The sequence below is a fragment of the Cataglyphis hispanica genome, chromosome 19, assembly GCF_021464435.1.
Source record: "Cataglyphis hispanica isolate Lineage 1 chromosome 19, ULB_Chis1_1.0, whole genome shotgun sequence".
NCBI classification, from domain to species: Eukaryota; Metazoa; Arthropoda; class Insecta; order Hymenoptera; family Formicidae; genus Cataglyphis; species Cataglyphis hispanica.
Window position 1 is genome coordinate 4,773,759 of NC_065972.1, and position 121,896 is coordinate 4,895,654.

Sequence of the window (121,896 nt, forward strand, 5' to 3'; positions counted from 1 at the left end):
TGTAAGAATTGTATTACAAAGAAACAATTTATATTATTAGTACCGCATGGGTTGTTATTTTACCGACAAGATTAAAAATCTCTTTATCGATGCTTATATCACCTAGCTAAAGTCCCTATAGATAAAGTCCCTATAAAGTCTGGCCACGGTGCGTATTCCTTTTTATTAGTCAAAATGAAGTTTGGAAAAACATGGCAGAACCAATAGAAAGTGTTCTGACAAATATAATCGCTCTCTCTGTTAAATCCGCTTACGACGACCGCTATTCCTATTGTACAACCGCCTAACATGACTGCTTTTCTTCTCGGACTATCGCTTTTTCTTGCAATTGGAATTATTTGTTAAAGACTGTATTTGACTATTTATTATAATTAAATCTTAGCTTTTGTTATATTTTGTTATCTTTTGTTATTATAATAAAATTTTATCTTTTGTTATAATACGTGCGTGATTCTTTTCGTGCTCAGTCTTCCTTGTGTGTGGTCCGTGTATCGTTTCATTCAAAGTCTCGAATCATTCCGAACAAATAATATAATGTACCTTAATAATAATATAACAATATTATCATAAAAAAATAAACTTTTAAATTAAAATTAAATATTAAAATTTAAATATTAAATATTAAAATAATAAAATAATATTTTATTATATTTAATAATATTTAATATTTAATTTAATATTTAATTTAATTTAAATATTAAAATTAATTATTTTAATAAACTTTTTTTTTATTTTTCAATTTGTAGTAAAAGAAAATTTGTAGTAAAAAAGATTTTATTTCAGAAACACAATTGTACACTACATTCAATTACGCTACACTTTGTATACACATCACCGCCATGTTTTTCTAAAATTTATTGAGTGGCCGGACTCTATAATGTATAGGCTCTAAAATAATTATTTTATAAATAACTAAATACACAATATACACATCTGAGGCTTTTGGATATAATTATTGAAGGAAAATTTCTCATAAACTCTAAATTGCATAAGACAAACTTACACCTCAAGCAAAAACTATAAAAACTTGGCATGCCCGGATTGCATTAAAATGTAAGTAAGTCTGTCTTATGCAATTAATTTAAAGTTTATGAGAAATTTTCCTTCAATAATTATACTCGAAAGCTTTAGATGTATGTATATTGTGCATTTAGTTATTTATAAAATAACTATTTTAGCTATACTGCTACTTTAATTATAATGCGATGTATTAAATATAATTTTTCTTAATATTAAAAATAATAAAATAAAAATATTTTACAACATAAATTCTTATTATAAATATTTTACAACATAAATTCTTATTCAGTTGGCACAATTTTTAATATCATTATTTTTGTAAGAAATTTAAATTCAAATAACTATTTTATATAAAAATATTTGATTAAATTGTTTTTATTTAAATAATAATAAAAAAAAATATTTTATAGTATAAATTTTTATTCTTTTAACGCAATTTTTTGATATCATTATTTTTGTAAGAAATTTAAATAATTATTTTATACAAAAATATTTATTAAAAATGTTATTATTTAAATATAATATTTTTTTCACATAGCGCGTACTTGCGCCTTTTTTTACCTTCTTTTTAAAGAGATAATTTTTTAAGGATTATATCATTCCTTTTTTATATCAATGATAGTTCTCTCATTATAGGTATCCAGATTCTTTAAACTTCTTAGTTATTCTTATTCTAAAAATAACAGATAATTACAAATTAATGTGTCAGAAATATACATTATTCACAATCTATATATTTAAATTCATTAATAAATAATCGTTATTGCTTATCTAGCTTTATTATTAAATGTATAAATAAAACAGGAAAAGTGAATTCTAGAATTCTACTTTGAATAGTAAAGGTATATTTTTTAAACATAGCGGAACCAATAAAAATTGTTAGGAAAAACGTAATAATTTAAAAAAATAAGTGAAATAAGAAAATTACAAACAATTTATATTTATTTAAATAAGAAAATTACAAACAACTTGTACTTTTTTATAAATTTTTAAATTAAAGAATAAAAAAATTAACTTAATAATAATATAACTATATTCAATATAATATTCTAAGAATAACATTTTTAATAATAATATATTATTAAATTTAATAATAATATATAACAATATTATAACTAATATTAAAACTTTTTAACTTTTTAATTTAATTTAATTTAATTTAAAATGCATGGCCATTGTTTTGCTATTATATATTAATTTAATTAGTCGGCTTTTGATATAATTTTTATTCTATATGAAATAAATCATCTAATAATTTTCAAACTTGATTGATAACAATTGTTAATAAGATTTGTATAAGAAACATTGGACACAGTTCCGAAAACGATAAACCTCCGATTGCGCTAAAATTTTAACCAAAGCTTGTTTTTGACTTGAGTATAAAGCACCTTGAGAGTTTTTTGCCGACGAGGCCCCGTTTGCCCCCTCAGAATTCCAAACATTATTACTGTATATCTTCAAAAATATTGATTTTAGAAAAAAAAGTTTTAAACAAAAAATGAAGCTATTAAAAAACTGAATAAAAAAATGTTTTACATAAACCCATTATTTTAGGAGTTACGCGATAAAATAATAATTTTAACGCTATCGTGTTAATACACACTTTTTACTTATACATTTTTTAATGAGAAGTGAGATTCTACATAGTTTTCACGCGAAGCGAGGTTCAATCCAAACCAATGTGTAATTTTAATGGTAGTGGAGTCCTTCCGTAAGAGGGGAGGGACAGAACACGCTGTTTCCACGCATACACGTTTTAATATGAGGTTCCATGGAGTTCCACATAGAGTTTACAAGAAGAAATTGATTTGGGAATCTACAACTGAAGAAAATCTCTTAATATTACTTCTTTATAAATCAAGTTTGATACATTGTATTAACATGATAGCGTTAAAATTATTATTTTATGTAGTTTGATTAGTCGGTTTTTGATACAAGCAATTTTTATTCTATATGAAATAAGTCGTCTCATAATTTTCAAACCTGATTGTGGTGACAATTGTTAATAAAACTTGCAAAAGAAATATTTTTTTATACAATACAATTATAACTGCTTTGCACTACACTCGTTCATGTATACACTGCTGCCTTTTTTCAAAACTAATCAAGTGATCAGACATGATCAACTAATTAGACTCTATCGTTAAGGACTTAGTATACATGAAAGAGTGTAGTGCAATCCAGTTATAATTGTGTTGTATAAAAATGTTTCAAATAAAGTATCAAACATGATAAGCCTCTGATTGCGCTGAAATTTTAACCAAAGCTTGTCCTTGACTCGACTATAAAGCACCTTGAGGGTTTTTTGCCGACAAGGACCTATTTGCCCCCTATGCCCCCTCAAAGTTTCAAATATTTTTACTGTATATATCCAAAAATATTAATTTTAGAGAAAAAAGATATATTATAGACAAAAAATGAAGCTTAAAAAACTCTACAAAAAAAGATATATACATTTTTCACATAAATCCATTATTTTAGAAGTTACGTGATAAAATAATGAATTTATGTGAAAAGTGTATATAATTGTTTTTGTAGAGTTTTTTATGCTTTATTTTTACGGACTTAAAGGACAGAGCATAATACTCGAAGAGCGAAGGCGAGTAGAGGGAGATCAGCCATCTTGCTTGGCGACATTAGTGCTGCTATCTAGTCAATAATAATAGTATTATTTTTTTCAAATTGCCAGGAGCCAGAAGAACTCATTAATCATTAATCCTCATTAGTACTTAAAAATATCTTATTTTTTAAATATAAAAAGATACATTTAAAAGATTGTGGCTCTTTAATATATTCATCTGAAAGAGTCATTAAAATATGTAAAGAAACCGAAAAAGTTGTTAGGTTTTATATAAAGCGATAAAATGAAATTGTATCAAATAAATATAATATATATCATGTTGCGCATGTTATTTTATTTCATTTAAATATGGATAATATATTTATAGAATTATAAATCATTCGAATAACCAAACATTTTTAACTTGTCATAGAATATATTTAGTAAAAAGTATTATTTTAAAATTTATTAAAACGCGTTATTTTTATGTTGCGAAAAAAACTGATACAAATATTAGTTATAGACATTTTTATAATAAATTAATATTATTTAAGGGGCAATAAATAATTTATAAAGCATTATTTGTATAATTTTAATATAATTTTAATATAACTTTAAAACGCGTTATTTTTATATTGCGAAAAAACATACAAATATTTATAGTTATAGACATTTTTATAATAAATTAATATTATTTAAGGGAGAGGTTCCGTGTCTGGGTGGCGGAGAGAAGTGGGCTTGAATGTGCTCGTGGGAAAATGTATGAAGTGCAGGACCAAGGAGAAAGACAAAGATTTAGGAGGGTGATGAAGGAAGAGCGGAGAGAAGAGTCCAGATGAGAATGAAGCGGGGAGCACACACTTTTGCATAAGCGCATAACAATAAGCATAAGGAAATTGATTGGTTCATTTTCTTATGCATACATTTGTGGACCAATCAATTTCTTTATGTTTATGGTTATGCGCTTATGCAAAAGTGTGTGCTCCCCACTTGAAGGGAGATAAAATGGTCAGAAAAGGAAGATTTTAGGAGTAATGATTTTATGAACATCTGGAAGTTAAGACGGAATGAATTAATGAGAGAGAGTGAGAAAGAGGTATATGGATAGATAGAGGCGAAATGAAAAGAGAGAAAATATATGTTGACAAGTGAAGGGATATACAAAACAAAACAGTGAGCAACTTTTGTAAAGGACAAATAATGTTGAGGAGAGGATACCGAGAGATGGCGAAAGAGGTACGAATTACAAGGATTGAGCACGTGAAAATCAAGGGAGAATAAGCGCAGATACGGAAGCGAGGATTTAGTACGCAGTAGCACGTTGTAGGTAGTGATTAAGAGTAAGGTTAGAAACCGTAAACGTGATAAAGCAAGTGGAGGACAGCGGAGGAGATAGAGAGAAGGAAAGAAAGAGTGGAGTGAAGAGAGTAGAGAGACGAATTAAAGCGTGAGAGGGGAAGAGTGAGATGGAGCGATAAAGGAGTGAGAGGGAAGGCGTATAAGAAGAGGAGCAGTGCGGGAAGAGGGAAGAAGTAGGAGAAAGTCAGAAGACGGATAGAGATGGATAGAAGAGGATGGAGGGAGGGAGACTTGAAGGGCATAAGAAAGGAAATGAGAGGGCTGAAGAAGGAGTGAAAGGGATATCTGGAGAGTAGAGGGAAAGAAAGAGAGTGGAAGAAAGGAGATTGATGGAATGGAGTGGGAGATGGAGGAATAAGAGGGAGAGAGGGGAAAGAGAGAAGTGCGAAAAAGAGGAGCGGAGATCAGATGAAAAAAGAGGAGAGGGAAAGGTCTCTAAGAGAGAGGTGAGGAGGGAAGGAGAAAGAAGAAAGTAAAGGAAGGATTGAAAGTGAAGGCTCGGAAGAGGAATGGAGACTGGTAAGAGAGAGAGGGAAAAGAGAAGATCAGGACAGAAGGGATAGAAGAAGGAGGAATATGATATGGAGAGGAGGAGTGGATGCGGAAGAAAGAGTGAGGATGGCCACGGGAGTGATGGAGGAGATCGGGAGAGGAAGATGACAGGGATAGGAAAGGAGAAGGAGGAAGGAAATGGAAGGATAGGGATAGAAGAGAAAGGGGACAGAGGGAAATGGAAATGGAAATAAGGAGGAAATGGATAATGGATGGAGGAAAGGAAGCTGAGATGGAGAATGGTGGAGAAGGCAAGGGAAGAAAGAAGGAAAGGCGGGAGCACATTGGTGGACAATAGAAGGTTATGGATAGAAAGGAGTGGAAATGGGATGAGAAGAGGAAAGTATGGAAGAAGAATGTAAGACGGTGAAGCAAGGAGTGATTAGGAGAACGGGAAGCAGAGGGAGACAGCAACGGGCACTGGGAGGGACGATAAAGAGAAGAGGAGATACGAGAGGAGGACGGGAAAACGAGGAGGGGGAGGGAATTATTAGATATGTAAGCCTTATAGGTGAGGACGGGGCAGAAGAGGGGTTGAGAGCTGTATAAAACAGATAAATGTAAAGTATGTTGTATTGTAATTGTATTTGTATGGAGTAACTGTATAATATTGAATCCCCTTTGAGGGAAATAAAGACGCTATTTTATTCTATCTTATTTAAGGGACAAAAAATAATTTATAAAACATTTTTAATTTTAGTTTCAAAAGTTTTTATTACCAAAGAAGTTAAACAATTATGCTCCGTCCTTCAAGTCCATGGGGACTTACGCCATATATGTAGTATTACTATATTGCTAGTCACGTATATTCGTATGATGTTAGCCGACGGCTAACTTTTTTTAAACAATTCTGTATGAAATTGATTGTATTTCGTTTGTAGATGAATGTAATGCATTTATTTTTGTTAATTCATAATTAATTTTTAATAATTATTTAATTGTAGACCATGCAACTAGCCGACATGTACTATAAAATTACAAAAATAAATGTGAAATCGATTGTATTTTGTTTGTAGATGATTGTAGTGCATTTATTTTTGTTTGTTAGTTTATAATTAATTTTTAATTAATTATTTAAAGTTTGATATATATCAAAGTGCATGCATGGATAGGAAGCACGCACACGCGCGCGCGCGCGCACACACACACACACACACGGAAGGGTGCAAGGGGAGCCTTCAGCCCCCTTCTCGCACTTACCCCGCTAGTAAGCACCTTGTTTTACAACTTACAAAATATATGCTGCATTGTAAAGCAAGGTCCACCCTGCTTACTGTCACGTATCTTCCCAATAAGCGGCGTTAACGAAAATATTATTGTGCAAAGGTTCAATCATGTACTTTTTCCCTAGGACAGAAACGTGAAAAGTTTTACGCGAATTCTGTGATTCCGTTCGATCATGTACTCTCCCAACTGCGGAAATGTGAACTTTTTCGCCCTGAAACTTGGGATGCGTTCCATTTGAACGCTTACACGCTTAAAGCGCTTATAAGCATTGTTTATGCTGTTCCCTTTGGAGTTATAAGCGCTTATAAAAACATTTATGATGTCACTGTGACATCATAACTCGTACTCACAAACGCTTATTTCATCGAGGTAGGGCAATAAAAGCATGAGCGCTTACAATTACGTGAGCGTTAAAACGGAACGCATCGAACGCATGTAAATGAAAAATGGACGTACCAAAAATCTCAATTGATATTCAAGGCTGCAACTAATAAAATATATTAGTGAAAATATTAATAAAATATAGTATTTTATTAACGGCATAATATTGATTAAAAAATATAATATTTTCTAATTCTATATTATATAAGGAATCTTCGTCATCAAAAAATATTTCAAATAACATTGAAATTAGAAAACATAAAATAATAATTTCTTTCTCTACCATCTTGGCACGCTCGCATTGCTTATTTTATTTATTTATTACACTCACGCACCCAAAAGGAACGACTTTTTGTTTGCAATTCTAAGCATTTAAGTAGCGAATGAAACGGTTGAAAATAGCGTTTATAAGCATGAGCGCTTATAGCGCGTGAGCGTCCAAAGCGAACGCACCCTTGGGTGCGTTCCGATTCCTCACCCGGGTGCACCCAGACCCCCAGAAAGCGTTCAGATTCCTTCCAAATGCTTCCACCGGACTCTCAAGTGAGACGTTCAAATTGTCACTCTATCCACCCGAGAAAGTGTAAAAGCCACCCGGCTCTACGAGCCAAGTGGTTTGGATGGTGGTGACGCAATATGCGGGCAATATTGAAAAGGCTAGTAAGACCATTAAGTCAGTATCGGGCAGCAGACTATGGAGTGCGTTCAGATTCTATTATCCTCTCAGAAATTTTTCGTTAGACTTCGCCCATCACCCGCTCACCCAACTATCACTCATCGGGTGGAAAATCGGAACACAGTCCTTGATGGCGGAAAAGCGGAAATCTAGGGAATTACTAAATATATTTTGGAATTACAATAAGTGTAGTACATTCTCGTTAGTACTGCGTTGACAGATGAAATGTTTTATATATATATATATATATATATATATATATATATATATATATATATATAAATAATATTTTTGTGATACAATTATTATAATTATTATAATAATAATATTATTTTTTGCTCTTTTTTATACTTTGACTTCTTTTTCTCTTTACTTAAGTGCCGATGATCTTATATGTAATTTCTGTTATATGATTTTTTGATTGTTATTTTGTATTTTAAAACCAGTTTTTACTATATTATTTTACCAATTTTTCTTAGGAAAGTTTAAATAGCTTTTTCACTAGAGTTTTTACACCAATGTTCTTTTATAACAATTAACATTATACGTTACGGAATTCCCAATTTTTTCAGCTCATGATATAATAGGATGCGTTTCGTTTCACGCATTGAGCATATAAATCGCCTGAAAATCTATAGTTCACGTAACATAAGTTATAGATTTCCAAGCAATCTATGCGCTCTATGCGTGAAACGGAACGCAACCATAGTCTATCCATATTTTTATCTGTTTCAAAGTTTGAAATTATAATGCTTAGCGATTCATGCATACAATGCACTGTACTTAACCTCCCATAGTTATAAAATCTAGAAGCCATGTGTAATGATTTCACTTTCACGCACTACATACATAATCGCTATGCGTGAAAAGTTTCGCGTGAAATCTGAATGAGTGAAAAGTGAAAAATGAAAAATGAAAAGCGAAAAGTTTCACGTGAAATTACATAATCGATTCCCAGCCCTATTCTCCAACTTCCTAACGACTAATATCTCTAGTATGATTTGTTATGCAGAATTGACGACACTATAACGAAAAATGGTATTCTATAATTCAGTGTAACGATACATGTTGATAAAAATATCGATAAAATATTGAATTTCATCGTTAAGATATCGAGGGGTAAAGGATCCCTGAATAGCCCGATAACGACATAAAATGACATTAGTAAAATAGTGGATTTTGCGATTTAATGCTGTGTGTTACTATTATTCATTGTCATAATAATTTAATTTTTGCAACAATAAAGAAAGAAACGCGAGTGCAAAGTTTCAAAGATTACAAAGTAAAAACCGGAAACAGCCTAATCTATTATATTCTTGACGCGTTTTGCTATTTTTTCTAAAACAGATGTATTAAATTTAATAAATATTTTTATTGTATGGTTTTATAATTTAACTAATTAAATTTTTTTACATTATACACATACATTAATAATAAAAATATATATATATATATATATATATATATATATATATTTTATTATTAATATATGTTTATAATGTAAAAAAATTTAATTAATGTAAATTAAGTTTAATTTATAATTTTATATTATATATAACATATATAAATACTTATTCTGTCATGATATTTTTCTCTTATACATAAATAATATATAATAACCAATAATAACAATACAAAAATATAATACATAATCAATAATAAAAACATTTCATTTTGTCGCGTTCGTAAATCTATTTAATAAGTTCTGTAAACGTGAGAACATGATTAGTTGAAACAAGAATAATAGAGTTATGTCAATGAGGATATATTCATTTTGATAACGATATCGGAATCACATTTTGTAACGATATCGTGTTGCTAGGCTGAGTTATAGAATAGGTTTGTCGTTATACTGTCGTTAGCAAGACTGTCGCAAGCGACGATCGTCGCTACATAACGATAACCACACTATCGTTACAAAGTTAGAGAATAGGCTTGACGTATATCAACCTCTTGCTTCCACAATTTGTGTACTTGATGCAATGTGCATGCGCGAATTTTGTTGAGCCAATAGTATTATATATATATATATATATATATATATATATATATATATATATATATATGGCCTTACATATGCCAGCGCATGCGCATTGCGTACACGAATTGTGGAAGCGAGAGGTTGATATACGTGAGAGATTGATATACAGGAAGCATGCGCACGCGCGCGCGCATATAGTAAGCAGACATAATTTAAAAAAAATAAATTTTATTTTAATCAACATGAAATCATTTGGAAAACACATCTGTAATGTTTCTAACATTTAGGAAATAATAGTTTATTTTATAATAATTAATTTTCTATCAGCTAATAATTTGGAACCGGATACATAAGGTCAAATATACAAAGCTAAATGGATGCTGCACTAGTATTCTGATTGCTCAATGATTGTACTAGATTGGTCCATTTTCTTATAATGCATACTTATATGCATTATATTAATTTTCTTGCATATTTATCTGCGCTTATTTTGTCTGAATATACCTTTATGGTTACCACTAAAAATTTTTCATGTGACAGGCGTGGTCTACAATAGAGTCATAATTCGTAAAAAAATTAGTAATTACAGTCTATATTCTTCTATCAATCAATTTAGTAAAATTGATCAATTTTAAGAGAGGAACACATACTTTTGCATAAGCGCATAACAATAAGCATAAGGAAATTGATTGGTTCATTTTCTTATGCATACATTTGTGGACCAATCAATTTCTTTATGTTTATAGTTATGCGCTTATGCAAAAGTGTGTGCTCCCCGTTTAAGGGCCCGAGCATACACTTTTGCATTAAGCGCATAACCATAAACATAAAGAAATTGATTGGTCCACAAATGTATGCATAAGAAAATGAACCAATCAATTTCCTTATGCTTATTATTATGCACTTATGCAAAAGTGTGTGCTCTCCGTATGAGAGTTCTAGTGCAAGTCCAATAAGCAATAGTAGACTATATATAGTTTATACTATAGTGACTACGTTTATACGTAACCCTAAAGCGGGGAGCACACACTTTTGCATAAGCGCATAACAATAAGCATAAGGAAATTGATTGGTTCATTTTCTTATGCATACATTTGTGGACCAATCAATTTCTTTATGTTTATGGTTATGCGCTTATGCAAAAGTGTGTGCTCCCTGCTTAACCCTTAGGTGCCTTTTCACGCCAACGCTCGACGCTCATTTTTAAAGTAGTCACGTTAAAGTAGGTCACGTCATTAAAGTTGACGCTATATTGTAAAAACGCATGAAAAGAGTTGAAAGCGAATTTATAGTGTCAATACTGATCAATAGTACGGCTTGATGCTTGACGCTGAAGTTGAGAGAATCTAATTTCTTTTTTCTTGACGCTAGCGCGGCTAGCGTCGAGTCGAAGTCACGTGACCACATGCAACGCTGAAACAGTGATGAAAACTCAGCTCCATAAAGTTAGCCGATCAACATTCACTTTTATAATGTTTTTTTTACGAATCGTTTGTTGGTGATTGTTGAATATGAATCAACAAACGTTTTAATTAGTTTTCTGTGACCAACAAACGATTGTGCATCGATTGAAGATCGACTAAGATTAAAACAAAAATAATATTTTTCCGGCTAACTTCACACAAAATTTTATTTTCGTATTTTCAAAAAAAAATATTAACCAACAAATGTTGTAATTAGGCTAACAATCACCAACAAACGATTTATAAAAAAAAAAATTTTTAAATGTTGACCAACTAACTTTATGGAGCATGAAAACTCATGGGAATTATCCCATTGGCAGAATCTTTTGCGCATGCGTGAATGAAGTCACTGCCCCATGTGACCAATCTTAGCCAACTCGTACTAAAATGTGATATAAGGCACTTTTTAAAGCCTAAATAAATTTTTTTTTATTTTTGTTAATATTTATTCTAATAATATATTAAAATCCTGTTATCTTTTTAAAGATAAACAAAATAAATTTTAAAAACCAAATTATATATTATTTCATTCAACATTATCTATTTTTTTCCTGTAAAGGGTATAACGGTACTTATTTTAATATACTCTATACGCTATTGAGGTCTTCTGATGTTTGCACTACTGCGCATGTCCGAGATATTTCCCGAGTTTTCATTACTGCACTGAAACGAGCGTCTCATGAATTCGCACCTTGAAGAACCGATCCCATGAAAAGACAACTTAATGTAATTTAATGACGCGCGGTATGAAAGAAGTCTGAGAGAGGTTAAGTAACTTGTTATGGAACATAATTTTGCGGACAAGAGTAAATCAATCGTATAAGGATAATGTATCGCATAATTTGAAGTGATACAATCGATCAACATGCTCTCACAGATCATGAGGAACATCCTTACACGGAGTAAGAATCCTGCATTGTTAAAACGATCGCCGTGTAAGATTACAGATCTTGTGTCAGGTCGTGTTAATTATACTCGCAATATTCACATCAGCGGATTTCGAGGTAAAGACGACAAAAAGAATGACAAGCCATCAGCTCTTGTGCTTCAGGCTTTTGCGAACGCTGAGAGCAAGGAGAAAGAAGCTTATTTGGAAATACTCCGGCAATACAAGAACAACAATGATCTCAGACGTGGTCATGTGGAATTTATTCAGGTCGCCCTCAAATACATGGACGAGTTTGGCGTAAATCGGGATCTGGATGTGTACAAGACTCTGTTGGACGTGCTTCCCAAGGGTAAATTTATTCCCACCAACTTTTTCCAAACAATGGTAATGCATTATCCAAAACAGCAGTACGTAGCTATCGACTTGCTGTGCAAAATGGAGAAGAATTGCGTGATGCCAGATGTGGAGATGCAGGACATGCTGCTAAATATCTTCGGGAAACACGGTGCTCCGCTGAAAAAGTTTTGGAGAATGATGTACTGGATGCCCAAGTTTGTCAACTTGAATCCTTGGCCTTGTCCCAGACCAGCACCCAAGGATCCACGAGTACTTGCGAGATTAGCAATGAGCAAGATATCTAGTATAGATGTGCAGACTAAGATCGTAGAGTTTGAGACCAAGGATGTACAAGATGCCGTTGAGGATACGTGGATTGTATCCGCCATGAGCAGCTTACAAGAAAAATTATTGAAAACGCAATCTCCTAACAGTCCAATTTTTGTCGAAGGACCATATACAGTTTGGGTTGCAGATCAATGTATAGACTATTTTGTGCTGAGAGGAGAGATGAGAAAGAAAAAGGAGTATGAAGATATTGATGGTAAATAACTACTTGTTAATTGAATTGTCTATTAATTTAATGATGGATCAAATTTATATACATTATTTTTTTATTGATTTTATATAGATCATATTACATAATTACATTAATTATATTGTATACAAATGTTCAAATATCTAAGCATAACTTTTTAGGAAAATATTGCACATTTTTTTATAGATGTTTCAAATATTAGAATTCCTTTCTGGGATAAAAAGGAAATAATCCCTGCTCCTACAGTCCACGAGCAAGATGATGGCACATACTTTGCGATGTGCGCAACAGGTACATCTACGAAAGATTCTCTATTGTCCTGGATACGATGTCTGCAAAAACAGAATCCTATCTTAAATGTAATCCCGATAATGTTTAAAGTGGCATCACTTTCGAAAGAACAGCTGTACATCGAAACTGAAAAGAGCAATGAAATAGTGCATACAAAAAATTAATGTCAAAAGTAGAAATAATTAAACTATTAAAAACTGAATATAGTAAAGTGATGCATATACAGGGTGAGTTTTTTAACTTGAGATTGCAAAATAAACTGTTAAAATAAACATTGTACGAAAAAAGTGTTCCAAATAAGCCCTCAATATTTTCGAGGGAGCAATTCCATCCCGCAAAAGTCAGTCGCCTACCGCCCGCCCTGAGAGTAGTGCTGGGAGTAACTTTGAAATCTTAAATGGGAACCTCTACTTTTTATTGCAGATTCGGATTCTACGTCACCCTGTATATATATATATATATATATATATATATATATATATATATATATATATATATATATTTATGTGTGTGTGTGTGTGTGTAGGTAGCTATAATTTGTATATAAAAAATAATATATTTGTTAAGAATTCACAATCTATCTATAAAAACTCATCAAGTAATTTAAACTCTTTCAGAACATTCATATATATATATATATATATATATATGGCTTTTTAGAAAAGATTTTTTTATCTCTCTCATTATATAAAAATATTAAAGTTGATTGTTGATTGACATTATATGAGAATAAATGGGATAGATATATAAAAATAAAAGACATGATACATAGAAAGATATAATTTATTCTGTACAACCATGTGTTAATCTGTCCACCTTTCCAATGATAGGAATTAAAGTTTTATAATATACATATCGCTGTCATCATAGGTCATCACATTAATTCGCTGTACTGTCGTTTAATTTCTAGAAATACATATATTGCAATTCAAATACGTGTGTGTATGTGTGTATGCGCGTGCGCGCGCGTATGGTGTGTGTGTGTACAGGGTGTCCCTGAACGTTCCAGCCAGACTTTAAGATCTTATAGGAAATTTAATTATGAACAAAAAATTTTCTATAAACATGAGTCGAAAAATGCTTCCTTAAGAAGTTATCGCTCAAAAACCTCTGATAAAGGAAGAGCAAAAAGTGAAAAGAAATAAAATAAAAAGAAAATAAAACTTAATAAATTTCTTGAAAAAAACGATAAAGATAAAAAATAAAAATCTTTTTCTTTTATGAAACTAAAATAAATTTTTTTACACTAAAATAGCACGTAATAGTAGAAAATGAATAAAGACTAACGGTTCTCAAAATGTCCCCCCTAACTCCAATACACTTTCGGCATCGAGTAATTTAATTTTTTACAATTTTTCTTTCGGTACTTTTTGATTAAAGACACATTTTCCATGATATTTGGAAAAATGTGTAAAATAATCATTATTTCAGAGGTTTTTGAGCGATAACTTCTTAAGAAAGCATTTTTCGACCCATATTTATAAAAAATTTTTTGTTCAGAATTAAATTTCATATAAGACCTCGAGGTTTGGCTGGAACGTTCGGGGCCATCTTGTATACATACATATATACATACATAATCATATACATATCTACGCAATTTCTGGTATCATGACTATAGATTTCTATCTTGAATGTTATCTCGGTAGTGTTCAAAGTGCCCGTTCACGAAGAATTGCTTCAATGATACTACCTTATTAATACTTTAACTTTAAGCTGCCCTCCCCCCCCTCCCCCAAAAAAAGGAAACGATACAATCGCACCAATGACGCAAGATAAAATATACGATAGAGAGCAATTCTCTCACAAATGTCTATATAAAGCTATATAAATCTATGATATGTCATTTTATTTAAAGGAATAAATTACACTCGTGCATAAGCATGCGATGTAATTTTTACATTAAGGCAAGGAGTCTAATTTTTCTTAAAAAAGAATTCTCAAAATGTAATTTTCCATAAAATAGAATGTATATTGCGTCCTTTTTTAGCTGCGTGATGTTGAAGTTTCTGCGGCGATCGAAAGCGGTCGCGAATATTGTATATCATAAGTTAACATTGATAATTAATTATGATTATATTATACGTAGAGATGTAAAAAACTTTTTAATAGAAAAAAAGTGTTTTTTATTATTTTTTTAATATATTTTTTTTGTCAACATAAAAAAAAAATTTTTAATTTTTTTCGAAATTTTTTTATTTAATTAAAAATAGTTATTACATAATTATATAGCCAATTGGAATACGAGCTACATTTAAAATAATAATTAATTTAAATTATCATCTTAAAAGTGAAAAATAATGAAAAATCAATTTGCAGTAATTAAAATATAAAGAAAAAAAAATGAATATTTGAAACAAAAATTTGGAAATAAGGCTTGTATTTCTTCTATTTACATCTCTAAGACTGTATTCCTCTATATTCATTGTTAATACTGAAAATTTATAGTGTACGTGACATAAATGAGATTTTCAGTACTGGCAGTGAATATCGGAACACAGCCTAACTATTATATATGAATAGAACGTGACTGCTTATAGTGCCGTTTGTGCTGCTTCACTATTATCGCATTAATTATACTCCACGCTTGCAGTGAAAAATTCGTCTATATCTATAATTATCCATGATGTAAAAACAGTATCTACTTAAAACATTAAAAATAGGAGACATGCCGTTTATAACATCACACTTAATTGTGAATATTTTCTGCGAATATTATCATAAATTGCGAAAAAGTGTTTAGTAAAATATAAATATTTCAATACTAAAGAGCAAATGAGGAAAAAAATTGAATCGAAAATTAAAAAATACTTTCTATTCTATTTTTTTTCTACTTATTTCGATTTTATCTTTGTTCTTCAATTTATTTCCACGGTCAAAGTAAATACATTGCACATAAATATCGATACACGAGATGTAAATAATCCATGTCTCATATACTGTATTGCACGTCTTTTCATTGATGTGTACAAATATCCTAATCTAAATACTTTCGTGAATAAAGACGGCTATTGCTGGAATAATCAATCTTTTAATTGTTATAATAACTTGCAGATTTTTGCAGAAATTAAGTTAATAAAGCTCAAGATCTCTCCGTACGATTTAAGCACCATTTTTTATATCCTGGTTATCTATGCACATGAAAAAATATTTAAAATATGAAAAAAGCTTAACGATTTTGAGAACTGTAACATTCGACTGTATTATGAGTCATGTTTAAATTGCACTACACGCGGTAAAGTTTTAATTATTAAATTATAATTAAATTTATTACGGATAATACGGTATTGCATTTACTATTAATTACAAATTTTGTCGCTAGAGAAATCGCTAGAAAAAATTTATAATCAATAATGAGATATGTATATAATAAATTTAAGTAACGCTCCCTACATCACGCTTTGAAGTTACTATAGATCATTGATAATATAAAATACTGTAAGTACAAAATGTGAAAGTACAATCGGCCTGATTATGTCATCGACACTTTTTTTTGCGTTGCAAGATCATGATAAATGCAATCTCTACTCTGGATTCTTAATAAACGACCCGAATAAATTGGTAACAAGGTTTATACAAATGCAATTTTTTGATTTTCAGAAAAATCATTTACACAATTGTTTTCTTACAAAATTTTTGTTGCTTCCTAATTACAATATACAGGATGTTTAAAAAAATGAAGTTCAATCACTTAGAAGATGGTTGAGGACCCAAAAATAAGAAAAAAAGTTAGTATGGATATAGATCCAAAAATGCATTGTTTTCGAATTATCGCCAGTTTTATAATAAAATTTCAAGTTGCTATACTTCCGAATTTTTTTGTCAAAATTGAAAGAAGATGGTTGGAAAGAGATGGTTTTGTATTTATTTATATTATTTTCTTTATTTTTTTTTGTATTTATTTATATTATTTTTTTTATTTTTTGGTATTTATTTATTATTTTATTTGTATTTTTTATTATGGTTTGTTTTTTTTCCTTTTCTTTTATTAAAATCCTGGGTAGTGCTAAAATAGCCCGCTTTTATTTGATTTTAATTATGTTATAACTGTGTTTTATAAAATAATTAAAATAAAAACCATTTCAAACCAACTTTTTTCTTATTTTTGAATCCCCATTGAGTTCATCTCTTGAACGGTTGATCTCCACTTTTGAAACAGCCTGTATATAGGAACAGAATATATTAAATGCAGGATTATACATAGATTGCGAAAATGTAATATTTTTTTAGGCATGCCAAAAAAATAGCATCGGAAAATGATTATAATTGTATATGAAAATGTTTAAAAATGTAAATACAATATCATCTCGATTTGTCTCTTATCAAATAAATGTGCACGCGATTAGCCTGGAATGTGTAATCGATAAGTGCGCGAACGGCGCTTATTTTCAATTGAAATCTGCTTCAACTTTTAAACATCGCACAGTCCGAAGCAGACATTTTGCGATAATATACGTCGCTTCTTCCAATTAATATTCCGTATCTTAGGCAGCATCTTTTAAACTTGTTCAACATACGTGTAAAATTAATTCATCAGAGTTACACAGCGTTCTGGCAGGTGGAATGTTCAGTGCTCTTGAAAAGCGTGTGAAAAATAGCAAAGAAGTCATATTAAAAATAAAATAAAAGTTAAATATATAATTTCTATACACGAAATAACATGTATACGCAACCGGTGTGAACCGAAGTGTATCGCTGAGTCAATAATAGATTAAAAATAACGCTGCTATTAAGATCTAAGATTAATTTTTAAAAATATTGTGGAAAGACGTACACGCAACACAAATTGTTTTGCATTGTATTATGTATATGCTTGAAAATATTAGTATGATCAAAAAGTCTGTTTTTCTCTTTTTTTCTCTGTCTCATTTTTTTAATATAAGAAAACGTATAGGAAACGAACATGAACAGACTTTTCGATCAACCTAATATATATATTACAAGATAATCTCGCGAGGATGGATGATAGGCAAGATAAAGGAACTTTAACGCTTTCGGGAGCGTCGCACAACGGGATTGCGACCTTAAAGTCTGACCGTTCGACGACCTCGTTCAGCTCATTCACATAGAACAACTGAAACAGGTCGGTTCCCGAGTTGATTCTTGAGCTCGTCTCGTGTAAACCTTCAATAGTTGGCAGTGTACTCTGTATATAATATAGACACATGTAGCAATTTAGTATAAAATTTAATTTGATTCTTAAATAGATAAGCGCTTAAAATGAAATAAGGGTGTCTACTCAAATTTTATACAAAAATTCCTGAAAATTTCCTGATGTCTCAAAATTTTTGTTTAAAATTCCAGATAAAGAGAACATTTTAAAGAATTTTTGGTGCGATTTTCTAAAATAAGTTTTTTTATTGCGCGTTCTTTCATTTTCTAATGTTTTTCATTCATATGAGAAAACACAAAGCCATTTATTAAGTTTAAAATATTAGATTTATAATGTAATGAAAATAAAACTGAATAGCTTTTGTTAAGATAAAAATTTTTAACTCGCATAATATTTTCATTTTTTATCACTAAAAATTAAAATAAAGAATATTAACTGCATATTCTGTTAAGAATTGCAATATTTTGTTAAGATATTTAATATATAAATAAAGATAGATATATATTTATATTATATATTTTAAACACATAATTCACAACTTGGCTTATTGGCGGATTACCTATAGCTTAGTAGGATTGCAAGAGTAAAATTATCAAAGAAAGAATTTTTGTAAAAAATTTCCTGAGTCAATAAAATTCCATGAAAACTCCCTAATTTCTTCAGATACAAAAAAATTCACTGAGAATTCCAGGTTTTTCATGTTTTTCCAGCAAATAGGCACCCTGAAATACATTATGCAGAGGATTTTCAAGATCCTATTGTTTTATTAATGATTTCAGAACTCTAACAAAACAACATACTCTTTTATATTATTAGCTCTCTCTATTAGCTCTCTCGCTTCAGGAGATTCTATCCCAGAGTGCCTAATAAATAATGATTCTATTCTTACCGGTAATATAAAAAATTATAGTTTCTTCAAGAAAATAGCACACATTCGTACACATATTTCTTCACTTTTGATTTAATCCTCCAATGCATTTTGGGAAATAGAGTGAACATAGATGTTTTTTTATTTTTGTTATGTTTTTATGTGTTTTTATTTTTTAATTACTTTTTATGAACTTTAGAAATTAAAGTTAGTTATTAAAAAAAAGATAATTTATTTCATTATATATTTATAAGATTATATTGTGTATTATATGTAAGAAGGTTCAGCTGTTATATATTTCAAATAATACAAATCTTTTGAATAATTGTAGATAAATTAAAAATTTGATACACATTTGCATACACATTGAAGGATTAAGATATCGAGCAATGCGTGCGCACTGATAATCTAAACGTTATCGCGTGTTTTGTTTACTCGCCTGATTTTCACATTGGTGTTGTCGATCACCTCTCCGTCGCAGTTCCATACGCTAAGCCGAGAGTCTGTACGAACTTGGTTCACCTCATTTTCGAATTGCAACGTCGGCAAAGAACGGAATGTGAATTCTCTCGCTCGGTAAACCTCAACAAATGGTAGCTCGTACTGTAATAAAGAAGCAATATTTTTGTAGGTTTTACACATATTTAGAAATGTTTGTTTTATACAATTAGAGTATATTATAATATAATATAAATAATTTAAACATTTTAAATAGTATAATCCTTATACTATTTAAAATGTTTAAATTATTTATATACATATTTTTATATGTGTATAAGAATTATATTATTATATTGTTTTATAATTATACAATTATATACACAGAATGTGTTAAAATGTAATATATTACAATAGCAAATTAAAAATTTTATATTTCATGTATATTATAGTATAGTTTTTAATATATACATATTTTTTATAATAACAAAATATTTGCTATATTTTGTAAGAAAAATATTTATTTTACATAAAAAAATATGATTCAATTTTTGTAACAATTCTCTGTCTATTTAAATATTGGACAAGTTTGTTGATCATTTATAAGTAATTATCGATTTAGCAACCGCAGTCCATTAGAGGAACAAGTAAAGAAAATTAATGATTAATTGGTCAAATAAGTAATTCATATACCAGAGTCTTTCGTTTGCTGGACAGCCTAAGTAGCAATCTGACATTGTTTATCAGAGATGTGTGTCGAATTAGAATCACGTCTACGCAGCCATCACCTATATGACAGTGAGGACTAAAGCCCATGGGACTTCTCGAGCACGCGCAAGATACGTTCGCGCCGTTCACCATAAAAAACTTTCCACTAACCGTCACCCATCCTGTTCGTGAATGAAAAAAAATATAATATTAATTTATATATATATATATATATATATATATATATATATATGTATGTATGTATATAAGCTATCCAATTTTTAAATTATTATTTATACTCAAATTTTACTTTTATTAATTTTTTAACACGTACTAGCGATTTCCTCATCAGGAATGCTGTTGTGCATATGTTGCAGACAGCGTGAACAGTTGTTCATGCATCTAGTGCTACTTGCAGGATGACACGGATCCGATAGCAACTCGATTTCGCCCTCATAACCCTTATTTGCTATTATCTTTTTAAACCCTGAAAAATGATGTAATTAATTTAATATTAAATGTTTTATAGAAACATATACATATATAGTAAACATATATATTATTATATATAATTTATTAATATATAAATTATATTATATATACTACATTATTATATAATTCACAACTTTAAGATTGTATTGTATAACAAAAAAAATTTTCTTTAAATACTATAAATTAAACAATGGAAATTTCTGGATTTTACCGGACCAATCATATCTGTGGGGCCCCATCCAGCGAAATTTTTCACTATCGCGGATTACGTCGCCTAGATAGCCATAACTGAGCACGCTGGCATATAATCTGAGCAAGGTGCGATTGCTATGAACCGATGAGATATCCAAACCGATCGAATCGCCGAAAATGATGTGTATAGCAGCGGTTTGAACGTCAGTGGTACCGTGCAAGCTATAGGCCACCGTGTCCGTGCTACCGCTGGGTATAACACCGACGGGCAAAACAGGACTGGGTAGTATGACGTCGGGATCGTTGGAATCGATCTGCTGATCCTTGACTGTCCTCAGAATAAGCCCGTTGAATATCTCAGCGAACGTGCCATCGCCGCCGATGCACACCACTGCCTAAAATACATCGCAAAAGTTGTGATTTGAGAGAATAGCTTGAATCAATTCTTTTCAATATAAAGCTTTCGCAGCTTTAGATTTATACAGCATAAAGATGAATTTATATTTATTACATATGTAAAATAAAAAAAAAAATCAATAAATATGTAAGTTTCTATTTTAAATACACTTATCAATTATTATTATTATCAATTATCAGTATCCAAAATTTCAGATTTCTTTGAATTTGTATATAGTGTTTTATATTTATCGCATAAATGATGAAAAATTAAGGTTTCTGAATTTACGCGATGACTCTCCAGATTTCCTAATTATAATAATATAAATAATAAATAAATAACAAAATAATAGTTACACACACACACACACATATATATATATATATATATATATATATATATATATATGCGTGTGTGTGTGTGTGCGTGTGCGCATGTGCGTGTGCGTGTGCGTGTGTGTATATACAGGGTATTCGAAAAGAATGGGACCCCCTCCTGATCCCTAGAAGTACGCACTTTCATGGAAAATGACTCGAACAAAAGTTATAAGGATGGACTCTTTTGGTGATCTTGAACTTGACCTTGAACTTGACCTTGAGGGTCAATTGAAGGTCAACTTCGATTTTTTAAATGGAAATCCCCTTTTTTGATACCGGATTTAAAAAGACCGGGAAATTTTACGTTCAGATATGTTGTCATATTAGTGGTCAAAGTAATCCCTAGGTACCATTTGTAAGTCAAATTATTGACAAATTATCACACAATATACAACGGAGAGTGGTATCGAGTGAAATGACCCGAACAAATCGTACCCAATCGACCTCAAGATTAAGTTCAAAGTCACCAAAAGATAGTCCTTCATGATACCTATAACTTTTGTTCGAGTCATTTTCCGTGAAAGTGCGTACTTGTGGAGACAAGGGGGGTTCCATTCTTTTCGAATACCCTGTATATATATATATATATATATATATATATATATATATATATATAAACTTAATTGATAATTATTTTAAGTTTGCTTATATATATATATATATATATATATATATATATATATATATAACTTGTATATGTATATACTAGATCTTATTATATATACTAGATTTTATACACATAATGCACACATGTATAAATTTGTGTATGTAAATTGCGCGAAAAAAACAGAATATTGGCCTTATAAGAACAAAACTCACATGTAAGTCACTCAAATCGGCCGTCAGCAGTATGTCACAAATATGGCCAGCACGCTCGGTGACTATCATTTTTGTCTCGATACCGGCTATGGTCATGAGCGGCTGCACGTCCTTTTCCCAGATCTTGACACCTTTTTTCTTACCGCCAACAGGATTGATGAACAGCATCACCTTTCGTGGTCGATACGTAAGACCTGAAACAATCGGCTACAAATTAAATTCGATTTTTAAGTCTTCAAACTCAAAGTTTTCTTAAATATTCGAATTATCAGAATTTAACATTAATTTAATCGATGCAATAAATCAAATTTGACAATTCTAGGAATTTTATTAAATAAGATATTTTGTATGTGCATGCATGCGTGTATGTGTTTGTGAGACAAGACATGAAATTTCAAAGAGATATTAGGAGTGATACTTGCAGAATTATTGTTTAATTAATTGATCAACAAATTTGTATGTTGTAAAATGCGCTTAATAACATTTTATAACAACTATTTCTATCAATTCAATTTCTGATACGATCTCCATATATATAATTCAAATATTGATTTGATTTTTGGAAAATCTGGATCGGACAGATAATGTCCGATCGAACAGATATTTTTCGACAAAGAGAAATTATTTGAATAAGTGAAGTTAAGTTGTTCTATATACCATGGCTCTAACAGGCTCCATGAAGACATTTGTTTAGAAGTTGCAATTTGTGAAACAGGAAATCTAGCTATATCTAACTTGTTTTGAACTTTATATAAATTGTTTGAAACAACATGAAATAAAACAAAAATATTATTTTAAAAAAACAATAAAATTGTTTGAAATAATAATACAATTAAGGTTATAAAAATAATAATACAGTTTAAGTTATAAAAAATGAAATTCTTTCAAAAAATATTTTATTTGAAGTAAACATATATATTTTTGTAAAATCATATTTGTTAATTCAAACATTAATTTGGTTGGACTATTCCAATGATTAATTTTTTTTACTTCAACAAAATTTATTAAATCCAAAGAAATATTTTGTTGTGTGTATACACACACACACACACGCGCGCGCGAGTGTAAACGTACATATATGACTCTTAGATTAATAAATTGAGAAAAGCGAACACAATATGTTTTTCAATTAACTTCAGTTTTTTATTGCATTTTAATCAACTTTATTTTTTTAAGAATGAAAATGGGTCGCTTAGACTCGAAAAGCAAGCTTTTAATCATGCAAAATGTGTCAATCGATTTTTTCTATACAATGTCGATAATCGACGGATTTTTTCACGAAAATGGCATTATATACGAGCACGGCAAATCCGCAGATCAATACTGTAACTGCGTTGGTTCGTGACAAAGGTCGACAAAGGTAGTTTAGACCTACCCTGTTTTCTCAGCACTAATAAAAACAAGCCGTCTTCCTCTCTTTCAAAAATAACCGTGCAATATCATTGTTTATCAAGCGAGACAAGATAGTGCATAACGCTTAATTTATTTCACAATACCCTTAAACAAAACAATTACTCAACTTAGAAACTGTCAAAGTTCAAGAAATAACAAAATTAAAGAAATTGATAAATGGCGAAATTAAATAATAAAGCAGCCTAATTCGAAAACTATTAAAATCCACAAAAATAGGGAAATTAAAGAATATAGCAGCAAATTTATTTATTCTTTAATGATTAATTTGCCAACTATGCTATATGCTAGTTCAAAGTTTTTTAGGATCACCTACATTCACTTACATCACCTACATCGTTATAATACAAATCTTTCATTGTAATTTATTGATGTTTTATTAATTAAAACACATAATTGTTTCGAAGAAAAAATACGAATTTGCAACTAGCAGCTACATATTTTTTTAACAGCTATGTATTTTCTTTGCATCAATTGATTCCTCTCATTATTTTGTGCATAAAAGTACTGTAGTAAGATAATTGAAAAGTAAATAGTTTACGAGATATTTCATAATTTATGTAAAATATTATATCATATTAAAGTATAAAATATCTTGTAAATTATTAAATTTTTGGCCATATTATCCTTATAAATTTTTACCACCAAATATTGCGAGGGATCGATTTATGTAAACAAGTTTTTAGAAAATTTTCATTAAAAAAAATAAAGATGGTCTTAAATAACCTCATGATTTTCATCCAAGATCAAATGGCACCATCTTATATGTGCCCATCAAAGTCACAAAATTTTTATACAAAAAAATTTTTATAAAAAGCGTAGAAAAAAAAAGATATTTAGGTGGAATTATTAAAATAGGACATCCTGTATATTTTATCATTGAAAAAAAAATTGTGAAGTCTCCAGTTTTGTTTTTCATAATATTATGTGCACAATGCATAATCTCAATTCTTAAAATAATAAAAATGTGTAAATAATATTTAATTCAAAGTAATATACATATTTTATTTTTCTTGTATCAATTTTAATTTTTGTAAATCTCAAATCTTTTTCTCTATACTTTTTTAAGGTTTACTTTTATATTTTCTTATAATATTTTCCTTAGTCCCAACTGCTTGCGTTATTGAAATGTAAATATTTTATCTATAAAAGATAATGTGTCTAGATGATATTAGCGAAACATGAACCAACAAGTTTTTATGCAATAATTTATGCGCACGATCATTATACGTTGATTTTTTAATTTTTTATTTGGCCACCTTCTTCATGCAATCGCGCCTTTTTGCGTCGAACAAGTAAATTAATGGAAGAATTTCCAGTTATTTCTTACAACCACGTAATAAACCAAGTTTTTATCGCTCACGCGTGTCGTATGAGTCAACTTTGGATATCGTTAAAATAATACATTACGGCCTTCGCATTTTCTTTGCCACTGTATATTTCTAAACTTCTCATATTGCATATCTTTTGATAACCAGTGCTTAAAGTCGATCTTTCCTTTTTGTAACAAAAATATCGTTGAGACAATGCTAATTTTCGAGACTAGCAATTAAATTATTTGAAGAATAAACATGAATAACAAAATTATCCTCTTTTCGCCTCTCTTCGTTATATTTCCTACAAACATATATGTATACAGACATATGTATGTCGTAAATTTAAAGTTAACGAGATGTTACCTGTTACAAAGAAATTTTCATAAAGTTTCAATAAATACTATTAAATTCAAAGAAAATTAAAGAAATCATTGTGCGCAATTAACTGACCTAGAAGATAATTTCGAATAGTTTTCACCCAAGAGGCGATCTGTCTGGGATCCGTGTGGCTCATGGTCACACTGTTGTGTCGCCATTTGTTCTTGGATCCGCGAACTGCATAATGCAGAATAAAATTCGTCGGGCAAACCGTGGTTTGCGAGGTCGATTGTTTCTCTTTAATGCTCAAACCCGGAATCCAGTCATCGCCATAGCGCACCGCCAAAACGTCCGTCAAAGGTAGCGTCCATCTGGCTAGAGAAAACAAGCGAAAAAGAGGAAAATTCGATTATTATAATAATGATTTTTTTTTATAAACGAAAAAAGGGATAGGGAATACGCGCGTCTCTCTTAGAAAAACTGTAGCACTTTATCCATTGTGTCTGCTAGCATTTAAAAGTGTATATTACGTGTAAAGTTCGTATCAGATTACGCATTGAAGAGATTGAAGATTAAAGATTGGAATTTGATTAATCAAAAACAAATTGAGCTCAAGTTTCTTTGTCCTGAGTCAAATTTCAAAGTCAATGACCAATCTAATACGGACTTAACGAATATTATGTGATTCAGCATATATATAGTCAACTATTAAGTAATATATAATCTCATTTGATAACATAATTCACTTGACAGCTTTCTAAGAAAACATATTGCATTTGATAACGATTATTCGACTTATCATTTTATAATTTGTTTAATTTTACATTAATTATGATTCATTTGATTCAATTTTACATTATTATCATTATTATTATTACATCAGATATTATTGTATTTTATTATACGTATATATAATACAATATTTATATCATATTGTAGAACTGCAATATGCGGTTACGTTATTCAGTGAATGTGAAATGGAGAGAACGGTACTCAATGTGTACATGTATGTACGTGTGTATGTAATACGTTGCGCAATAAATCCAGTCACTAAAAATGCACGCGCTTGCATCTCAGAAAATGCAAGAAAGAATCAAATTACTTTTCTGAAAGAGGAATCTGCCGAGTCAGTATTGGTTTTTCATAAAACTCCGAGAAAATAAAGCACTCTGCTGTTCGACATTTCTCGTCATAAACTTCTCATTTTTCTGCTGTCTATAAAATTCTTATCTTTTATGTGCTATATCATATATTTTGTTTTTTAATATTATGTAAAGCTTAATCGACATTAGCCCAAATTTTCCAACGCATAAACAGAAATTTCATTATCATTATTAATTGATTAAAGAAAGAGTAAGATTGTTCGAGCTTCATCGTCATGAGAAAATCCATTTCCGATACTTTATGCGTTTTTCTTGTGATATTTCTTAATATGTGAAAACAATGTCATAGGATATGTTTCCTTATCTTGTTTTTTGCCTTCCCTTATTGTCGATAAATAGCGAGATAATGTTAAAAATCAGCTTTTATCTGCGCTTTTATCAGTACTTATCATTTGCTAAAGCAGTATTTGTCTCGACAAAGAAGTAATGTTGTTACCTCTGTGCAATGATTAATCAACAATTACAATTTAAGACATTTTCCTCAACGCAAATAAAAAAAAACTGATTAATAGCGTTGCATTAACTATGCATTGTTGCAGAATTACAACTCGGAATTATCGGAAATTACTTCTTTAAGAAGCAACGAGCCGAAAAGATATAATGTACATTTAGAAAAGTTAAACATTTTAAACATTTTTTTAAAATTTTGTATAATTTTTTCTATGTAATAAGAAAGAAGGAAAGAGAAAAGCGTAGAAGGAAAGTTCGGTAAACGGGCGCATGGAAGCTAATTTTTATATATATTATCTCCTACTTTATTTTTATATCTTTATAAACTACTTTATACTTATTTTTGCATATTATCAAACTATAAATAATATATTCCTCAAGGAGTCTATTCAAAGCTTGTAAAAAAACTCCTTGATAATTACCTGATTTTTCAGGTAATTTGTTCAAAATTTCAGATAAAATCTTTTCCAAAGAATTTTTAGATGGAACTTTTTATAATAAGTATTTTTGTGTGTTTTCTAATTCTTTTCACTTATGCAACAGAAAAATAAATTACAAATTTTAAATATTAAATTTAATAATGTACTGAAAAGAATTGAATTACTTTTGTAAGATAAGCATTTTTCATTTGCATATTTTCATTTTCTATCATTAATTGTAAGAATTACAATAAAAACTGTGTACTCAGTATTGTATATTCAGTATTTTTTGTTATGACAACGAACGTATAATCAAAGAGAAAAAAATTATATATTTATAATATATTTGAAACGTATAATTCACAATCATGGGCCAATCAAATTGCCAATATTCGCAATATAAGAACAAAATGATCAAACAGACAATTTTTTAAAGAATAAGTTCGAATAAAATTCCCATAAGAATTCCCTGATTTTTCAAGGTAAAAACAAAAATCAATTTCAAGTTTTCTAGGTTTTTCAGGGAATAAATATCCTGAATAATATATTCCTAAACTAAATATTGACTTCTTAATTTTATTAATAATATTGACATATTATTTTATTTATATTTTATATATTATATACATATATTATATTAATATTATTAAATTAATATTATATCTAATTATAAATATATATATATTAATTATATATATATATATATATATATATATATATATATATATATATATACATACAGAATGAGTCACTAGAAATTGCCTTTTGTCTTTATAAAAACGTTTAAGAAAAAAGTTAAATAATTTTGGTAATTATGCAAAAATAAGGAGCCACTCACGATTTCGATAATTTTGAAATATGTTATCAAGATCATCACTTTGAGTAATGTTGCTTTGAAGTTCGATGCTCGTTGTTTATTAAAAAGTTAATAATAAAATAAGTGTAATAAATAAAATATAATTTACATAATTTTCTGCACATTTAAGAAAGATTCTGTATGTATGTATTCATTTGTTCATTCCCCTTTTGGGCGTTTTGAAGGCGTTTTTTAGGAACGTATCCAAACCTTTACAAACTTTACAAGTCATCAAATTTCTTGGCCCAGTACGACCTTACATATTCTCTTCCTTCGTTCCTGCATTAATCCTTCCTGTCTTCCTCTGATCCTGCGATGTCACACGTTCCTCTTCCACGTTCATCTTTCTTCGCTCCATGAATCGATTCCTCCGATCGACATTCGATCGATCTTTTCCGACTCGACGATCTTTCGATCCGACTTCTGCTCATGTCCGATTTATTCTGATCTGCCTTCGATCCTGACTCCGATTCTTCCGACTCTCTGTAATCCGCTTTCTTCACTCTTCTATCTAGGATCTTCTCTATCACTATGGCCAACCTCCTTCTTTCTTCTTCTCTTATTTCTCCATATCATGCTCCTTCTCCTTCTGTCTCCTCTATCACATTCCTCTTTTTCTTCTCTCTCCTTTACTCTAGCTTCTCCGAACCTTTGCTGTCACCCTCTGTCCTATTTTTTTCTTTTTCCTCCTTTTGTTCTGTCTTTCTCCTTACCCTCTTTTTCTCTTAAGAAAAAATATATTTAGTGGAATAATTTAGTATTATGTGTATGTATGTTACTCTCCACATATCCATTGGGGAGTAAGGGGTGGAAATAATAATCTATCCGACCCAATTGTCAACCTCACCTGTACGCGCTGGTGACTCATAAGAATAACCGGCGACGATAGCCCTTGGGTTACCTGATACTCCCTGCTAAATAACAAACGAGACTCTGACAACCGAGTAATGGCAGTATAACCATAAACACAGGTATCGACATCAGGTATCGACTTGAAAGAAGTTTCAGCAACCCTGGGGTCTAAATAATGCCCCAAAAATATCTGGTGCAAAAGACAACGAGAAACTACTGCTCTATTTTCCCACGAAAGTTATGAATGATGCATAATAGGAAGAATATGAGGCCGCCTAGCGATCCGGCTAGCGACCGGCGCCCTAGTCTGTCCGGGAGTCAGAGTGTGAAATGGGCTACCGGCCAAGGGAATGCAGGCACCCCATGGAAACTATGATATTGGAAAAAGAAATATACAACTATGCAAGAGGATCCGTGTAGGCACGTGGAACGTGCGAAGACTCCTCGAGGATGATAAACTCAACATCCTGGATCGAGAGCTTGAGCGATGTAACACTATAATCACGGTATAAGTGAGACCCACTGGAAGGGGAGGGGCCATTTTGACACGGAAAGGCACACTTTGTACTTCTCGGGAAATGAAACCAACAGCTTTGCTGAAATGGCTGAAGCTATACCAAAACAATGAAACAAATCTCTCCTATTAATGAAAAATTAATATCTATCAACTTAGTGCATCACCGACTCCGCTTATATAAGTTTACTCACCTACAAGCACCGCAGAAGATGAAGCTGTGGAATGAATCAACTTGAAACTTGCATAACCAGGATATCGAGAAAAGAATTTCTAATCGTACTTGGTGATTTTAATGCGAAAATAGGAGACACCATGGATACGAGTTTGCGCAACATAGTTGGAAATTATGGTTTAAGCATTACAAACGATAAAGGTGACCGCCTCTTACAGTTTGTTATCGATAACGGTATGACCATTATGAATACAGTATTCAAACAACACCCCAGAAGACTGTACACTTGGACATCCCCAGATGGAGAACATCAAAATCAAATCGATTACATTATGATAAAGAAGAGATGGAGGAGCTCAATATCCTATGCGCACACATTACCGGCCAATTGTCTTTCCGATCATGAGCTCTTAGTATATAATCTCAAGCTAAATTTGCATAAACCTATAAACAAAAAGACAAATAAGCAAATGAAAATAATAGACAAAGATTCATTCACCGAGATAGTACAGAAGGAAACACCGAGATGATTAAATGAGATCCCAGATGGAAATCCAGACTACATATGACACTCGGCCAAAAAGTTTATAAAAAACTCCATATCGAAATTCCAGCCCAGAACAACTACAGCAAAGCATCAACACTGGATGTCTGATGACACCTGGGAATTAGTGGAAAAGCGTCGCAAATTGAAAATGAGGGGTACTAGTGTGCAGGAACTCGGTTCTCTTAACTCCAAAGTACAGGCTGCTTGTCGTAAAGATAAGAACTTAGTCTTACAAAATATCTGCGAGGAGTTACAGTATAACACTCAAAAGTTTAAAACCAAGGACCTACATATAAAAATTAAAACCATTACTCGACAATTCAAACTAAAGAATTGGGCCATAGAGAACTCTGCAGGTGACTCCAACAGAGATTAGAAAAATTGTGGAGGTCTGACGGGAGTACTGCGTGTCTCTGTTTGCTGATACTTGCGATGCATCTGGCCACTCCTTAATCACTACATATTCTGAACAAGAGCCCAGTATCTTGAGAGACGAAGTACAAGCTGCGATTAAACATTTAAAACAAGACAAGGCAGTGAATGAAGTACTCATCGAAACAATCAAGAATATAGCAGAAATTGGAGTGGATATTCTGCACATCATCTGCTCTCAAATATGGGATACCAGTGAATGTCCTAAAAATTAGTTTTACTCCTTGTTTCAGAAAGGCCCAACTAGAAGAAATGTAACAACTACAGATTGATTGCCCTCATATCCCATGTCAGCAAAGTACTACTGCACATCCTGAATACCAGGCTACAAGCTTAATTGAGAGATCGTACTCGAACAAGCTGGATTCATAAAGGGAAGAGGAACGCGGAAACAGATATATACTGAGGCAAATGATAGAGAAAACCAGAGAATTTAACAATCCGCTAAACATATGCTTTGTTGACTTTCGGAAAGCCTTTGACACTGTAATGGAACAAATTGTGAGAAGTTCTCACAGAAATGAGTGTACCATATCACTTGATATACCTTATAAAGAAATTGTACGAAGAAGATATGGGCGGTTCGTGTGGATGAAATTGATTCCGGGACTTTTCAGAACTCGGGCTGGGGTTCAACAAGGATGTATCCTCTCATTCTTACTATTTAATTTATATGAAATACATAATGCGGATTGTTCTAGATGAATGGGATAGGGGTATATCTGTGGGTGAATAGATATCTAACTTACGATATGCTGATGATTCCACTCTCCTCGCATCAACCAAAGAAGACATACAAAACCTCCTTCAACTTCTGGAAAGAATAAGCCTCAACTTTAGTCTCGCTAACAACAGAGACAAAACTAAAATGATGATCGTAGATTGATAACTGTGACTGATAACAAACCTGATGTCAGAAGTAAAGCCAATTGTGAGGTTGTACAAAGTTATATCTACCTTGGCTCCACAATTTCTAACAAGGAGGGATGCGAGAAAGAGATTAAAAGACGTTTTGTTATGATCAGATTAGCGATTAACAGACTCATGAAAATCTGGAAAGACCGAAAGATAACCAAAAACACAAAGGTCCGTCTAATGAAGTGTCTCCTTTTTCCCATCTTCCTATACGGAGCTGAAACACTGGACGATAACAAAACCGCAAAAATAGACGCTTTAGAAATGTGCTAGCAACGCCTCTTAAGTATAAGATGGACCAAACGACGTACCTCCATATTAAAAGAGCTTAATATATTACATAGGCTCTCCTCGAGCGTTCAGCTATGGGTCTTGAAGTTTCTTTGGACACATATTACACGTAATGAAGACTCCAGAGAGCGTCTAATACAAGACCGAGTAGAAGGCAAGCACTCGCGTGGTCGATCTCCGATTAGATGGACTGATCTCATAAAATCTGCAATAAAATGCTCAATCACAGAATGTTCCCGCTGTGCGCAAATAGAGATAGATGGAAACAAATTGCAAGAGCCGGGACTGAACCGATGTGCAGTTCAATCACGACCACTCTGTCAAGAGTGTAGAACTAGAAAGAAGTATGTTATAAAGTAAAAGCATGAGCAAAGGAAAACTCCGCCTACACCTCTACCGAAAAAATTCTAACCGAACCCAAACCCATTTCCAATAAAATTAAAAATTAGGTCTGGGTTAAGTTAGAATTTTTCGGAATGAGGGTACATGAGAAAAGGCGAAATCCCTACCCCGCCTACTCTTCCACATAAATTATTGTTCCACTAGCTTATTTCAGTAAGAAAAGTAAATAAAAATAATTCACTTACAGCGAACAATGTAATATGAAAATATAATCTATATACGGTATCAATTACATACTATTCATTATACCTTCTATGTTTTTATTCAATTTTTTAATAAACAATAGGTGCCGGTTGAAGCTTCCACAATATTACTAAAAATGATAATCTTGATAACATACTTCAAAATTATCGAAATCGGGAATGGCTCCTATCTCTGCATAATTACTATAATTTTAAGAGAATCTTCACATTTGAGTTTTCTTAGTTTTTTTTTCAGATGAAACCTAAGCCCTATTTTTAATTAGCTATAATTGTAGAGGATAAAAAGAATCCAATGACCTATAAAAAAAACCTTGATTGTGAGATGATGTTAAAATGAAAAAATTCAGAAAAATAAAATAAGAAAAATAAAATAAAACAGAATAAATAAAATAGGTAGGTAATAAAAGTAATAAGTTTTCAAACAAAAAAAAATATTTTATTTAATAAGATGCTATCTTTTGGAATTATTCAGCATTGATAATACGTTGCTTCATGTCTTCGAGAATTATTGGTCCATCTCAATATATTATTTATTTTTTTTCACTTTTATTTCACTATCATCCCAATGAAATCCATTAACATTTTCTGTTCCCTTGTGTTTATCATCATTATATTTATCAATACCGAAGACATGAAGCTATAAAGCATAAAACAACGAATTACCAATGTTTATCGAATGATTCCAAAAGATACGTTGCAAAGAGTTCGCGCATTTTTTACAGAATGTATTCAAAAATATCATGAAATGAATGCATGAAACAACACTTTGAGCATCTTATTAAATAAAATTAATGCATTCTTTTTGTTTGAAAAATTATTACTTTTATTACTTACCTCCTCCTGTTTTTCTAGATTTTTTTTTATCTTAAAGTCTCCCCACGATCAAAGTGTTATAGGTCAATGGATTTGTCTTTTCATCCTCTACAATAGCTGATTAAAAATAGGACTATGCATTTGAAAAATTTGAAATAACTATAAAAACTTTTTACGCCATCTAAAAAAATCAAAACTACAAAAAATGTAATTCTTTCAAATTTAATTTTTGTTTGAAACATTTTTGTCTTAAACTTAAGGGTTCTGAAATATTTCAGTGGATTGATTAAAATGATTTACTCTACACACATATATATTATTTTTATTCTAATTAATTTAATTTTTTTTAAATAATTTAAAAAAAAATTTAAACTCTAAATGAATGATGACATATAAACAATAAGTTTTTATATAAAATATGTAATAATTTAAATAATCGTCTTTTTGAAACATCGATTTCATCAACGATCAATTTCATAAATGATCGTATCAATTTCAAATGAGCGAAATTTCAATGAAATTTGGAGCAATGCATACGAAGATACGTTCGTACATGCACTGTGCGGTGCACGTGCAAAATATATTTTTAGTCGATGATTTGATTTCTCGCAGTTTTCTTGCGGAGTATTACGATTCGAGCCGTATCTCTCCAAACAACGCGATCAAACACGCGATTCACATATCTAACGAGCATTTATTATCGAAGATCGATTCGTGAATGATGCATTGTATATCATGATTGACCTTATATGGAACAGCATTTATTGTCCTTGTATACTTCCTCGTGCTAAGAATCAATGCTAAATAAACATCATTTATAATAATAATAAATTATTTTGTAATAATTGGCGACGATATACATACAATTAACGTTTTAATAAGGATTAATTGGCAATTTACAATAATTAATTTTATTGACGACTAACGTTGATATTTATGGAAGATGAAAACGATCAATCCAAACTAATTAATTCTCACAATTCAAAAGCAAATACATTTGTTTTATTAATAAACAAACGATAAGATAAGCGAGGAGAAAAGAAAATTAATCATGAAATCGAAAAGTTTTTACGTCTCTGCACACAAAAAATATAGATAGAACTTGCATAACAGAAAGTGCATGAGTTTCGCGATTGAATCGAGTTTTATGTACGTATACAATTATATGTGTTTACATCAATGATTATACTTTGCAATGTTAGGAAACATTTCGCGTATCACGCAGACGTACAAAGAAAACAGACAAGCAACTCCTTAACAATAGATGACATGGAAATAAATATGCGAATTTTATGATGTCAGGTACAAATTAGTGACTGTTATGTGACTGTCCGAGTAATTACCTTTGCATAATTAAAACAATCTATCGATCAACATATTCTATTAGTCTCTGTTTATGTAAAATATACATATAATTATTTAAATAGTTAAACATATAATCATTATTAATACATATCTCAACATACACAGAGTAACCCACCAAAATGAATTAATTTGACTAGAGAGATTATTTGAAATTTTTTTACAAGTCACCATTGATCTAATATTAACTAATATTATCGAAAATGATGCGTATTATTTCAAAGATCAGTTGGTAATCCAACAGGAGCTCCTCCGCATTACGCATTGCCTGTTCAATAGTATTTAGATCAAAGGTTTCCGGGTCAATTTTTATTATTGTATGGAAGCTGGTGATGATCATTTCCAACATTTACTACATTGATGTAAGTTGCTAGTTTAATAAATACTATTTCTTTAGAGCGTATTTATTCAACAATACTTAAAAGAGAATAAAATGTATGCTATCGCAAGTGCTGATCTATTGCCATGCTTTCTCGCTCGCAAACAAATTTCTCCTAACGGGAATAACACGTTCCTTCGCAAGAAACATCAACGATACGCTAAACGACGTAAAGTGAAAGACTGCAACTTATGCTGCAAATACATGCCTCGTGCAGTTTGCGCGCGCGCAATGACGTTCCAGGACCAGCGTTATTGAAATGTTAAGTCGCATCACCGTCGATGACGCGAAATTAACGATACTATATTCATCGGCAATTTATTTTGCGCAAATAGTTCCGATTCTCATAATACGCGGAAGCGGAATTGCATTATAAAGCTTTATAATCAAAACAAAAACCGTTTTAAAATATATTTAATATAAACAGTCTGCGCAGTTTGGAATAATAAGATGCGAATAAATTTAATTTATGCGAATAAATAAATTTAAATTATTTCATGCGTATGTTTTTGAAATATATACATATATACATTTTATATATACAAAAAAAATAACTCATAATTATTCAATATATTTGTGTTCAATTATTTTACTGATGTCATAAGTTAAGAAATAAATAATTGTTGAATACTCATCTTTGTGTGATACGTGAAACATTTCTTAGCATTACAAAAGTGTGGGCAGTTGTTATTTATAACACTATGTCAACGAATCACAATTAAGGATTTTATATTTGTTTGACAAGGTCGAAAGAGGAAGAGAGCTGAAGAACACAGTTATAAAAATTTGCGTATAATACCAATCGGAGAGATTATCGCTCTAATTTAATATTCATAGCGCGAGCGAGCACGAGCGCACGTATAAGGAGATAGAACAACATATAAATCATACTCAAGGACGAGAAGGAGTATCGACATATGTTTTCATCTACGTGAATCGATCGCCGAAAATTAGTATTCTTCACGTTGTTCTTATGTCTCTGTCTCGAAGTTAGAAATTATAAAGTGAATCTATAAGCAAAACATTGCACATACATGAGAATTTTGAGATATAAAGAAATATTATCTAATTATATATTTCGTTTTTATATACAATTAGAGGATTAGATTATACAGTAAAGAGGAATTTTGTGTGCGCGCGCGCAATAACACACTGATCAGCGTTTCTAAAAACTTGGAAAGATAAATTTAGATTTATTTTAGAATAAATATAGTTTATCAAATGTATAATTTTCTAGTTTCTAGAATAGAATTAAACCAATATTGGATAATTATGTATATTAGGAGTGTTTTCACAACGCTTTTAACGATTTTGGATAACTTTCAAAAGATTTTACCCATCATTCATTATCTATTATAAAATTATTAACAAAATAAATTTAATGAATAGAACATTACTTTCTGACAAAATATTTAGAAGCACACACACACGCGCGCGCGCGCGTGCGCGCACACGCACACAAGTTTTTCTAATGTTATTTTAACATTTTATTATTTTTAGTTAGCGTTTTTTTTAACAATTCTAATCTTTTTTCGGCTTAACCGTTTTTTAACAATTTAATATTCAATAAAATAAATTTTTAATTCAAAGAAAAGATATATATTATATCTTTATATTTTATATTATAAATTTTTTTATAAAATATTATTTCTTATAAAATATTATTTCTTATAAAATAAAAATAATGTTCACAAAAAAATAAATTATATTTTATTTTGATTAATATTTTAAAAATTATTTTAAATTATATACCTACTTATAGATTTTTTTAAGTTTGTTTCTAACATGTGCAATTGACATATCCTGGTTATATATTTAATTCAAGTTTTGATTATAAAATTATATTTTGTTGCAATCACGTCACGAATCAATTCATCGAAAACGCGTAAAAATTCAATTCTTCCTTCAGTTATTTAATATTAAAGAGCATATTAAGGAGCAATAAATCTGTTTATAATACAATTTTATTTTTTTTTTTGTCTTTAATCGCTTCTGCATATATAATCATACAGTTATTAAAGAAGAGAAAAAACGTAATGAGATATACTGCGCTACTGGCGCAAAAGATGTTGTACCAATGGCAGGTCAAGGCCAAACATAATCGACATATGGCTCTTACCGTGCATCACACACTTAACTAGCGTCACACACTGGTCCATTTTGTGAGATTGAATTGCTTGAGTTAAATTAATAAGCGCTTATTAGTCTTAAGGGCAAATAGTTTTAACAAAGAAAGAAAAAGAAATATATATTGTGTATATATATATACATATATATATATATATATATATATATATATATATACACACATGCACACACACAAAACTCATGTTTTTTTTTTTTCAATAAATTTTCAAATAATTATTATGTAATCACGGAAGGACATGTCTAGTAGATTACGGGCATCGACACGAAGGTTTTCTGGATTAACTTTTTCGACTTTTTATCACAATGACAATTTTATTATTTATTTTTGACTACAATGAGAGTTTTATTATCTATTTATTTTTATTCATATTCTTCGACATAGTCTGCGAATTTTATCGATTTCTGATTTTTAACATCGAATTCCACATTGCCTCTATATATCTTATTCTTTATATGCTGAAGATGATCCAAGGAAAGAATCAAAATGTTCGCGCTTATTATATTATTGATATCTAAATAAATAATATTGCACTCTATATTTGTGCTGGCTCCTTTATAATTGCCATTTTTATTTCCATTTGTTAAATTATTATGTAACTCCGCGAGTTTGGAAAATATACGTGTTCGCAAAACACATATAAATAATATAAAAAAATATTTTATGTAATGACTTTTATTTATTGGCCATAAAAATTATATGTATATCTATTATAAAATGTTAAGATTTAAATTTTTAAAATAATATATTTTTTCTCTCCGGTTGGTCATAATAACTTGTGACAATTTCTTGAAATTTACTGAGAGCAGAGAATAAATAAAAAGTGAATAAAAGATACTATCGTTATCTCTCTTTCTCTGTGTAAATTATTATTTTCATATGAAAAGAAAAATGCATGAGAAATAAATTGCAAGATAGTAGATCAAAGAAACGCAAAGAATAAAATGAGATAGAATAAGGTAAGATAAAGGGTTGAGAACTATGGCAAGAAAGGTATGAACGAAAAGTAAGGTAGCCGCGCGACCTATTATTGACTCAAATTATTATTGATCTTTCTTTATGTCCATCTAATCTATTCCGTTTGTTCTACTCATGACAAGTAGAAAGCGTGAGATTTTATAATTTCAATCTCATCTTATTCGAATTTTGCTTGCAAAAAAAAGAATTAAAAAGATACTTGCCTAGAAATTTTTTTGTGCGCCAATTTTACATATGAATATCTATCACAAATGCATGTGTATGTAGCTTCTATTAAACTATCAAATTTCGCGAGTACCTGCACAGAGAAAAAAGTTTCTTTGGATTTAATAAATTTTGTTGAAATTAAATAAGAAATATAATGCTTGGAATGATCCAATCTGATACTGATGTTTAAAATAACAAATATAATTATTTGATTTTCAAATAATATATTTATAAACTTTAAATAAAATATTTTTTGAATAAATTTCACTTTTTTTAAACAGTTATATTATTTTTTTTTTAAACAGTTATATTATTCTTTCAATCAATATTTTTTTCATATAAAAGATTCATTATGTTGCTTTTAATAATTTAAATAAAGCTTACAATAAGCTAGATAAAGTTAAATTGCATGTTACTGCATCTTTGTAATCAAACTTTTGCAGCATCTTAGAACCATAGCATGGTTTTAAGCATAAAAAAAAACTTAACAAATAAGTGAATATCGGGCATTTATCTGTCCAATTTTCCAAAAATCAGTTCATTATCTGAATTCTCCTCTATGGAGGTTGTACGAGAAATAAAACTGATATTGCAGGCCTTATTTATATATGTTTATGACAGAAACTTGAGTACGAACATAACGCGCTGCATAGCGGTAAGCGAATAAACTATACTATTCCAAATAATAGTTATTTTCCCGTCAAACAATATGTTTAATACAACGAAACTATTAAATTTTTATTTAACAAAATAATGTTTCGCATAAAATTATGTTTTTGTAACAAAACAAATATAAATCAAACAAATAGATATATTAATTCTAAAGAAACCTTTTTCTCTCTGTGTTACGTCAAACTTATTATGATTTTAAAGAGAATCAATTAAAACTCCAGAATTAATAAAAGAGATTCTGTCTTTTCTGCCAAGAAGAAATACATACATTGCGTGAATAAAATAATTATCCAATCTATTATCCATTTATTTTTACAATAAGACTCACTTTAAGAAAAAGTCAACGTAAGAAAGTGAGCGCGCATAACTATTGCTGACTCGGAAAAATTATTTGATCTATCTATCTTTATCTCTTTCTCTTCTATCATTTTTTATCTACCCAACATCTAATGTGAGCATATGTTACATGTCATGTTTATTTCATTAATTTTCATTTTAAAGCAAATTAACTAAATCTTGAATTAATTATTCAGTATTTTTTTCCTATGAAAGAATATCGTATACATTGTCTCGCTGGAACGATAATTTTATACAGGGTGAGGCAAATAAAACGATACAAGCTAATAACTTTAAAAATATTTGTCGAATCAAAAAGTTGTTTATGAGAAAGTTTCATATATTCGAGGGATCTTTGTAACTATGTGAACCTAAAGGGGATAACTTTATTTTAAATAGAACTAAGGGTCCGAGCAAACTTTTGCATAAGAGCATAACCATAAGCATAAGGAAATTGATTGGTCAATTTCCTTATGCATATGCTTATGGACCAATCAATTTCCTTATGCTCATAGTTATGTAAAAGTCTGTGCTCGGGCCCTAAATTTTAAATGGAATCCCCTATAAAATGTTACATATTTGGATTCTAAAATAAGGGAAAAAATAAATTTTATTCGAAACGTTTGTTTAAAAAATGCTTCTATCAAAAGTTATAAGCATTTTAACTTTAAAGTAAAGTGCATTCAAATTAATGATAAAATCATAAATTGAAAGATTACAGGTTTCTTATTTTACTTTATTAAATGTTCAAACTATTGTCATTCTCATTTAAACACTTATTAATTCTTCCTATAAAACTTGCATTAGCGTGACCCCGGAAATGTTTATATATATACAAGGTGTATCTGAAATGATGCACTAAATTTTATAGGAGCATATTCTAGAGATCAAAATAAGACTTTTTTTCTTATGAATATGAGTCTGCAAATGAAACCTCCTCCCAGCTAGAGGCCCCTAAAATTTGGGAAAAAAATTAAAAATTGGCTGTATTTCAGAAAAAAAATGACAGAAAGTTGAAATTTGGTATATGGCCCAATAAATTATGAAGTAAAGTAAGCCACTAAAATGAAAAAATAAAAACGTATATTACGTACTTACATTCGTACTTACACTTGAACTTGTTATTTATGGATTGCCTTATTATTTGACCTTGGTTTTGACATTACCTATTATCCTCTCTTGAGAGATAAATAAATTTGCGTTGTGAGTGTTTTGTCAATTTCACACATTTTCGAATTTTAGCTCGAAGGAAGGCCATTTGCGGACCCATATTCATAAGAAAAAAAGTCTTATTTTGATTTCTAAAATACGTTACTAAAGTTTAGTGCATGATTTCAGATACACCCTGTATAATGCACTTTAATTACAACTAAATAAATTAATTAACTCCAAAATTAAATATTTAATTCAATTTTCTTAAAATATGAAGAATATACTTTTTTAATTAATGGAATAATAAGTCTATTGCTACATTTATTTATTAGACATTTAGACATTAAAAAAATTAATTTTTATTAAATGGATTTTGTGTGTGTGTGTTTCTTTTTGAAAGTTATATTTTAATTAATGTGAAATTGATTTTGATTTTTGTATGATGTGATAAAAAAAATCCATTTATTAAAAATTAATTTTTTTATAAATAGATGTCGTAGTAATAGATTTTTATTATTCCATTAATTAAGAAAGTATATTTCTTCTTTATATTTTAGAATATTGAATTGAATATTGAATTTATATATATATATATATACAGGGTGTCCGGCGTCAATCGCATCATCCATCGTACGCAGATAGAGCAGATAAAACTCAGAGGAGAAAAGTCATATACCATTTTTTTTTATAACGCTTAATAAGAGAGTTATTATTAAGTTAAGTCTGGCGAATCATCGCCAATCTTTAGCCAGACGCATGTCAGTGAGGCATTGTAAATAACTGAACGCTCACGCACACATGCCAGGCACACGACTCATTGACGTGCGCCCAGCTAAAAGTCTGCGCTGAATTGCCAGACTTCACTCAATAATAACTTTTTTATTAAGCGTTATCGAAAAAAATGATTTTTCTTCTCAGTTTTGCCTGCTCTACCTGCACACGACAGGTGATGCGATTGACGCCGGATACCCTGTATATATATATATATATATATATATATATATATATATATATATATATCATACATATATATATATATATATATATATATATATATATATATATATATATATATATATATATATATATATAAAGGAGTTATTATGGAGTAAAGTTTGGCCAATCATCGTCGATCTTTAGCCAAGCGCGTCGATGAGCCGCGCGCCTGGTAGTGTGCAAGAGCGTTCAGCTGTCACAGTGGTGCCCCACTACCAGGCGCGCGGCTCACTGACATGCGTCTGGCTAAAAATCGGCGCTGATTGGTTGTTCAATAATAATTCCTTTATTAAGCGTTGTAGAAAAAAATGGTAAAGGACTTTTCTTTTCGGTTTCACTTGCTCTACCTGCACACGAGAGGTGATACGGTTATTATGGGGCACCCTGTATATATGTATGTGTATATAGGGTGTCCGAAAATTTGCGCAACACCCTTTAAAGAAAGATAGAGGATGTTATTCTGAACAGAAAAGTCCTGTATCATTTTTTTCTATAACGCTTAATAAAAGAATTATTATTGAATGAAGTCTGGCCTATCATCGCTGATCTTTAGTTGGACGCACGGTCGGTGATTCGCGCGCCTAGTAGCGTGCGTGAGCGCTCAGATGTTTATGACGGCTCACCGACGTGCGCCCGGCTGAAGATCGGCGATTATAGGCCAGACTTCACTCAATAATAACTTTTTTATTAAGCGTTATAGAAAAAAATGGTACAGGACTTTTCTGTTCAGAATAACACTTTCTACCTTTCCTTAAAGGGTGTTGCGCGAATTTTCGGACCTATACACACACACACACACACACACACACACACACACACACACACACGCACACGCACACGCACACGCACACGCACACGCACACGCACACGCACACGCACACACACACACAGGGTGTTCCATATTAATGGGGACAAAACTTGTGTGCAAAACGGACCAAACTGAGTCGAAAAGTCCTTTATCATTTTATTATAGAGTAAAGTCTGGTCAATCATTGCCGATTTTTAGCAGGGCACACGTATCATTTATCAATTAACCTGGGTATCATTAATCTGGGACATCTTGTATATATATATATATATATATATATATATATATATATATATATAGTGTGTGTGTGTGTGTGTATATAAATTTATTTTAATTCTATTTATTTTTGTTGAGAAAAATTTGCCACGAGAAATTTTTTGTCATCGAGAAATAATATTGAATCCATATTAATTAAAATACAACCTTGATCCAGTTCCTTCCACGCGATTACCTTCGCGATATCTTATACACTCCTGAAAGATGAGTCAACGCAAATCCTTCATCAACAAACAAAACTCAACGAGACTTCTCATCATCAAAATTCTCCTGCTCGTCAAGGACAACAAATCTCGCTTACTGTAAGGCGGCCGCTCGGTTTCCCAGATGAGTGTACCGCGATGTAGATACACGCGACATCGTTTCTTTTTCACGACGAAGGTATTGAGTAGCACCGATTTCGAAGCACGATGGTCGTCGACGGATGCGCCGGGAATATCCTGCATCATATTGAGGAGGTCGCTTCATTGACAGGGAAAAAGAGATGGCAACACTAACAAAACGACGAGAAGGATAATTGTCGTTTCAACGAGACGATGCCATTACGACAATGTCATCACGATGACGATACTAATTAATTCGTGATGACGTATCCGCGAAATTGTTGTCCGCGAATATGGGGGCGAAATGTGTGGACTCTTTCCGTGACAGGCTCGCGCGGATCGATTACGCGCACACGCAATCGCCAGTTGCTACACGCTCCATCCGTCCCGTTCGGACACACGAGCGAGACTGACGATTGACGACCTGAGGACTGAGGACCATTACTGATGTCAGAATCGAGATTCGGGACGCGCAACGCGCCAAATCATAATGGAGGGGACACACATACAACCGAGAACCGCGTATATGTCTCACATGAACGCGCTTTTCTACTGTTGTGTTATCCCCTCTACCATGGTTTGGCATGTTGCACGTCCCGAATCTAGCATTAAATACTGCTGACTGAGGACTGAAACTCCCCGCGGAACGCGAGAGGAGAGACGACAAGGACGAAACGAAATGAGATATGCGCTCAGTACGTGTGCACTCGACTTATCGCTTGTGCACGTACAATATTATAATATTTCCTCGTTTCGTAATGGATTTTTGTTTTGTTTTTTAATTCTCCCGATCTGTATTCTCTTCTTGACATCGTGTGGAATTTTGAAAAGCGAGCAATTATTTTGTCCTTAGAAAATACTAAGAGATATAAATATTATAGTAGTTTTTTAAAATAATTTAGATTGATGAAATATGAATTGTAGAGAATAATATTCTTTCTTTTCTCGATCCGTGAACTAATAAATAACAAAATATTCAAATATTTCTCTCGTCATAAAAGATCTATTTTCGTTGAAGGAAACTAGATACGCAAGTCTATCTGACAATCACAAAAATTTATTCATGGCTAGCTATTATCGAAGCGTTACGCCAGTGTTAGACACTCTTATGTTGGATTTTGTCCACGGGCCCCAGCGCAGGCTAATGATTTAGCTGTTTTTTTTTTTTTTTTGCTTTTCAATTTATAGAACTGCTAAATCCTATCTCTGGTTAAGCGAGATTCTACAAATGGCATTGAGCCAGATAAAAGGACGGTCATCACTAACCGAGCGGTCAACATGTTTTTGGAAACTTCAAAAATTATTGGCGCCTACTTCAACTTTTGCGCTCCTACAATTATTATGCCATACACTGAAGCGTACATTTGTATCCCATTGCCCCCGTTCATTAATTTAGTTCCTCATCGGTGTCAGACATCTTTAATACTCATTGATAACAGATAATTTTTAATCACAACTTAATATCATTATTTTATCATTAAAAATTTATTAAACTTTACAATTGTTTTAAGGATAACAAAATACGCGCGCTATGTTTTATCAAACCATTAATATTTTATAATGTTACCGATAATATAGAACATCATTATCTACCTATCATATTTACTGTAGGTATATACAGAGCACAGTGAATATTTTCACAGTCACACATTATTCCAGTAACGTACAAAGTCTGTTATTCTTTATAGCTGAACTGAATTGAATTAATTGTACTAATCCAGAGTTTATCTTTTTTTCTTCACATTGAAAAGAAAAAGATAAACTCTGAACTAGTGTAGTTAGTTCAGTTCAGTCCAGCTATGAAGAACAGACCCACAGTCGGTCTTTGTAATCTTGTCTCGATGTATATATGTATATATATATATATATATATATATATATATAGGGTGTCCTAAAATTTTGACACACCCGAAGTGTGAAGGTAGATTGGGCTAAATTGAGTCGAAAAGTCCTATACCATTTTGCAAAATTCGCAATAGTTCTTGCGTTATTAATTAAAATATATGAGCTAATGAGCGCGTTGGAAAGCGATAGGCCGGTATCGGCAGGCATGTACGACGGATTACTTGTGTACGTTTCTTAGCAACGAAGGTATCATCTAAGCAAGAAGTGACAGCGTGACTCCACCTCTCGCTTAGATGATGCTTTTGTTACTAAGAGACGTACACAAGTAATCCGTCGTACATGCCTGCCGATACCAGCCTATTGCTTTCCAACGCGCTCATTAGCTCACATATTTTAATTAATAACGCAAAAACTATTGCGAATTTTGTAAAATGGTATAGGACTTTTCGACTCAGTTTGGCAAAATCTACCTTCACACTTCGGGTTTGTCAAAATTTTTAGGACACTGTATATATACATATACACACACACACACACGCACAACACACATGCATATCGTGTATACAGTAATACGCAATGCGTGTATGTGTGTGTGTGTGTGTGTGTGTGATGTGTGTGTGTGTGAGTGCGCGCGCGTGCGTGAGTGCGTGCGCGTGCGTGTGCGTGTGTGAGTGTGTGTGTATGTGTATAGTATTTATATTAGTCGATCGCTCGCATGTATTAATAATAAACGTCTTTTCTCTCTTTCTCTTATTCTTTCAGATAATAACTTTACGAATGTAGTTTAGAATTAAAAGATTTCTCTCGTAAAAACTCATCCATTTTAAAATTCCATCTGATAACATAGAGTTTTTGACGTTTATGATTCGACATATTCGAACCAATGCAAATATTTGATTCACAAACATGATACCTGTACCGATATATACACTCCGTTTAACAACATTTTACTCGAGAGAGTCTTTCATAATTGTAATTAAGCCATAAATTCAAACACAGAACTTATTCCAATCATCGTCTCCATTAAGCCCGTATCAGACTATACATTGAAAATTGAAGATTGAAGATGGAAGATTGAGGAATTTGACTAATTAGAACGAAAGAGATTAAAATTTCTTTGTTCTGATTGGTCAAAATTTAATCTTAAATCTTTAATTGCGTCTTCTGATACGGGCTTTACGCGAGCTTACGATATCTTTTTCGAATAACTCTCATATTACATTTATATATTTTTGATAATTTTAATTTTCGGAAATTTTATTAATTGGATTGCCTCGAGTGATTTGTTTGCCAAAACAATAATAATCTTTTCTAGAAGATTCTCTCTACGTCTGAAAATATATGTAAAATGTAAATTTAAAAATTAAAAAAAAGTCCTTCGTATATATAATAGTTATACATATTATGTAAAAGAGAGATCAAAACATTTTGTGAACATTATTTTGCGCAAAAATATTGAAATGCAATCATATAGGAACTTGTAAGGAGCGAACCGTTTCTATGATTTGCGCGGGAAACATTGTGAACGGGAGGCGAAGTCCGCGATCAGTTGGGTTGCATTCCAGGACGATCGTCTGACTGTATTTAGCGTATCCCTTCTTTAAATATGTGTCAAGTATTAACAATTATCATATTATCTTTATAATTTTTTTACTATTATTTTGTGGATATATGTATAATATAAGTATCAAATTTGTTCACGTATTTGGAAATTGCAAAATTTGTAGATATTACGCGAATGGTTAATATGACATTAATATGCATGCTTGGACAAATTTGATAATTGTATGTGTATGCAATTATATTTAATATAACATTTTTTTCTTTGATACAAATAGAATATAAAAAATATAGTTCTACAAAATATGAATAGAATATAAAAAATCTAAAAACAATTCTCCTTTCCTCAGAATAACGCGTTTTTTTCATTTTCCTGAGAGAAGAAAAAGGTGAATTTTAATTTTATATTTCACGGTGTGAATATAAAGAAAAGTATTGCAGAGATAAAGAAAATGTATTGGCGTTTGAAAACCACTGGCATATGTTGGCGCGATAATACTCGAGTCAAATGACAAAGACAAACATAAGGAAATTGCCAATAAGCGGCGCAAATCCATAATGAAAAACTTTGATGCATCTCGATCAGTTTCGTGGCATTTGTCGCATATATGTATATATGTATGTATAGATATACACATATCGACATGTGCATGCACATTTATTATTCATATGCACACTCGATCGTACGAATCTCACACATTGATCATACTGTTATGTAAAATAAAAGCTTTTCACGTGAGTTAGACGGAGGATCAATGCAGATTAAATATGAATAACCTCGCATCCACGATGACGGATAGCGAAAAACGCTTGTCATTCATACGAATACATCGATTTGCGAAAAAAGTTAATGAAACGACTACAAATATTTATTTAGAAGATAGTATATTTACTTTTCTTTAAATTAACGATAAGGATTAAATTGAATTTCAAACATTTCCAAACCTGTTTCTCCGTTAATCGTATCACGACATTTATTGTTAAATTTATAGAGAGCGTGTTGTAGTGAAAAAAATGTTTAGCCGAACGGAAACTCAATTGTATTAGATGTCCTATAATGTATATAGGATATTTCAAAAAATGAGATCAATAGCTCGGAAAGTGATTGGGCCCAAAAACAAAAAGAAAAATTGGTATGAATATATTCCAGACATAAATTCGGAAATGTTTTGTTTTCGAGTTATCGCCATTTTTGTTAAAATTTCAAATTACTTTGCTTCCAAATTTTTATGTTAAAATTGAAAAAAAAGATAATTTTGTATTTATTTATTTATTTTATTTGTATTTTTTTTATTATATTTTTTTTATCCTAGGTAGTACTAAAGGAGCCCGCAACTTTTAGTAGATTTTAATTATGTTATAAAATTCATGAAAATAAAACTCATAAAATTTGTTGAAAAAAATTCGAAAGCAAAGTAATTTAAAATTTCAACATAAAAATGGCAATAACTCATAAACAAAGCATTTCTGGATCTATTTTCGTACCAATTTTTTTTCTTGTTTTTGAATCTCCATCATCTTACAAACGATTGACCTCTATTTTTTTAAACACTCTGTATATATGTTACGTACAATGAGAGGGAACAGCATATTTGATAGCTGGTGGCTGGCGCGCGACGTGGTACGCTCCTGCAAGGCGAGACGACGCAGACGAAAGCGAATGCGCATGCGCGAGTTTAAAACTGGCCAATCGGAGCGCGCGGTCGACACCGTGGCGGTGGCATCATGGGGCCTCGCTCGCGCCCCCGCATCGCGTTGCTGGCGGTGGTGCGTCCATTTTGTCGACGCTCACGGTCCCGGTTAGTCGACGCCGGTGTGGAATAGTATAATTCCCATTTGCTGTGAGTTCGCGCGCGGGAGATCTCAGTGGCTGTCCTTCGACGGCCACGCATCACATCCGATCACGGATCCGTGTTCCCGGGCGAGCGTGAGAACACCCGGAACAATAAGGAACGTCGCGCGAAAAGGGAACGTATTCCCCTCATCTGGGATTATTGTCTGACATCGGACATCGGCAAGACTCGTTGTAACTGACGGAGTCGACAAAGGCGTAAAAACGACTGGATTCTTTTCTCACTGATAATCTGCGCTCTTGTCTGTACCTGTAGTGAATCGTTCGTGCAAGATGGCGGATCTGCAGGGCACCCCGGGGGCACAGGACGCCCTGGCTGTGGCGCAGCTCGAGCTCGAGGGGAATCCGAATGCCTTGGCGCTGCGTAGGCCGTTCGATCCGGTGGCGCATGATCTCGATGCATCCTTCCGCTTGACGCGTTTCGCCGATCTGAAAGGATGAGGGTGTAAGGTCCCTCAGGAGATTCTCGGGAAGCTCCTTGAGGGACTGCAGGCTGATAACGCGTCCGCACAGGATCACGAGCATGCCCACTTCATGCACATGGCGATTCCGCGCATAGGTAAGTGAGCTCCCTGTTGCGGCGAGCCGACATCTTTCGCCCACCGTGTATACTTTTTTCTTTCACTCTTTCGATTTCGGCGAAAAATTATTTGCGAATAGGATCGCTTCTTGAAATTTTAATATTGTCGAGAGAATGATAATCTAATTCTGTATGCTTTCATCATTTTCTTAATTGTATTACGAAAAATTTGAAATTAAAATGCTTTTTTTTTTTTCTTTTATTTTTATTTTTACGGGGCCCAAGAGCACCGCAAGATGCAGTCCTGCTGTAAAATGGCGGGCTTGTCCTCCCGCCTAATTTTTTTGCAGGGTACCGGAAATATGTTCTCAATCTTGATAAGTTTACTGTGCTTTTGCAAAGCAGATTTTTTTCAAACAATAATGAAGACAATGTATAGCAATATATTGCAATATTTTTATTTTTTAAATGCAAAATTTTTAGGAATTGGTTTTAACAAGCATTTTTTTTTAAATATATTACTATATAATATTTACACACACATATTGCTTTTCTTCTTTTAGCCTTTTTTATCATACTTGTGTATAATAAATATTTATATATTATTTATTTTAATTGCGTTACAATTTTATAATACAAATTTTTAAGAAATGATAAAATATATCACAATAATATTTAGATTATACTTTTTCAAATTTATAAGACAATTATAAGTATAATTTTTTACTTGAAAAAATATTTGTTATATATTTTTTAAATTGTTTTATATTGACAATAATTAACAAATATTTTACATTGACAATATTTTAACAAAGCTTATATTATTGTTTTAGGCATTGGCATGGATTCCTCTGTTACGCCGGTACGACATGGCGGGCTCAGTCTGGTACAGACCACAGATTTTTTTTATCCACTAGTTGATGACCCTTACATGATGGGTAAGAAAGAAGACGAGTCAAAGAGAGCATATAAAGTTAAACTAATAAATTCTGTATTGAGTGTGCTGTTTTTTCTTCATTGTCATGAGATACTTTTCAGGTAAAATTGCGTGCGCGAATGTCCTCAGTGATTTATTTGCCATGGGTGTCACGGACTGTGACAACATGCTGATGCTGCTAGGAGTTAGCACAAAAATGACGGAGAAAGAGCGCGATGTTGTCGTGCCACTGATTATGAGAGGATTCAAGGATTCCGCTGCAGAGGCAGGTACTACAGTGACTGGTGGTCAAACGGTTGTAAATCCTTGGTGTACTATAGGCGGGGTTGCTACTACTGTTTGTCAACCGAACGAGTACATCGTGTATGTAATTTAAGTAATTATTTAAATAATTATGTCGTTAACAGGATTATTAGATTTGATTTTAAGTAAATTTATTTACATTTATTCCTGGTTTTAGACCAGATAACGCTGTTGTGGGAGATGTCTTAGTCCTAACAAAACCTCTCGGCACGCAAGTCGCCGTCAATGCGCATCAATGGCTTGACCAACCTGACCGTTGGAATAGAATCAAGCTTGTGGTCAGTGAGGAGGATGTGAGAAAAGGTTATCAACGTGCAATGGATAGCATGTCCAGATTGAATAAGATAGGTATATACATTATGTTTTATGATGTACATTGATGTGAAAGTTATATGTAACATACAAAATATCTCAAACTTTTAATTTTAATAACAAAGTTTTCAATCAATGAAATCACTTTTTCTTGGAAAATATTGAGGAAAGTTGTCGTTTTACAATTTTAAACATGTTATAAATTTTGAATTAAAAGTATTCAAATTTACTTTTGTATGAAATTAATTGAATATATATGTTTTATTATTTTGATTGTTTATGAAATTTAATTTACAAAAAGCGATTTTTTTTCTCGATATTTTGAAAAGAGATTCGACTTTTAATCATCTCGCGTCAGATATTTACTTCCCTACTTATGAGCCTACAAATTATATAGATTATCTTTCCTGCTTGGATACAGTAGAGTATCTTATACTCATGAGGTATTCTAAAGAACGGCAGGTACAAAAACGGAGGTTCTTTCATGACTATTTATTGTTAAATTGATATTTATTTATATGTTCCTCCTACAATTGTAAGATACTATATTGATTTATTATGTGTTTCATCAATTGAAACTTATATGAAAAGTGTCTTTTTTCGATATTCTTGTTAAGGAAAGACAAGATTTGCTTGATAATTATCAAAGAATGCTACGATAAAATTAACTAATCACATTTCTCATTATATTAATTAAAATTAATTATGAATATTTTATCGATTTTTTTAGCTGCAAGATTGATGCATAAGTATAATGCACATGGAGCCACAGATGTCACTGGCTTTGGCCTTTTAGGACATGCTCAGAATCTAGCCAAACATCAAAAGAATGAAGTCTCCTTTGTTATTCACAATCTGCCTGTTATCTCTAAAATGGCAGCAGTAGCGAAGGCATGTGGCAATATGTTCCAGCTGTTGCAGGGCCATTCAGCCGAGACGAGCGGTGGTTTGCTTATCTGCCTTCCTCGAGAACAGGTTAATATAATAAAATGCTTGCATAGACCCCTAATAGTTTATTGTTAGTAAGATGTAGAAGTCTAGTAGCTTAGTAAGATAACATGTACATTCGCGTTTAATTTTTTTTTTATAGCTACAAATTATAGACTAACTTTTCTTCTAATATAACAAATCCATAAGAGAATCTCTGCAGATGGTAATATCTAAAGAAACTCATTGTTCTATGATTTATCATTAACTAATGTAGATGTTTTTTTCTCTTTTAATTATGCACTTCTATGTATAGTAATTTAGATGAATTATATTCAACTTTAAGAAAATTTTTTTTATTCACACAAATCTAATTGTCAAACGACGGATAATTTTAAGGTACACTGAATATTGACAATTTGATATGAACAATGTAATTTTACAGGCTGCAGCATATTGTAAAGACATCGAGAAGCAGGAGGGATATCAGGCGTGGATTATTGGCATCGTGGAAAAGGGACTGCGTACGGCTAGAATAATTGATAAACCGCGAGTAATCGAAGTTCCGGCTAAGGAGAAAGACGGCGAGCTTTGGTAAACTAATAATAATAATAAGAAGAAGATATACTAATAGAAATAAAAAAGGCCCAGAGAGATATTGTGCATATGCCTCTTCAATTACACATATGTTTACATATTTGGAAAATAGCACGCAACTCAACGAGCGCTTTTATGTATGTACACTATGTACGAAAGGAGTTAGTTATTTTCGTATCTGCATTTTGCGTATATTTTTTATTGATCAATCACATTTGGCAACCATTAACATCTCGATTATTAAGTCACAAAAAGTGAAAATTGTTTCACAATTAATTCATTGTATCATTTATATGGAATAACTGTTTGTGATTTAATAGTAGATTTGTTAATGATTAATATCGCGTTAATATTTTTTTTCTTTTTCTTTCAAAGCACATTTATATTATATAGAAAAATATGCTATTTCCTGTTTTTTTTTTTATTTTTTTTTCCACGTGTTAACTCTGTATTTAAAACTAATTGCAAGTTTGAAAATATTTTGTTCAAAATATGCAAAACTGAAAATATTTTTAATATTTGTAAGATTAAATTAAAAATAGCATGTTAAGTAATTTAGATTGACAAGCTTCAAAAACTACACCCAAATAAATATTAAGACGGCAATGAATATATTGAAGTTGAGCGCTCGGTGTTATCAAGTTTGACAAAGATATCGAAATGATCGCTTACAATTACAAAGATGTATGAAATTTATATTTTATAAATTGTAGAAGCTAAACATAAAATCGATAAGTACACATTTACAAACTATGAACAATTGTAAATCAATGACAAACGCAATGATTACATAAAAAATATTGTTGCATAGGTAGCATATTCACAGTGACAGACTTACAATGTTCAACTTTTAGATTTAATAACTAAGTAGAATATCAACACAAACACAGAGTCCAAAAAAAAATAAATAAAGGCCTTCTAATTGTCTCTCATATGCATACGCTTTGAATGATTCTCAAAAGAGAAATATTAAGCACAGGTCCTAATGTTGTATTACTTTTTCATATAAATAAAGTACTACTTTGTCAATAAAATTAGTCCAATAATCTTGCTATATCCCGCGAAGAAAAAAATTTTTAATTTTAACAAATTGTGAAAAATTTTAATCAATAAAATTTGTGAATTGATTATTATTATTATACATTATTAATTTATTGTTATATACTGATGTTTATTTACATAATTTAATCAGTTTTTCTACATTTTGAAATTTAGCGCATTATAGAACTAATATACCTAGAAATATTTCGAAATCCTTTCGAAAATTTTTTCTTTATTCTTAGGGAATACTAGTTGATAGAAAGGAAGAGGGAGGGATATTTTCTATCTTTTATCTCATGACGAACCCAGATAGCAAAATGCTAGCAGCATGCGCCAGATTGGCAGCAAATTTTATCAGAATTCCATGCCAAAACCATAACCATCTGTGTCCGTATTAAGCTCAGGTGTTGTCGATAGAGCCTATTGCCAGGCAATGTGAGCAGATTAGCAGCAGAAACCGCGCAGAATTTGCGCGCAATTTGATGGCAGATTGACAGCAGAAATTGAGCAGACTCTGCAGCTTCTAGACATGCATATAAAATAGTACATTTAATTGGATTTATATATTTTAAGAGTCTTAATCTCAAAGTAGCAAATGACGATAAATTTTAGTCACAAAATGACCAATTAGACGTCCAAATTAGACCTTTTATGAGACCTAAAAATGATGTCAATAGTCGATATATCACATTCATGAGACGTCATTTTCTGATTTTTGAAATAATAAATATATAATATTAATATAACAAATATAAATAATTTAATTTATACAATTAAAGATTTTATTTATGTAGAATTTTTATTTTTTATTTTAGATTTTAATTTTATATCGTAGATAATAATTAAATAATTTTGGACAATTTCTGTCCGAATAAGTAAAATCGGATATTTATTATCCAATTTTCCAAAAATCAATTCAATATCTGAATTTCTTGTATGGGAATCGTATAAAAAATTGAACTGATAGAAATAATTATATATGTTATTAGACACATTTTGCAGACTTCATATACGCTCATGACAAGAATTTATATAAATACGGATATAGAAAATGAATACTGTGCCGCATAGCGGTTAGCAAATAAACTACTATTTCAATAAATTGTTAAAAGCTACAGATTTTGCTCGATTTCTGCTGCCAACTTGCTGTCAAATTGCAGATCTTGCTCGGTTTTTGCCGACAATCTGCTGTCAACTTATATCACACTAAAAACCTCACAAAGGTAAAAAAAGTACGCCAAGTACATAAAAAATATTCCTTGTACGCAACAAAAAGTTGAAAAATATTTACCTCTAAAAAATAACTTATAAAAAAATTATTCCCTAAAAAATAAAAACCTCTAAAAACTAAATGGGAAATCAATAATTAAGCCAAGTAGAAGGAATTTAATTTGTGAAGATTTATAATTTGAAATAATATTTATCATAAAATCAATCTTGCATTTATAGAAATATTATGGATTCTCTCAAAAAATTTAAAACGCATTTTATTTTTATTAAAAAATTACATTTATGTTTCAAATAAATATTTTGTATAATATAGAAAGTAGCATTATTATATTACGGTTTTTATTAAAGATAGTAAATCATAATATTACTTAACTCTTACTGCAATAATGTTGATCACATCGATCACCAATTTTGAATTTAAAAGTCCATAACAAATATAGATTGATTTGTTTTAAAATTAATCATAATCTTAGCAGAAACCCGGAACGAAAGGGTTAATATTAAAGTGACATATAAAAACTTGGCATGCCCGAGTTGCATTATAAGTCATACATTTTATTAATATTGATAATGATTTTTAATAATCTTTTGCAAATTTATATTTCAGGCACGCTAAGTTTTTATGTCACTTTAATATTCTCTAATATAATAATGCTATTTTCTATATTATACAAAATATTTGAAACGTAAATGTAATTTTTTAATAAAAATAAAATGCGTTTAAAATTTTTTGAGAGAATCCATAATATTTCTATAAATGCAAGATTGATTTTATGACAAATATTATTTCAAATTATAAATCTTCACGAATTAAATTCCTTCTACTTGACTTAATTATTGATTTCCCATTTAGTTTTTATTTTTAGAGGCTTTTATTTTTTAGGAAACAATTTTTTTATAAGTTATTTTTTAGAGGTAAATATTTTGTCAACTTCAATATTTTTTCAACTTTTTGTTATGTATAAGGGATATTTTTTATGTAAATTTGGCATATTTTTTTTTACCTTTGTGAAGTTTTTTTAATTTGAATAAATTGTAGATATTTTTTAAGAACTTTTGCGATTGCGTGTGATGAGGTACATACTACGATGAACATACGAAATTATTGCCTACTCGCTCTCACTGTATAAATGGTAACAAAGTGAGACATTCCATACAAAACAATAACTATATACAGGATGTCCTGCAAAGATGTGCCAATGTTCGTGAGCGGGTAGAGCACAGTAAACTAAACAAAAAAGTCTTTTACCATTTTGATCTGTAACACTTAATAAAAGAGTTATTATTGAGTAAAGTCTGACTATTCAGCGCCGACCTTTAGCTGGATGCACGTCGGTGAGCCGTACGCCTAGTAGTGGTGCGCCGCCGTAGTGGTGGAGCGCTCACGCAGTCAATATATCTCCCGCTCTCTCTCTCTCTCTCTCTCTCTCTCTCTCTCTCTCTCCTGCTCTCTCTTTCTTTCTCCCGCTCTCTTTCTTTTTCCCTCTCGCTCTTTATCTTGACGTCGCGATATTACTGTCAATTGCGTCGCTTGATACATATCGTATATATATGCATGCACATACATATTGTCTCTCAAGATGTATTTGCACAAACGAATAATCGTACATGAGCGCTGTAAACGCGCCTTGAGGGACAAAATCGCTTTGTATGTGTGCGTGCGGACATACGTACGTGAGTCTGAAAGTTAAAGAAGAAATTTTTTTCACAATTCTGAACCTAAAACGATTATCATACCTCAGGATTGACAGCACTAATCTTATTGAAACTGGTTGCAATCAAAAGCTTGCATCCACATTATATGATAAAAGTGCCATTAAATTTTTTATTACAGCTTTAGTTCCTGAGATATTTTAATCGAAAATTTATCAAAGCCATTATAGACATAAAATGGATAAGCTACTTGGTAGCGCCGTGGTCCTTGTACATAGACAAACTGCCACATGCCAGAAAATTTTTGTCATGTATTTGGCGATTTTTTTTTATGAACTTGGCATCGCGACGCTACCGCGTCGCTTGATTAGCAGACTCTGCTCGATGTCTGCTACCAATATGCCATCAGAATGCACGTGCGCAGATCCTGCTCGGTTTCTGCTACTGATCTGCTGTCAAATTATGTCAGCAGATTTTGTAATATTTCTGCTCATGTTCTACTATCATTTTCCGATATAACAGATTTGTATACGGTTTGTAGTCTGCATCTTTCTGCTGACAAAAATTGGTAGCAGACGTTTGGCAAAACCTGTTCGAATAGATTTGGCTATCTAGGAATGTCATTGGGTAAAGAACAGGAGGAAATGTATCGGTAATGGGAATAGACTTAAACGGGGAGCACACACTTTTGCATAAGCGCATAACAATAAGCATAAGGAAATTGATTGGTTCATTTTCTTATGCATACATTTGTGGACCAATCAATTTCTTTAGGTTATGCGCTTATGCAAAAGTGTGTGCTCCCCGCTTTATCGCGAACAGTAATACGTCATCGCAGCCATCTTGAGTTTTTTCAGAGCTGTGTACAGCCACTTGTTGCCTTAATTATTCCTAATCTGCACTTATTTTGCGCACAATCATCGATTTTAAATAAGTGAAAAGAAGAGCCAACATTATTAGGCTAAAAAAATATTATTAAGTGTTAATTGTGAAATCTTTAGAACATCATGGCATTGCCAAGTTCAGGTACTTCCAGTATCTCCGTCATGCTGCATTTTTCATCTCTAAGCGGCCATCTTTTATGCTGGTTTATGTAGTCATTTCCGTCCACTCGTTTTAATATCAGTTGCTTTCTGCTGTTTTTCTTTACTCAATGCTGTTAACGCATTATTGTATCCTATAGTTGCCGTATACTCGATGACAGGCCTTGGTTGTGATCCAATTCTCGAGTGCATCCGATGTTATAGTATACATGACATATATTATAATATGAGGTACACCCGGGTGGGGAGTCAGAATATAGGGTCTGTTCTTTATAGCTGAACTGTTGCACCAGTTTAGAGCTTACTTTTCTCCTTCCAATGTAGAGAGAAAAAGATAAACTCTGAACTAGTACAACCAGTTCAGCTATAAAAAACAGATCTTAACCAAGGCATTTCTGTTACCGAGCGTACGGCACAATCCTGGGATACAGTAGTGTTACCTACTGGGAATTTTTATGGACATGCCTACGTAGTTCAATGTCCATGTTTTATAGTCATGGAGGCGTCTTAAATACGAGTTTTGTCTACATCTCGGAAGCATAGTCACTCTTAAGACTTCTCTTTATTACTAAAGCAAGATAAGTCGCATTATGTGCTGTATTAGTCATTCAACCATGACATTGAGTTATCATATTAAATAGTTTTCTTGATATACGTATCTTTTTATAATAGGAATATATTATTTTTTTGTTTGCGATAACAAAGTGTAAAGTTTGATCATCAATCTTGAAATTGCAGTGTATAACAAAATGTTGCGTGAGTATATATAAAAGAATTGAACTAAATAAGAAATATTTTCTATGAAAATTTTATAATTGTTTGTGCACATAATCAGTTTCATAGAAAACTTATTTTTTTATGACACTGATACTATCATCCGCGTTTAGTTTTTACTAGCCCATGATTATTTAAATTTATGTTTTATAATTGTTTTTCAAAAACATTAGCATATTCTCACAATATAAACTTATAAGATGAAAAAGATTTTTTATATATTTGTATAAAACATTAAAATTAGACCATTTTAAATATTTTCTGTAAATTAATAGAATATATTATATTGAAATAATATATGCACAGATTTTTAGAATTATTTTAATATTCACAAAATAAATATTTTAAAAATAGATTGTCATAATTACATTATGGATGTTTATGTACAAATATTTACTTCTATAAAAAACTTTCTGGAAAAGTACAAAAAATATGCAAAGCATGAAAATATCTAAATTTTATATAAAAAGAGAATAGAAAAGTTTTAAAAATTAATAAGTATATATATATATATATATATATATATATATATATATTATATCAAAAATATGTCATATTAAGATAGAAAAAACTCGAAAAATACTTAAATATTTGATGAAAAAATACTTTAGTGTTTTGAAAAAATCTCAAGAAATATATGCAATATGCAATAAAACATAGGAGATTTTATTTAACAAAACGACGATGATCTTTATAATTTGAAAATGTTACAAACAAAAAAACTTTACATTCATTTTTATTGCGAACTAAAAACTGTGCTAATCTCTCTTATTTTTTTATTACTTTTTTGTAATTTTAATCAGTTGTGAAATATTTGCTCGGACATTTATAGATGGACATTTTATGTGTATATATATATATAGAAACCTGTCTTTTATGTACAGACTTAAGATACATTTAATAATTTTGAATATATGACGACAATATTTCATAGTTCTTTAGAATATTATTTAAAATTGAAAAATTCTTGGTGCATTGTATTATTTTTAAATTTGCTTTTAAATGATTGATTTCTTAAAGATATACATATACAGGATGTCCCAGAGCACCTGTGACAACGTGGGCAGATAAAGGACAAGCCTCCTATTCTATATAGAATAACCGAGTGTTGTCACAGGTGCTCTGGGATACCCTATGTATATATATATATATACCATTTAGATCATTAAAATCACATAAAATGATGATAATAATAGCTTTTTTATTTTAAAAATTGACCAAAAATTTTTGTTTAATTAATCTATTTTTAGTACAAAACAAATTATTAAAATTTATTATACCATGGGGAACAACATTGCACACCTCAATTAGTTTGTACATCTTTCGATGTAAATTGATGTTTTTTATTATTTTGACCAAATTGCTGAATTGAATAAGTCGCTCTTGATACAATTTTTAGGTACAATTTTTTTATTTCAACGATAAACTTATTTTATTTCAACGATAAACTTATTTTAACTTCGGCATTATAAATTACACAATAAAAAAAACAACACTTAATCTTAAAATTACTTACACTATTAAGGCCATTGCACATTAAAAAATTTTAGTCGTCAATTTTAGTAATCATAAGGCCGTAAGAAAATTGACCAATCACAATCAAATATTCTCAAACACAATAAGAATGTTTGAACTGTAATAGGTTGATTTACTTACGACTTTACGATTACGACTTAAATTTTTGAACGTGCAAAGGCCTTTAGAAATCACGTTTTCATACTAGTGTATGGTAATTATAGTTACCAATCTTTAAAACCAAAAATTTTAATGTGCGGCTTTGCGTCTACATATGAAAATAAAACATATATTTAGATATTTTTTATTAATAACATAATAAAAAATTTATTAAACTATTTTAGTTTTATTAATTTTTTATGCTATTAGATTTAATTATTTTTATATCATTAAATAAGTTAAAATTTTTAATTTCACGAATAGTACGGTTAAAATCGTGGTACTCAGGGCCAACTCGGTTAAGTTAACCGATAGTTAAAATCAGCAGGGTGGCAAATGAAATGATAAGAATGTTTGGTTTTCCTTCATCTCTATTTTCTGTTGATAACTTAACCAAAGGTGGTAAAATTGGCCCTTAAGGGTCAATTCAATTCGAATCCAAATTTTTAAAACATTCATAATTACAGATATGTGGGTGAAAAGTTGATTTGACCTTGACATGGTCTCTAAGGATCAACTTGATCCCATAACATGACAACATATAAGATATTTTGTATTTTATGTAAAAATATTACAAATTTGAAGTTTTATAACTCAGAAAGTACTTAAAAAAAAAAAACACTTTATCATAGTATTTTGGAAAGCTCTTGAGATAAGCTACAAGAATATGCAATAAAAAGTAGGCAATTCTATTTAAAAAATTGAAGGTGATCTTTAACTTTTGTCTGAAACATTTTTGCTGAAAATGCTTCGTTGAAGAATTATCGAGATGCGTTTTAAAAAATGAAATACCTTATATATATATATATACACACACACACAGGGTGTCCTAGATTATCCGGATACCACTTTTCTTTCAAAAACTAAGCATTTTAGAGAAAAACGTTTTCAAAAATTGTATGGTTTTGAGGGGAACATAAGATAGTGTCATTGGTTTGACCTTGGATGGCATCGTTAAGGTCAAGTCAAGGACATCTTTAATTTCTTCAATGAAAACCCCTATTTTTTATTGCATATTCTTGTAGCTTATCTCGAGAGTTTTTCAAAACACTACAATAAAGTATTTTTTCATTAAGAATTTTTTGAGTTATTTTGTATCTTAATCTGACATATTTTAATATAAAATATAAAATATTTCAAAATTATTTAGTTTTCGATAATTGTATCGTAATACTTTTATGTACAGAATAATAAGATGAATCAAATGGTGTACAGAAAATAATTGTTTTTAAAAAAAGGTATGCAATTATTTGCAATATATTTTTTTATAAAAATTATTTATTTTTCTAACCTAACAGTAATATATTATATCATCATTTCTGTTTTTTGGGTATTTACAATTTTGAAATTAAATTATATTCTACAGGCAAATCTTTACTTTATAAATACTATTTAATAATTAACTTATTTACTAAATATTAATTAATAAGTACTTAATAATTAATTGATTTACTGTTATTAAATACTGTATAATAATTTTACTCATAAGTTAGTTATTAATTTGATTTTTTTTTAAATTCCTAAAAGTTCTTTTATGCAATGTTCATTACTTTTACACAAAAAATTTCTATTATTATTTATATTACAAGTTTCGATGTAGCCTGTATATTTTTTTTCAGAGAAAATAAAAGATGCTAATAACATATGCGCATACACGCGCATACATAACACACACGCATATACAAATAGATCACACAAATAAATAGATCTTAAATTTATTAAAGTGTTTTGGAGATATTAATATATTGTAATATTCTTACAGAAATTGCATCAATATTTTTGTTTTTGGCTACTTCAATCATTGCACAGGAATGCAAAGATAAAGCACTATGTTTAGTGCCATCAGAATTTAATCAAAATACTGATTGGGAATCAGCCACCTCGGTTTATGACTTCAATGCAGATGATATTCTGGGCAATAACGTCTCGCTGGAGAAATATCGTAATCATGTGCTCATTATTGTTAATGTTGCTAGCAATTGTGGGTTAACAGATATTAATTATAAACAGCTCCAGGAGCTATATGATAAATACAACAAGAAGGAAGGTTTACGAATTCTTGCCTTTCCTTCTAATCAATTTGCTGGTCAGGAACCAGGTAGTTCTGAAGAAATCCGTAATTTTGTAAAGCGTTATAATGTAACTTTTGACATATTCAACAAAGTTGATGTAAATGGAGAGAATGCCCATCCATTGTGGAAGTGGCTAAAAACACAGAAAGATGGATTTATTACCAACAATATTAAATGGAATTTTACCAAATTTATCATAGACAAAAAAGGTAAAGTGATGGAAAGATTCTCTCCATCCACTGAACCATTAGAAATGGAAGAAACCTTGAAGAAATATTTTTAAGTTTTTACAATACTCTCTCTTAAGTTTTACAAACTCTCTTGTTTCTTGGTCTCTCTCTCTCTCTTTCTATATATATATATATATATATATATATATATATATATATATATATCGTATAGTGTGCGTGTCAGCTTATACTATATAAATAACATACTCAAGCTGTCTCATTGAAAATAATGTCATGTTTGAATAATTCTGAACAAATGATCAAGTGTTCTATGAAAAAATTGCTTGTATAAATTGTATAGTTTTGAGAAGTACATAACATAATGATATTTGCATGATTTTATGTGTACTTGTCAAAATTACATCAAAATCAGCTGGAAATTTTTAAATGAGAATTCTCATATATATTTTATAAAGAAACTTGTATGTAACAATGTTATCTTGCAATAATATTCTATTACAATATCGTTGTAATAACATTGCACAATAATATATATGATAAATTACAGTTTTATATCATCAAGATAATTTAAAGTACATTATATTTTTACTATCACATTATATTATTGCAATAAACAATGTGGGATATCCAAAATATTGGGTAGCAAGATATACATATCTTGTGAAAGTGTGTGATCAGATGTATGTATACATGTCATTTACTTACAGAGTATGCTGTAACAAAGCATGCAGAATTACTTTTTTCCTTTCTTATATTCCTATCTTATGTTTAAGTATATGATGTATGAACAAATATATTATACTCTTAAAAATGATATGAATAAGAAAAATATACAATTATTTTATAAATATCAATGAGGTTTTGAGATTATTATTAAAAATAGTGAATGAGGTAAATGGCTAATTCTGAGCTTAGCACAGTATTCAGAGCACAAGTTTTTTTGTTTAAAATATTTATTAAATAAAGTGAACGTTTTGGTCCTAAGTTTGGATCTATTTCAGCATGTGTTTTGCGTGTTTTGTAAGCGCACAGTGACCCATGTCCACTCAATCGGCGAATTTGGTCTTTTTATGGTTCCTGGATAACCGTGGATAACGCATTTGAGTGAGCGGGTTAGGTGTACAAAACCATGTTATTGTGGTGAAGCGAGATATCGCGAGCCACGAGATGTAAGATGCAACTACAAAACATGCAAAACATGCTGAAGAAGGTCCAAACCTAGGACCGAAACGTTCACTTTATTTAATAAATATTTTAAACAAAAAAACGCGCTCTGAATACTGCGCTAAGCTCAAAATTAATCATTTACCCCATTCACTATACTTACGTATATAAGCTTTACATTAATATTATTAAAAATTTTTATATAATTCTTCATGCTTATATAAAGTAAGGTTGGGGACAAAGTAATCCGGATTTTTTTTGTGAAAAATATGTATTAAGAAAAACTTAATGGTTAAAACATTTTTTTCAATTAAAATAATTGTTGTTTGAATCTACCTCTTTCTGCCATTTTTCAGGCAGAAGATCGGATTCTGCCGATTAAAAGCTTGGTCGCGAAAAATTTTTTTGATTCGTTTTTTGATTTTGACCGCATTTCGAAAGGATTCTCGAAACCATCACAAATCAGATGACTCAGCAGGTTCAGGTTAAGCTATAATATAGGGTCGGTATGTTGATCACCTTTTTTGGAAAAAGCTGATTAATTATATAATAAAGCGTTTATATATAGAAATTACATATATATATATATATATATATATATATATATATATATATATATATGTATTATGTAGAAATTATTCATCTTTTTTGTTATTGTTAATACTAATGAATACTAATAATGAATCGATTGTAAGCATAACAAATTAATAAAATTTATTATTTTGGGTTGATAAAAATATGTCATTATTTTATTCCTTTTTTAACATTTTCTATATATTTCTGTCACACACAAACATACACACACAAAAAAGAGAAAAAGAGAAAGATATATTTGTATCGAGCTGCAGAATGTGAAAAATGCATAATTTAAAAAAAAAACAATATATCCCTTTTTTAAAACAGAATTAAGAAGATAATACAATTTTTTTTAATTAAAAAAAATTTGACAGCACATTAGTTTTAGAACCTCAAGCTTCAAAATGTTCTTTTAATTTTTTTTCTGTGATTATTTTTCATTGATTATTGACATATTATTCCTGAAGAATATATGTGCTTTCCAACAAGAACACAGAGAGATACAAATCGCGCAATTAGCTATCAAATAGAAATATTTTTAGAACTTTAAACATTCTCTATTCAGTAGTCAATTGCGTGATATTGTATTTCTCCGTGTGTCCTTGTTGGAGAACATTCCAAACTCCAAGTCAGCTGATGCGCGATACGTTACTGCGATCCGCGATCTTTCGACTGGATGCGTTGCAGTGTCATCTTTATTTATTTAAATCAAATCGACGAAGAAGATATTCAGTGACAATCAGTGATTTCGCAATTCTTATCTATTGAATTTGCTATATATATATTTTGATCCATTTAAAAACGGTTATTAATGAAATAATTCCGTTAATTTGATGTCAGAAATTTATTAAAGTGTGGTTAGAACAATCTATTTAAATTTTTGTATTTACAAACTGAAATAAAGAATATTGGGAAAAAGTGAACAAGAAAAATATAAGTGTAATATTCCAAAGAAATATATATGTATATATATATATATATATACATATGTATATGCGTGTGTGTGTGTTTATGACAGGAGAAAAATTCGCATTACACTTTGAGAAATATCGTCATACACAACTAAAATAAATTTTATTATTTTTAAGAATAAATTTTATTAACATTAATATTTTCATCTTTCATTATGTGCACTTCTGTAAAAAATAAGGTAAAATAAAAATTTCTATTGTTAATTATTATCATTATATATTGTATAATAATCATCATTATATTAATCATACGTTATAAAATAATATATAATCATCTTTAATGCTTGTATTTGAACCGTTTTATGTCTAAAAAAATTAATTTTACAGAAATTAAAAATTTTTATTGTTTTATTTTGATTATGAAATACATTTTTTGTTTATCTTTTCCAATTTTTAAATTATTCAAGCAATACTTTACTTGATTTTTAAAGATATTTTTATATTATTTTAAATATTAAATATAATCTGATTTTTCTTTGCTTATAACAAAATAATGCTGATAATTATTTTTCACTATAATTTAATAAAAATCTTATATATTTTGTGGTAAAAAATAAATATATATATACAAATGATTAATATATAATGATATACAAGTATGTGTATTTTTTTATTAATATACTATTTATGTTTATATATAGGATTCCCCACAATGCAAAGATATATTACTACGTATCAAAATGTTGTTCTGTGATATCTTCCGATATATAATCATACAGCTACATTTTCTCTTTGATTGTGTTGTCGATTTCGTTTTTGGCATTTATTACAATCGGAAAGCAAAAAAAGTGCCAGCAGTAAAGAACAGTCTGTTGTTAGAAAGTGCTATCTCTCTAGCAGAGAAAATCAGGTTTAATTATTATTAATCTTCAAATACGCATATATAGCTTTATCAAGATTAAATAATGTCTCTGTTTAATCATATATATGAAAAGATATATATAAATAAAATTATATATACGAGTTTTATTTTAGGACAAAAAAAGTTACATCAGAGGAAATTGTAAGGGCTTATATTGAAAGATGCAAAGAAGTGAATAGCTTGATAAACGCAATAGTAGAAGGTAGATACTCAGATGCAATTAAAGAGGCCAAAGGAGTGGATGCCATGATAGAAAAATGTACAGATTTAGAGAAAATAAAGATAACAATGCCATTTTTTGGAGTTCCCTTTACTACAAAAGAAAGCAATCGTGCTAAAGGTAAGCAAAATAGCACCATAAAGAATTATTTTAAATTCCTAAAATTAAATTTAAAATTAAAATTTAGCACATTTTCTAAAATTATTTTAAAAAAATCTAGAAAATAAAAAATATGGATAAATTATCTTTTATAATAAAAAACAGAGACATAGTTTAATTGTTTTGAATATTAATAATTAAATTTAACATTAAATTACAGCAATTATTAATTATTTTATTAGGATTAATCCATTCCATGGGCTTGCTCTGTCGCCGTAATTATCGTTCTGAGGATGATGCCACGACAGTTCGTTTCCTCAAAGAGGCTGGTGGAATTTTGATTGCAAAGACCAATGTTCCTGAACTCAATTTATGGGCAGAAACGAGGAATAATCTATATGGACAGACGAATAATCCTTATGATATTACTAGAACAGTGGGAGGCAGCAGTGGTGGAGAGGCAGCTATAGTAGCAGCATGTGGTGCTCCATTTTCCATTTGTAGTGATATAGGAGGTTCTACAAGAATGCCTGCGTTCTTTAACGGATTATTTGGCCACAAGCCTAGTGAAGGTTAATGTTGAAACTAAACTTCGGATTATATACATGGAAAATTTAGAAAATATGCGAATATATATGCAAGAATTTTTGGAAAAATATGCAAAATTTTGTACAAATTTTCAAAGAATAGCAGATATATATTTATAAATATTAATTTATTATAATTTATTATAATTTTTTATAATATTTCAAATCGGGAACATGCAAAATGAAATAAGAAATGAAATAAACCTTAATCAAATAATATATATCTTATAATACAAAATACAAAAATATAAAATATTCACGAAATTTAAAAACACGAACTTTATTTGTAAATATAAACTTTTCATATTCAAATTAAATTTATACTCTTAAGAAAACTAAATATACAATCTTTTATTAAAAATTAAAACAATATAGTATAAAATGTTTTCTTAAATTTTTGAAAACCTATGTCTTCTATCTGAAAATATATATTTAAAAATAGAAAAAGAACATTCATCTATATATATTATTGGAATATTTTTAAGTTCACTAATTAATTCAGAAATAAAATAATATCATTATTAGCAAAATATTATTAGCAAAATAATATTATTATTAGCAATTATTTTGCCTCAAAATTTTGTTGACTTTAGTTAATAGCTTGTAACCTATATTTTTTTCTAGAATGTCATTAATTTTTTTTTAAATTACCGAATGTCATTTAATTTTTTTTTAAATTACCGTTAGTAATTTTTTAAATTATTTTTTAAAATTTAATCTTTAATATTTTTATATAAAGTTTCAAATCTTTCTTCTATCAATTCTAACAGATTCATGCCTTTTTTCTAATTTTTCAATTATTTTTGTCATAAAATTATAAACGTTTTTAATAAATCCAAGCTGTTTGACTTTTTCGGACTTTTTAAATAATTTTTAAATAATAAATATTTTAATTAATTGTAAATCTAAATAAGTTATATTTGTCCACATTATTAATGTTTTCATAAAATATGCAAAAAGTAACAAATATGCAATTTGTATATAATCTGAAGTAATCTAATTATTACAGATACTATAATACTTAAAGATAATATTTTGAATATCTAGAATATTACAGCGCGCTTGTGATTATACATATATTATACTATTAAAAAACAAATTTTTTAAAATTACTAATAATAGTAGCTTATTTGAATATTATTGTCAGGATTGACTCCAGTAGGTGGAATTGGATTGCGTGAGAATGATTATCCAGATACCATGGTAGCAGCTGGTCCACTCTGTAAAAAGGCTGAAGATCTAGCACCCTTATTAAAGGTATTAATTGGTCCTAATGTACATAGATTAAAGCTGGATGAGCCAGTGAATGTTCAGAAGCTAAAAGTGTTCTACCAAGAGAGCTCCGGCGATTTGAGAGCAAGCAAAATCAACAGGACTATGCAGGCAACATTAATTAAAGTGATACAACATTTCAAAAAACTCACAGGTTCTGCTACAAAGGTAGAAATCTACAGATTTCATTATATAATTCCATAAAGTAATCAGAAAAGAATGCATTTTTTATGTATTTGCATTATAAAAATTTATTTTAACACATTAATTTTTTTAAGTTTTTGTTTTTGAATATTTAGCAGATGTCTCAGGTTTGTATACATATAGAAAAACCACACTATATTTATATATTACAGATTAAAATACCAGGCTCTGAATATAGCTACAAACTGTGGAGGTATTGGATGACTCGCGAAAATGTTAATTTTAAACTGAATATAACAGATCAAAAGGTGAATTTAACAATTTCATTTTAAAGTTTAGTGAGTTATATGCTTCAAGAAACAATGAAATTATATTTATACTAATTATAACAGTATTTAAATTAACAGTATTTAACAGTATTTAATTAACAGCATTTAAAATATTTAATTAACAGTATTTAAAATAACATTCCATTCCTCACAGTGAATCATTCAGTGAATATTTTTTAATTCTCGATTAAAAAATATTTACACTTTACAGTATGTCACTAGTGCAAAAAGAGAAATTTTTAACTTACTTACTGGAAACTCACAATTGACATTGGCCTCTATCATCAAATTGATAGATGAGGATTTCTTACCTAAGGAGAATGAGGAATGGGCAAAATGTGTCACTGCGAAAATGAAACATTTCTTAATGGTAAATTGTGTTGAAAAAAAATATATGATCACGTGAATATTTAGAAATATAATAATATAAGTCTTTATAACATAGTTTAATAAAAAAAAAGTTGTTTAGTTTTTAATTCTGAATAAAATTCTGATTTCAAAATTGCTTTATCTCAATTTTAAGAAATTTATAATTACAAAAAAAATTTATTTTAATGTATTTTATCACATATAGTTAGCTGTTTTATTTATTTAAAAATTATATATAATAAATTAATATTTAAGATATAAAATAGAAAGTTCACAAATTGAATAATATATTTTCTTGTTCATTGTTTATATTAAATTCTATATGAATCATTATATTTTTATCATGGAAACTTTTTTTACAGGAGAAATTAGGTGATAATGGAGTACTATTTTATCCTTCGGCTCCATTCCCTGCTAGTTATCATTATTCCACATACTTAAGACCCTTTAATTTTGGCTATTGGTGTCTATTTAATGTTTTACGATTCCCAACTTGTCAAGTGCCTCTGGGCTTGGATAAACAAGGTTTGCCAGTCGGTATTCAGGTCAGTATTAAAAATTATTGTATTATTACATAAAATCTCCAAAGTTCATATTTATGTTGATATTTATAAGTTTATATGATAATTATTTACACGGACGTCCCAGTGATCTTGACTTTCGCATATGTTAGGGTGAAATTGCTGATTAATATTCATTTTGTTTTATTTGGCAGTCTTATAGTTTTTGAGATATTTAACGAAAAAGGTTTATCGAATAAAACGTCCCATACAACAAAATATTAGCAGCATGTGCGCAGATTGGCAGCAAATATAAATAGAATCCCATACCAAAATATAGCCATCTGTGTTGGAATAGCATAAGCTTGTGGATAAATGTTCGGATTAACTTATGCCTCACAGATCATTTTCATTTTCACATATATTGTAGAGGGTACATTCCTAATTAATACACGCTTTGAATTTTGTAGCGTTCTCTTCTGGTTCCAGAGATATGGAATCTGAAGTATCATTATTTTCGTATTTACTTGTATCATTTTTCATTCATATTCTATTGCTGTCAGTACGCTTCTGGATTATTGTTTAGTTTCGCTAAGAATTCGCTAAGAAATGCAGAATTGAATTTGCGAAGAAATGCTTTATAGCATAAATTTTAGTTTTTAATCAGGAATAGTTTGTGTTAGGTTATATCTTCCGGAAGTAAAGCTCCTTGTGGAGAGAGGGGAAGAGTCGAAACACTGGTTGCGTTCCGTTTCATGCATAGAGTGCATAAATCGCTTGGAAATCTATAATATATGTTACATGAACTGAAACGGAACGCATTCACTATGTCCATGCATGTACTTTACAAAGTGAAACATGAGCTCACCCCACAATCTATCCCGTAATTGTTATGTGGATGGAAAAGTATATGCATGGACGCAGTGGATTCCATTTCCGCTACAGGCTGGGCGGGTTTCACTTTCAGAAGATATAATATAATTTAAACTAAATTTTAGTTTTAAATCAGAAATAGAAGAAACTTCGTCCCTGTAAACGTAAACAAACACTTTCTTATGTCTGTTCCACACAAATACGATGTAACAAACTTTATTTTTTTTAAATTTTATAATAGAAAAAGCATTAAAACTGTGAAACTTTGAAATCGCATATCTCTGAAACCGGAAGAGAGCTCCATAAAATACAAATTGTGTGTTGCTTAGGCATGTACTCTCTACAATATATAAAAATGAAAACTGTGAAGTTAATCTGAACATTTACCAGCTGTGTTGTATCAACAAAGCTTGCGATAAACAATATGAGCAGATTGGCAGCAGAAATCACGCAGATTGCCTGCGCGCAATCTGATGGTAGATTGATAGCAGAATCGAGCACTCTGCGCAGCTTCTAGACATTCATATAAAATGGTTTAAATGGATTTAAACATTTAAAGGATTTCTATCTCCAGTAGCAAAATGATGATAATGATTGACAAAATGATTAAATTAAACGTTCTAAGTTAGATCTCATGAGACCTAAAAGTGATATCAATAGTCAATATGTCACATTCGGTATGTCATTTTTTTGATGTTTGTATTAATAACATATTAATATATAATATTAATTACTTATTATGTCATATTAATATATAATATTAATGTAATATATATATAGGAAAATTTAAATAATTTAATTTATAAAATTAAAAATTTTATTTTATTTGTATGAAAAGTTAATTTTTATTTTATATCTTAAATAGATAATAACGAATGTTTTTCGGATAGAAATTGTCGTTGAATAAATGAAAATCGGACATTTATCTGTCTGATTTTCTAAAAATCAGTTCAATATCTGTTGAATTTTCCTGTATACGGAAACTGTATCAGAAATTAAACTGATAGAAATAATTACAATGTTATTAGCCGCATTTTGCAGGCATTATATACGTTCCATGACAATAACTTGAATATGTATATAGAAAGTAAATAGTGCGCCGTATAGCGGTAAACGAATAAGCTATACTATTTCAATAAATTAATATAAATGCTAAAAGTTGCAGTTCTGCTCGGTTTCTGTTACCAATCTGACATCAAACTGCGTTGCGCAGATCTTGCTCAGTTTCTGCTACTGATCTGCTATCAAATTATGTCAGCAAGTTTTGTAACATTTTTGTTGACATTCTGCTATCATTATCTGATATAACAGATTTTGTATACAATCTGGAATCTTCTTGCCGACAAAAATGTGTAGCAGACGTTTGACAAAATCTGTTCAAACAGACTTGGCTATCTGGGGTTTTTTTGTTCCTAAAACTTTGTTATATAATAGCTACAATATGTGCTGGTGAAATTTAACTACCATCAAAATAAAGTACCCGGGAAAAAAAATCCATATATAAATATATATAAGGCAATGTACATATATATATATATATATATATATATATATATATATATATATATATATATATATGAAATATGCCCATATACAACTACATGTGATTATATGTAATTATGTACCCAGGTAACAAAAATAGCTATTTTGACGTCAAATTGATAATCAAAATGACTACTTTTGTTACCTGAGTATGATGGTATATCATACATAATCTCGTATAACATATATCCAATATAATATTGTACGAGACATATTAATATACAACATTTATAACGTATAAATATATAATATTAATGTAATAAATATAGGAAAATATAAATAATTTATTTTATAAAATTTTAAAAGATTTTATTTATATGGAATTTCTATTTTATATTATAGATAATAACTTTACTTATCGGACAGAAATTGTCCGAATAAATAAAATCGGACATTTATCTGTATTTGTAAATATCTTAAACGTAAGACGTGTAAATATCTTAGTCTGACATATTTTAGTATAAAATATAAAATATCTCGAAAATTATTTAGTGTTCGATAATTGTATCGTAATACTTTTATGTACAGAATAATAAGATGATTTAAATGGTGTAAAGAAAAAATAAATAATTGTTATAAAAAAATATTTTGCAAATAATTGCATACTTTTTTTTAAAAACAATTATTTTTTGTACACCATTTGATTCATCTTATTGTTCTGTACTTAAAAGTATTACGATTATCGAAAATACTAAATAATTTTATATTTTATATTAAAATGTCAGATTAAGATACAAAATAACTCAAAAAATTCTTAATGAAAAAATACTTTACTATAATGTTTTGAAAAGCTCTCGAGATAAGCTACAAGAATATGCAAAAAAAATGGGGGTTTCCATTTAAAAATTTTAAGTTGACCTTGGTCTGATTTTGGCAATGCCATCTATGGTCATCAAATTAATACTATCATTAAATGCATCTTTTTAAGCCTTAAACTTTTGTCTGAAATAGTTTTTTCTCTAAAATATAACGTTTACGAGATATTTAAATGTATCCAGACTTTTGACACACCCTGTATATTTATACATGCATATATGTGGGCTTTTTTCCCCGGGTATGTTAGAATTTTCGGGATCGTCTCGTTTGTGCACATTACAGATCGGACACGACAATAGCTTTCCATTTGCATTCAAATGATACTGAGTCACTCAGTTATGTAAGTATTTTACATTCAGATAAAATGTCAATTGTTCAATGAATAAAAGGAACGCGCAGGTGATATTGCAGGTTCATAACCTTACTTTTGTATGTGAGTCTATTAGACTCACTAAAGCACACGGTCTCGATCGTGTGCAGAAACTCAGTTGAATCTCACTTTCTCAGCATCAAACGGAATGTGCATTCAACTGAGTTATGATGTCATAAGTGAGAATTATCTGAGTTTTGATGTAAATAGAAAGCAACTAATATTTCCCGATCAGACACAGACTTGATCGGACACAAACCCGATCGGATACAGGCCGCTAGTTGAACTCAAACCTATGTGTCTAGTTTTCTGATAATAAAGCCTCCCCTGCAGGCAGAGGCGGAACACACTGCCTCCACACAAACATATTAATGCGAAGTGAGGTTTTAACATAGGTTTTACAGCTTTCCACGCGAAGTGAGATTTTACATGAGCTCACAATTTTCTACGCAAAGCGAGATTCAACGCAAACCTATGTGTCTAATTTTTTAATAGTGGAGCCTTTCCGCAGGGGGGGGGGCGGAACATACTGTCTCTACGCATATACTTTTCAATGCAAAATGAGGTTCCACATAGGTTTACAACTATTCATGCAAATCCAAACAACACAAAGTCGACTGTTAGTTGACTGTCAGTTGGCAGAAAAAGTCTAAAGTTGATTTCAAAGTTAGACTGAATGCCAACTTATAGTTGATTAGTAGGCAACAAATGTCTTGACTATAGTCGACCGTGAGTCGACTAATATAGTCGACTTTATGACGACTAAAAGCCGACCAACCGTCAATCATTTTGGCGAGAAGGTCGAGTTTTAGCCAATTTGACGTCATCTATATTAATTTACATTTTCATTAGGATACATTAGGTGACATTTCTCAAAAATTTGATCAATTCCCATACACCACCGCAAGATTATAACAACATTGCAATAAAATTTTTCTGTAAGATTGCAACATTGCAGAAACATTGCAAAATATTGCTATAATATTGTTATGATATTGCAGCAACAGTAAAATGTTTGCTTATAGAAATATTGCAATATAATATTGCAGCAACATAGCAATATAATATATATGCAATAATACTTTATTTATGGATATAATAGCTTTTTAATATATGAAAAAATAATAAGAAATTAGATCTATTAAAGTCAGGATCTAGTATGTATATAAATTTTAATAATCTCAAAATTTATTTGTTAAAATTTGAAGTAGCTTGCATATAAGAAAATTATTATCAAATTTTTTGTTTTAAATAAGAATGAAACCTATTATGGTGTATTAAACAAATTTCAGTCCATTGTTTGAATTCTCTATGTTGGGGTCATATCATACAATTTAAACTTAGTAAAAATAGTTATTATACCTTTGACGTTACTATAGCTGCTCTTTGTAATCTTTATATAATCATTGTGACTAGAAATTAAATGCGGGATAGATAGCGCAACATGTGCCGCATAGTGGTAAATGAACTAGCGATTACCGAATACCGTTTTTGTAACTTTTTTGGAATGTTATTATAACATTGCTAAAGTTATATTGTAAAATATCTCTGCAATATTTCTACAACACTGTTAAAGTTATATTGTAAAATAATCTATGCAATATTTCTGCAACATTACACTGTATACAATGATGCAATGTTAGAGCAATGTTGCTGCAAGCTTCAGTTCTATATGTAATATTTTCTTAAGTAGTAAGTTCAATGAATTTGATTATTCACGTAAAATATATATTATTTCCGATTGGACATACAATAAAGAAAGACGGCTATTTATAATTTCTTGGAAAATTGGTTGCCTCTAAGTCGGCTTACAGTTAATAGAGGCAACAAAACCCATTCTGGAAATAGTCGGCTTAAAATCGACTTTTTAAAGTCGACTTTAAGTTGACTGGAAAAAGACAATTACCAGCCGGCAAACAGTAATCCGTGTTGTGTAGGAAGCGAAGTTTTACATAGATTTACAACTTTTCACGCGAGGTTCAATTCAAATCTATGTATTGATAAGTGCTGTCTCATTTGAACTTTTTTTTTATTTCCCGAAATTGGGTTTACGCGCAATTTATTTCTCACATCGAAAATAACTAGGTCTGTATTTGATCGGATCTGTGACCGATCGGGAAATATTGTCGTGTCCTATCTGTAATGCAATTGGGACTCATTCGAATTTTTAATCCTCAAAAGAAATTTTTGGTGTTGGTTATGGTTAAACTAAAGATATCCCTAGTTCAATATGGATTATATTGCAGAAATTAGATGTGACTTAGGTCATTGACAATTTATCAAATAGCTTTCAACTTTGTTTATTTAAACTTAAAAGTTTTTTAGATCATTGAATACGAATCTATGGTCAAAATTGGCAAATTTAAAATGATGAACTCAATATGGCAGATGTTAAAAATACTTAAATTTTAATAATATTGAATCCATCATATTAAATCCACTATTTTAAATTTGACAATTTTGATATTGGATTCGTATTCAGTGACCTAACTTAAAAATTCTTAAATTTTAATGAACAATTGAAAATTATTTGGTAAATTGTCAGTGATCTAAGTCACAGCTAACTTTTGCAATATACCCTATATTTATATCTTTTTAATTATATCTGAAAATTTCTTTTAAAGATTGAAAGTTCTAAGAATATACTTTGATTGTAATAGAACTTTTCTAGCATGTCACATATTATATAATATGACAAAGATGTGATAATATGACAAAGTTCATGAAAATAGATCATTTTTGCAATTTTAAATTTCTCAAAATTCTGATGTGATGGAGCAATTTCACAATCGGATTCGTGTTCAGCGTCCAAAAACCTATAAAAAACGGCTAGTCTCATTTTTTTTTAACTGTGTTATTACTTCGTAACATTACATAATGTTATATTGTGTATATTATTAAAGCTTATTTCTTGCATAAAAATATTTGTTTTAGTAATTTTTGGAAAAAAATGATATAAAATTTTTTGAATCTTGAAAATTTGTATAATGTTTTTTTTTAATTGAAGGTAATAGCAGCTCCTTATAATGATCATCTATGCTTCGCAGTGGCCAAAGAACTTGAAGCAACATTCGGTGGATGGGTTCCACCATCATGAATTGTATAAAGAAAAAACTGTCTTTTTATTAAGGCTCTTGTTCTTTTTATTGCAATCATAATATGCTATTAGAAGCGAAAAATTATTAAAATTATTAAAATTTTTTCTTTTGGAATACAATAGAAGCCATTTTAAAGCTATGGTATTAGAGACAAGGAATTCGATAATTATTTATAAAAGAAAATATCTCGTTGATAACCTTGATTTTTATACAGAGTGGGCCATTTTAATCAATCTATTGAAATATTTTAGAGCCCTTAAGACAAAAATGATATAAAATAACTCGAAAATACTTAATGGAAAAATATTTTATTATAGTATAGTATAGTTTTGAAAAGATCTCAAGAAAGATTATAAGAATATAGAATAAAAAATGGGAAGTTTTTATTTCAAAAAATAAAGTTGACCTAAAAATAACTCTTTGGACTTTGATTCAAGATCAAATGAAGATCATCATCAAATGACCCTTTCAACACCAAACAACTTTTATCTAAAACATTTTTGTCTTAAACTTAAGGGCTCTGAAATATTTTAGTGAATTAATTAGAATGGCTAACCTTGTATATATTATAAAAGTGAGAATACTGATAGCGTATTCGATTTGTTGATTCTACCCGACTCTGGGTCGAGTCGAGTCAGATCTGAAGTTCGATTTGAAACTCAATGACTCTAAATTATCATGGCGGAAAGCGGTTTATGATTGATTTCGTGATTTATTACCTTCATGAAAGAGTTTTTAACATTATTATTTATCATATTTTCATTATTACTACTTATTCTTCTTTTCATTTTATATAATATAAACTTATATTTCTATGATGATGATGATGATCAAGAATAATGTTAAAGACTCTTTGATGGAGATTATGAATCACGAAATCAATCATAAATTGCTTTCCGTCATGATATAGTTTACAGTCATTGAGTTTCAAATCGAACTTGAGATCTGACTCGACTCGACCCAGAGTCGGGTAGAATCAACAAATCGAATACGCTATGAGTCACATTGGTTGCAATCGCTCATACATAGTTTTCATTAGATGATTAAATAAAAGTTATTTAAATATGTGACAATATGTTGATGATTTCTCACGCAAAATAAGATTTTTCTTACAAAAATTAATGCATGAGCAATGAACAAGCTACGAACAAGCACATCTCTCTCTTTGCAGCAAACAAATTATAAACAAGCACAACTCTATCTCTTTGCATCCGTAATGCAATACATATACTCTGGGATATTTTATATAAAGTGTTTACAAGATTTATATTTTATATTTTAATTTGATAATTTTTTTTACATAAAGTGTGAAATATGTCATAAATTATTCAATTTTTAGCTATTCAATTTTAACAAGTTTTTACACCGAATATTATGAGGAATTGATTTATATAAAAAAAATTGAATGGTTCTATTTAAAAAAGCTAGATTGACTTTTCTATGATCTTAAAAAATAGCCTTAATTAAAATTCAAAATTATTAACTTTTTTCTGTCAAAATCTTATAAATCTGAAACTTTTTTTGTATCACATTAAATTTTGAAAAAAACATCTTGTAACATTTTATGTGAAATATACAATATATATAAAAATATTATTATACATTGAAGATTACAACACTGCGCAACATTGTTTATTTTTGTCTTATTTAAGTTTTAATGAAAGCATTTTTAGTTTGAAGTTATATATATATTATTGTTACAATTTTATCATTTAATCTCTTCATACATCACGCATATTTACAATTGTATTTTTTTTACAATTTTTATTTAAAAATTGTATTAAATGATGAAATAATTTTGAACTTTTTTTATAATGCTTATATAATAATTTACTACTACTATTCTTAATTGTTTTTATAACAATTTTAAATGGTGCTGGAACACTAAAAAAATAGTTTATAATATAAATAATATATAATAAATATTGCAGTTTATAATATAAATATTATGTATTAGCCATCTTTATGTACTAGCTACATATGCTATACCAGTGAAAAAATTTTATACCAGTGAAAGTCTCAGTTTCCAGATTCTTTTTTTTTTAATTATTCATTTAAATATTTTAATTAATCAAGTTAAAACTTGAAGAAATGTTTAAAAGAAAAATTACTTTTACTATATGCAATTATTTAAAGGAGTATTAAGTGAAGTCTAATATATAATTGGCTAATATATAATTGGAATTTTTTAATAGCATTTATAGAATAATTTTAGCTATGAGAGTATTTTAAACTACAATAAATATCAATTTACATAATATTTTTATTATTAATTTGATATTAAATTATGTGTATATTGTGGTCTTATAGTTTAAAAGATTAAGGAGGTCTTACGATAAGAAAGAGATATTCTGTATAAATCTGTATCAAATATAAATATATATAATTATATATAAAATATGTCCATATATATTTTGTTCTTTCTTTTATATAATCTCTATTTGTATATATAAAAAAAATAATAAGAATAATTGAAAAATAATTAGAAAAAAAAATTTTTTGCATTTAAAAAAAAATAAATTTGAAAAAATAAAACAATTGTTTATATTTATAATCATATATAAATTTATATATAATTATACATAGGCTATTTTTTCTCATTATGTATTAATTTTAATTGAGAAAATAAATTTTTTTATCTAAAAATGTGAAAAATACGTTTTATAAGGACCTAGCCTATTTTAGAGTTTAAAAAATTTATTTTTTTTTTCCATTTTTTGAAAATCTGAGAGAATATGTTTCGAAATTTTATTGAAAAATTTGCAAAATTGACGGTGTTATAAGATTTTAAATAGAATGGTGAGTTTTGTGAAATGGATCTGTAAAATGTAAAATGTGTTTTTCTCAAAGCACTATTTTCAGTTGATGAATATCTTAAAAACTAATAGACGAATTTCATTTTTTTCTTTTTAAATAAAAGAACATTTTTTGGAGGATACTAAACTTAATTAAAATTCTAAAAATTAATAATTATTAATATGTTTCTGATCTTCAAAGAATGAACAAATTTTGGCGAAATTAAAATATGTAATTTTAAAATGATTATTATTTTTCAATGTTCTTTAATAAAATTCACAATATATTTCATAAATATTTTACAGAATAAAATTAGACCGAATTGTTTTATTTCAAACAATTACTAAAATAGATTAGACTAAAGACTTGCTAAAATAGATTGACCTCTTAAATTATAGTTTTAAAAACATTTCTCAAACGAGAGACGATCTTTTTATTAAGGATGTATGTGACATATATCGAAATACTAACAAAAGCATTAAAATTTCATAGATTGTTCTACTATTTCTTCTAAATATTTGTGCAAAAATTAAGCACAATTCTCTTAACGGTTTGAAAATTATTTAAATTTAAAATTGCTATTGATTCTTATAGAATATCGCCTACTTTAGCACTTATTGACAAATTTGACAAAGAAAAAATATTACTAATGAAATAAAAATTTTTACATATATTAAGGAAATTCTAATAAATATTTGTACAATACTTGATTTAGATCCACTAATTCGTTTAAAAGTTATTTACTAAAAATTGTAGAAAAATATCTGTCTCTTTTTCTCTTTCTACAAATTACTCGTTTTTCATTGTTTTTTGCAATTGATTTCAGAGGATATTCACGATCAAAACTTTTTGCTATAAATTAGGAAAAATATTAATTACAACTATTTTCTTTTACGAAGACGTCAAAATTCATATTATTTTGTGATACTTTAATTTTTTTCATAATCCGAATTTATTTTTTTAATTTTTCAAACAGTATAAATGTAAGAAACATGTTTTCTTTTTAATTTTGACAATTTTTTGCTACTATGTACATCCAGAATATCTTTAATATATTTGATAGTTAAAAACATTAAATGTGTTTAAGAAGCGTTTATGAAATCAATAATATGTTATTTGAAATGTAACTACACTGCATATTCAATTCTCATAGAAATAACAAATATTTTATATACAACTTTGAGAGATTCAAAAACAAGGAAAACAATTTTTGCTCCTTTTACTTTTTCTATTTTCAATTTCTTATAATCCAAAACATTTCTACTCTTTGGAAAAACATGGAAATTAGAATTCTCAGGGATTTTTTTTGTATCTAAAAAATTCAGAGAATTCTTATAGAATTTTATTAAAATTTAAGAAATTAAAACAAAAAAAAATTTTGATAATTTTGTTCTTATATTGTATAAACAGTGGGCAAGCCAATTATGCGTTTAAATATAAATATATTTCTATTTCTGTTTATATAATTGAATGTCTTAACAAAATATTGAATATGCAGTATATGATATTTTTTATTATAATTTTTAATGATAAGAAATGAACATATGCACATGGTACTTATATATGTGAAAAATGTTTATCTTATGAAAATTATTATTTTTTTTTCAATACATTACAAATTTATCACTTGAAACTTAAATGACTCTGCGTTTTTTCTTCGTAAAAAAACGTTAAAAAACGCAGGCAATAAAACAATTTATTTTAAAAAATTGCACTAAAAAATCTTTAAACGAGTAAAACATTGTGCAAATTGGAAACTTGCACATTGCTTCCTCATAATTTTATTTCATAAAAAATAAATCGATCAGCAATTTTAGTCAAATTCAATACTAACCATTCTTTAATGATATTTTATAAAAATATTTAACCCGATATTTCAAAATTTTCGGAAGTTAGAGCAATCACACACTTTTTTTTAAAAATTAAATTCAAATTTAAGAAAAAATGAACCTTTTCATCAAATCTTATCAAATTCAATACCAATCATCTTTACTGATACTCTATTCATGTAAAAATATTTAGCACGGTATCTCAAAATTTGCGGAAGTTAGAACAATCACATCATTTTGTTTTAGAAAAATTCAAAATTTCATAAAAAATGAATTTCACTTCTCATTAAAATCAATATCAATAATTCTTCTAATGATATTATATTCATATAAAAATATTTAGCTCGATATCTAAAAATTTGTGGAAGTTAATGTATGTACATATATTTAAAAAATTCAAAATTTTATAAAAATTTATTATTTTATCAAAAAATAAACCCTTTTACCAATTCTCATCAAATTCAATATCAATCATCCTTTAATGATATTCTATTCATATAAAAAAATTTAGACCAATATCTCAAAATTTGAAGTTAGAATAACACCCTTTTCTTTAAAAATTGAAAATTTTTATAAAAAATAAATCCCTTTATCGATTCTATCCAAGTACAATATCAACCAATCTTTAATAATATTTATTTATTTATATAAAAAAATTTAGCCCATTAACTCAAAACTTACGGAAGTTAGAGCAACCTTCTTGTGCACATACACACATACATATACATATACCGACATTTTTAAAAATATGTTTTTTCGACGTTTTAGAACAATCTAACATTTGGCATCAAAATAAAAAAAAATTTTTTTTAACAAAAACAAAGCTTTATCTATGAGGAAGAAAAAAATTTTTTTTTTATCTAGAATTTTGAATAAAAATGCTTGGAAAATTAGAAAATTTTTTAAATCTTTGATATAGGAGTAAATTTTTTGAAATTCACATATTTCATATATTTTGAGGAGTAGAAACAAATTCGTTGACAAAAATTGTCGCTTTCAGTCCATTTTTTATATATTTCTGATTAAACATGGTTAATTTTATGCATGCAATATTGACGACGAGTATATTGTCTGATTGGTATATATAAGAGAACAATCTTTTTTATTATGATGTTATCTACTGTTTAATCTAATAATAATAAACATATATTTACCTAGATTATTATTTAAAAAGATAAGTGCATAGGAGAGTCTCTGCCCCTGCACTCCTCCCCGAAAAAATTCTAACTTAAATTTACTTCTAGTTTTTTAATTAAAGTTTGGTGTGGGTTAGGTTAGAATTTTTTGGGGAGGGCAAAGTTTCATCTCCATCCCCGCCCACATGTTTGTTTTTCACTTCTATAATACAATATTTAAAATAAACACATAAACACATTAACAAAAGAGAGGTACTATTTCTATATCATCCTATTTTATCAATATAAAAAAAAACAGGGGAATAAGAGCGGCAATCTTTTTCAATGGGTTTCTATACCTCAAAATACATGAGTTTCAAAAAATTTTATGAGATCGCTTTTATATCGAAGATTTACCGAATTTTTTCATAAGATTTGAGTAGGGATATCCTGAAAAAAGAATTTCAAAATTTTTCTATCACGTATCTAAAAATTGTGTCTGCCACCATTTCTATGTACGGCCCTAGCCGGAGTAGTCACGTGATCGCTGCGACAATCACAAGCGAAGTCTATTGTGGGTCACGCGCGGGGAAAGAGCGAGCAACGTCGCCGCGCGATAGTAGTAGTAGAGGAGGTATGTCTCTCCATTCACTTGTCGGTTGCCGTCGATCGAATGTGTTTCGTGTTCACGCATTTGCATCCGCATACAGATTTTGTCGATCGTTGCATAAACGAAATATATGGCGTGATCTGACAGGGATCAGTGATATATAATTATATAAGCGGTCAGTGTGAATTATGGTGCATGGTGATTCGCGGGAAATGTGTCGTTGTCCGACCGGCCATTGAAAAGTGCAAACCACTGCCACTGCCGCTCCCGTTCGAACAAATTTTTTTTTGTGTGCGAAAAGGATCTACGCTTCATAATCCACAGATGAGATGACGGTCGCTGGAAAGGTAAATCTACCAAATCTGTCAATTAAGTGATGACTCGATCAATTTTAAACAATGTTTTTGATATAAATTTATTTAAAAACAGAGAACTTATTTTAAAAAAGTGTTTCCTCTAAAAAAATAACTATTTGAAAAATATCACTATTATTTGTTGATTTTTACTAAAATTTTGTTTTTTAAAAATTATAGAGATCTCTAGATTGCTCGATGTTTCGTAATTATTGATGTCATTATTTAGATATATTTTTTAAACATTATTAATGTCGCAATTTATTTGAATTCAAAATTGTATTACATTTAAAAAAAATTGCAATTTCTAGATTAAGTCAAGTTAAAATTTCACAAAAAATTACGTGATATATTAATAGCAAATAAATAATTAACAAAATAATATTTAGCAAAGAAATTTTAAAAGAATAGAAACTTAAAGTCCTGTTTGTTAGTTTTATTTCATTTTCAAAATTTGCTTTTTCTTAATTTTTCCTCAACTATTTTAGTTATAGATAAAAACTTATAGTCTACCCCGGATACGACACAAAATTGCAACACGCGTAATTATCGTTCATCTTGTGGCGTGATGTTAGTCGTATGTAATCAGGCTGACGTTAAACGTGACTATAATTATCTGCGCGATTAGTTGTCATCCGGTTTACATCGAGTCGTTACTTGGCTGCTAATTGATCGCCCTATATTGTTGATAACTAATGCATGATAAGAGAAATGTGTGCGCGGATATATTATTAATTAATTTAGAATTTTCAAATAATTGAATAGTTTGAGCAATCCGAATTTCAAGATCTTTAAATGTTTGTATTGCTCAAGTTTGAACAGTTCGATTTTTTCGAATTGATTTTATTTATTTATACTTTAGATATTGTATAAAGTTATAAAATGTATTGTGAATAGGAACGATATGAACTGTTTATTTTTTGCAATGAATACTAATTTTGTTCAAAAATTTTCCTTAGTATAAGAATTATTCAAAAAATCGAATTATTGATTGAAACAGATCGATTATTCTATTTGAAATATTAAAATTTAAAGTTCGAATTATTTGCTTCGAACTGTTTGAATAGTTCGATCATATCATTGGGGAAGCTTATATCTAACAATAAACTACATTAGACGCATAAATATTTTAGTATATAAATATACTAATGAAGTCCGTTTAAAAATTTATACCTATATATAAATATATTTGTATATTTAAAGTATTTCGAAAGAAAAAGGAAATTCTTTCAATAAAGTGTTTTAATTAATTTCAATCAATCAATTTTTTTTTAATAAAAATTTCCAGTTGCCAATAAAAAAAGATCTTCGGCGAATTAAATTTTAGAAAGAAGAATTGATAACAAAATCATATTTTTTAGCTGATTTGATGTGGACTTTAATAAAATTTTAATTTAAAAAATTAATTATTTTTAATTACTTTTATTTAAAAAAATCATATTGTAATTGTATACACGAAATTATTAAAATTAGAAAAATGTGATACATTATGACTATGATAGATAATAAATCTTCGATATATTTTTGCTAAAGAAAATTTGCTTTCAAGATATGTAGGAAAAATATTCATAGTTCTTAAAAAAAATCTTATATATAATATAAATTATATAATTGTTTTTAATAAGGAGGCTTGTTTGCTTGAAAATGAAGAAACAATGATTGTGATCGAACAATTGTATTTGAACATTATCGAGAATTTGCTTCCGGGTTGGAATACTTGACGTTCTGGCCTTTCACACAATCACGAGAGAGCATAGCAAAGTGGACAGTCGCGATCAGCTCCATTAATCACTCGAAACTCGGCCCGCATCTGCTTTATTGGAAGTATGTCGAATCCGGTTGAATCTCATGCTACGCCTTGATAAAGATGACTATAGAAATGCGACTTAGTATATAAACGAACAAATACATTTTTTACAACAATAAATTTTCATGTCAATTAAAAATTTTCATGTCAATTAAAAATTTTAATCTTTTTAATAACTTCCAATTTTAAATTATAATCAATATTTTTTCATTACATTATATTTATTTTTATTAAATAAACAAGAGATATGTCGTATCTCACATTAACTTCGCGTAACAAACGAGATTGAATATGTATATATCTATATATGATGAGAGAAATGTTGAAATTTTGTTACAAAACAATATGTTCTTAAATTAAAACATAATATTTTGTAAAAATACAACATTTAATTTAATCAAATAGTCATCTTTAGTAATATTATTACATTAACTGACAATTACTAGAGAACTAAAGTTTTATGAAACGAGAGAGATGAACTTCTCACAAAAATTTTAACGAACAACTTTTCTTGAATTTACTTTCTTTTTATGATCAGACTGCAAAGCAAACAAGTTAACGATAACAATAATTCTAATTTTTGACATATTATCTGTTGAACTGTAACCAGTCAAAACATTGTTGAAACTTAAAACTAATACAATAATTTTATTTTGTTTTGGCTAAAAAGAATCATCTTATTTAAAATATTTAATTATTTAAAATTTGAAATAAAAAATTAATGTATAAATTAAAAATGTAATTAAATATATGTATAAATGTAATTAATGTATAAATTAAAAATGTAATTAAATATAATTAAACACTATAAAATTTGTGTAAAGGAAGAAAAATAAAAAGAAATGCGCGTTTACTTGTAAGTCATAGTACATAAAAAATATAAATAGCAGAAATAAAGTAGCAATTAAATTAATCAATCAAGTATTCTCCACGATTTCTATTCAAGATTGCTCGACTATGATTGGACAATTATTCAAGTTCTATATTATCGGTGTTTCTTTTAAGCTATGATAATTAGATTTGTAATAACCAGAAGATTTTCAAATATTATAAACTTTATACCCTGAAAGTTATGCCCTTTACGATTCTGTGGTAAAAAATTATTCGAAAGTTAAAAGTTCTGTGAAATTCCGATATCAATATCCAAAATGCTTCACAGCATTGCGCCATTAAACTAATATTTGTTGTAAATATGTGGACTGTCGAAAATTTTAGCTCAGGTAATCAAATATATATCTTTTAGAGATTAAGGAAGCTATTATGTAACTATTTACGATTCTGATCAAAAATGTAAATTTTGATTGGCGAATTCCGTTTAAAAATTAAAATATGCGATTTCAATTGCGATAAAATAGTTAAAAAAAATTTTTAAGTATTCAAATTGCACATTTGTTTTTTTTTTAACTATTTTCATTGCATGCGTGCGTGCGCACGTGCGTGCGCGCGTGCGTGTGCGTGTCGTGTGTATGTCGTGTGCGTGTGCGTGTGCGTGTGCGTGTGCGTGTGCGGTGCGTGCGTGAGTGCGTACGTGCTGAGTAATCCCAAAAATTAAATGGAGCATGGCATTGGTTAAGAGATATAACAAATTAAAATTTGATAGTAAAGTTTATGCACCATAATCTATTATTTTTTGACCGGAAAGATCTGCGACTTTTACGCATGGGCAAGAGGAGAGACGAAGCCGCTTTTCCTACATTCCTACCCTATCTAACCTAAACCAATTTTTCTCCAAGAAATGCATTATTTAGAATAAACAGGGTATTCGAAAAGAATGGGACCCACCATGATTCTACAGAAATATGCACTTTCACGGAAAATGATCCGAACAAAAGTTATAGGGATCATGAAAGACTTACTACTTAAAAAATTGCTTATTCGTGAATAGTGTGGTTACAATGTAGCGTACGATTTTTGCGATGAGTTGATTAATTATTTTTTTATTACTGTTTATCACCGTTATTTCCCCACTAATAAAAAAAAAATCCGTACGCTACATTGTAGCCACACTATTCATGAATAAGCAAAATTTTTTCTTTTCTTTTTTTCTCTTTTTTTTCAGATTTATTATAATTGAGATAAACTTACCGCCAGCTACGCGCGTGGAGCTCCACGGCAACAGTTGCAGCGCAGCTATTTTAAAATATTTTTTGTTAAAACTTAAGAAACATTCTTAAAACCCTAATCTACTATGTGGCCAAAAATAAATAAATTTTGTTTTATAGTTTCGAATTTATAAATTTTTAAAAATAAGCCCATTTGTCGGACAGTCAGAGTGGTCAGACCTCTTAATATCAGAAAATTACGTTCTATTCGTTAAATTTATTTTGTACATAACTTTATAATAAACTAAGCGACAGCTAAAATCTTTTGAAAATTACTCGAGGCCGTGTCTCTGCGTATATATCAAGGCTATTGAAATCGGTAAGGTTGCGTATATGCATAATTATCAAAAATCTAATGAAAAATCCTATAAAAATGATGTTGCCAAAAATTTTTAAATTTAAAAAAAAAATCAAATCAATTTAAAAAAAAAATCAAAATTTTAAAACATCATCGATATTTCAAAAACTATTGATCGTGATTTGCAGCATTCTTTTTTTAAAAAATTTGAAATACATCAAATCAACTATTACACTATCAAATTGAGAGGACCCGGAAATAACACATTCTCTCCTTCGCTTGAGAGATATTTGACCTATTTTTACTGACACGGCATGATGGCAGGCAATGCGTAATTTTTGTTGCATTTTTGATTTCATATTATTCTAGAAGTTTATGCTGGTAGAAAATAAGAAATTCCGGACACAATGCATAGAAATCTGCTGTAAAGTTGTGATTAGATCTGCTGTCATACTATCGACATGCTGCTAGTATTTTATTTTCTGCAATATTGAAAAAGTTTTTTAATTAGATACTACTTTTTGATTAGATATTCCAACCAAGAAGATTCAATACCTGTGACCTTGATCTTGACATATGTTGTTAAGATAATAATTCTGAATAATCTAAAGTTTTTGATGTTGCTTATTAAAAATTAACAAATAAAGTTGGTGATGCGAACAGATTTAAATATGATAATTTCAGTTTTTTAAATTTAATATGATTTGTATGTTTATCATACTTTATTTTCAGAATTACATTGACATTTCGTTATTCTGTTTTAACTTTTATCAAAATATATAACTCACTATTACACATTTTCTATTAGTCTATATATGATTTGCGCGTGAGCAGACATCAAAATATATTAGATGATTTAATACATGCAATCAAATTTCTTTTTTATTTTTTTTTATATTGTATAACTTGAATGTTAGATATCATGAAATTAGTTTGAAGAATATTCTAGTAAACGGATACAAATTTTTAAGTGCGGCTTTTTATTTTGTACAATAATGAGCATTATTGAATTTCAACTTTTGTGAATTCAAAATTATATAAAATAAGACTAATAATAAAAACAATAACAATAAAAAAATAACAAAACACTTCCTATATAAAAACTATTCAAGATTTTATTATTTAAAATATCTCTCTACCCTAAAGTGATCTAAAATTGTTCTTATTTTATTTTTCTCATTCTAATATACAAACATCTCACACATGTGATCTATTCTAGTTTATTTTATTATTATTACTTAAAATTTACTTTAAAAAAAGAACATATCGTAGATAAAAAAAATTAAAAAAGCATTTTGAAGCTTGAAGTTTTAACTTTAACGCGCTATCGGTAGTTCCACAAAAAAATCTTTTTTTTTTCCTTATTCTATTTAAAAAAAAAATCCAATTATGTATTTTTTTAATTCTGAAGCTCGAAAAATTTTAGTTAAGTTTCATAAACTACAACATTTTATCTATAATACGTTTTTTTAAAAATTTGTTTTTAATTTGAATTACACGACTTTAAAACTAAACCTGTATTTTTTAGAAATTATGATATGGCGAAAAATCATTGCAAACAAAAAATTAGAAAAGTATTTGAGCCAAACTTTTGACGTGCTATAGATAGTTTTTAAAGTTTTTTATTTCTAAAAAATATAGATTTAGCTTAAAAATCATGTAATTTGACTAAAAAAAATAATAAGAAAATTTAAAAAAGCGTTTAAGCAAAATATAGTTTATGGAACTTGACTGAAATTTTTCGAGAAAAATTTTTTTATCAAGCTTCAAAATATAAAAAATATATAATTTTAAAGAACAAAACAATATATTCTTGTTTAAACCATAGAATAAAAAAAAAATTTTTTTAGGACTAATAGCGCGTTAAAAAGTTAAAACTTCAGACTTCAAAATATTTTTTTAATTTTTTGTCTACGATGATTTTTTGTAAAGTTTCAGTGATTTAAAAGTCCAATTTTTAGTATATGAAAAGTATTTCCTATTTTTTTAGTAGCATATTACAATATTGTAGTTTTATTGTTATTATTATATTTCTGGTGGAAAAAAATGTATATATATATATATATATATATATATATATATATATATATATATATTATATAATTACCGAATAAAAGTATTTGGTAAATATTTAATATAAAATAAATAATATTATTTTGAGAGAGAGATAGTACGGGAGAGAAAGTGTACAGCGATGAAACTTTCTTCGGAAAATTAGTGTCTTCCGGTTGATCTATCTTTTCGCGGACTTTCTAATAATTAAATTTTATTCGTAATTTAAGTTTCTCAAAAATCGCATTTATTATCGATATTGTAAATAATGTATAATATATTTCTAATTTTATTATTATAATTTTTATATATAACATGTTATAATAAATATATATAATAATATAAAATTATATGTGCACATACACAATATTGTATATTTTATATTTATACATATGTATATGTATGTATTACATTATTCTATAAAAATTCCTTTTTATAATACAGTTTAGACACTCATACATTCACCTTTTCAATATCAATTAAATTTTTCCAACGACAGATTGAAACATTAAGAAATAGATACTTTCTTAGTATAAATAATAAAATATATAATTATTAAAAAATAGCATTTTATATATTTTTTATTAATTAAAAGTATTTTACAAAAACGACATTTATATGATGATCTGGATTCCAGATGTTTAAAGAGCCATTATAGTTTTCTCGAAATTAACAAAAATGAAAAAGTTAAATGGCGCAACATCTATCTATCAATCTCACTTTTTATGAAAACTATGATGCGCGTTAATTATATTTTTTAAATGAAATTATTTATTGTCTGTTGATTTTGTTAAATCAATTTTTAAAACAATATAATAGAAGTATAAGGATAATATATTAAAAAAAATGAAGAATTTGCAAGATATACATATATCAATTTTTCATTTTTTATTTAAAAATACTTGAATGTTCCATGACAAATAAACATTTTTTACATTATTTTATTACAGTTTTTTAAATAACTAATATAATGCGATGTGTTATAATATTACAGTAATATCAAAAAGTGTGATATTGACAAATTGAAAAAAGTTATATTGACATGTGTGCGTGTGAGACATTGCCTTATCTTTTCATTATCAAAATTATGACTATAATCTCCAAAAATTTTAATTATTGTTCATTATTTATTAAAGTTATGAAGAAATAAAGGTTTTCATATTAATTAGAGTTTGAACATAGATTGATGACAAATTTAGTATCGGATACAATTTATATGAATATTATTATTTATTATCTATTCAGATAGCAAAATGATATCGTAATGATGATAAATTTTGATCATAAAATGACCAATTAAATGTTCTAAATAAAATCTTATGAGATTCGAAATTAATGTCGAATGTTAGATTAGATTAAGTTAATGTTATACCTACACGGGCTGTCATTTTTTTGATAGAAATAAGACCATAACATTAAAATATACATAATAACACATGTTAAGGATGTTCTGGATGTACATAATAGCAAAAAATTGTCAAAATTAAAAAGAAAACATGTTTCTTACTCTTTATACTGTTTGAAAAATTAAAAAAATAAATTCGGGTTATGAAAAAAAATTAAAGTATCATAAAATAATATGAATTTTGACATTATCGAAAGAAAAGAGTTGTAATTATTATTTTTTCTAATTTATAGCAAAAAATTTTGATCGTGAATATCCTCTGAAATCAACTGCAAAAAACAATGAAAAACAAGTAATTTGTAGAAAGAGAAAGAGACAGATAATATTTTTCTACAATTTTTAGTAAATAACTTTTAAACGAATTAGTGGATCTAAATCAAGTATTTTCACAAATATTTATTAGAATTTCCTTAATATATGTGAAACTTTTTATTTCATTGATAATATTTTTTCTTTGTCAAATTTGCCAATAAATGCTAGAATAAGCGATTTTCCATAAGAATCAATAGTAACTTTAAATTTAAATAACTTCCAAACTGTTAAGAAAATTGTGCTTAGCTTTTGCACAAATATTCAGAAGAAATAGTAGAACAATCTATGAAATTTTAATGCTTTTGTTAGTATTTTGATATATGTCACATATATCGAAATGTAATATAGATAAAACAATATTGAAAATTTTATATTAATAATATTATAAAATTAATTAGGTAATATTAATTAGACTTTTAATATTATAATAATAAATAATAATATTATAAAATTATAAAATTAATAATATTATAAAATTAATTAGATAATATTAATTAGACTTTTATTTTATATCTTAAATAGACAATAAATGAGTTCCGAAAAGGGTCTAGCTCCGATTTTGATGAAACTTTGTGAAAAGCTTCCTTTCTGGTTGTCAGTCGGCATACACGCATATACTTTTTAATTCGTAAATATAAAGTGAAAAGTTATAAATTCATGTGGAACTTTACTTCGCATTAAAAAGTATATGTGTGAAGGCAGTACGTTCCGCTCCCCCCGTAGGGGCGGCTCCACTATCAAAAAATTAGACACATAGGTTTGCGTTGAACCTCGCTTTGCGTGGAAAGTTGTAAACCTATGTGAAATTTTATTTTGCATTAAAAAGTATTGCGTAGAGGCAGTATGTTCCGTCCCTTCTACGGAGGGGCTCCACTATCAAAAAATAAAAACCTCGCTTTGCGTGAAAAGTGGAAAAGCCCAAGAAGTTTTGTCTCTGGAAATGTAAATAAACATTTTTTCTACGTCTGATCTACGGAAATACAACGTAAACAAACTTTATTTTTTCTTATTTTATAACAGAAAATACATTAAAACTGTGAATCTTTAACATTAAATATCTCAAAAACTATAAGAGACCCTCGATTAAGTTATAAGGAAAAGTTACTCAGGGTCATGTCCTTGACAACACATGTCAAGGTCAAAGATCATTGAGATGTAACCTTTTATGCATATTTACCTCCATTACATATTGTCCTGTACTTTGGATGCGAAACGAGATTTATAATTAAACGATTTTACATGGATTTACAATTTTCTGCGCGAAGCGAGGTCCATTCCATATTGTCCTGTGCTTCGGAAGTGAAACAAAGTTTATAATTATACGATTTCACATGGGTTTGCAATTTTTTGTACAAAGCGAGATATAGCTCGGTGCTTTTGATGCAAAATGAGGTATATAATTATGTTTTTATGTCGGCTACTTTCTGTGTAAAGTGAGGTCCGTCTCATATTGTTCTGTATTTCAAACGCCGCATACGGTTTATATTCTGCTCACGCATCAAAGTATAATTTGTTTACATTTTTTATTAGCTGTTATTTATGAAGTGCCATATGTAACAATATATACAATTATTATACTTTTTAGCATTTTTTTTTTAAATGAGTTTTTTGTGGAACCAAAATTACTTTTAGAAGCTTCCATTTTAAAATAAAAACAGTTTATTACAAAGTTTTATTAAAATCGGAGTTAGGTCCTTTTCGAAACTTCAGTCATCGGTTCAATCTTTTTTGTTAAATATCTCAAAAATTATACGAGATCGTCAAATAAAACAAAGTGAATGTTAATCAGCAATCAACTTTTATAATACATATGTGAAGATCATTTGCAATGTATTTGTTAAAATAAATAATTATCACAATTATTATACTTTTTGCCATTTTCTCTTAAAAAATAATTTTCTTGTAGGAGTCGCCAAAATTTTTTTTAAGGGCTTTCATTTCAACTTAAAATGAAGCTTTTCACGAGGTTTCATCGAAATCGGAGCTAGACTTTTTTGAGAACTTTATTTCAATAAATAAATATTTTTTATTTATTAATTTATCTCTTCGATTTTTTTCAATTCAATACCTGAAACTTTTATATTGAAATTGTGTATAAAAAATCAAACTGTGTGTAAAAAATATTACAATATATATAAGAAAAATACTTCACTTTTAATCTTACTAGTGGCATTTTGCAAACTTCATATTCGCTCATAACAAAAACTTGAATCGACTTGAATATTAATAGTAACGCATATAAAAGAACTTTTTTTTGGACGATCTTAGGACTTTAAAATGATAAGTAAATAAATAAGTAAGTTGTTGAAAAGAAATGACGTCTTTTAAACGCCTATTATTAGCCACTGATATTATAGACTATAAATGACGTGTTTTGACGTCACTCTGCTGCTTTGGTATTATACGCACACGCTTACAATTAGCCAAACACATAAATCTTTATACAGAATGTTAAAAAAATGTATTTTAGTTCGAAAAACCTCATTAATTTGTATTTCGTTTGGTTTGGAAAGTTGCAAATTGTATAATCTCTTTTCTGTCTATATATTCTTCAATTTATTAATGTTTTGAACATTCTATATAAAGATTTATATATATTTGGTTTGGAAAGTTGCAAATTGTATAATCTCTTTTCTGTCTATATATTCTTCAATTGATTAATGTTTTGAACATTCTATATAAAGATTTATATATGTTATATTAAAGTAAATAATTATTGTTATTTTAATATTTCTGTAATTTTATTGAATTTTGGACTGTATACAGGGTGTTTCACTTAACTCTTACATCTCAATAAGTAACTTCGTTACTTTTACATTTACAAAAAAAGAAAAAGAAATGGTAAAGGAAGAAGTTGTATGAATCAAAGAGGAAAACACGATGATGAAATTAAAAAGTTGTATTAAAATCATTTTGAATGTTATTTTAAGCTCATTGATTTTTTTTTTAATGGAATCATATGATTTTAAATAGATGTTTTAACTGATTTCAAAAGGAATTCAACTATGTATAATAACATGACCCCTTCAGGTAATCTTGTGTTTAGGTAACCTTGTGTTCCAAATCCACGCTATAATGACCTTCAATATTAGATAATTTCCGAAATGTTCATCATCGATATTTCCTTGGATACTAACATTGATCTAAAAGATTTGATTGCTTCTTGTCATTATTTTTGTTTACAAACACATAAATTCCACAACCTACGTCTACAATCGTATACTTTCGATACCATTGCGATACCATATCCTTGTGATATTGCTTGTCGACGTTTAGCTGCTTACTGTAGATATTATATTCTGTTTAGCTGCTTGTAAACAGAAATAATATCTATAGTAAACAGCTACAATGACCTATTGAATTAATCGTCGACAAGCAATATTACAAGAATATCGCAAGGATATCGAAAGTATATGATTGTGAACGTAGATTGTGAAATTTATGTGTAAACAGAAATAATGACAAAAAGCGGTCAAATCTTTTAAGTCAATGTTAGTATCTGAAGCATTATCGATGATGAACATTTCGGAAACTATCTAACATTGAAAATCCTATGTCATTATAACGTGAATTTGGTGCAGAAGATTATGTACCTGAAGGTACCTGAAGGTCATGTTATTATACATGTTTGAATTTCTTTTTAAATCAGTTAAAACATTATCTATTTAAAAGTATATGATTCCATAAAAAAAAATTAATTATCTTGAAATAATTCAAAATGACCTTAATACGACTTTTTAATTTCACCATCGTGTTTCCCACTTTGATTCATATAATTTCTTCTTTTACCACTTTTTTGTATATGTTAAAGTAACGGAGTTAGTTGAGATGTAAGAGTTAAATGAAACACCCTGTATAATCAAAATAATATTATTTTTATAACTGTTTTTTGAACTGTTCACTTGTGTTGATAAACATGCTATTATCTGCTGCGATCTTGCCATATTTCGTCAGTGTATTTGCAAATTTTGCTGCAAGTTTACTTAATCTTGTGCAAAAAATTACTTTTATAAATATAATTATAAAAATAATGTTGTTTTAATAACGTACAATTTAAAAAATGAAGAAAAGGAGCCAAAAATATTAAAATAACATTCATGTTAATCTTATGGTGATATATTCGGAGTCGAATAAACTTATGTGCGTGTACACAATTTTTTTTTCTGAAAAATTTTCTTAAAATCCACTATTGGAATTATCGGGTTTTTCTGCAGAATGTCTTGTATATTCATATTTAATACAATATCTGAATATTAATATTGGTGTTTTTTTTTATTATGTTTTCATTCCCAGCAGTATTAGAATTATTTTCATACAATTTTTTTATTCTTTTTCTTAGTTACTTAGTACTTTAATTGTATAATTATCTTTGATACATGTGCTTTGAGAAATTCTTTATTTAGAAATATATATCTTATATGTTTATATAATAGATAAGAATATTTCTTTTCAAATAGCAAAAACTATAATAAAATTTATTAAAGGAATATACTTTACAGGATATTGTTTCTTCAGAAACAGCAAACAAATATTATATAGTGTCAGATAATAATCGCCCCATCCGTAATGCAGATAGAGCGGATTAAATCAAGCAGGAAAGTCCTTTACCATTTTTTTTTATAACGCTTAAAAGAATTATTATTGAGTAAAGTCTGGCCAATCATCGCTGATCTTTAGCCGAACGCACGTTAGTGAACCGCGCGCCTGGTAGTGATGCGCCACTGTAATAATTGAGCGCTCTCGCACAATACCAGGCGCGAAGGGCTCACCGACGTGCGCCTGGCTAAAGATCGGCAATGATAGGTCAGACTTCACTCAATAATAACTCTTTTATTTAAGCGTTATAGAAAAAAATGACAGGACTTTTCTTCTCAGTTTTATCTGCTCTACCTGCATACGATGAGTGGTGCGACCAACTGCGGAGACCTTGTATACATATATATATATATATATATATATATATATATATATATATATATATATATACATATATGTGCATATATACATACATACATGCGCGCGCGTGTGTGTATGTGTGCGTGCGCGCGCGTGTATTATTTATCTTACATCTAATAAAAACGAAATTGTAGATTTGTAATATTGCAATTAAATTGTCCGTCTTTAGTAAGATTGCAATGACATATGCATCAACTGACACTACAACATAATGTATAATAATGTGGTATCTAGGTACTTTTCATCTTACATGTTTTCACTAAACTGATTGACATCTGTGTACATATACATATACAAAAGTTATCTCACAATTACTGAATGTTCTTTTAATAACATTCTATGGCCAATTTGGAGACGATTTTTCGTCAACAAGAATATCGAGAAGGGAGAAGTTATTATTTTTTACAAATTTCCGGTTTTTGTCATCATACATATTTTTGTCATATTTATATAAGCCTCAAATTAAAATTCTCTCTCTATTAAAGTAAACTCAAATGTAGTTTTGTTAATCTTTTCTTCACAGAGTTTAGTTTATGAAAAGCCTTTCTTTTGTTATAACTCGAAAATTATTGATGCTTCGATATTTTCGCTGAAAGAAAATTGTCCTCAAATTCACCAAGAAAATCTGTTATTGAAGCATTATCCAATGATTTTGGAATATTCTGGACACACACAACACTATTTTGTATATCTCTCAGGAAAACAGTATCAAATTTTCAAATTTTTTCTTAACAAGTACATCAAAATACAAATAGTTCTTACCTATAAATAAAAAAGAGAGTTTTTGATTGTATCGTACTTGATAAATGCTAATAAACCATCAAATCTTATTTTTCGCTAATTTTAAAATTTTAATTGATTAGTATCTCTCTAAATTTAATAAGGGATAGTTATCAAGTTATATATTTTTAAAATTTGAAAAACTATAAAAAAATTTATCTTGACTAATTAAATTTAAGGTAAAGGAAAAAATACAAATTAATTTGATTTCTGAGTATTTTGTTAATCAAAAAGGATAATCTTGTTATTAAATTTTTATATATAAAACGGATTTCTTTTTTATAATCTCAACAATATAGATCCGGATTTCTGTGTCGTTTTCGCATCTAATAAAGATTAAACACAAGTGACTTAATTATTTTTATTTATGGTTGTCACGTACATATCATTCGTTGTCATTCTTCACATGTATCCGATACGTTAAGTTAGATCCGGGAGTGGGGAATGACGACGTGAATGAAGGTTGTCGAGAAATTCGTCGTGATATGTAATGCCGGTTTAGTTTTGATTTCGAAATCAGTCAATGCTAAATTGTTTAATACAAGAAGTATCTAAAGCTTATGAATTTTACAACTTTTACACCTGCAATATTATGTTGTTGTGGCGGTGAAATAAGCAATTCTGATAACCACTATGACTGTTTGTCTCTCTCTCTCTCTCTCTCTCTCTCTCTCTCTCTCTCTCTCTCTCTCTTGCCCTCCTGCTCTCACGTCTCTCTACTTTCACCAGGAACTCTGCAAATGGTTACATCCGCCAACCTGAGAGAGCTATGCCCTATTTACGCTAATTTATTGAACCGGAGACGAGTCGCGCGCGCGCTCGAATTTTCTTATGCAGCTATTTCATCCAGTATTTTTAGCGGCTATATTATATAGTTAAAAAAAACATTGATTAGATGGATATAGGGCTCAGTATTGGATCAATTTAAAGTCAAACTGTATTTAAAAAAATATGATACTACTATTTGTTTCTTACTTTTATTTTTAATTTTTTTTTTAATATTTATAGTCGAAATGCAAAGTGGCAATTATAGATATTAAACTAACTCTTAAAAGAAAATTTAAATTTACATTGTTTAAAATTGGCTACCTTAATCGCAAATTTTTTCTAATAATTTTATATTATATTTTACAATCTACAAAGAATTAAAATTTTATAAAATTAAATTTTTTTGGTAATTTTTGTAATTATTTGTAATTCAAAATAAAATTTGATATAGAATTTGAATAATTCTTTAGAAAAGATATTCATGTTAGCCAATTTATGATGAGAAAATTGTCTTATAGCTTTTTTATAACTAACTTCAATTTTTTGCAAATGTGACGAATAGAACATTTTAGAGGCTAAATTTATCAGGATTTAAAAAACTACATTATGGGAAATAATTATTTTTATTTATATTTAGAAAAAAAAATTATCCTTTATTGAACTACAATCGGCGTTGGGAAAATGGATAATAATAAAATGAAATAATGAAAATTAGTTGCAACATAAAGAGTAATGAGGATACATTAAATAACGGGACGGTAAAGTAGTATTGCTACGAATAAGTTCTTATCGCTTGACGGTATATACATGTTGTAATATGCAATTTATGTGTTTGTGAAATTGGCACATTTTACGAATTTCAAAAAAATACTAAAAATTCTAATAACACTTTTCATAATTCAACAGTTCCTGATAAAAATTAAAAAGAGGGCCGCATTTCTTATATTAAAAAATCAAAATTGAAAAAATATCATGCTAACTTCACGAATCTAGCACGATATTCTCTCCTCTAAAGCACTAAAACGCATTGAATGTTATCATTTTGGCAAGAGTTCTTGATAGTTCTATTCAATTTTAGCACTTAGCAATTTTATATGTAATTTCAGAGCGATATTCCATCAATTAATAATTTTTAATCAATTTTTAATGTTTACGCCTAGCATGACATTTAGTGAAAATGTGTCGTGCTGATTTCCTACAATTCTAATGGTAATTTTGGACAGTTCTATAAGAGTTCTATGTTTTAGAAACATTTTTACAGAAAGTTCCGACTGTTTACTATTTTTTGAACAATTTTCAACAATTACTAGCACGATACTTAGTAAAATGAAAATGTGCCATACTATGATTTTTCGCAGCTCTATAGTTTCAACAAATAATTCCGCCTATTAAAGTATCGAAAATTCTTTAGGATAAACTGAAACGCTAACATCACACAACATTTCATTTTGTTTTACAACATTTTCTTTATCAGTAATTGTCAGAATTAAAAAAATTTATAGTTCTATATGAGTTTTAAAAAGAGTTCTGTCTTTTAAAAGCAAAAAATATATTAATTAAGATGAAATAACAAGAAAGGGGATCTCTATATCTATAGAGATGAGACATCATTCGATTTTTGAGAGTTCTGTTTATTCTAAAGCAATTCTGATATAATTCTGGGCATGTCTTTTCAAAAAATTCTGATGATAATAACAATTACAAATTTTTTTAAACAATTATTTTGCCTCAAAAACGTATAATTTCGAGTATAAATGTGAGACGATAGTCGATTATTGATAGTTTTGTGTATTCTAAAACAGTTCTGATATAGTTTTGAACATATTAATGTATTTTATATAGAATTCTAATCATTAGGAACGTTAGATTCTTTCTAAATAATTTATTTTGCCCGAAAGAAGCGTAAATACGGAAATCGAGGCGCTGCGACGAAAATGAGACGCCAGTTGATTTTCAAGAGTTCTATTTATTCTAAAGTTCTGATACAGTTCTGGATGTATTAATGCATTTTCTAAAGAGTTCTAATTGTTAGGAACATTACATATTTTTTAAATATTTACATTACGCAAAAAAATTAAAAGGCCACTTTTTTCCTTCTATAGAAAAAACAAGTTTCAAATGGCTCTAACTTCATCGAATATAATCGGATTGAGATTAATAAAAAAGCGTTACAAAGAAAAAGTTCTACAACGTACTTGGAGAAAAATTACATCAGAAAACTTACCAGGATGAAAACTCTGAAAACGATGAAGAGAATTCTGGACAGTGATTAAGAGAATATTATAATATCTAAAGAGAACCGCCGATATCAGTATTCAAGTAATTCAAACTTCTTGGGTTATGAGGATGTTGATTAGGGAGGATCTTACACCGGGTCTGCATTTACACTATCATCGGGAGTGATCAGCTGGGAGTCCTAAATAGCGGAATATTATGCTTTCTTTCACTGGAGTGGAATACATGATTTTAAGTAAAGCAGCCAAGAATGCTATGAAAGAATGTCTACGAAAAGTCCTATTTGAAATGGGGATTAAAGTAGATGGCTTGACTCGTTCATGGATAATCAGAGAGCTATAAAATTTGCCGAAAGTTCTGTGTTTCACACAAGTCAAAACACATAGATATTTCGACATCAGTTCATTTGAAAGATAGTAGAAAAGAAGGAATTCCTGATTGAATATCTTCACATCCAGAACATAGTTGCGGATATCTTGACAAGGGTTACTGCAATTAGAACATACGATAGATGACTCAGTGAGATTTGAAGCGATTTGAAGAAAACATCACAAAGTGGTCACTCATTTTGTCAGGTCTTGAATTGCTCCATTCTTAATATTATCAACATGTTATAGAGAGAGAGAAAGAGAGAGAGAGCGCAAAGGAGAAAGAGAGGAAGAGAGAGAGAGAGAGGGGGGGGGAGAGTATATGTACATGTATATCCCACTACGACATAACGCTAAATATATTATATAAATAAAGTCGTGCGTCGATACTTTCTTTGGTGTGCAGCTATTATTTATATAGCGCTATTGTTTTGTATGTGGAATGTCTCACTTTGTTATCATTCATACAGTGAGAGCGAGTAAATAGTTCCGTGTATCGTCATAGTATGTACCTTATAGTCGGTCTCACACACATCGCGAATATTCACGAGTGCGATTATGCGCGATTTTGGTCGATGCCGAATGTAGATCTCCCAGACAACTCGTACTCCGTTACACGTATACATACTACATATACAATTTTCCTTTGATTCGCGACAGTTTACAGATGACCAGCGAGAAAAGAGCGAGCACGAGCACAAGTAACGAAATAGTCCGAGTGCTCAGTGCTACATTACTCGCGAATGCCTTCACTTGCGAATATTCGCGATGTGTGTGGAACCAGCTTATTACACGTGATCGCAAGTTCTTAAAAGATGTCTACAATTTAATCTCTACAATTAATACTTTCCGATTTAGAAGCGAATGTTTTATCAAAGTAGATATTAATTTCATGTGATTTATTAATATATTATTATACTAACTATAAGAAAATCTTACAAAAATAAAAAAAATACGCCAAGAATAAAAAAAAATTCTAACTTATATGCAAAAAATTACTAACAAAAATTTTAATATTTATTCCTAAAAATAATTTTTAAATATAAATTTTATAATTATAATATAAAATATAATTTTTTATAAAAAACAGTTATTTGCAGAAAAAATATTAATCTTTATAAAAAATAGTTATAGCAAAAAACAATGAGATTCCTTTAAAAAAATCTTATAAAGGTAAAAAAATACGCCAAGTAAATAAAAAAAATCCTAACTAGTACGCAAAAATTACAAAACTTAATTTTTTCTCTAAAAAATAACTTTTAAGAGAATTTTTCCTTGGAAAAATTTCCACTTAAAAAATAAAAATTAAAACTAAATATGAAATCAATAGTTAACTAGCCAGGTACATAGAAATTAGTTCAGTAGAAAATCTAGTTTGTAAAGAGTTGTAATTTGAAATAATATTTGTCATAAAATCAACCTTGCAATTATAGAAATATTATAAATTTTCTGGAGAAAATTAAAATGCATTTTATTTCTATCAAAAAATTACATTATATTCTCCCTCCCCCAAATAAATATTTTGTATAATATATTAAATGAAAACAAAAAGGATGAAGATTAAAGCGATATACAAATACTTGGCGTGCCTGATGTGAAATAAGAATTTGCAAGATTATTATTATCAATATATTATATTAATATATGTCAATATAATATGCATTATTATATCATTATTAATACATTAATATGATATATAATGCGACCTGGGCACGTCAAATATTTGTATGTTGCTTTAATCTTTATCCTTTTCATTTCTATTTCATATATTATACAAAATATTTATTTGGAGGAGGGAGAATATAATAATGTAATTTCTTAATAGAAATAAAATGCATATTAATTTTCTCCAGAGAATCTATAATATTTCAATAATTGCAAGATTGATTTTATGACAAATATTATTTCAAATTACATTTACAAACTAAACTTTCTACTGAACTAGTTTCTATATACTTGACTAATTAACTATTGACTATTTCATATTTAGTTTTGATTTTTATTTTTTAAGTGAAAATTATTTTAGTAGGTGAGTAAAGCCGGTTCTACTCCACTTGTTTCTTAATAAGCGTAGTAAGAGTAAGAGAGACAGATATAGAAAAAAAGATAGGAAGGTCGGGGAAGGGCCGGCAGACAAGGGAACAAGAAGGTGGGTACGATGGGAGGAAGAGGGTTAGCGAGGGGAATGAGTTTTGGAGGACCAGCTTATCGGCGCGGCTCGGAGCGTGGTTTTGGAGGATGAGCTTATCGGCGCGGCTTGGAGTGCGGCAGGATGAGCTCATCGGCGTGGTTCGGAGCGCGCAATTTCACGCGGGCGGATTTTTTCGTTAATTAGTTATGGGAGGAGAGAGACGCGGCGAGCGGTTATCGCGGTCGCGATAAGGGAGATGCGACGCAGTACGCGTATTTAGGTATGCAACGAATGCTTTTTTTTATGGGAGCGGCTCACTTGCGCAGTACAATTGGACACTATGATATTAGACACATAAAGTTGCGCACCGTTTTATTGGACACATTTCAATTGCGCACAATTCGTTTGGACACATTTCATTTGCGCACCATTCAATTTGCACATTTTGGACACAACACATGTTTTTGTATAAATAAAATACATACACACGCATGTATGCATGTATAATTTTGAAATTTTTTGACATTTATTATTAACTCCATTTGGTAAATAAATATTTGTTACAGTTTGTTTACACACAGTTCTTTTGCGCACATTTCTTTTGCGCACATTACTTTTGCGCACATTTCTTTTGCGCACATATTTTTTGCGCACATTTGTTTTGCGCACATTTTTATTGCGCACAGTTCTTTTGCGCACATTTCTTTTGCACACATTTCGGGTTCGATCGGACATTGTAGCATGTACTTTGTAAGTTGTAAAGCGAGATCCACCCAGCCTACCAATGTGGTGAGTGCGGGAGAGGGACCAAAGGCCCCCCTTGCACCCTTCCGTATGTGTGTGTGTGTGTGTGCATGCCTAAGAAAAGTTCGTAAAAGAAATGTGCGCAAAAGATATGTGCGCAAAAGGTATGTGCCCAAAAGGTATGTGCGCAAAAGAACTATGTGTAAACGAACTGTAAGAAACGTTTATTAACCAAATAAAATTAATAATAAATGTCAATAAATTTCAAAATTATACATATATACATGCGTGTGTATGTATTTTAAATTATACAAAAATATGTGTTGCGTTCAAAAGCAACGGTGTCCAATTGAACAGTACGCAAATGAAATGTGTCCAAACAAACTGTGCGCAAATGAAATGTGTCCAATCGAACGGTGCGCAACTTTATGTGTCTAATAACACAGTGTGCAATTGCAACGTGTCCAATTGTACTGTGCGCAAGTGAAGGCTTCTCTTTTTGATGCGTAATACAATGTGTGACGCGATCCGGAGGCGTGATTCAATAATAGATCGCGGCGTCTGGCTTTCTTGTCGTTCGGCGATTAGGATGGCGCGTCTTGGAGCGCGCGATGATTTTGAAGGACGAGGTCTCTTTACCGCCGCTCGGAGCGGGCGATGTTGGAGGCGCGGGATCTATCGCGGCGAGGTAGTAACGTTCGAGCGGGATATCGTTCGGATGAAGGAACGGGACGGAGTATCATCGGAGGATGACGAGAGATTTATTCTTTAAAATAGAATTTTTTATTTTTTAAAATATATGAATATTACAAAGATGCGAGTACGTGGCGTGAGCGTGTCACGGATCTCCGAAGAACAGAGCTTGGAGCTCGCAGTCGATCGACTCGTTGCGGTCAAAGTGTTCGCTCCCACGTATCGTTGCGGGGACGAGCGCGAGATTGCAAATGTCAGCCGCAATGTCGAAGAAACGAGCCAGATTGTTGACGGTGTAGATAGTATAACTGTTCAAGGCTATAACGATGCGGTTGACGCAATGTTCCAGATGTAATGCGTATAGGATGGTGTTGTAACGATGCATTCCTCCATTGTTCCCGACATATCGCCCGTCGGAAGACTGCCGCCTGACGAACACCAACCTGGCAGGGGCAGAAGCGCTTAGCGCCCTATTTTTAACAAACATGTATGCGGCCATTATATGGCAATACGTCCGCCGAGGGCCGAATGCTCCCGAAGAGCGCCGAGCCCCATAAGTTAAAAATTCCGCGTCGTTTGCCTCACCCCGAGGGGGACGGTAAACGACGCGGTACTGTTATGCGACGAGTATAAAAAGCCCGACAGATCTCTGATCTGTACCGGACCTGATTCCGCTCGAGCAGTACGCACGAGAAATTACCAGTCACCGCTTCGAAATCATCAAAAGACAGAGAAAAGGATGTTGACGTGTTCGCAGCTTCCGTCGAGAATTCTCGACTATCAGATACGAATCCTTCCAAGAACATCCGTATGGACAGAGAGCGGACAGGTTTGCCGCTCTTCTTGAGCATACTCAAGTCTTACGGTCTTAACACCTGACCATCCAAACTCTGCGCACAGACGCATTCCACGAACCTTTCTGGGAACACTCGCCGCGTCACCTTCACCGACGCTTTGCACCGACTGCAATTCGCTGCACTGCAGCCCGCGCCGACCATCCGGCTAGACACATTGCATCCCGAAATACTGTATGCGATCTCGCGCTTTGTAATAAACGCTCGCGAAAGACTATTGTAGCGGCTTTGCCGGCCGCACTACCGCGCGCTCCGCGCCTACAAGCACGCGCTGACAATACGCGCCCGCCTCACTGTACGTGCCCCGCGTCACCAAGCACGGCATGCCGAAACTACGCGCCCACGTCTCCAAGCATCCCCCGCACCCTAGAACCAGTACATTTAACTAAACACAAAACAGCATCATAACACCGCGATTACTATCTCAATTTTTGTATCAGCTGACCATTAGCGAGTAGAGTCAAAAGACGTTCATTTCATCTTTCGTCTTATCATTGTCTCACCTTTTCATGAATCCTGATCCCGGTTGCGCTATTTGCGCATGCGAACCGCTCGTGAAGCGGCCCGTTACAATTGGCGCCCGAAAAAAGACCTCTCCGCGAGACACACAATTTTTTTTTCTCTTGCTTGGTCAATCCGAACCGTCCGCTCATAAAAACGTGGATATATTCATTATCTAAGGAAAAACTCGTTGCGATTGTCATCGCATACGACCTCGATACGTTCGACACGCTTGATGAGATCCGTAGCCGTATGCGCGCTTATGTAGAAGCACAATCGGAAGAATTCAGGGAAGCCCGGTCCGCACCCGACGCCGCGAATTGAATTTTTTCCACCGACCACATCCGCTAGCGAAAGGACCGGCCTTGCACCTGACCATCCGGTTCTCAATTGAGGAAATGAGGCCTCCGTTCGACGATCGCAATCCCATAGAGTTCCTCGAACGTACCGATCTATGCGAAGAGTACGAATTCTCCGGCGAGCAGCTTTTAAAGAGGTTGTCAGAATTGTTACGCGGGGATACTTTGGCATGGGTCCACAATAACCTCCGCGATTAGGAGACCTGGGCGGACTTCTGTAACGCCTTTCGCCGCCGATATCTGCCACCGCGCTACCAAGACGGGTTGGAACGGTAAATAGCCGATCGACGATAGCGCGAAGCAGAGAAATTTGCGCCGTACGCCGACGCGATGATGACAATGATGCGCCGCGCAGGAGGGTTCACCCGCAAACGAAGGTTCGCGCGAATATACGTGAATATACGCGAATATATGCGCCCCGAGTATAAGAGCTATATTAAACGCCACGATGTCCACGATCTGAACGATCGGCTCGAGGAGTCCGCGGAATTTGAGGGGATTCAGCAGAAAACACGCGAGCTCAGAAAAACGATGAAAAGCGTCACGACTTTGCCAACCGTGGCAGTGACATACAACCGGGAGGAGTGCTGCTGGCGCTGCGGGGACACACCCGGTTTGATTATAAACGTCCGCCTCGACGGTTTTGCTCACAATGCGACAAGGACGGGGAGGTGCTCACAAAAAATTCATCCGCCGCCGGAAAACTCGCCCGCACCGGGAATACTACGGCCGAATCCCGGTCGCCCGGACTTCTGGACTCTGGCACCGAAATATCGTTCGTCAACGCCGAAACAATCGAGAGGATGACAACGAGGCTTTGAATCCGTCGAGGAAAAGGGCCAAATACAAATGGCCGACAGCACGCACGCCGAAACGCATGGCTTTATCCAGACGCCCCTTCATCTACATCTACAGGAGTGCATCGATGGGGAGCCCACGGATCGTGATGGTCAGGTGCGGCTGTGGCGTGTATCTTATGCAGTGCTGGGCGTCCGGGATTCGGCCGTAGTATTCCCGATGCGGGCGAGTTTCCCGGCGGCGGGTGACAATTTTTTGTGAGCACCTCCCCGTCCTTATCACATTATGAGCAAAACCGTCGAGGCGGACGTTTATAATCAAACCGGATGTGCCTCCGCTGCTTGCAGCGCCAGCAGAATTCCTCCCGGTTGTATGTCACATATATGCATTTGTTCTCGATCCTACCATCCCTCTGGAAAGCCATGCTTATCGGGGTAAATCTGTGAAGCCGACTGAGCCTCTAAATTGCTGTACCGCGATCAGCGCATCACCAACAACGCCATCCGGCCTGCGGGATGACCGACGGCCTGGCCGCTCACATGACCAAGGGAAGCGGACGCTTGCACGCATTTCTGGATGGCGAATTAGACAAATTTCAAACCGTTACCGGCCTTACGCCGCTAACCGAACACTAGAGTCGCTTAAAACGCACGACTCCGATCAAACAGAAATACTGACCTCGTAATCCAGCCATGTAGGCAATTATTGATGCCGAGACGTAAGAAATAGAGAAAGCCAGAATAATCGAACAGTCCAGAAACGCATGGAGCTCGTCGTCGTGGTCGTCCGAAAGAAGGACGGGAAGTAGCGCTTCTGTATCGACTTCCGGAAGCTCAACGAAGTCACGGAAAAAGACGCTTGTCCGCTGCCACAGGTCATGGCCACATTGGATAAATTGAGGGGGGCCAGATATCTCACCACCCTAGACCTCAAAAACGGGTACTGGCAAATAACGCTCGCACTTGAGAGCCGTCCGATCACCGCATTCACCATACCGGGAAAGGGGCTAATGCAATTCCGTCATGCCCTTCGGGCTACATTCCGCTCCGTCACGTTTCAACGCCTGCTCGATTTCGTCATCGGCCCTGCGCCGTTTTCATGTACCTTGACGACATCATCGTCATCAGTCGAACGTTCGAACAACACTTGGACCTGCTCGTCGAAGTATTCCGCCGTCTCCGCGAAGCCCATCTCCATCTAAACCCCCAAAAATGCCGATTTTGCGTTGAGCAATTAAAATATCTCGGCCACGTCGTGGATCGCGCCGGAATTCATACCAATCCCGAAAAGTCAGAGCGGTAGCGAGTTGGGCGGAACCACGCTCGATCAAATAGATCTGTTTTTGGGCATGGCATCGTGGTATCGACGTTTTATAGAGAATTTGTCGACAATTGCCGCGCGCCTCACGCGGCTTACAAAAAAGAACGCACGCTGGACATGGGGAGAAAACGAAGCAATGGCGTTCAAACGATTAAAAGACGCGCTAACCACCGCACCAGTTCTCGCGTGCTCGAACTTTAACCGACCGTTCTTCCTGCAGACCGATGCAAGTACAAGCGACCTCGCGGCCATCCTGACGCAATACCACGAGGATGGCAAATGGGTAATCGCGTATGCAAGTTGCACGCTGACCGGCGCTGAGAAAAATTACAGTGCAACGGAGCTCGAATGTCTCGCGATCGGGCATCCGGCAGATGAGAAATTATTTAGAAGGCTATGGCTTCACCGTTATCACCGACCATGAATCCTTATGCTGACTCCAGAAACTCGAGACTTTGACCGGCCGACTCATCCGCTGGCTATTCGACTCCAACAATTCGACTACAACATTAAATATCACCGTGGTGCACTCAATCATGTGGCCGACGCTCTCTCACGCAAACCAGAGGTTAATGCGATTCAGGACTGCTGCCGCTGGTACAAGCGAATGACGGAAGAAGTCCGTCGCGATCCCGCGGCACATCCCGATTATCGCCTACGGGAAAACGGATTATACCGACATATTTTACATACGCTTGACTCTCAAGATACGCCTGCCGAAAAACAGTGGAAACTATGCGTTCCGCGCGAACAACGAACGAAAATCCTTCGCCAGTTCCACGATGCGCCCACCGGATATGGGGAAGGGTCACGAAGATCATCACCCGAATCGCGGAAAGATATTATTGGCCGGGAATGTTCTGCGAAATCATCAGATATGTCCGACGATGCCCGAGCTGCCTAGCGCACAAACCGCTGAAGAGAAAACCGGGCGGGAACCATGTGATATCATGCATGCGTATATCAACCGTCCATGGGAACATTGTTACGATCGATCTTGTAGGGCCCCTTCCACGGGTCCCTCGCGCTGGGGCCACAGGAGCCGGTGGCTCCTCGTGATTGATTCTCGAAATGGGCAGAGCTCGCACCGCTCAGGCAAGCATCCGCGAAAGCCATGACAACCAAAATAACCAACCGAATAATTTTGCGACACGGCCGCTCTGACATTATTATAACTGATAACGGGACGCAATTTAAGTCCGCACCATTAACCGCCCAATTATGTGAATTCAACATCGAACACCGCATTGCGCCCGTCCGCGCCCCACATTGTAACCCGATGGAACGCACAAATCGCGCGATCAAAACGATGATCGCGCAGTACGTCGACCGTGACCATCGGGAATGGGTCGAATCATTACCAGCGTTGCAATTTGCGTACAATACCGTTACACACGATGCGATCGGACACTCCGGCGTTCATCAACCACGGCCGAGAATTAATACCGCCCGCCTCCGCCCTCTCTATAAACCCAGAAGCCCAAACGCCCGACATTGTCTGACAACGACTGCAAGAGGCCGAAGAAGTGGTCAACCTGGCCAGGAGCTTCCAGCGACAACAGCACTACTACAACCTGCGACGACGGCAGTGGCGACTTAACATCGGCGATGGGGTGGAAATGCGAATGTTCGTTCTTCAACAAAGCAAATACGTTCAACGCAAAACTCGCGCCAAAATTCGTCGGACCGCTGGAAGCGTTACGTCGGATGATCTCGCCAGTAATCGTAGATTTCCGGAGCAAACGCGGGAAATGGTACCGTCATGAACATATTCAGGGCTTAAAACCTGCTCCCGACAAAAACAAAAACAAAGGCTAGGATAATGAAAACAATAAGGAGGACGACGAGGAAAACAACGAAGAAGACGACGAGGAAAACAACCTAACCTAATCACCGACTAATAGAAAGTCAGCAAAAAGAAAGGAATTCTTATTCCTTTCTTTCTACTCAGAAGCTTGCAAGATGTATAGCGAAGCAGACATTTTTGAAGCGATTAATCAACTCCTCGGAGAAGCCGAGCCAGTCTACGGGCCAATCATGGAGGCTACATCGATCGCCAGACCACTGCCACCGTCACGGCCACCGAAGATCGGTACCGTTATCCAGCGGTCCGATAGAACGAACCAGTGGAAGTTGGAGATGTTGGCCACACCACCGCCACCATTATCCGCCTGTCGTCGGCGTAATCTGCCGCCACCACCAGCCAAGCGAGCAAGGACAACAGCGAGAACACTGGACCAAGGACTGACATCGAGGGACACAACAACCGTCTTCCCTCATGCCCAAAATCCTGGTCCTTATAGGTTCCGCATCGCCACCTCCGATCATGGTGGAATTGGAGCCAGGCCTGACAGCGCTGATATCACATTTTGCGGTTTACATATCGCGGCGATATAATATCTGCACGCCACAGAGCCGTTGGACGCTGCGCTTCTCCAGCGATGGCAAATTCCGCTACCGCCGAAAAATAGAATAAGCGGAAAGAAGCCTCATGATTCAGACTTAATTAGGAGGGGGATGATGTAACGATGCATCCCCCCATCTTTCCCGATATATCGTCCGTCAGAAATCTGCCGCCTGGCGAACACCAGCCGGGCAGGGGCAGAGGCGCTTAGCGCCCTATTTTTAACAAACATGTATACGGCCGTTATACGGCAATACGACCGCGAGCAGCGCCAAACGCTCCCGAAGAGCACTGAACGCCATAAGCTAAAAATCTCGCGTCGTTTATCACCGTAATCCCTCTCATCCCGAGGGGGACGTTAAATGACGCGGATACCGTTACACGACGGGTATAAAAAGCCCGACAGATCTGTATTAGATCGGTACTTCATTCCGCTTGAGCAGTACGCACCAGAAATTACCAGACACCGCTCCGAAATCGTCAAAAAACAGAGAAAAGGAAGTTGACGTGTTCGCAGCTTCTGTCGAGAATTCTCGACTATCTGCTCCAGAGACGAATCCTTCCGAAAACCTCCGTACAGACAGAGAGCGGACAGGTTCGCCGCTCTTCTTGAGCATACTCGAGCCTTACGATCTTAACACCTGACCATCCGAGCTCTGCGCACAGACGCATCCCACGAACCTTTCTGGAAACACGTGCCGTGTCACCTTCATCGACGCTTTGCACCGACTGCAGTTCGCTGTACTGCAGCCTGCGTCGACCACCCGGCTAGACATCGCACCACGAGATATTGCGTGCGATCTGGCGCTTCCTAATAAACGCTCGCAAAAAATTATTGTAGCGGCTTTGCCGCCCGCACTATCGCGCGCTCCGCGCTTACAATCATGCACTGACAACACGCGCCTTACTGCACGCGCCCCGCGTCATCAAGCACGGCGCGCCAAAACTACGCGCCGGCGTCTCCGAACGTCCCGCGCCCCAGAGCCAGGACATTTAATTAAACACACAAAACACCGCCTAGACTTGCGTCATAACATCGCGATCTACTATCTCAATTTTTGTATCAGTTGACTATTGCCGAATAGAGGCAAATAAAAGACGTTTATTTCATCTCTTGTCTTATCACTGTGTTTCATCTCTTCACGAATGCCGGTTGCGCTATCCGCGCACACGAACCGCTCGTGAAACGGACCGTTACAGTGTTTTTCGATACTAGACAAACCGTGGGCGTTTTGAGACGGAGAATTCGAAGATTGTTTAGTCTGCCGAATCAAAGCGTTAATTGTCCAATGTATATCGATGCCGGAAAGCGCGTCTCGTCGCGCTTGTCGGACTGAAAGTGCGATATCAACATTGGACGTAGATCGAGCTCCTTCCACGTATACGTTAACGAGATTTCCTTGTCATTATTATCTTCGAGAATGATTTCCATGAACGAAGGACGGCTGACGTTAATACTAATTTTTAGATGTTTGTATTCCGTTTTCGTCAATAAGTAGCGTCTTCCCAGGATTTTGAGCAGTCGTGCGATTAAGTTGTTGGTGGCGTGTCTCGGCGTTTGGTCGCAATCTTGTTTGAAAGTAGACGCGAATGATTAGAAAAAAAAGATGAAGATAATAAAAACATATTCGAAAGAAGTTTTTTGATATCCTTACCCGTTATCTGTTTGAGTTCTCTTGAAGTATCGCGCGTTATCCTCACAATTTCGCTCGGGGAACCTCAAAAGGATGCTGCTGTTACGGCAATCCTATGGTCGCTTATATCGTTTTTTACCGTTTTGTGCCGAGCTTCGTTGTTTATCGTTGGTAATGAAACGCTTAATCAGCAAGACGGTCTTTATATACAAGCGTTGAAATCGCCCCTTTTTCGCGCTTTTGTATTTTATTTTTAAAAAAGATTACGGGAATTGCTTTCGTCATCCTCGTCTGTACTCGCGTTGTCGAGGCGATAGATGTGACTGAGAAGATCCCGCAATTGCCGTAATAACCCGTTCGTGGGGCACTCGATACTGAGGACGCGCAGGTCGAAGGAACTCGCCGAAGTTACGATGCTCGTAAATTCGTTGAACACGTAGAATTGACGTTTAGCGAAAAAGTACAGATTATCGTCGATGTGTCTGAAGGCCGTCGTTATGGCGGATATTCCGGGAAACATATTCTTTAACGGAGCGTCATGGTCTTTAACGACTGCTATGCGACATTCGTCGATCTCTGCTACTTGTCGTCATAGTAGATAGCGTAGGTTTGTCCCGAGTGCGTGTTTATCGCAGCATTGATCTTAGTTTCGAAGAAATCCGATGCTGTGAAGGAGTTAGGCCAACTCAATTTCAACTTAAAATTGGGATATTCCGTGATGGATTCTGTCGTTTGCGAATAGCGCGAGATCGCCCGAGAATCTTCGATACATGGCGGACAGGTGCGTGAAATTTTTTGGGAAAAACGCGGCGTATTCCGTCAGCGTTGTGGACTTACCGTAGCATCTCTCAGTAAGTGGATCGATTATACGTTGCGTCGTTCGACTATGTCGACTGCACTTGCGAGGCGAAGTCGCTCCGCTAGAGAAGAACGCGTAAACGAGCCTGCTCCCGGACCTTTGAAAGCTGCCGGAAAAACGTCGTTCTCGCGATTCGCGTAGGTGTGAGCGCCTGTTCGATACGATATCAGTATATCGGAATGTAGCGGATCGCGGGCGAACTTTAACGACGAACTCGCCGCCCATAGCGCGAACGCCGCTTTGATTGTTGGCAAGAGTTCCTCGCTCGATACTTGACCACGTGTACTACGTGAGACGCGTTTTCGGCCATTTTTTCGCGAAAGTGCTGTACTCGCGATCGAGAATGTCCACTAGATCGCTTTACGCATAAGATTAAGCGTGTCGACGTTTAATCTGCCATTACTGGGTAATTGATAATATTCTTAAAACAGCTACAGCGCACGACGAGAGATCGAGTTATTGGACAACAGCGATTTCCCATCGTCGCTCAGAAAACCATACACTCGCAGGAAGTGGAAGGGTTGCCTCCGCCTTTTTCGAATCGACCAGATGTCGCGGCGACGAGTGTCGTCGCTAGGAAGAGCCGTCTTTGTAGACATCGTGAGGAATGCGCGAGGAACGATCATACGCGGGATACCAAACGCGATTAATTCGCGCCTTCGAGGAAATGCCTATTTTTTGTTCTCATCCGAATTTGAAGCGAGGTGGGGGGGGGGCGCGTTAGAGCGAGAAAAGAGAGAGGGATAGACGCAGATGAGAAGCCTTCACTTGCGCACAATATAATTGGACACGTTGTAATTGCACACTGTGTTATTAGACACATAAAGTTGCGTACCGTTTGTTTGGACACATTTCATTTGCACACTGTTCAATTGGACACCGTTGCTTTTGGACACAACACATATTTTTGCATAATTTAAAATACATACGCACGCATGTATATATGTATAATTTTGAATTTTATTGACATTTATTATTAATTTCATTTGGTTAATAAACGTTTCTTACAGTTCCTTTACACACAGTTCTTTTGCGCACATTTTTTTGCGCACATTTCTTAAGCACACACTCACACGCACACACGGGGGAGTGCAAGGGGCGCTTTCGGCCCCCCTCCCGCACCCGCCCCGCCGGTAGTCTAGGTGGACCACGCTTTACAACTTACAAAGTACATGCTACAGTGTCCGATCGGACCCGAAATGTATGCAAAAGAAATGTGCGCAAAAGAACTGTGCGCAATAGAAATGTGCGCAAAACAAATGTGCGCAAAAGAAATGTGCGCAAAAGAAATGTGCGCAAAAGAAATGTGCGCAAATGAACTGTGTGTAAACGAATTGTGCACAATTGAAATGTGTCCAATCAAACGATGCAACTTTATGTGTCTAATATCACAGTGCGCAATTGCAACGTGTCCAATTGTACTGTGAGCAAGTGAGCCGCTCTCGACGCGGATGCATCGATGATTCGTTCGAGTATTCGAGTGACGCGTTTTCTAGAAAATTTGTGAGCCTCTCTTATCGTTTTTTATTTTACAATTTTTATTTTGCAATTTTTATTTTTGTTTATCTCTTCGGACGCGAATGCGTCGATGATTCGTTAAATAAAGGTCGGGTATCCGGGATACGCGTGTTGATTATGCTCATCAAATTACGCGTATCTATTACGCGCATTGATTAGGCGCGATTATGTACGTTTATTTTTCGCCTTTTTGTATTACGTATGTTTTATGATACGATTAAAATGTACATTGATTTTATGTACCCCATGTATCTTGTAATAAATATAATTAAAATGTATATCGAGTAAAATTCTTTTGTTAATATTTATTTCAAAAGTTCCTTTCTACGATGACAAAAGTTGATTGCGGAATACGCACGGAATATTCGAGATTTTTAAATGATTCTCTTTTTGTTTTTGCGATTTTCAATTTTATTATCTTACAATAGAGAAAGGATGACGTGATTCTCTTTTTTGTTTTTGGCGATTTTCATTTTTATTATCTCACAATAGAGGAAGGATGACGCGTATGAGTCGTATTGGTCGTTATAAAATGCGCGATTGTTAAAGGATGTTAGAATGTCATAGCGCGTGAAGTGAATAACTACGATAATAGATTTAATATCGCGTATCGTTAAATTGTCCGAATATGTAAACGTGAATAGCGATTTGATAGCCATAAAGGCTAATTTTCTACAAGATTACGCTACTGATTTTCGGGAAGCGACGGAAGGCGTGCTGGAGGAGAGTGGATACCCCATTCCGTTTCTTCATCCGAACAATATTCCGTTCGAGAGTCGCGATCTCCGCTCGTCGCGATAGATCTCGCGCCTCCAACATCGCCCGCTCTTCCAACATCGCCTGCTCCGAGCTGCGCCGACAAGAAGACCTCGTCCTTCAAAATCATCGCGCGCTCCAAGCCGCGCCGTCTTAATCGCCGATCGACGAGAAAGCCAGACGTCGCGATATCTATTATTGAATCACGCCTCCGGATCGCGTCACACATCGTATTACGCATATAAAAAAACGCATTTGTCGCGTACCTAAATACGCGTACTGCGTCGCATCTCCCTTATCGTGACCGCGATAACTGCTCGTCGCGTCTCTCTTCCTCTGTAACATTCGACTAATTAACGAAAAAATCCGCCCGCGCGAAATCACATGCTCCGAACTAAGCCAAAGAGCTCATCCTGCCGTGCTTCAAGCCGATAAGTTCATCCTCCAAAACCATGCTCCGAGCCATGCCGATAAACTCGTCCTTCAAAACCGACACTCCTCTCGCTACCCTCCTCCTCCCCCCATTGTGTCCTCCCACTTATTCCCGTCTGCCGGCCCTTTTGCGACGAGATATCTTCCTATCTTTTTTTTCTATATCTGTCTCTTTTACTCTTACTACGCTTATTAAGAAACAAGTAAAGTACAACCGGCCTTACTCACCTACTTATTTTCTAAGAAAAAATTCTTTTAATAGTTATTTTTTAGAGAAAAAATTAAAAGTTTTGTAATTTTTTGCGTACTTGTTAGAATTTTTTTATTAACTTGGTATTTTTTTACCTTTGTAAGGTTTTTTTAAAGGGATCCATGTTAATTAGACTTTTCATGTTTTGATCAATACTATTAATTCTTAAAAAATATGACCCTTTTTTTAATACCCTGTATATCTAACTTGTTATTAGTAGATATATTTCTCCATATAGACAGGAAATACGCACAGGTGCATCTTTGGAGAAATTACGCGTATATGTGTATATATGTAGTGATGGATAATGAATTTTCGGAAAAAGAGAGAAGCAAAGCAATCTAAAATATATAATATAAAGTGTCTTTTTAATAAAAAATATATAAATATGCAAGAAACTTTAATACGTGAAATAAAAACTTTAATGCGGGAATGTATGTTCTCATGTCTTATTATACGTACATACATGTTTAAATATACATATGCATTCACATAAAATAAAAAATATAATAAAAAATATAATAAAATATAATAAATAGAATAATGAAATATAATAAAAATATAATAAGTAAATAGAATATAAACAATATACATAAACAAAAAATTGTTGAATGTTTTTAACAAAATAATGTCAAATTTTTTTTAGAGATAATTAAATTAGTTATATAAATAAAATAATTTAATTAAATAAAACAATAATAAATCATTTTTTTATATCTATCACATTTTGATTATAATAATTGTTTAAAATCAAATGTAAGTGTTAACTTCGAAGAATTGTTTTATACCTTAAATCTAAAATTACGCACATATAAAAAACATGTGTTTCCTAGATTTTTGTGTTTAACAATGTATTTGAAGGAAGATTTCGGATAGTTGTTTACACCTCTCTGACAATATATAAAAATGTATAAAAAATAAAATTTAAGCAATAAGCGAATTAATCGATTACACTTAAAAATATTCTTGAGCAAATATAAGACTGCCATTTTTAATTTAAAATAATAATTGGGTCCAATTTATTTATTGCTTTAATATTACTGCTTCTGTATTTTCTTTCAATTATTATTTTTTACATTTTGTTGGTATAAAGACTACCTTACAAAATGTAAAAAGAACTGTGTTCTTCATATACTAATAAAATATAAAGAAACAAACTTTATTTTAAATTATTTGATATATTTCAAAATTTTCTTTCTCTCTTTATTTTTCAATTGTTTTATCATGATTATATTTAATGCTTTTATTAATGTAAACAATCTTATTTGTTGCAGAGATACGTAGACTGCACAGTATTGAATGCAAGCAGTATGCCAGACGCTGAAGATTCCTCATATGATAGCGATTACGAAGCTGAGGACTTAACGACGACAAGGACGACAACAATGACAACGACGGCAATTGCAAGAGATTCAGAATCGCAAGTATCTTCCGCAGTGCATGCTGATATCTCTCGCACTGCATCCGATACTCTAGCAGTTGAGTTTGCAGAGTACGTCACTGTAGATGGACCTTCATCTATACAAAACGCTGGTAAAATTTTCCCTTTATGTTTTTCTTCTGAAATTTTCAAATCATTATAATTAATATAATTTAATAATAAGTAGAGAAATTCTAGAAAGATATAAATGCGAGCTAAAAAGATAGAAAAGATAGAAAAATAATTTAAAACAGAGATGCAGAGATTAGAATATATATATATATATATATATATATATATATATATATATATATATATATATAGATGAGCGAAAAAATATTAATGTATGGAATCTTAGTGATAAAAGCAAATGTTTGACAAGCAAATTTTCAAGTCTCTAATTTTTATTTCAGTTACTTGTCTTTACACGTTTCATTCATATCTATATGTACAAAACTTTGAAAAAAAAAATAAAAAAAGATGATACGAGAAAAAGGTTTTATATTGATAACATGAAAAATGTATCTATTCAGGTTACACCGCTCGCGTAGAGTTCGCCCTGAAACTAGGCTACACCGAGAGATTGGTACAAGCAGCTTTGCAGAAACTAGGTCCGGATCCTGGTCAAAACGAGCTATTAGCTGAACTAATCAAGCTCGGAGCAACTTGTTCCCCGAAATTCATTGATGGCCCCGAAGAAGTTGACAATTTGCTAGATACTGAAGCGGACACAGACGAAGGCGAAGAGTCGATTTTAGTTTCGACAACAGTAACAAATGGAATTTTATCAACAGATTTGAGACCTATCGTAATCGATGGCAGCAATGTCGCTATGAGTCACGGCAACAAGGAGATATTTTCCTGTCGTGGCATCAAAATCTGTGTTGACTGGTTCCGTGCCAGAGGTCACAAAGAGATTACCGTCTTTGTTCCAAAATGGCGAAAAGAAGCCTTTAGACCCGATAATCCGGTTGCCGACCAGGAAATCTTGAGCGAACTTGAGAAAGATCGTTTACTGGTATTCACACCCTCTAGGTTGGTACGATAATCGTATGAAATTTATTTGTTTGATTTAGGAAATTAAAGTAGTCTAATTGCTCAAAAACATCACACATTTTTTTTTATCTTAATAAATTATTGTATCCGAATTATCAATCTCTATAGATTAAATAATGATAAATATATGCAAAATAGGGTCCAGTCACAATAAATTTTATTTTCATAATTTTCATAAACTTTATTACATTCTTGACAGAATGTTTTCGAAGTTATCATTTTAAATAATCACCAAAAGTTGTCACTCATTTATATAAAAGTTATTAACAAATAAAATAACTATTAAAAGTTGTACTTTCTGTGCAAAATAAGCTTTTCAAATATTTGAGTATTTTAATTTAAACGAATCACTGCATTCAAGTCAAGTTTGAAAATATATATTTTCAAAAAAATAAATAAATAAATTATAGTATATTCGTTTAAATATAATTTATATGTAAGTCATAGAAATAAGAATTATATGTTTCTTAATTATAAAGAAATTGCGATAATAAAAAATGAAAAATTAAGGTTTAATTAAATTATTAAGGAAGAAATAAAAATATTTCTCATTTCAGCATCTCGACATGTTTTAATTAATATAATCGAAAACTGGAATAACCGGCCTCATTTTAATTTATCTGCGCCGACTAAATCGTCTCAAGAATCTCCTTGTCTACACACATTTTTTGCTTCTTTTTTCTTCATAAACATTTTTTTTAGTATATTGCTGCCAGAAAAAAAAATTACATGGTTCAATTTATTATATGTTATGATAATTTGAATCTATCTGCGTGTAAATAGACAAATATGAAAAAAATAAAAAAAATTATTTAAAAAAAGAGATCTCTCTCTTAAGGATATATGTGACATATATCGAAATATTAATAAAAGCATTAAAATTTCATAGATGTTTTATTATTTTTTCTGAATATTTGTGCAAAAATTAAGCGCAATTCTTTTAACGGATTGGAAGTTATTTAAATTTAAAGTTACTATTGATTCTTATGGAAATTCGCCTATTGTAGCACTTATTGATAAATTTGACAAAGAAAAAATATTACCAATGAAATAAAAATTTTCACATCTATTAAGGAAATTCTAATAAATATTGTGCAAAACTTGATTTAGATCCACTAATTTGTTTAAAAGTTATTTACTAAAAATTGTAGAAAAATATTATCTGTCTCTTTTTCTCTTTCTGCAAATTATTCGTTTTTCATTGTTTTTTGCAATTGATTTCAGAGGATATTTACGATCAAAAGTTTTTGCCATAAATTAGAAAAAATATTAATTATAACTATTTTCTTTTACGAAGACGTCAAAATCCATATTATTTTGTGATACTTTAATTTTTTCATAACCTGAATTAATTTTTTTAATTTTTTAAGCAGTATAACATAAGAAACATGTTTTCTTTTTAATTTTGACAATTTTTTGCTACTATTGTACGTCCAGAACATCCTTAATAAAATTGATGGAATTTTTTGTAATATTAAGATTTCTATATCATGTCATTGTACAAATGTTCACAGATTGGTAGGTGGAAAACGTATGGTGTGTTATGATGATCGATACATCTTGAAGCTGGCTGCCGAAGTCGATGGCATTGTTGTCAGCAATGATAACTATCGCGATTTAGCACAGGAGAACCCTGAGTTCAGAAGGGTCGTTGAAGGGAAAATCTTAATGTACAGTTTTGTAAATGATCGATTCATGCCACCGGACGATCCGCTGGGTAGGAGTGGACCTACGCTGGAGAATTTTCTCAGGATCGCTCCCAAGAAAGTTGATCCAGCACCTCCATGTCCTTATGCCAAGGTAATTTTTTTTTTATGTTCATTTCCGCACTTTTAAAAATGTTGAATACTAAACTTAAAATTCTTAAATTAAAGCATATATTATGTACAATGAATTTTTTTTATACATATAAGATATATGATATAAGCTTCCTAAATGAAATGAAATTAAATATCACTTTAGAAATGTACATATGGCAATAAGTGCAAGTTCTGGCATCCTGAAAGAGGACAACATCCACATAAATCCGTGACGGAGCGATTAGTAGAGCATGCTCAGCGTCATCTACAGGCTCGTGGACCTAGTCTGAGTCTACCATTACCATCCATAACTGCGTCTGTCTCTCATCCACAACATCCATCACTCTGTAAGGCCAGATCTGCTATACCACCGATCGTACAATCACCCGTCCCGAAGAGTAAATCTGTGGAGAATGTCACATCTGACTTGTTCTCAGCTAGTCCGGCCATATACAGCCAACAGATGCCTCTTGCACAAAATCTTCAAAGTAATAATTTTTTTTTAAATAGTGCACACACACACAAAAGAAATGTAAATCTGACCGGCCAATCTCAATAAATATACCTTGTGGATACTAATATATGCTGTATTCAAACTGTGAAAACTTATATAAAACTTAGGGATTTTTTGATTAAAAAGCGTTTACTTATACCATTTTAAAATTTATACCGTCTTGACGTTAGCTATAAGTACATTTAATAAAAAAATAGGAATTTTTATTTAAAAAATTTCAGCTGACTTTGAAAAAACTATAGCACGTCGATCATAAATCAATAGCGCTATGATGCGTCCTTTTTAAAACCCTTTTTTGAAATTTTTGTCTGAAATATTTTTTTCGATTTTTAATGCATAGTTTCCGAATTATAGTGTATTCAATTTAAAATGGAATATTTTGTATATATAAATTATATATAATAAAATTTTTTAAAAGTTTTTAATATAATTTTTTTTTCTATTTATTCGTTTATTTTATTAATTAGTATAAATAGTTTAATATCTTCATGTCTTCTATTAAAGGCTATCTTCCTGCAGTAAATTGGGCAGCGTCAAGAATGAGCAAACCTGAGCCAGAACCAACGAACATGCATCGCAAATTGCAGCGACAATTGACTCTGAACCCAGTATGCGATCCGCGTCTTTATCAGCTCAGGCGGCATCAACAGCAACAGCAGCAGGCTGATCAACTGCAGCAATCAGTCATCAGTCCTCCGCGCTCCAACATGCAACATCGACCGTTGACGAGACACGCGAGTAATGAATCGGCGTATCCAGTTACTGCCATGAAGTGAGTCTGATTTATCTAAATATGTTCATCTAAACGTGTGTTTTATCTTCATAATTAATGCAATAAATTATGTATAATCGTAGAATAGGTATGTGACTGCGCACAATGTAACTCTCTCTCTCTCTAAATATTTTGGTAAAACAATAATTAAATACGATTTTATTTAATTTCAGAGTAACAATAATTTTTTTAAGTAAATTACATTTCAGTATTTAATTTTAGAATATGAATCAACTAATGATTTATTAACTATGATTATTAACTATTTAATGATTTTGGATTTAAAAATCTGAAAAGAAAATAAAAATAACTATGTGTGCTTAATAAAAAAAAATTATTATAATTACATCTTTTAATCAATTAAAGAACCAAATAATCCTCGGGCATTTTCAAATTTGATTTCAGCTGGGATCATCCCGATTGTTTTCAGCATCATCATCAGCACGTGATGCGTATCGCTTCTGCCCCAGACTCTTATAACGCGTGGCTGCCACAAAATTCCACCTTGATGCGACCATCGCCAATTCAGAGGCTGGGTACTTCGGATCCTCAACTAAATCTGCTGCCATCGTCATCGTCCACGAGTTTACACACACCTTGGGACACGCATGCCCAAGACGCTCGACGTCGCTTGCATTATCATCTCGCCAATATTTTTCCCGAAGAACAAGTGCAAGCTGTCATGGCGCTTCATCCGCACGAGATCGATCCTCAGCAGATTTGTGCTACCATTCTGGCAATGTTTCCAAAAAATCAAAATTAACGCGATTAGAAAGTTTACACAAGATATTTGCTAATATTGAATTGGAAAACTATTTGTGTATAGTTTTTTTTATTTTTATAAGAATCTTGCATACCGCAATCTTAATGCAGAATATGTGTAGCGGTTATTATGTTAATTATGATTATATTAAAGATATTAAAAAAGATAATAAAATATACTTTTGGTCAGGTTGAAAACAGAAACTATTTAAAAAAATTTTTAAGAAATAATAATATATTGAATATATTTTTAATAATATATTGAAATAAATTTTTTTTTGTTTAAAACTATCTCTTTAATTGTATGTGTATGTGTGTTTTTAAGAATTTTTTAAATCCGATTTGTATATAATTAATATAACGGTTACTATGAGCACAGTTATTGTGATAAATAAATTTCCGCTACAGAAGCTTCTGTAAAACAAATAATATCGAAATACTTTTTAAATATAGATCTAAACTATATCCTTCACATAATTGTTCCTTTTTAAATACATTTTGAATAGAATTATGACAATTTAATTTTTAAATTTAATTTTTTTTTTAAAATTATTTTTAAATTAAAAAAATTAAATTCAAGAAATTAAAATATTTTTAAGAAAATTTTACATGAAAGACAATATTTAAGGCTATATATTTTTTAAATATTTGAACTTTTTTCTTATAGAATATTATATACATATATATAAATTAGTGGAATACTATTTCAATAATAGACACAATCAATATCTCATTATATATAAATTAAATTAAAAAAAAAATTTTTTAGACAATTAAAGAGAATATTGATATATTTGAATACAACAATTTGATTCTAATTATC

At 31.2% G+C, this 121,896-nt stretch overlaps 6 protein-coding genes across 11 annotated transcripts; 5 read left to right on the top strand and 1 right to left on the bottom strand.

Moving 5' to 3' along the window:
• Positions 1–11,944: 11,944 nt before the first annotated feature.
• LOC126856651 (evolutionarily conserved signaling intermediate in Toll pathway, mitochondrial) lies at positions 11,945–13,545 on the top strand. The gene is made up of 2 exons (XM_050605364.1): positions 11,945–12,988; positions 13,169–13,545. Exons 1-2 carry the CDS (start codon positions 12,085–12,087, stop codon positions 13,435–13,437), a joined length of 1,173 nt encoding a protein of 390 aa, XP_050461321.1. The 5' UTR covers positions 11,945–12,084; the 3' UTR covers positions 13,438–13,545.
• Positions 13,546–14,038: 493 nt separating this feature from the next.
• LOC126856640 (ceramide kinase) lies at positions 14,039–43,821 on the bottom strand. Of its 2 annotated transcripts, none has more exons than XM_050605339.1 (8): positions 43,367–43,821; positions 25,854–26,096; positions 22,678–22,871; positions 21,104–21,479; positions 20,735–20,887; positions 20,386–20,582; positions 19,694–19,857; positions 14,039–18,419 (listed from the first exon to the last, which is right to left on the bottom strand). In XM_050605339.1, the coding sequence occupies exons 1-8, from the start codon at positions 43,512–43,514 to the stop codon at positions 18,335–18,337; spliced, it is 1,560 nt and encodes a 519-aa protein (XP_050461296.1). In that variant the 5' UTR covers positions 43,515–43,821; the 3' UTR covers positions 14,039–18,334. The 2 variants fall into 2 exon arrangements, with proteins under 2 accessions (XP_050461296.1, XP_050461297.1); XM_050605340.1 differs by lacking the exon at positions 43,367–43,821 and adding an exon at positions 43,213–43,343.
• Positions 43,822–48,557: 4,736 nt separating this feature from the next.
• On the top strand, positions 48,558–53,275 carry LOC126856649 (inactive selenide, water dikinase-like protein). The gene is made up of 6 exons (XM_050605361.1): positions 48,558–49,204; positions 49,999–50,103; positions 50,204–50,465; positions 50,563–50,753; positions 51,448–51,692; positions 52,090–53,275. The coding sequence occupies exons 1-6, from the start codon at positions 48,919–48,921 to the stop codon at positions 52,240–52,242; spliced, it is 1,242 nt and encodes a 413-aa protein (XP_050461318.1). The 5' UTR covers positions 48,558–48,918; the 3' UTR covers positions 52,243–53,275.
• A 3,731-nt stretch (positions 53,276–57,006) lies between these two features.
• On the top strand, positions 57,007–62,773 carry LOC126856667 (uncharacterized). 2 transcript variants are annotated; one of them, XM_050605397.1, is made up of 2 exons: positions 57,007–57,191; positions 61,419–62,773. In XM_050605397.1, the coding sequence occupies exons 1-2, from the start codon at positions 57,173–57,175 to the stop codon at positions 62,009–62,011; spliced, it is 612 nt and encodes a 203-aa protein (XP_050461354.1). In that variant the 5' UTR covers positions 57,007–57,172; the 3' UTR covers positions 62,012–62,773. The 2 variants fall into 2 exon arrangements, with proteins under 2 accessions (XP_050461354.1, XP_050461355.1); XM_050605398.1 differs by lacking the exon at positions 57,007–57,191 and adding an exon at positions 57,248–57,964.
• Positions 62,774–64,219: 1,446 nt separating this feature from the next.
• On the top strand, positions 64,220–78,091 carry LOC126856639 (fatty-acid amide hydrolase 2). Of its 2 annotated transcripts, none has more exons than XM_050605337.1 (9): positions 64,220–64,809; positions 65,272–65,480; positions 65,606–65,832; positions 66,054–66,383; positions 67,546–67,838; positions 68,027–68,122; positions 68,355–68,513; positions 68,875–69,057; positions 75,621–78,091. In XM_050605337.1, the coding sequence occupies exons 1-9, from the start codon at positions 64,786–64,788 to the stop codon at positions 75,708–75,710; spliced, it is 1,611 nt and encodes a 536-aa protein (XP_050461294.1). In that variant the 5' UTR covers positions 64,220–64,785; the 3' UTR covers positions 75,711–78,091. The 2 variants fall into 2 exon arrangements, with proteins under 2 accessions (XP_050461294.1, XP_050461295.1); XM_050605338.1 differs by having other exon boundaries at positions 64,222–64,463.
• Positions 78,092–82,034: 3,943 nt separating this feature from the next.
• Positions 82,035–121,497, top strand: LOC126856630 (probable ribonuclease ZC3H12C). Of its 3 annotated transcripts, none has more exons than XM_050605317.1 (7): positions 82,035–82,408; positions 116,025–116,283; positions 116,704–117,205; positions 118,741–119,026; positions 119,189–119,513; positions 120,059–120,311; positions 120,717–121,497. In XM_050605317.1, exons 1-7 carry the CDS (start codon positions 82,391–82,393, stop codon positions 121,072–121,074), a joined length of 2,001 nt encoding a protein of 666 aa, XP_050461274.1. In that variant the 5' UTR covers positions 82,035–82,390; the 3' UTR covers positions 121,075–121,497. The 3 variants fall into 3 exon arrangements, with proteins under 3 accessions (XP_050461274.1, XP_050461273.1, XP_050461275.1); XM_050605316.1 differs by having other exon boundaries at positions 120,044–120,311; positions 120,717–121,495; XM_050605318.1 differs by having other exon boundaries at positions 120,044–120,311; positions 120,742–120,897.
• The last annotated feature ends 399 nt before the right edge of the window (positions 121,498–121,896 follow it).

Bases quoted from the DNA above. Each gene is read 5' to 3' on its own strand.
- LOC126856651 (XM_050605364.1), top strand. From the start codon at position 12,085: ATGCTCTCACAGATCATGAGGAACATCCTTACACGGAGTAAGAATCCT. The intron at 12,989-13,168 runs GTAAATAACTAC...ATTTTTTTATAG, and splicing joins GGAGTATGAAGATATTGATG to ATGTTTCAAATATTAGAATT.
- LOC126856640 (XM_050605339.1), bottom strand. From the start codon at position 43,514: ATGATGCAGGATATTCCCGGCGCATCCGTCGACGACCATCGTGCTTCG. The intron at 20,888-21,103 runs GTAAAATCCAGA...ATCATTTTTCAG, and splicing joins CCACAGATATGATTGGTCCG to GGTTTAAAAAGATAATAGCA. The intron at 20,583-20,734 runs GTACGTGTTAAA...ATTCACGAACAG, and splicing joins TCCTGATGAGGAAATCGCTA to GATGGGTGACGGTTAGTGGA.
- LOC126856639 (XM_050605337.1), top strand. From the start codon at position 64,786: ATGTGCACTTCTGTAAAAAATAAG. The intron at 67,839-68,026 runs GTAGAAATCTAC...TATATATTACAG, and splicing joins TCACAGGTTCTGCTACAAAG to ATTAAAATACCAGGCTCTGA. The intron at 68,514-68,874 runs GTAAATTGTGTT...CTTTTTTTACAG, and splicing joins AAATGAAACATTTCTTAATG to GAGAAATTAGGTGATAATGG.
- LOC126856630 (XM_050605316.1), top strand. The intron at 117,206-118,740 runs GTTGGTACGATA...AAATGTTCACAG, and splicing joins CTGGTATTCACACCCTCTAG to ATTGGTAGGTGGAAAACGTA. The intron at 120,312-120,716 runs GTGAGTCTGATT...ATTTGATTTCAG, and splicing joins TATCCAGTTACTGCCATGAA to CTGGGATCATCCCGATTGTT.